Genomic DNA, 141404 nt, shown 5'->3' with positions numbered 1-141404 from the left:
ATCTCTCAGCCAAGAATAACTGCAGAGAAATGGCGTAACTTTTTTGGGCGTTGTGAGGCTAGATTAAAAAATTGAAAAGATTACAGCGCTTTTGATGGAGGAGGCTTGCCAGGACGTTTTGATGTGTCCTCCGTGTGGGTGATATTGCAAAGGGAACGCAGGGAGGCTGATAACATATTGCATAAATTATGCTCTTGTATGTTTTAATAATAGAACCCACACGCAGTGCACAAAGATTTTGAAAAAAAATTACAAATACCTGGCAGTAGATGACAGTGACATATATCACATTTTCCTGTTAAGATTATTGTAAACATTTCACAATAAATACCTGGAAAGACATGTTGTGATACTGATGATAGAAAACTCCAAACATTGTATTCGTTTCCATTGATAAAAAAAACCCAAAAACAACAATGAAGGGCTGTATTTGTAGACAGTGTTCCTCGCCGTGAGCTATGATCGCCCTGACCAACTTTACATCTGCCATTGGAGGTCTACTTGCATTTCCTTATGAACATACTTTGCACGCTTCAATTTTCTGTAAGGACTCCAGCAAATCAGTTTCTGCTTCCACCATGCCAAGGACTGTGTCCCTCTCGCACAAGCTTTCAAACAGTGTTTGAAAGTAGCTGGTAATCTTCACCCAACCAGGCTAATCATGTCATGAGACGAAACAGTAAGAGTAATCGTAATTAGCCACACTGTTATGTAACAGTGGGCCAGGATGGCGCAATAATAATAATAATAATACTGAGCAACTTTTTCACAAACAAAAAAATATTCATTATTTAATTTCAGACTTTCTAGGCTCACGTTTGCATAACTTAAGGGTTTGTGCATCTTCAACCTTATTTGTATGTTGCCTGTATTCTTCCTACAAGGTAAAATTCATGACAGAATTTTTCACCATTTGTAATGTTGCCGAGCTGCCCAAGCCGTCATGATAGATGGCCGACAAAATGATACATCACATGTTTTATACTAAAGCGCTGTTGACTGAGCGGCCATGCATGACTTATCTGTTGTCACTGACTCTACAAAAGGGAGATAAATAAAAAGGACAAATACATTGTATTTAAAATCAGGACTTGAATGTTAATTGATGGTATTGTGTGAGGTTGCATGGAAATACTACAGAATTCTTCATGATGGCATTCTATCATTTTTATGCTGTTATGTGTTTTGAGCTCAATCGATATAGAACCTTTCATTTTCAGATCATACTGAGTCATACGATTTCTTATTTACCAGAATCCATACAATCACATTTCCTGCAGTCGTCGAACATTTGAATTAAAATGCATGTTGACACATTTCTATGCAGCAAATAAGATGCGGCTTCTGCACAGCCACAACTCTAATAGATTAAAGCTATTTACATAGTCTATGTAAACCTTTTATACATTAGTTATTTTTGTATAGGTTGGAAGATTATTTTCTCAATATAATTCCAAATAATAATAATATCAATAAAATAATACCACCTCCAAAGTTTAAATACATTGTAGACCTATTTAAAGACAAAAAAAATACACAAAATGAGAACAAAAAAACTAAAATAGTTTGTAATGCAATCACATTGAAAATTCTGAAAAGTCATTTTCCGCTAAAGAATACCCCATTGACCAAACTCACAAATTCACTTGAATGCAAAATTGAACTCAATGTTTTCCTGTCACCTCTCTCATTCAGATTACAATTAAATCTTGCACAATACAAAATAGCTCAATCCAAAGAATGCAGTTGTTGCTCTTACTCTGAATCGAGGACAAAGCAACTAGCGTATGCTTTTTAATATTGCATGGTGCTCTAAGAGTAGCTTAGCGCACGTTCAATTTTTTTCGATCTGCGGATGCAGACATCCCTGACTGTATTACATATTTTATAGAATTTGTTCATGTAGCCTGAAAATCAACATGAAAAGTGTTCTTTATCTTAACACAATGGCTGTTCTCTGCTTTAATTCCATGGCTACTTTGTGACTATTTCTATTTCTAGTATGAAAAGTCACAATACTAAAGTATCCTCTGCAGCTGGAATAAGTCACAAAGGTCATGTTATCGAAGCTGTTGAAGTCTGAGGAGTAGCAGTCATGGCTTTGCATACATTTCAAAATATTCCTTTTCCCACTGGCCTTTCATATCATCTTTTCTCATAAATACTCCATGCTGGAGCTTAATCAAAAAAACATAATTTGCTCATTTCAATCTATAAGACCTGAGGTAACAATTGTAGAAGACGTGTATTTATTTATTTACTGTGTGCTGCAAATCCTCAAGGGGAAATTCTCTTTACACGTTCAGTTCATTGGCCTTTTGATGACGGGACTGGAATTCACAATAAAAAAAAAAATCCATGCATTTCCTGGTTATTAGGGCCATAAATAACAAACAAAAAAAAGCATGTTTAGTCCATAACATACACACAGTATAGGATAAGTTTTTTATGAATTGGAGTTCAGAATTGGAGTTCACGGTCAAGCAAATGTCTAAAAATAAAAAAATAAAAAAACTCAATTGGATACAACCCTGAACCTGCTAAGCAAAAAGAAAATAGACGTCAAGATACAGTAGATAGATAAAAGGCTCGCCCATTCTACAGCGAGACATAAATCAAAGCGATTAACGAACAGCAACCATTACTATTTATTGATGTGGGCATGATATATATAAATTCTCCAGGTGGAAAGCGGGCGAGATGCATCTTCCGATATGTACAGCAGTTGTAATATCTGATGCCATACGGTGGCAACATAAAAGCATGCAGATGGAGTTTGTGAAGTGGCTGTAAAGTAGCGAATATCGCGGCGCCCTCAAGCTCGCACTAAAAATGTGATGTCAGCAACAAATGCACTGGCGGAGAGGGAGATACCGTGAAGAAGGCCGATAACAAATTGGAATTGAATCAATGTGAGAGAAGCAGAGATGCTCGGGCCTTAGAGGGCCAACGGGAAGACGGGGAATAAAGCAACAATACGGCAGAGGGGGGAAAGATAAAGAGGACATGGGATTATGTGGGTGGGTGTCACATGTATTATTGAGAAGCTGCTTTTGGGAGCTGGGGGGCGAGGGGGGTTCTCAGGCTATTTATTAGTGTGCCATTGCTACCAGTACAAATGAGCTCCATTTCTCAAGAACTAATGACATCTGAGTTCTTGAGCACTGCAATGAAATTGTCTGTTCTCGTCAAACTTTGTCTTCACGGCAAATTTTGAAAAAGATCTGACTAAGACCGGGTGATTGGATATTCTGGGCTATGGTAGCCGTTAAATTACTTTAAAAAAGAGCGAGCAAACATGGTGGAGGCCAGACTAAAAGTAAACGTTTATGTGACGTCGGAGGCTGTAAAAAAACATTCTGCAGGCCGCAATTGGCCCCTGTTCCACGGGTTTAAGACCACTCATATTGAGTCGTCCGTGAAGCAGCATGTTTTTGTCAAGTGGGACTTGCCGTAAAGGAACATTTGAATTTCGCACATGGTAACACAAGCCCAGATTTGCACCCATAATGTCTACATTGTAAAATAGATGTGTTTTCCAAAAGCAAATAGATCTCAAGTTTAGATTAAAACTTTATTTAAACTGCTTTTCTAATTCACAGAATTTTACATGAGTGTCTTTTCCTTTGCTTTGTCATTTGGATTTGTTTGCGCAACCGTTTCAACTCTCAATGTTTGTGTATTTCTAGGTGGAGAGGTCCCCTACACCACCCTGGCCACAAGGATGATGATGGGCTTTTGGTGGATGTTCGCTCTCATTGTCATTTCCTCATATACGGCCAATTTAGCCGCGTTCCTCACCATCACGCGCATCGAGAACTCCATACAGTGAGTGTCGAACAACAGTGTGTGTTTATGAATCTTTTATGACATTTACATATGAGACGACATGTTATCCATCCCCCTATCCTTGTACTGTTTTTGAGCCCACCTCCCCATTCACCCTGACACAGGATTGTAATTTCCTGTTCTTTTTTCCAAGTTTGGATGTCAGTGTGTATGTCAATCTGTTTGTAGTTGTGTGTGTGTGTGTGTGTGTGTGTGTGTGTTTGTTTGTTTGAGGGTTGAAAAATGTCTCAGATAAACAAACAAGAAAATTGGAGAAAATTGAGAAACATGTACCTTTGTTAGAGATTTGTAAGCATATTCAAGCACACACACTATGGACATGCCAAAATGTCCTCCACATGAAGGTAACATGACGGGTTACAAAGATTGAAATACAAGAAGAAACTCTCTCTCACTCTCTCTCGCTCTCTCTCTCTCTCTCTCTCTCTCTCTCTCTCTCTCTCTGCCTTGTGTTTATCTATCTTGTGTGTTTTGCCCAAACTTGTTTCCTGGTGCCACTCGGAAGCATTCATCACTATCTCTCATTGGACTAATCAGCATTCCGAAACATCTCCTCCGCCCGCCGGTGCCTTTCTACCTTGGCACGTCGTCGGAATAAATAACATTCATTATTTCGCTCTTGATTTGTGTCCGTCCGTCTATCCGGATGTTTGCTTTTTCCATGTATTTTCATTTCCTACGTTCAGACTACTGCTCATTTTGTCTTGCCTCCCTGAAAATGTACTGTCATTAACAAGTGCCTCTCAGCTGGTTTCTGTTGGGCAAATTAAGGATTTCCATAAATTTTCATGCATTATCTATAATGTGTTTACTCTTCCGGGGTCATTAGAGGCATAAATCCTATCTTACATGGCCCTGCAGCCTGCAAAGGTGGGTGCCGGAATAAAGAAGAATTAAGTCATGCATCAAAGTGGTCCAAAGAAGTAAACTTGGTTCCAAAAATAACCTTTGCCGATGAGTTTCATGCTGCTTAACCCGACATGACGTTACAATGACGAACGATAAACAATAAAAAATGTTGTTTTGTGGACACCCTGAGATACCCTTTGCCCCATGGCCCCCCCAAGAAAGAAATCCTAGCTCCGCCAGTGTTTGTAACACTTCATCAACCAATCAACATTCTTATATGCTGATGTGTAAAAATGACCTCTTGAATAAACGCCCGAGGTGACTATTTAAGGAAAAATGATAGACAGGACTGGAAGAGGCAGTTGTGTTCCTCTTCATGTCTAAGGAAAAGGTAGCTGGACCAAGAAGATGTCATTTAACTATTAATGCTTTTTGTTTCATGGTGGAAATGAAATAAGAAGTGAGCATTCGGGAGCATCTCTGGTCAATTTCACGGTTGGATGTTTTCCCTCAATTTCACTGCAGATTCTTTAGGAAAACAGTAAGGGGCGGTGGCTAAAAGAAAACGAGAAAAGTGCCCGATGTTGAGCCATAGAGACAACAATGGGGATGAAAGAATTTTTAATTGAGGCAGAAAGTCACAAAGAAAATACGTAGATTTAGCAGAGTCAGGCTCAGATGAAATCTCGTTATTAAATAATCGCAAAAATAAATTACATTTAAGACTTGACACACTGAGAGCTGTTCACATAATTGAATTTCTCATTTTTTTGTTGCAAAAATGTTTCATAGATATGATCAACACTGTCTTTTATTACGTTTTTAACAAGTGTCACACCATGTATGTCATTCAATATCTAATTTATATTTAGGAGCAGAATTTTGTTAATTTTCCTCTAATTACTTTTACGGTATAATATAGTGACTAGTAAGCATGCACAAGGAAGCAATAGAGGGAAGAATCTCAAGCATAATATGTACTCCCAAAGGACTTATGCGAGGGCACAATATATCAAGGTCAACGATGAACCCTCCCAGTCATGTTAGCAGCAATGCACATTAAAACGTTGATAGCCATTTGTTCAGGCAGGTCAGGGAGGAAGAGGGCCACAGGGAAACCACAAAAGTCAGGACCTTCTGGAAACACAACAGCATCTTTGTAAGCAAGCAGCCTTGTAATTGCACATACACAGCCACCATCAATCTTACCCACCGCTAAATATGCCCACAGCGTGAAGTGCACCTCAACTGAAACATAATAATAATAATAATAATAATAACTTTTTGTGGTGTATTTCACCTTGACTGATAAAACATTTTCATGTTGCGAGACATCTTTTGAAAATAAAAATTCAACAGAAGACACTCCATCACTAGATAGTGTAGAGAAACTCTTAAACGTACAAGTTATTGTGTGTTGTACTCACATTTCCTTTGTTTGTGCTGATTATTGTCATTTTTGTATACTTATTAGCTTAAGTATATGTACAACAAAAACATTGACATTGCCATTCCTAATTTTTTGGAGGTGAGCGTAACTAAATACTGCTCTTCATCATAATATTTCAAGATTATTTAGTTGTCTACTAAAATGCGTGTGACTTCTTCCCCTGCCAGGTCCCTCCAGGACTTGTCCAAGCAGACGGAGCTTCCCTACGGCACAGTGCTGGATTCTGCCGTGTACGAGCAGGTACGCTCCAAGGCGATGAACCCCTTTGAGAGAGACCCCATGTACTCGCAAATGTGGCGGATGATCAACCGCACAGGAGGAGCCGACACCAACGTGGAGGAGTCCAAGGAGGGCATTCGAAAGGTGAGCACAGTTTTCAAGTTGAACTGCGATGACTGATGCTGTTGGTGACGTCAATTATTTTGAAGCTTTGAGCTCGTGGAATTGTTGTCATGTCCATGTGAAGAATGGTTTTATTTTCATGGGTTGGCATTAAGAAGCAGTGACAAACCTCTGAGGGGCGGCAAGAAAGCGCCTGTGCATCATGGAGAATGCAATATGTGTGTGCGTGTGAGCGTGCGTGTTTTCAATTCATTCAGCTTCCATTTTTTTCCTCACTCTGCAGACAGCCCTTGAGGCTTTTCCCCCTTGCACCACTTTAAATTTGTTTAAAGAGGAAGCAAGAGTGAAGGTCTAATTATGATTTTTTTTTTCCTGTTGTTTTTGATCAAATTAAAAACCTGGGTTTGTCAACTTGGACTAATAACAGTAATAATGTTTTTCAATTCACTTTTTCATTATTGCTTCATATTAGCTCAAATGTTTAGTTGATAAGCTTTATTAACTGGCCTTTTTAGGTCAATGAAATTTAAAAAATGATATTGTATTAGCTTTTTCCAAAACTTGATTTTCAGTGTACTTTATTTATTTATTTTTTTCCTTGCTGTGTTTTAGTATAGTAACACTTGTTGCGTTGGCATGCTCTTGACAGCTTGTGCATGCGTTTTAATGTTAATACAGATTTATTTGCGTTTACTTAACCATTTCCATGTATTTTTATACATCGTTCAATTGACGGAGGTCATGTCGCGTCTCTCCCGAAGGTCCACCATCGCTTAACTGTAACGGTATAAATACTCACATCTGCAGGTGTCCTTCTGAATTGAGTTCACTTTAATTAAGCACTCTTTTAAAAAGTCTGAGCGTTTTTTTTTTTACCTTGAAGTTTATCAGGGGTGAAAAAATGTCTTCATCGAGCAGCTTTCAAGATGTCCCCCAAAGAGTTACATAAGCTAATTAAAACACCTCATGTAAATTTGAAAATGTGAAGCCTTTTTCATGTCACTGACCGTTACCTTGAATAGCACATCAGCGGCTTGAGGCTATTTGGCCATGATGTCATTAACACTTCCTCATGGACATCTATCAGTGTGATATATTTAGACGTGTGGCGAGTCCCTGCCTGTTTGTTATATCTGAGTCCTTTGAGACCTTCATTTCCTTCTCTCATTTTTCCTTTCAGGCCTTTTATGCCCCACTCGTCCACAATAAACCTTCCTCCATCACTGTTGTCTCCCGAGCTCGATGGATTTTCTCTCCTTTCACTTTCCGTCCCCCATAGCGAAATATTATTAAATGTCAGAACGGGTCAACATCTCAGCTGTCTCTCTGTGTCTCATACACACAAACGCACACACACATACGTACGTATACACAGGCATCCCCATCCATGCCCAAATGTGTAACTAAATGTGTAAGCAGACATCTGTCGCCTCTGTATGGAAGTCATACATGACACTATGAGGGGCTAGCAGGGACATAATTCAAGATTGCATAATTCAAGATTAAAATCTCTCGCCCTTTCTTTCTCTCTCTCGCTCTCTCTCTCACTCACTCACTCAGAGTGTGGAATTTCTAATGTATGCATAAGAGATGTCAAATCCAGGTCCAAGAAGTAAAAACCCTGTCACGGTTTGGTTTCAGCCACAGGTGGTTCTAACCAACCAAGCTGGCAAGTAAGGGACTGGGAAGCCTTTAGGACTTTGATAATTTGATGCAATTTCTTTGTTCTGGTCAAAACTGTAGCAGCAGCGTTCTGAATGAGCAGCTGTTTGATGCTCTTTTGAGGGAGTCTATTCAGGAGACCATTACAGTAATCAAATCTACTAGAGATAAAAGCATGGATAAATTTCCCTGGTCTGCTCGAAGCATGCGATCTTTCAATCTGGATGTGATTTTCAGATGGTAAAAAGGCTGTTTTAGTGATTGATATGACTGCTGAAAGTCAGATCTGAATATTTCAGCACACCAATTTCTTTGGCTTCTCAATATCTTCCTTTATTTAGTCCCCAAAACAATCAGTTTTGTTATGGTTTAGTTTGGTTCATCCAGTTATTAATTTGTTTTGGACAGTGACACAACAACGTAATTGAACTTTTATGATCTGAGTACATTGATAGAGACAGTATAACTGTGTGTCATTTGCATAATAATGATAGCCAACACTGATGTTCTAAAAACCTAATGGTAGCATATACAGGCTGGGCAAAATGGGACCAAGGATTGACCCCTGAGGTACTCCACATATAATGGCCATTAGATCAGATTTAAAATAAGCATTTCACGTGTATGCCAGAGATATTGATCAGTATTGTTGCGTGTGAGTTAGTCAGTCATATGTGTGAATGACAAAAAGTTCAGTTGCCAGTTGGCCTGTGTCAGTCGTGTTTGTGAGAGCGTTTTAGTTGTTTGAAAAAGGTCATCCTGAATTATGTCCTTGACAGGCCCTTATTTGGAGCCCACCCTGGCTACATCATATCATGTGTCTCGTATGTGTCAGTCGATCAGTAGAGTTCAATAAAGCAAAATGTATTTCACCTCTGACTTCTCGTCTCATCCGCTGGATGACTTGTAGGATATGAAGTAATGTACCTCAAATAAGGACACTGGGGGGAAAAAATGACATGTTACTCATATGTCAACTTTTGTGAGTTTTTTTTTTCTCTTACTGTGACAAGTTTGTTACTGCACATTGTACATATCTGAGCGTAGTAGTCACAAACAGTGCATACGCAGTCAAGGTCCCCTCCATGCACTTTGCACACACTGATATGCTTTTTACACTCATGATGCAGGTGAACTCACACACTCATGATGCTACACACACACACACACAAACACACACACCTGCAATATCAATAACACTCCCCATTGCGGTAAGTGGGAATATCTGACAGGCGCTTTAAGAGTCTCTGATGACTTCGGAGTGATTTTTGGAGTTGAGTGGATTGTCAGTTCAAGTGATTTTTCTGTCAGTGTGACCTTCTGCTGCACTGGGTGAACGTGCCACTCAAGGCTTGGTATGCGTCTTAAAGTGCTGACCGAGACCCCTTTGCCAAATTGAGCAGAGAATTGAGAGAATGGATTTTTTTTTGGGAGGGGGGGCTTGCATATTCCAAATTTCTACTCGAGCGTTGCAGTAAACGATGGCCAATGAGGGAGCTTAAGGTGCCGTATTAGAAAGCTGTGAGTAAAAAGCCTCATACATAAATGTATATGTGCCTGGTCGATCGGAAAAGTCATTTCTGAAATCAAACCCTTTATTTCTTTGAAGAGGAATTTTCAGTTGGATTATACTCATCAACAGCTTTTAGTCGTCAGGGTTTTCATGGCTCATGAAAATGACAGAACTTGTATTATTCTGATGCTGTACTGTAAAAAAAAAAAAAAGTATTTATCATTCGACTTTTGTAATCATATACTAAAATTCAAAATGTAAACCAACGCATGAGGAGAACCCATGTCTTTTTTGGATCTTCTGACTGTGAGGCAGATGCGCTCACCACAAGGCCACCATGCTGACATCTATCATTTTCTGGAGGAGGAGGGGGGGGTTGTTGAATGATGGCCAATGCATGATGGTCAGTGAAGCCCATAGGAGGACAACTTTGACATCTGTGCATTTGTCCCCAATGTCCTCCCCCTAATGTTAGACAGGGTGCGTTTGTGTGTTTGATGGTTCCCACTGCACTATTGCTCCCTCGTAGTCCATTAAGTTAATAAGAAAATGAATTGATGTATTCGTAAAAACATGAAAATGAAGCGCCATCCAATATGTTCTGTCTCTATGCAGTTTCCCCTCCTTTTAAATCTGCTCTCACCTTCTCGTTGTCTACTTTTCTCCATTTGGACCAAATCCATATAAGGGCCCCACGAGCCCATTTCCATATTTCCTTCCTAAATCAACAACACTATGTGAGCACCATCACCACCCTGCTCTCTAATGGAGGTGGGTGTAGAAAAGTACAAAGCACTTTGAGATTCCCCCGAATATAAAGTGCGTTATAAATATAATTTATTATTATTATTATTATTACAAATGCAGTGGTCTACTTTATTTAGATTTTTCAAGTAGGTAGAGTAACGTAAGATAGCGACAGACTCCTATCACGAGTAAGACATCCTCATATAATTATTGAAAAGTTTTTTGACTGTCTGTAAGGACTGTATATCGTGTAAGTTCTTACTTTTGCCTAAACTGGCGAATTTAATATCAGGTCTCGGCTGATTTGGCTTGCCTGCGGAATCTGCATAATCTTTGTCATCATCGCTGAAGCCATTATGGCAAATTGGCGAATTCTTATTGTGTCACATTATACAGCTCCTAACTCGCGCTTTCCAAATTTATGTAGTAGAGGTGAAGAAATGACAGCACTTTTTTATCATAATTTCTGGAGTCATTATGCTAAATGGACAGACGTGATAAGGGCTACATTATGGGAAAGGCAAATGGGCTTGTCACGAAATGAAGTTTAACATGAGGGCAAGTGACTATATGCAAATGCGCTGTGTTAAAAAAAAAAAGTTGAATTAACATGCTTGTGCTATAAGTAACAAACACTTTCTGGACACTTCATTAAACATACCTGATAAAGTGATTCATCCATTTTCTGGATGGCCGGTTCTCATCAGTGTCGTGGGTGCGCTGGAGCTTTTCCCAGCTGACTTTGGATGAATGGTGGGTTCCACCCAAGACCAATCATGGGTCAATCTTTGGACACCTACAGACAATTCACACTGACAGGCGACTAATTTTATCAATAAAGTATATCAATAACATAAAACACTTTGCCAGTCCATCACAGGTCATGAATACAAAATCAAACAAGCAATTTTTTTTTTTTTAACATCATCTGCAGCATATATTTTCACCGATAGCATTAAACAAGGTTACACTGTAAACCAGTAATGGTGTTAAATTCAATCCCGGAGAGGTGGACAAATAAAAGCATTCCTCGGCCTCTTGGCCGAGCCTCTCAGCATCAGCATCACAGCCGTCAAGCAGCGTTTGTGTGTCAGTGGCCGGCATGAACACGCTTGTCTCGCTCATGTCACTGTCATCATCCTTTTAAAAGCGGCCTCCTGCCAACGAGCCGTCGGTCCGAGTTGCCAAGGTTATGCCGCACGGCGGCCATCTGTGTTGCCGTGACGGTAGCAAAGAATGGAAAAAGGCTTTTTTTTTTCTAAGGATGTCTGACGTTTCTCAACTTGCGTCCGAAACGACGACTCTCATTCGATTTATGAAAATTAGCATCTTATTTATATTGTTTGCAGTGCGTTTTATTAGACGGCAGTGAACTCGCCACAGAAAGCATCCCTGATATACATCCGTCACCGCTCCCGATTACGACCGTGCACAATATCCTCGGCAATAATTTAGCCTCGGCTAAAACCAAATGCCTTTTTGGCATTTCTACTTTCTACAAGTGCAAATCACCCTGTCGGCAGATGGAAGACGTAGAAGAAAAAAAAGAGAAATCAGAGTGAGAGAAAGCTCCGTTTCCTGCAGAGTGTGATAGCTCATTAGAATTCCGCCCAACGAGCCCAAACAGCAAACATATTTCCCCGCTGTTACAATCCTCTGCTTATGTGCGTGCCATAACTACGTTCCTGTGTTGAAATTGAGATTCGGGCAAAAAGGCAAACGAAAAGGAGCAGAAAGCAAGAGGCGAGTCTTGCTATTGAAAAAGTGGCAGATTGTAAATATTGATGAGGGATTTTCGAATAAGACGGTCATTTGTGAGAAAAGGGAGACTCACACTTCACTGCTGGAGATGGGATGGAATCACTACACCAGTAAAGGACACTGTTTGCTGTTTAAAATAAACAAAAGCATTAGAAAGGAGAAGCCGGAAATCTGCTTATTAGGAATGCTTTTTGGATTTGAAGCAACTCTCTGGATTTTAACTCATCCCTGAGTCAAGACAGCCAAAGTTATTTTATCTTATCAGTCACATGACAACCTCACTCTCTTTCTCTCCATCTCTCGCTTTCTCTTTCTCTCTGTCTCTCTTTGTCTCTCTCGACGCCTAGACGAATTGATGTCTTGCACTTCTTTCGAAAGCACCCACAAAATGCTACTAAACGCAGAAATACTCTCTCTAGGGTCTCCTCAACGTAGCACATTTGACATGAATTGCATTTGCTTATCCTGCCCAATTTGCTAGTTTTCCAGCTGGTCGTATTTAGCGCGTCCTCCTTTTCGGCTTATTTGTCATCTGTTTCCGCTGCCTCTTGCCTATATTCTACTCTCCAACACCTATACCTCTTCCATTTGTAATAATTACAGGATCTGGCAAGCACATCTCTTACAGTCAATGTAATTAATTAACTGTGCTTGGAATTGTGTGTGCGCGTGCGTGCGTGTGCATATTTTCAATGACTACAACTTTGCTGTTATTGTATTTATTGTAAAGCCTGGCCGAGATAACGCACAAGTGGTGGAAAAGCAGGGTGGTCCTCGGCGGATACTTGCCTGTATGTGACATGCATGCTGCTATGATTTATTACAATTATAAGAAAGGGAGCGAGACGCAGTCAGAAAGGGAGAAAATGCAGCATATCTTCTCTGCGAAAGAATTTCTACAACAGTGTTACTTTCTTTTACTCTCAGAAACTTTTGTGCAGACCGGCTTATCACCATAGGCTAAAGGTATTTTTAGTATTTTTCTGTTTTGATTAGAAATACACACAGCACATCTATCAGTCCTCACAGGGTTTTTTTCCACACCGTTTTAAGAGATGAAATCACAGAATATTTGATGGCGTCTATAAACCTGCAATGGCCTCACTTAATGCTCAACGCTTGTAAAAGTGGCCCTCAGCCAAAGCTTCTAACCAGCCGTTTCCCTCCATCAACACGATTCATTTAACAGAGAGACTCCTTCCATTGCCTATGTGCTGCATGCATGTATATATATATTTTTTTTTACAAAAATTAATTTTCCTCATAATAGTGCAGCTGCATCCTCGGGAATTTTTTTATTTTTTTACTTGTAATTTAAATCTTGTATATAATTGGTTTTTTTTCTTTTTTCATGCCAGCTATTGGTCCAAAACATGTAGAACATGTATTATTTCTCTCTATTTGGCAAAGCGTGGGAGATTACACACTTGGTTTGTCTTAGGGGGTGAAATGAGGCAGCACGCAGCAATGCAATTAGTCCAATAGACGACACAATGAGCCACATTGGCCATGTTTGACAACAGGATTAATTTGCGACCCGATGGCCTCGACTGTAAGATAAGAAATCCGCCAGCCTGACCGAAAGCGAAGCATTAGGTAGCTATCTTAATTCCCGAGATAAAAAGTATGAAAAAGAAGAATGGAGGAGGGAATCTCTTTTGGGACAATATCCGACACAAAGTCTGTCTTGTGGCTTCATTTGTCTTCACTTTCGCAAAGCCTTCTCTCCTCCTTTGTGCTGTCGTCTCTCTTTTGTTTTCATCATCTTCCCATTTACCACTCCTCTCTTTTCTGGCTGCTGGGCTCCGAGCCACGGCGGTCAAGGTGTTCCTGCAGTGCATCCATCTTTCTCTTGGCCACTCGCTCTCTGTCCTCTCATTTTCTCATGGCTCACAGGGCAGCCACGCCAGGCGTCTTTATCTGTGTCCGTGGAGGAGGTAACGGCCCGGTGGCAGCTACTAATGGACTTTTTGGAAAAAAAATGATATAGCCATAGATCATACGAAGCCGAGGAGGGCGTCGGCTAGCCGGGCCGGGCTGAGGGGAGTGTGAGGTAGTCTGACGCTTACAAAAAAAAAGTTTGATAAAAAAGTTAAAGTCAAAGTCCCAATGATCGTCACACACACATCTGGGTGTGGTGAAATTTGTCCTCTGCATTTAACCCATCCCCGTGTGATTTTGATCCATCCCCTGGGGGAGAGGGTAGCAGTGAGCAGCAGCGGTGCCACGCTCGGGAATCATTTGGTGATCTAACCCCCCAATTCCAACCCTTAATGCTGAGTGCCAAGCAGGGAGGCAATGGGTCCCATTTTTATAGTCTTTGGTATGACCAGGGTTTGAATCCACAACCTTCCAGTCTCAGGGCGGACACTCTACCACTAGGCAACTGAGCTGGATAAAAGATAAAAAGGAAAGTCATAATGAGGGAACACTACTAGAAAAATGATTGCTAAAGTGATCCATAATGTGATTCGCACTCGATGGGTGTGTCTGGAAAGCACAAGGCAAAGCTGGGAAGTTCAACGCAAATTGTTAGGGATGGCCATACTTTTTCACCTGTGTTTTTTGTGTTTTTTATAGATACCACTGCAAGATGCTTTATACCTGAAATTCTGATAATAAAATAAATAATACCATTACAGATATTTTCATAGCAGTTTTTTTAGGAATGGGTAGGGATATAATAATTATTCTCTTATAATATTACTTTCTAAATATTGTGACATTATTAACCTTATATTTTTCAGGAGTACGATCATTTCTTTAGCGGAAAACTTTATTCTCAAAAGATTTCAGGCTTTGAACATGTATGTTTAAATTTTAAAGTGGACAAATCGACCGGTTTAGTTCCTCTCGTGTAGTAGATATTGTGACTGGTTGTGAATAATTTTGTTGTAAATTAATGTTGAATAAAATTAGAATGGCTTCTCTTAACCCATAATCAGTCTAAATCTCAAAATGGTGATGGCTAACAGTTAAACTAAAAAACAGCGTAGACAGCCAAAATGATTACAAAAACAGCCTAAAGTCTGTGATGACAGCTTGAGTCCTCATAAACCCTTCTGCAAAGACATCAGAATAAAGCTTTGAACTTGAAATGAGAAATATTACACGAGCCGTCAAAAGTTACTCGAGCTGGAAAAGAGCTCCGATTAATCCTTCTGTCAGTAAATAGCTTAAGATGATCATCATGCAGTCAGACATCTTTGGTGAAATGTGGCAATTTGTAATATGCGTGTTGATTTTTTAATACTCACGCTATTGTGCGTAACGAGAAAAAAGGACTAGATGAATTTGCAAATAGTAAAAATGCAGTTTGCAAGCGTGGCTATCTATGACGCTTTCCAGTCAATTGTTATTTTGAAATGATTGTTTAGCAGCATTGTCTGAGCTCTACCCAGTGCCATTTCAGCCTTCCCCCCTGAGAAACACCAATCCTTAAAGTTCACGACTCAATTGGAAGACACATTTCACAGAGAGGAGTCGTGACCTTTTATACACAGGCACGCAGCCCAGTTGGATCGCAAACACCATCAAAGTGCTTCCAAATCACCTCGCCCAGCTTCTTATTGGCCCATTTGGACTCAACAAGTCAATGCGGTCCAAGATGATTTGCATTTTCATTGCTCCTCTACGCACAGAGGCACGCCAACATCACGGGCCGGCCAAAATCTTGCGTGATCCACCTCAGCCGTTCCGCTTACCCACCTTCAATAAAAGTGAAAACGTGAAGCAATAGAACGACATCTTCAGCTCACAAATGCACTTAAGTAACCCCGACTGCATGTGAATTTCCAATACGGGCTTTCAATTTTATGATTTAATGTTCTGCTTTCTGCTGCATAGAAAGCTGATGCTATCAACGGCAACACAAGACAAGCAATCCATCAAAGACCTTCAAATCTCAAATCCATAAAATGATATCAGATTACTATGTTAGGGGGGAAAAAAAATAAAGCATTTTTTTTTTTTTTATATGCAAACGAAAACGAACTAAAGGGGTTAAGAATGATTGTGAGGTATCACCACAGAACTTAAAATATGAAATAATTCAATTCAATTAAATAATTAAAATAAAAAAACAGTGTATCCCTCCAGACACCTGATAGGTATTTACTGAACGCTGGACAAAGATGAAAAAAAATTGTTTTAAAAATAAATGTCACATGACACCCCACTACTATATGCTCTACCTCCTAAAGACAAAAAAATAATGTAACTATAATCCTGAGAGTATTTTTGTATCCGGTTGCTTCCAATTTGTATTCAAATACATTTACAATACATTTAAAGTGTGTTTTATAAAGTTTAAATGTTTTTAATCTTTGGGGTGGCTGTATATCATTTCTATAGTTTCACCTATCCTGAGTGGGTCTGGAACTTAACCATCATGATGAATGAGGTTTCACTGTAGCAGTCAGCCACGGGGTAAAATCACAGGATTAATCATGTTACGAGAGACCCATGAACTGGGTTTCGTAGTCCAGCTTGGACCAGATAGGAATGTTAACAACACGCAGCAAGAGTGCATGCGCTGTCGGGTGACAGGTGTGCCATTGAGGCTAGTCACCAACCATGTGATGAGGACCGGCGGGCTTTGCAAATTAAACGCTCCCTCGCCACTTGACAGGTCCATACAGTGTGTGTGTCTGTGTGTGCGTGCATGTGTGTGTTGGGTTGTGTGAGGTCTCGTAGAGGTCATGACTCATTGGCGTGTTCTAGAAACAATGTGTGCGGAACATTGCACCCACATCAATGTTTTATTCCACCCGCGAAGCCTTAAGCTACAGCTAACAGCCCTCTCTTTTATTTCTGGAGGGCTTTAAAAAGCCCGCATGGGTGGATATTATGGATTCAAAGTCGAGGAAGCAGAAGAAGGGAAAAAAAACTTTATGAGTCCCTGAAGGCGGAATGAATTGTTTTCCACTCTCTTATTGACTACACAAGGGCCAACAAAAACAAACATTACAGAATGTATTCCACTGGAGAGATTGAGGGTGCTCTGCGAAAAATAAGAGCGCCTCCCAATGAGTTAGAAGTTCACTACCTTGCCAAAGGGCTCATGTGAAGTGAATTGGCGTCATTCCGGCAAAGCAGTGGGAATTTCCACGAGTGTCCGCCATCCATCAGTGGCAAAAACATCACAGACTGACTATTAAAGAGCGAAAAAATCATCATCAGACATCGATTTGTTCGCTTTTACAACAGAAAAAAACGGGCAGTGTGAGGAAATTGAATATATTGTACATATTTGGAGTGGAGAGCACTAGGCTGCAATTAACGTAAGTTCGCCGTATTACGAAATGTGATGTGCCACAGTTTGGCAACTATTAAAAGACGACTTATTCCATTAGGAAAGAAATGATCAGCAGCAGAGATACGCTTGAGTGACACTGGAGCGAGAGACACAAAGTCGACATTTTAATTCACTGCTCATCTTTCTGACACTCAGCAAAAACTTCAAGACACTTTTTTTTTCCCCGCAGTTTCTTTCAGTCCGCTGTCATTCGCTCTGAGAGGTCCAGCGGCTCTGTAATCTACAATGACCTTGAAGTCGCTCGCTGGCCCTGCGTGTTGGGAGCGGCGAGGTGACAGACACAATTCACTTTTGCTTCTTTGTGTGGAGCCTGTGTGAATGGCTGACTGAGTCGGCGGGGCTAGCGAGCTGCGTCGTTGGGGGAAAAAATGGCTTTGCCTGTTTGAAAGTTGACGATTGATGGCAGAATGAATGGACAAAACCGTCTCATCACCCTGCTTCGCTCTTCAACTACATTATATCACACTGAAAAGAAAATCGAATGTCTTCACTGTGCCTTCCACATGTATGCATACTTACCACAGTTGTATACAAGCAATTCAAGAAAACATTTTTCATAATACAACTACCGTATTTTCCGGACTATAAGGCGCACCGGACTATAAAGCGCACCATTAATGCATCCTGTCAGATTTTTAATCCAAATCAAATCATTCTCCATTTTATCTTTTTTATTTCAATTTCAGACGCAACAAATTACTTTATAATCACAAAATAATGATCCATAGTCTTTTTGATTCATGATTCATAGTCTTCAGCGGGCCACTTATGATTGATTTCATGACACAATGCTTCGGGCCAGTTTAAATTTAGGAATTTGGTCCATATATAAGGCGCACCGGATTATAAGGCGCACTGTTGGCTTTTGAGAAAGTTTTAGGTTTTTAGGTGCACCTTATAGTCCAAAAAATATGGTATATGTTCCCTTAAGTTTTGATTTTGATGTGCTCCACTAATAGTGAATTAAATGTGTGTAACAAAAGCATTTTGAAAAAGGGCAATATCCCTATTGGTTAGTTAGTTGGCTGATTGGTTTTGTGATGAACTTTGAGGTCTCCTGTTGCCAGGCAACAAGATGCCAACAAGGCAGACGTTCAAGAAACCTGACCCTTTAGCGCGCACTCTTATACACGTGCAAAAGAACCAATTAAGATTTCAGATGCCAAATAAAATGCAGCAATGTGATCTTTGTAGAGGCAAGCAACACATAAATAATGAAGTATAATCCAACAAAAGGAAGATGAAAAGAAAATAGAAAATTAATGGTTTTCTTGCCGCATCCTATTAAGGGTGGCATCTTGGTTTTGGCTCACTGATCCATGGCGGATGATCTGTCTCCCACATCTGTCTCCAATTACTCCTCACTTCCACTATCATATCTCTCATCGGCTTAACGGAAGTCTGAACAAACATTTGCATATGGTGTGACAATGGGGGATGTATTAATCTATTTATTTGTATTTTATTACTTTCCCACGCTTCCCAAAGAAACATTGAAGACAGCCGAGGGTAATTAAACAACAAAGCCAAGAAAAAAAAAAAAAGACTGAAAAGCAATGAAGAAGTTGTCAGATTGCAATCTCAGGGGGACGGAGCCAACTGGAGCGAGCAGTCGGACAGATCTCCTCCAGAGGATTGATGCCACCTGCGCGCAAAGCTGTCATTAGCCTACACTGCGCTACAAGTAGCCGATGCTTATTGCTTGGATTTACTTTTTTAAAATAGTTATTCAGCTTTCAAAATTGTTACCACTACCAATGTAAAATTTGTCACCTTTTTTTACCTTTTTTCTCAAAAACATTACGTCAAGTATCAAAAATTAATTTGCAACTTCTTTGTCACTTCTTCTGTGTGGTAAACTATGCTATAATGAACACTACTGCCACCTTCAGGACTGAAGTGGAATATTGCATCTGCCAATAACAGCAAATATGAGGGCGCAGGGAAATCTACTGTAAAACTATTTATGCATTTACACATTTGAAATTGAGTGCCACCTGCTTTCCAGTACGCATGCGGAGCTCAATTGCACAATATGAGGAAATGACAATTGCAAGCACACAGCTGAATGTCAGCCAATCTTATTATCACACATATACAGTATAGCGGTCTGCATCGGAAAAGTCACCAATAAACAAGATACCAAAACAGAGCCAGTAGTGGTGGGGGAGGATGATTGACAGCAAAGGCAAATACAAAATTGATCTCCAGACATGGTGGCTCTGAGACTCATGAAGGGACACATGGCGTTTCTCTGCCGCGCCTTGATCGATTTTGCTTGCCCCTAATGTAATTTTTATTCAAATGTCTGCACATGTTTCTGGAAGCCTGACTGAATATTCGACCGGGGAGGAACCAGTAATCCCTTGATTTGTTCAAATGAGAATTAAACAAAAGCAGCAGCAGAGTCAGCGGGATGCGGCGGCGATCCGGAGAGACGAGGTTAGGAAGATGCTCGGAGGTAGAAAGAAGACGTTTGATCTTGCACTGTGTGCTTTTGGATCCAAAACAGTAGCTGCGAGAGTTGTTTGAAAAGAAATCAGCACAAGTTGCAATTATTTGCGAGCGAGGCAGGAGTCGTCTATTTTCTATTTTTTTTTGGACTGTGTGGCCTAAGATGTGAAGATATGAAGATCCGAGTGTATCTGCAGGCAGTTGCTCTTTTCTTTTTACTCCACGAAAGTCTCATGCCTACTTTGCTCTTATTTCTCTGAATCACACGATTCAAAGTCATAGAAGACTGATGCAAGATGACATGCAAACAGGCACAAAGCTAAAGTAGACATTCGAGATACAAGTTAACTTTTTGTTGGGCACCCACTAAAAAAAATCGACTCGAGGCCCTCAGTTCACTAAAATCTTTTTTTTTTTCTTCGACTGCTATTTCATTTTTTAACCTCATAACTTTGCCACTACTTTTATAAACTGTATTTCAGTACCATGCAACAGCAACCTGCAGCAAAAATAACCCAACCATCATTGTCCATTTCTTGGTAAAATGAGCGCCCCCGCAAAAGGGAAAAAACAAGAGACGTTCTATGTAAACAACAAGATAAAAACGTGATTGTGTTAATTTACTCTACTCCCCAGGTGGAGAGGATCAAAATGAAGAGTGACACAAGTAATGGAAATATAAGCAAAACACCTAGGTGCCTTCAATTCTGTGATTATGGATCTTAGCAGGGTGTCAATTGTGAGAGGCAAACAAATAAGGTCTGATGCTACGGTTAGGAGTGATGTGTAGGTGTGTTGTCGGGCTGCTGGGAGCCGTGTTGTTGCGCTTTGAGGGACTTTTGATCAAGTTTACCTCGGCGCAACTTTAGACATGCTACAGCAAAGACCTCAGAGTCAACACTTTTAGCACAGAGTTCACTCGAGGCAAAAGTCAACGGCTTTCTTATGCCCACACAATAAAAGTACTAAAAGCTCCCAAGATGGTACTAAGCGCAAACAGTATGGCCTTACACAAATACGAATTTGGGCATCCATTTGATTAAAAATGTTGCTGTATACTCCAGGCATGGTTTAAAATTGTAAAATGTTTGCACCCAAAACACTTAATGAGAGCACATTGCGGGTTAGTCTTCATAAAAGCTATTTTTAAGGTGTTTTTGTTTGATTGAAGTGGGATTACCATAACCTCTGAGTCCAATTCTCTTTCTTTCTGCATTTCATTTTTTTTTTTTTAAACAGCTACATGTCCCAGGTCATTGGACTCCTCATGGTTTGATTTTTTTTAACATCACCACCATCAAGTCTCCTCCCCCAAACCATATGCAATTCCAAGGCTGACCTGTGTGAGGCAGGATATCGTTATCTGAACTTCACATTGAAGTTGTAAACCCTTCTCGTTGGCATTTTAATGCGGTGACTGACAGCTCAAATTAAGCCTAATTGTCAGTACATGTGTAGCCTGCTTTGGTTTCATGGTAGAGTTCCCACTCAGCGAACTTCAAATCGGTCCTGATCATGACTTAAGTACTTCAGTCATCAACACAAACATGCCAGCAGGCTTGTGATAATCCTTCTTAAGTGGCCTCAGTCAAAGATGCGGCATGGAGCAGATGCTGGCAAAATTACAGGTTATGTCGTTTATTCAGTCTGGAAGAGATCACGGGTGTTTTGCACTTTTTTTTTGAAGGACTTTGTGGCGTCATGTAAAAACTCAGGTCAGGGCTAACGCTCATGCATGTCAACAGTTCAACCTGCATGATAAGAAATTCCACAGGAACACGCATGTTCTTCTGTCATCAACATCCCTGCTGCTATGTGTTTGTGATTCAAGGACAAGAGCCTCTCTTATCCGTTGTTGTTCTGGTCATAAAAGAAGTACCTGTAGACACATTGGCAAGAGAAGTAGAAAATAAAGTTTATCAGTGTAAAATAATGAGTTCATCTCCAAAGCATCACAATGAATGTTGCAACCTTGCAGCTATTTAATGGATCCAGTGAAAAGACGCTTTTATTCTCAAGTCTGCTCTCTGAAAATTGTGAGCTATGAAAAAAAGGGAAAGTTGAGCACAGACAACCAACGCCGCCAAGGTAAAAAAATTGTAAATAAACATGAGACATTTTTGGAACAGAAAACAAGAAACCAAATATTTTTGCATTATGTGAATAAGTTAGACAATCAGGTACTGAACGTGTGTAATATTTCTGCTATTGCTAATATATTGCTAATATTTTTCTAATTGTAAAACAATACTGGAAAGTCGGGAATTTATTCTTAAAAGTAAAAAAAAAAAACTTTTTGAGTTCGTTTGAAAAGCTGTAAAGAGTTGAACAAAATACATTCTGAAGCCCCACGCTGAATGATTGCGCGCACACACTCGAACCGCTAAACACACACGCCGACTTCACAGGACTACGAACTGTGAAATTATCCAATCATAGGTGGTTGTCGGTTCGCAGGTATCAGTCAGTGTGCGTAGGCCGACTGAGGTGAAACACATGCACTCAGCAAAGACAAGAGAGGCTTTGAAAATTTCATAAAGTACCATTAAACTTTATGACACACCAAGTGAAAATAAAGGTGTTTGGAGGGAAAGTTATCCAAGTGTCACCGCTGAGTTGTTGGTTTCTTTACTTTTTATTTCTCTGCATAAACATTAGGTGTGCTTATTGTTACCGTAAGAACTTTGGCTATTATGGAACAGATGCTGATTGTGAATTATGACACAAAAATAGGCTTGCCCTTAGCGTTCAATAACAATCCACTCAAAAGATTTTGGAAAAAAGTGGAACTGGATGCCATGCATAATTTGTACGATATTTGAGGCAGGTTTTGTAGGTCCAAAGATTCAGTGCAGGTAGCACTTTACAAGTACCCCACAAAGGAGGGATAAAATGAGCCAGTAAGCCAATAACACTCCCGCATTTAGAGTCGAGAGGGAACGATAAGCAGCAAAGTTGTTTTTCCATTTAAATTTGCTATCTCAGAAGAGAAAAATAACCTTGCTGCGGCGTGCTTATGAAATATTGTCTGTGATGAATTAGTCCTTGGCGGCCATCTGGAATATGCGTGCAGTCCCTGATCCATCTGATCTACAGAAATGTTTCAATCATTCAAAGAATGTCCCATGTCTTGATGCCGTTAACGTTTTATTCCAGGTGAAGTACGGCCGCTTTGGCTTTGTGTGGGATGCGGCGGTGCTGGAGTACGTCGCCAACAACGACGAGGACTGCTCCTTCTACACGGTGGGCAGCAATGCGCCGGATCGCGGCTACGGTATTGCCATGCAGCACGGCAGTCCCTACAGAGACATTTTCTCCCAGAGGTAGGAGCCGGTCCCTCAAGGTGGCATCATTGTTTGCTCTTAAAAGACGCAATTGACATGCAAATGTATGTATTTCCACTTCACAAGTGCAGCCGCCCTGCTTCCGAGGCTATCTGTCTGTAAAAACGAATAACTTTCCCGAGATGAATTCTCATATTTATTCTTTCCTTGTCTAAAGGTCATACAGGTTTTCAATCATCACTTTAAATTCAGTTTGACAAAATAAAAAATGTCCACTTTGATAAAATTCTGCCTTCGGGGACGCTTGAAAATCGTCTCTTTAGTCCAGACGGCAACTAATAGAAGAATAAATGGTGTGCTCTGTATATCTTCCTAGAGGCAGATTGCACTCTGTCAGTCTTTGAGAAGTCTTTGAGTGCCTAATCATGATTTAATATGTCTATCCAATTTTTAATCCATACATGTATATCAGATTTTGACAAATACATTCATACACACATGAAACTTGGCAATCAGGTGCAGATGACCCAGTTAAATAAGGCTACATACGTCACACTAGGCAGTGACATCAAAGTTGACAAGAATTAGTAAATTATGCCTTTTTTTAATTTTTTTTTTATTTAGCCTGCCAGTTTCCCTTAGCAACATAACATTTGTTATGCATGTTGGTGTCTCAAGACATGATTCCCGTAAAAACACAGTAAAATATAGATTTTTTTTCATTTCTAGGTGGGCAGGTAAAATTTTACCCTTAAGATCAAACCGTTACCACCAACATGTTGGCCGTGCATCAAAAGAAATAAATAAATATTCGTACCTGTTCCACGTGGCCAAAACACGACATCAAAGTGTCGTGACTCATCTTAAAATATGAAACTCTAGTAAGTCAACTCCACAATGTTAAAGCAGGACACAACATTTCATTTATTATGAATGTCCCCTCCTGAGATGTTCCTTTCTCATTTGAATGTGACTCCATCAAAAATATACTTGCATGCATGAGTTAAACACGCATATATCCCTGGTTATATATTTGTCTATTTATCACAACATGCTCTCATGCTTATTTAATTATTTAGATTCAACTATATGATTATTTAACACATATATATCTACTGCGATGATGCCTACAGTGAATTCATTTGCAGCAACAATAGTCTCAAACCACGTTATTATTATTTTTTTTACCGATCCAGTGGTGAGTTGTGCCTTGGCTGTTTCCTTTTCGGTCCATAGATGCCTCGCAGCCCCCGCATTGCAGCTGCAGTCGTATAAATTCAAGGGTTTCTTGGTGGCCTGCGTATGGAGTACTCGTGTCTTTATAGCACAGCTTTCCTCTTTTAATGAATGTGCCCAGGGGTCTTTCCAAGAAGAGGGAAAATATAGAAGCTTGTGTGTGATCAACATTGCTTTGTCATGGCTCTATTCAATTTCTATAAATTATAAGTCAGTTTTTCAATGGAATTGTCAAAGCAAACATTTTAAGAACGACATTTTGTTTACGAGTGTTTCCGAGCAGAATTAATATGTTGCTCACTATCTCTATCAACAAGATGCTAATTACTGTCGAAGGCCATATATGCAATTGGTTTCGACCGTACAAACCACACTACAGTTTAATTGTGTGAACGGATCTATTGTTAAACACCACTCATTAGCCTTCACACTCCTGGTGCATGCTTAGCGAGATTAAAAGAAAAGTTGAGATAAGAGTTAAATATTTATTATGTTAAATGCACTTTAGTAGTGGCTTCAGTACAGAACTAAGAAGGAATATTGGAAGGGGTGAGGCAAAGTACAAATGTGCATCTGAGAGTTTAAACACAAACACATGCACACAAAATGCGACATATTTTATAAAAGGCCAACATTTGCCTGTAGCGTTCATAGTTTGACAACACGCATTCTTTGTAGAGACAAAGCTGCACTTTTATGGTTTGTGCCACTCATTGCTTGTCTCTTCTGGTTATTTATATTTAACACATAGCAAGGACAACAACAGCAAACAGAATACATTTTTGTCAAAGACATTTCTTTCCAGCCAATTAAGGATTCTGTCAATTGAGGTTCTTGAGTGATCCAGATCAATAATCCCTTTCAATGTATCGAAAGGTATTGGACAAGGATCACTACTGGATCCACTTCAGTTTAGCAATATTGTTGCTTATTTCACATTTGAGTGATCATATATTCATCTTGTCCATTGCTAATATATAACTTTAATCAAGTATATCTTTGAAAAGCTTCCTCATGTTGAATCAAAATATATTTTGTCAAAGAGATCTTAACGGCAAAAAGATGCCCTCATGAGTTTATATTCCTAAAATCAATAGACAACAGCAATCAGTAAGAAAAAAACAAAGTACGCTATACCTAAAAAGGCACAGTGCATTTTGCTTGTGTATGTTTGTCATCTTATTTAACTTCCTTTCTCTCAGTGACTGCCTGCAGATCCCTGGAGGTATTTTTAGGGATGAGGACAGACTGATTGTCTCTGACACTTTAGAGAGAGAGAGAGAAAGAGGAGGCCATTGTCTTTAGAAATAGACAGCCTCCTCTAACATCCTCATTTTCAACCACTTTGTTGTGAAGAAGAAGCCATTGTTAGAGGTCAGGTGAAGCGCCTCCGTCTGGGCGTGTTTGCTGCAGCAAGAGAACAAATGCAGTGGCTGGCTTTGTGTTTTTGTCTTTGTGTGTTTTTCTGATGGATGCAGACAGCCTGCAGATTTGCCAGAGTCAGAAAAAGTCTAGTGGAAAGGGATACCGGTAGTCTGCTAATTTCAACTGACAGCTACACACAAGTTGGTTTGAAGCCCTGAGAGGAAACAATTGGGGGGGGTCTAAATTTGTGTGTGTGTGTGTGTGTGTGTGTGTGTGTGTGTGTGTGTGTGTGTGTGTGTGTGTGTGTGTGTGTGTGTGTGTGTGTGTGTGTGTGTGTGTGTGTGTGTGTGTGTGTGTGTGTGTGTGTGTGTGTGTGTGTACTCTTATATACTTTATATAAAATCGTATAGTATGATTAATTCTTCTGCTAAAAGAACTTTTATTACTTCTCTTCCTTATTCTTTCACACATTACTGACATTGGTATGATTCTTGTTTGACTTTTAATATAAATTGGGATCCAACCTACTGCAGAAACATTTAAACAAAGACCCGCAAATGGCGTCTTTGTTCTGCTCGTTCATCCTGCCGCTTGCTGAAAACGTAACTGTCTTTCTGCATTTAATGACCTTAGGGAGGTTTCTCTGAATTTACATTTTAAGCCAGCCAAGCTTGCTTTTGTCATAGTTCTGTTGACAGCTTGCTTATTTTCTTTTCATATCTTACCCAAACAATAAATTGAGGTTAAACTAGTGTTGCTTGTGTTGAAACAATTTCTCCCCCTCAAAATTCTCCTCAGATTACATTAAAGTGCTGCAGGGACCAATGAAAACAAAGTTAGCCGTGTATGTCGCTTACAAACTGTTTTTTCAATGCTTTTAGTATTCTGGCAAGCGGCGCCCAGGGCAATAAATTTGTCAGAAATACATTACAGTTTAAAAATCTATCGATAAACCGACTTGTGAAAGTTTTGTTATTGCCGACCTTGAAGAAAAACTCAATAAGCATCTGAGTTTATTCTGTAAAGTAGCCACAATATAGATAAAATAAAATGCATCGTTGAAGTGCACATAAAACTGCTTTTGTCCGAGTAAATCTCACGTTTTGGGTCCCGGCAGAATGCTTGTAAACGGCCTGCGCAGTCGTCGCATGTCTAACATCTGTTTGTCGCTGTTGCTGGCAATCGATCAGTCAAGTGCAGCCCACACACTTTGTGAATTCATTAAATCTTTATTATTCCCTATTAATGACGCCAAGGTCTCCCTCTCTCACACGCTCAACGTGTTAATGACGGTTAATGAACATTTGACTTGACTGTGTTGTTTATCCTGTTCCAGCTTTGATGATCTGCTCCGCTTCACCCACACGCTCCACCTTAATGAGGCCTAATTGAAAATTTAGCTAACGTACAGAATCCTCCCAACACTCATTGGAATTAGCGAGCTTTTCTAAGTTTGCTTAAGGGACCAAAGACCTTTTCATCCCCCTCTTGTAAGGCTTCCGCATGCAAACGGGAGTGTGGCAACTCCGTGACCGGCACTGCGGGATCACAGTAGGATAGTCTTGTTTTCTCTGTCCTGGTTTCCCTTTGTATCCTTAATCCTGGAGTGCTCTTTGTGCTATTCATGCAGCGGAACAAAAAAAAATACGATCGCTTCCTCGATGTATGTTGTCCTGTATCTTGAGATCTTTTAAAAAAAAAAATTTAATCTGTTGCCATTGACGGTAGCACAAGCAATGGTTGGAGTAACCGTTCCATTAATACCACAAAAAAAATTTTTACTTTTGCTGCAAGAGACATTTTTTTGAATATTGTGGAGGTTGCTTTCATTTAAATAATTGAAGGGGAATTGTCGTGCCAGCTAAATTATTTTTGGTGCAGATGAATAAAAAAGATGATATTGTTAGCAACACTATATTTAAAAAGGCTAACATATTGCGTTTTTTTTAACACGCCTATATAAAAAAAAAAAAGTTTCACTTATTCCTCCATTATTTTGAATTATTTTTAACTGCACCAAGAGAAAAAACAAAGAAAGCCCAAACTTTATTCTGGTGATGGATGGAACTATATTTCTACTTTCGATGTGTGCTAGGAGTCGTTTCTTCATCGTATTGCTGATTAATATTTAATCATCATTGTTCTCTGCTGTGTCTAATATGTCTGGGTCAGCTAGAATCATCCATCTTCAAAATCATTTTAAACACTCACTCTGAACGCAGTGTGCTTGTAACGTTGAGCTCAGCATGTTTTGCCACCATAACATGTCTTCATACAAGTATGGTCATTAAAGTGAGTAACATTTGGCACCAGAAATGAATCTTGATCAAAAGCTAAATGTGCTGAAAGTCTTGACGTCTATTGACGTGCGGCTGTGCTTCAGCTTTGTTCTTCCGGCTTTTATCCCCAAAAAACAAGCCAAATGTTTGAATAAGATGAGCCTCTTTTTATTAATTGATCTTGCCGCTCTTGATGAGAACACACAGACCCGCTGCTGTGCTGGACAAATCAACAAAATGATGCAGTTCACTTTCACTAACAGATATTTTGACTCATTTTACCTTGTGGTACAAAAAAAAAATCTATTTGGTATTCATTCACCCCGTACAGATTTAAATAATAAAATACTTTGTAATTCATCAAATGAACAATTTAGTCTTGTAGTCAAGGAAGTTGTGAACAAGGTTTGTGTTTTTTCTTTTGTTGTAAAAGTTTAGAATTGCTCCTGGGGAAACAATGAAATGTGACAAACATTGTTGTAATCAGGCACCAACTGTGTTTACGTCTCACTTCAGCCTATATTGGAATTCGTTAGAGAACACGGTACCAATGAGTGACCACAGTTGTTTAGAGAATTTCGGCATAGCCCGGTTTGTGAGCCGGAGGGTACAAACGCTCGCTCTCGCTCGATTTTTGAGAACAATGCTCCTGATTTCATTGCGTGAAAGCGACAGTTAACTGGCCATTTTCAAAGGCTCGCGCATTCAACAGCAAGACCAATGTGTGATCGAGAGACTCCGCTAGCCACAGTCCATTAAACAACCCCATTGAGGATGTGCGATATTGACTTATTCTCAGATGAATGCGGGTCACATAACAGTAAAGACCATGATCATAATTTCATGGTTAATCTCTTTCAAAGGAGAAATCTTCCCTGATCGAGCTCCTCGTCTTGGCTCTTATGGCGCACACTAAGCCTGAAACGATACAATATCAAAAGGCAAAAAACCCATTGTTCTAGGACAGGAACCTGTGTTGTCTTTGAAATGACAGAACCATCCTTCCAACTCCCAGATCCAATTACAGACAAGTTAATTAAAAAAAAAAAGAAAAACCAGAGAAGATACATTTCTCCTGCAAGCCTCCTCCTTCATGCTCTTCAATCCAATGATGGTCGTCTGACCAGGATGAGCAAAAAAAAAAAAAACTCTGGCTACCTCGAACGCTACTTCAGCGCAATTACTGTATGCGAGGAGAAAATAAATAAAACTAATAACCCTGAAATTGCCGATCTTTCCAGCTTGTTGAGAAAAGTGGTACGGAAGCAATTCAAGCCACCCGTTTGTGATGGAATTCACGTCGTCAAGTAGACCAATACCATTTGCCATAAGTGCTTGAAAGAAATGTCCCCACGTCACGGTGCAATACATCCAACATATGAATGTCCCTTCAAAGACAAACACAGGCACAGTTGATATTCTCAACTCTCAATATTTTACCAGTGTATCGAATCATTGGTTCAGAAATAGAGATATCCACTCAACTTTTGCTTATCATGAAAGCCCAATAACTCACTCACAGGAGATTTGAACTCAAAATGCAGTTTTATGCCCATCTGCCTCCAGACACAGCCCCCCCCCCCACCCAAAAAGAAATGATATTCGTTTCCAAAGATGAATTTTTTACACAATACAGACCAGGTGATGATGTCAGCGTTAAGCCGGTAAGTGAGCTGTCAGCCCAGTGTTGTTCTCATCTAAGGAGCTGACAGTCACACGTTCCTCTCAGAGTAAACAAACTCATTTCCGCACTTCATGTCCATCTACTGCACTCATCTTCTACCTCCTCTCAGCTCATTTTATTCTCCACGCCTCTTCTGTTTGTCCATTTCATCCTTTTGTCTTCTCTCCCTCGCCACCTACTTTCCACGCCGCCTGATTTTGTTGTCAGACCTCGATCTCGACAGAACCTACTCTCAATTTCTTACTCTATATTCCATCATGTCCTATGAGTCACTCCAATCACTCCCCCTCCACCTCTCACCTCACGGCGACTTCCCACTTCCACTGTCTCTGGCGGAGAATTGTTTGCCGCCGTCGAGGAGGCGTGCGAGGCAAAAGTCATCGAGAAAAGAGAATGTAGCTGCCGCAGGGATATTTTGCAGTGGCGGTCGTAGTGCGGCAGCGTGACGACACTTTGAGGCTCATCGCCTCTTGCGGGAACAGTTACGAGTATGTCGAAGCACTTTTGAAAGGCTCTCAACTGTCCCACCTGATGCATGATCGACAAACTCATCTGCATGTTACCGAGGAATACGTTTTTTATTCTGAGGTGAAAAATTTCAAATGGATATTGATGATATTCCAACCTGCTTTTTAAAAACACACTTTTAGTTGTGCAGGCCTCCTATTGTTGTTCAATTCTAACAATATTCTTTTTTTTTTTGTCGACACTGACTGGCACAAAGTCAAATTGGCTTTGCCAATTTGTTTGACATACGAATCTTAATATAGCTTCAATCTCAAACCATAATGATGATAGCAGCTGACACACTCTAAAAACATTGACACCCTATCATACACTATTTGTCATTTCCTTTTCCACCACCCTCCCTTGTCTCCCACCCACCTACCCGCTCGACTCAATTAATAATGCGTGATCACCCCGCCATCAAGGCTGCTGGCCTCAAGTTGCCATGGTAACATCCAGTCCGCCACTGCAGAGAGCGAGAGCGAAGTGTCGGGGACCTGAAGCGCACACACACACAAACTGACACGCTCGTAAGGCGGACATTTGCCCCCTCCGCCAGGCGGGCTACCTTCTCCTCATTTGCTTTTAACATCCAGTGGGAGTGTTAAAGTCATTATAGATCTTCCCAGTCAAAGTCAACGATCTTAAAGCAAGGTGATCACGTATTACACACACAGACACACACAACAGCTGTTTCAGGAGCACATTCCCATACACGCATGCGCTTATGTATTGTTTATGTAGCTGCTGACCATTAAAATGTGAAAATGCACACGCAGGTCAACTGACACTTACTCGAAATCCCATTTAATCTGCACACGAAAAGCTAATCCCCTAATGCATCAGACTAACATTGACATTGAGACCATGGAAATGTATACTTGAATGAGTGTGTTGCGGAATTTCCAATGATATGACACTCAGAGGTGAAGAACTAAAGGTGACAACTATGTATAGATGAATGCACCCCTTTACGGCTTACGCCATGATGACATCACGGTGTTAGCTGGAGGCAAGAGAAGGGAAGCACCGCTACTTTTGTGAAGAAAATAGTCACCTTGTTGTGATTTTGATTGCCAAAACCGTAAAAGCAAACACAAAAACTAGAAATTATATCAGATCCCAGCCTCTGACGGTTATGAATTTTGTAAATTGGTAATCGTGCTAAATGGTGTTTCTGTCTGTTTTCTTTTATAAGTCACCAAGATATGTAAACACAATGTATTCCGAGAGGCTTTTTGTAAATTGAACTTTTCGTAGATCGACTCGTTAACTATTACTTTGAAATTGAGGCCAAATACTGTATATTTTGTATGACTCAAATGAACACAAATAAACCCCAAAATTGTAATAATGACGATCCACATGTTGCATCAGAGCGTTAATCGGCCGCAATATCAATTCTGATCAATTTCTATTGGACGATCATCAAAGACTGAAAATAGTGACACAAATGTCCCTGCTCATACTTTGGTTATTCACAAGAACACAATTCTAATATTTTCTCACATTGCCATTGTTTCTGAATAATTTACATGTTGAATCCCCAGGCCCCGAGTGGAAATTCGCATCGCTATTGTCATTTGTGACACCACAAAAAAGTATGTGTGGTTGTGTGTTTTGGGGCTAAGGCATATTTCAGTGAGACAGCTCCAGCCAAATTAGCGATAGAGACAGATGGTGTACCACGGGAAACCTTTGACTCGAGCCATGTTTTTGTCAGACTGCTGCACAGTGGCCTTTTATCCCGCCTGTCAGCCACAGGCTCCGGATAAATGAAGAACAACGGTGACCGCTATTTTGAGTTTCAAAATGATTCTTTTTTTTTCTTTTTTTTTTTTAAATCGACAAAGAATACATTAAACTATTATAGTTATTTCAGATGTTGTCACAGATGCGCATCAGCATTCCAATGTCAATTGGTACTTGAATTAAAACTTAAGTATTTCACTACATCTGAAACTTTTACTAAACAGCTTTATTCCGAAAAATGTAAAAGTCTCTTTTGGCAAAATCACGATTTGTTGTACAGTGCTTTTATTCTTTTCAAATGTTCAAGCATGTCCAAAGAAAATATCCTGCAAAATAACCACGTCCTATGTTGAATGGAAACAGAAAATACGAGTATGTTCTTAGTAACCCTGCCAAGTTTCCATGAAGTACGTTCTTAAGAAACTGCAAAAAAGACTTTCATGATGGATTTTGTTAAATGGGCTCAGGTGATCTTACAGGACAATTGCGTAGTATCAAATGATGGATGATGAGCGCCATGGGCAGACAACATCATATTAAAGGGAAGAGCTACGGCACTCCATTGCAAATGCACTTTTAGCCCCTCAAAGTTACTGCAGCTTAGTCAAGTCACATCTTTCGGCCCCTATCAGCTGTTAATGGAAAGACCGTAGGGGATTTATCTTCCTTATGTTTTTGATCATCAAGAAGCCTTATTCGTTATTCTTTGTTGTTGTTGTACCCTTTTCAACTTGAAATGCCAACATGTTGACATTTATTAAGTATATGCTTTTATCCTCAAATGGATCACAAATCACTAGCTTCCTGGAATAAGCCCCCCACATAAATCAATTCATAGTCGTTCATTTTTCTCTTTGTATGAAGACATTTTATCCATTTATTTTTTCTTATGTATTATTTTTTTAGGGTTTACCCAATTTTACTGCTGGTAAATTTTCCATTTGTCAGCATTAGGTTTAGTGAGATCAATTATCCACTTAATACATCTTTGTGGCCGATTCTTGACACTAGTCCTGGAACATTTCCAGCACATTCTGTATGTATAGCATATGTTGTTGACAGATACATAATAAGTTTGACAAACTTTGGATCCCAAAGTTTGGGGAAAGGCTTGAATATACTCGCTATGAAAAGCCATCTGTCTTCCCCTTTACCACCGTTTTTGACTTTTACAGAGATGGGAAAAGAGGGCCTTTTTTTATTGCCATCTTAAAAAGCCCAGGTGACATCACCGTTGACTTGTCCAAACAAGTTAAAATGAGGTTCTTTCTCATTTTCAGCTGACCTTGGCAAAACTTTCAAGGATTGTCTCTCATCAAAGTGGGAGTCCTCCATTAATTGGAATGATATCTAACACAAGGTAGTTGAGGTCAATTCACATTGGAACATTGTCCAATATGCTTAGGGGTGGTTGGGTTAAAGCAGTTATCCTCTCATTTCCAGTCTCAGCATGCATTTTAAATAACTTTTTTCTCACATGGGTCCAGGATGTAATAAAAGAATGATCCCTGAACGACAGTGACATTGTTGTCCTGCTAAAACTTTTTAGCCGATTCACAATCTAATGGGCCCTGTTTCTCCAGCTATTGTGGAGGAAATGAATTATGTAAAGCATCTGTGAGGCTCATTTGCATGACTTGATGCCTAGCCATCTTGTGTGTTCCTGATAAAGATGAGGGACGTTCACTGTCATTGTTGTCAGCTGGCTGTCACTGGATTTGCGCAAAGGTTCTTCCTCCTCAAGGAAATTCCACAACATCTGTCGCAATGTACAAATCACATATGTCTGGGTCGTTAACTTTATAATCGTCCCTCTAACCCCCTTTATTTGTGAGTATCGGAGGTTGTTATTTTGCCAGTAACGCATGTTTTTGTGCTGGTATGATGAGACGCAGCATTGTCTTTGCTTTCCCAATTTGCCCTTCTTCTTTTTTGTCTCTCTCCTCGCCTGCACTCTACATCATCCTTTTTTAAGCACTCAGTTGGGACCAAACAGAGGTTGAGAATGCATGTAACGTGTGTGTGTGCGTGCGTGCATCCATTTGCACCCAAGCAAGAATGACCCACTAAAATCATAAGCTGAAGGCTAGCAGAGGGACCCCATCAACCTCTGAGCTGTATTCTCTCTGAAGCTATCAATTGCTGGACTAAGGCTAGGCTGCATAATGACATTGTGGCGGTGTACTCTTGCTGTGCTGCAAGACATATTAATGTTAGCCACGATGAGTCTGACAGCCCACTTTGGTGTTCTGGACTCGGGGATGGGATATCGTGGAACAACACTGCCCTCAAATGGAACAGAGGCTCTACGGCAATTCCAGAAATGTCTGCGGTGTTGTCAGTAATGTGTTGGTTAGCCTTCATGTTTCCTTTGCGTTTAATAATAATGAAAATTGGTTATATCAATTATTCACGAAGGAATTAAGCAGCTTTTCACTTGTTTGTAGTTTTTATGTGTGGTTGCAAGCTGCTCTTTTTAAACATTTGATTTGGTTGACTTTGAAACAGAGTTCCCCATTGAGATCCGTTACACGTATTTGTGATAATATTTAATGTATGAGTCCAAACTATCACTATCATAAAACATTTGTTTTTGCCTTGAGCTCTTTAAAGGCCTGATTTATTAAATGCTTGCATGGCTAATACCAGGCAATAATTTGACTGCTCCTGAAAATAGAAAAGGAACCTGAGTTGATTCCTAAAACAGCAATATTACCGTGCAGTTCATGTTACGCATCATGAGCGGAAGATGCTCAAATAGATTATTTAGCTTCTGCTATGTGATTTATCAAACCTGAGATGAATTGTGCTGGCTGATTTTGCATCTTTCAATCCTGTGTCTAAAAGGCAGAATAACATAGCGCTGGCAAACATTTGCGCTCGGGTAAACATTTCTGGAATTCCATAAAAATTTCAGTGAGCTATTGTTATTCAGCAATGCAATTTGTAGCATTGCTAAGCATTATTGAACCACCAAAACATGCTGTGAATGCCAAGTGCATTGCCTAGCATCTGTTACAATAAAACTGAGAGAACAAAGGGCTATTTAAGAGTCCATTGACAATGATACGCATTGAGTGCACTCTTCATGCTTTGTTTCATAGCCACAGAAATCATATAGTTAGGTGTTACTGTAAAACATAATATAGATTGTGTGCACTTTATTGCTTAGTGGTGGCCAACTGGATCTTGCCAGGAAACATAACTTTTGTTGACAAAGGTCATGTGATACAACATGGTATTTGGTATTGGCAGCTACATCTACAATATAAAGAGTAGCTGACGGTCAGCCACTCACGAAAATGAGTTAGGCAACTCCACACATACATGCTTGTGCACTACACTCGTGTTCAGCTGGGATCTTCGTAAATCAGGCCCTCAAGAGAAACACTCCATCGTAAATATTCAATTTTTACGAGTATGGAAATAAACATTCAGTTGCTGATGCACCTCACGCATCTCATTTTTTAACATTAATTCAGAAGTACAAAACCATTAAAGTAATGTAAAGCGTTAAAACACAACAATATAAATGATTACCATTTGATCCCAATTTAGAACCCAACTAAACAGTCTGCAACGAAACTCAAATGCAGACACCTTACAAAGAATTCAAAGTCCTTTGTTCACAAATGTTTGGTCAATACCCCCTCTAGCAGAGAGTCCGATCAAGCCAACAGAAATTCGATCCAAAACAGTAGAGGCTACTATTCAAGCTGTTGGCTCATCAAGGGACCGTCGTATTAACCTTTCTGTTTTCTTTATCGACACCCCTAGAATCTTGGAACTTCAACAGAACGGCGACATGGATATACTCAAACTCAAGTGGTGGCCAAAAGACGGCCCCTGTGAACTCTACAGTTCGGTGCAATCGCGGCAAAACAACGCCCTGGACATCCATAGCTTCGCCGGCGTCTTCTGCGTCCTAGCGGCCGGCGTGGTGCTCTCCTGTCTCATAGCCATGGTGGAAAGCTGGTGGTCTCGGCGGAAGGGATCCAGAGTCCCCTCCAAGGAGGTAAGCCAGTGGTTGGGTGACGTACTCGGCGGTACAGACCGGAAAAGATTCCAGGCGTGAGAATCGATTTAAAAATAAGGACTGGGAGCGAGAGCAAAGAGCAACGGTATGAATGAATGATATGTCAAACCTAAAGATAGTACAATAAATAGTCATTGGGTATAAAGCCCTGGAACCATCCAGAAGATTACATAAAATGTGCACATTCATCTTCTTCCGCTCACGAAACACTTTTTATACTCCACCTACATTGTTCTTCATCAGAGGACTACATTTGTTACAAGGCACTTCTGTCAAAAAGAATCAGGAAGATACTGTATCAGCTCGCCTGTAAGTGGAATTGATCTTTGCGCATACTGCTGCGTTCACAACCCACAACGTCATATTTCTAAATCTACTTTCAGCCAGCGTTAAGGTATATAGTTAAGATTAATTAGGGTAAAGCATTCTGATGTCATTAATCTTACATGGCAATAAAACCAAAACGACAAATAAAAGGATTTTTGATGTAAACTAAATGCCATAATTCCTCGTCAAATATTCCATCCATCCTTGCAGATTTAATCATGCCCAGATCAAACTTATTTGTTTGATTTGGGTGTTAAAAACAAAAAAAGACTTACTACTAGTAATGATAGTGTCTGATTGGGAAAACTGCAGTAATTTCCTAAAGGCTCAATCCAGGTGTTTGCTTTTTAGTGTACAACCACATTCACCTCAGTTGTTTGATAAAAGCTTTATTCATACTTAATTGATTAGTGTTTCCTGCTTCAAAATGTGGCAAAGGCAATCACTATTGTCAGCGGTCGTAATTGACCACTTAGTTAAAATCCGCCGAGAATAGAGGACGCTGATATTGTTAAAAGCTAGAACAAACAGCCCCGGGCTTTTTTTCCGGGAAAGCTGCAATTTTTCCCTGACCACAAAAGAGTCCAAAACGGTAACTCACAAGATTAAACATGGATATTTACACCGCTGGCACACTCCTCAAAAACAGTGGCACCTTGTAAATTAGCAGCAGCGCACTGTGAAATTTCCAATCAGTCCTTTTGTGCTTGATCGCCCCAGCAGGCATATCAATTGAGGCAATCAAAGTGTTTTTTTTCCCAGAGCTTTTTCATGATAGAAACCCTGCGGTCCTTGTAATGCGGATGCTTTCTTTGCTCCACCAGAGACGAGAGCGGGTAAACAAAAAAGTCTAATGGCAACAGCTTTACTCGCTTTTCCCTTAATAGATTAAAATCAAACTACCGTGGGTCACTTTTACCAACCATTAGCATTCGTCGCATCCAATCTCTTAACTTTATCTGGCTAATCCCATCTTTCTGCACTCCAAGTACGAGCGGGGGCTAATGTAGAAGTAGGTGACTTTAATCACAACTGCAAATGTGATAATCCAGAACATGCCACGGATGAACCAAAGCAAATGCAATTATAGGTGAAATCATATTTACAGTTATCCTCGAGCCAATTAAGAGTGCGTTAGTAACATTTCAGAAACTCACATGGAGTAGCACGTTTATGCAGATAACATCGGATTAAGAAAATACCTATGTGAATATACATTGATAGGTACGATAGGTATGTTCATTAGCATATCCGTAATTACTTTGGGGACACCAAATCACCTTTTTTAGTACCTTACCAAGTAATTAATCGATCGCTTATACGATCTTTTGTTTGGCTCGAGATGGGCATTTTCCTAAAATGGTGCACCTTGAAGTTTTATTGACGAGCTCAGTTGTGCTTTCGCACGTCCTTTGGCCTATTTGATTGTCAAGTTCTACCTGCTCTCTATGTTGATTTCTCTATAGAAAAACTCTGAACACCTTTGCATACACAAGTAGGAGCTGAAGGACGCGTGCAGAGCCCCCCCTCCCCAATGTCAGGTCCTCTGGCGAGAAACACTTAGAAAAAGCTTCAGTGAGAACACGGCAACACATTTGACAGACGGCTGACGGCAATTTAGTTCTCCCTATATTATGACTGCCATAATTTCATTATGCACTGTCTTATTGCTTCAGTAAATCAAGTTAAACAAATGAAATAATTACCCTGCATGCTCCTTGCTCATTACTTATACATCGAGTATGACTGAGACACGTACATTATGTTCCATTTGGAAGAAGGGACCAGGTGCTAAATACAAAAATCAAGACAAATTGTTACCACAGTGTGACTTCCTATAAAATAGATCATAAATTGTAAGACAACTTTCTAATTGCTCGTCATTATTAGAAGCTGTGTTCACACTGTTTGATTCTTTTGTTCATTTCAGTCAAGTGTGATCCCTGGAAACTTTTTTTTTTTTTTGCCCCACTCACAAACAATCACAACATAAGTTCTTCATTAGAAGTAAATATGGGCTGCCAAGATTATAAACATTATGCAATGTTCTGATCAATTTCCATGGCACAGTCCAGTAAACACACCCTAAGCCACCCCCTGCTGAAGTTCCCTGCTCAGTTAGCAGCTTTAATCTGTCATTCAGACCATTAGTCACGTCAGCCACTGAGCATCCACAAAGACTTATCTGAACTCAAATTATCTTTAGCACTTTGGTGTTTGCCCCCATACGGCATAAAACACACACAAAAACCCCCTACCAGTCACTTTCAATGAAGAATCGGTCCCCGAGTGAGCACAGGAGAGAGTCGAGATATGAACAGGATGGACAGCGGACATAAAGGCTAATGACAGTCTTTGATTGGGATCTTGGTCAATTTAATTATAGTCACAGACAAAGTAAAATCATTATTACCGATATATTTGAGGATTCCATTTTTTCATAGCAAATTGCATTTGAAAGGACCACGCATAGAAAGCTGATACTAAAGTCGTGTTGTTACCATGGCATTGATGCCACTAACCTAGTCAGCCATGATTGTTTTTGATAGTTGACCCCTGACTTTTATGTTCTACCCTGCTGGTGCATTGATCCATTGAATGCAAATAACCCTGAGATTGATTCCCACAGCAACTTGAAAATGAGAATGATCAGTTTAGCAGTTTCCAAATATTTCAGACCCTGTAAAATCATCATGATAACGTTCACCTTGCTTTGTTAGCACTGCAGTCCTCAAATGTGATTACTTGTGGTCTCGCTGTCGTTTGAGTGCATCTTATTCAACTTGAAGCTAGCTTGATAGATAAATCACACATTGCGTTTCATCTCTCCCGGGAACGCTGGCATAAAATTTGGCCAGTGGAGTCGTTCTCGTTTGTTTAATGTCACCCATCCTCTTAAAGTTAAATTGCGACACGCTCAGTTTAAGTGAAGAACTCGTTGGCCTTGAGACTCATGTGCTATTTGAGCCCGCCGTGCCTGTGCACCCCTATGTGTGTTGTTGTTGTTGTTGTTTTTCAAGCTTCACATAAAACAGAAATGTCTGTTCGCCCCGTTCTTTATGCGTGGGGTGGGAAAGGCTGGATTAGTAAAGTATGTTGGCGCACAGAGTGCACTCTTGGCATGAGAAGTGAACTTACTATGTGGCTTATCTTGAAGGGCATTTGAAAATGTTATGGTTAAATATATCTTGAATTCTAAAATACTGATTTAATTTAGCCGGACTGACTCTTGTGAAGAAAACCTAATGACCTCAGAAACTAGCAATTTTCTTTTAACTCTTGCTCTTTTGAATCTCATTTTCTTTTGGAATTTGAGGTCAAACATTCTTACAAACATTGAACTAGTACCAAAAAAACATTCAAACACACCAAAGTATTAAAATGTTAATTACAATGTTTTGTTTGCAATGATTTGTTAGTCACGTCAGATATTTCCCAGTAAAAGTAATGAGAGTTGCCTGGAAAGGACGATATCCGCACACACAAACACACACACACACACACCGTGGTTTCCTCACCTCCTCAGTCATTACGGCTTGTGTTGATCAAATGAATGCGCTCAAATCTGTGCCAAGTATTCCATAAACATTCATGAATCCCCTGCGGAATGTGACCCTTACATGTTCCATCCAGGTCCGTGATACACTCAATAACACGTCCTTGCATATTGACATGATAATACTCAACCCAACCCTACCCTACCCGCCCAAACCAACACCACCCATCCCAAAACATGGCGCACACCAATCAAACATGACTACTAATCTGTCTCTGTGTTTCTTCTACATTCTCTAAAAAACATGCCTGCACATACTGTACCTTGACATTCTACTGTCTGCTGCTGCAATGTTGTCTTTTTATCTGTCTGTGCTATATACGGTTCTGTGTGGAATGGCCAACATTGTCATCTACAGACTTGCATCTTGCTGTTTGTTAGGTTCGATACACTCGTGCACACAATTTAATACACTTCCAAATAAATTGGGGATTTCATACAAAGCCCAAATAAATGGACGTCAGATTAGGTCCTGGTGATTTTTTTCCTAGATGGGGCTACTGACTCATTCATTCATTTATTTATTTATTTATTTATTTATTTATTTTTTGTTATATTGATTTTTTTTGTCATTGCCTATCTGGCAAATGTGTGATATTATTCTACACTTACAACTCCAAGCTAATCTTGAAAAAACAAGTCAGTATCAATTCCGGATGGGGAAAACAAGCAATGAATGAATCTATTGTTACTATTTTTGAATTGTTCTGAACTCCTTTTTCAACAGCAGTGTTGTATTAAGCAGAATAAGACTGCCCAAAAGAATCATGCAAGATGTAGCTCATCTTCATAGATGTCATATTGGACTTTACACTGCAAAATTGGTGAGACTGAACTAATAGTTGCACATGAGTTGTTAATGCTATTCCACACCTTGATGACATTTTTAACAATCAATTATTATGCCCATCCCTAAAGACAAAAATCATTAATGACTGAACTGTTTTATTTGGTCAATTTCATCACACATTATTTATAAATATCACAGTTTTGGGTGTATAGTTACTATGTTCTTTACCTAAACAGTGTTTTTTCTTGATTTTTTTAGTATTATGTCTATACACCCCGAGTCAAGGACAAATTACTCCGGGAGAGAAATGGCATGTTTATACAGGACCCATTTCATTCATGACCAGGCAGCAGTTGTTTTATATTTTTGGCCTTTTAAATGTTTAAAGGATTCTTATGAAGGAGTTCTGACACTGAAGTAAATAACTCAATTTTGAAAGTTCCATTATTTTTTGTCCGTCAAATGCCCTTGTCAGAGCTCCTCCATAATTTTAACATCAATATATTGATATTTCATACGATCCATGTCGATTTAGCATGAGCAGAATGGGTCTCCCTGCTTCTTTGGTGCATTTGGCTTATCTGCGTAATCCAATTTTGAGCGGGGAATGGCTTGTCTGCTCATCCTAACTCTTTGGAATGATCTGTGTCAATGTGGCTCAAAGCTCTCATATTGCCTTTTTTGTTTTGTTTTCGTAGATAAGTACTCTGTGTTGAGGGATGTAGCGGGCGAGGGGAGAGAGACAGAGAGCAATAGAAAATGCCATTTAAACGTCTCCCCTTTCCAGGTATATAACGACTGTGCGAACGTCTCTCCGGGGACACGACACAGGTCGAGCTGCTTCGCTGCGTGCGCTGACTGACTGCCGTGTCTCTCTTCTCGCTCACCCCCCACCTGTCTGTTTTTCTTCTATTGACTTCTCTTTGCCACCTTATCATCCTGCCATCTGCCTGATCTCATCTGTCACTCATCCCCTCTTTGTCTTCGCTCCGTCTGACCGATTTTACGTTTCATCTCCTCGCCCGACACGCACGCAAACAAACACATTGCTACGAAACCTGGATGGCTTTCCCCTCGCTCCACGCATGCAACCGCACACCAGAAGCAGGCAGACGGGCCGTCTGCCAGGCAAGCTGCCGAGCCCTGCCCTCACAACCCCAACGAGCACCCCGTGGTCCTGGGCTCTCAGAGTCACAACCAGACCTCCAACACATGCAACGCCACGGCCCCCGCTTCCACCCGTTACCAACCCCCGGCATGCTGTGACATTCCCTGCGCCCTGATCGTGCAGCACTCCTACGAACCCAACAACCCCTCCGAGCTCACCCCCAAAATGCGAATGACCACCTTCACCACCTCGCCCCCCACCCCAAGGTTATACATACAGTAGACCATTTAAGTAAGAGCATGCTTGCTGATGCTTAAAGACTCGTCGTGAATGACTGAACGGCTTCCGTTCACGTCACTGTGTGCGCAATGCGGCCTTTTTGCCTTTTGATGAGGCTGACCCTCTATGGAGAGTAAAAAAAAAAAAAATCACCTTACATCTTTACTCATCGAGTTCAATGCGACACTTTTTGCACATAATACTTGATTCACCAAAGTCATGCCTTTGCTTTCTAATTGATATCAGAACTGTGGATTACGTGCTGTAGGTGCAGTCAGAATGCTCCACGACACCCTTTCACTCCCCCCCCCCCCATTGTTATCCCCAAAGTCCCCTCTCTCACAGACGGCAGATCGTGATTGACTTTTTCTCTTCCATTCATTTTGTTATCGTAGCAAGTCTTCTTTGTTCGAATTGTTCAGTGTGTGTATGATAGTGGCAGGAAAAGCATTAGTGCCCTCCCATCCTCTCCTTCCCCCAACTGACCCTTCTTTAGATGACAATGGGGGGGTGCCAATGTTGGTCCATGAGCTTCAAATGATAGCCCCTTCCAGAATCTCTTGACCCAAAGGACACGGTCAGTAAATTTGTCTTTTCCCTCAAGACTCCCTTTACTGTTTTTTTTATTTTTAACCTTGCAGTATTTCCACGGTGCCCCTATCGACCACCTAAACCAATGTGACACCCCACACTTTCCGCCACCTCCCTCTGTGAGCCTTAACTCACAGAAATGAAAGTTTTCCCCCGCAGCCCTTGTTCCCCCGAATGTCGTCACGACAGCTTCACTTCATTCATTGCAAAGTGCGCCATCCCGCAACACAGCGGCATGAAATACCTCTCACTTCAGTGTCACCGTCCTTAGCTCTTGTTAAGTTAAATTGATGTGAACATGATTAGATACATTTTCAAAAGTTTTATTTAATACAATGAAGCTAATTATTGTCTCTACATACGACCTTTGACTGAAAGGGTAATGAGCTGCAGTGGACCCTCCAAAGTTGAAAACAATTCCATGGCGCTCTTTGACTCGCAAGTTGTTCTCATTAAAAAAAGAAAGAAAATCTGCATAGGAAATAATGTGATTCATTCGTTCCAGGCTAAAACTGTCATGAAACTAATTAACTGTTTATTTAGCTGATTAAAATAAAAATGTGAACTCAAATTACCTTTGAAGACCTGAAACACACAATCAAAAGTGTTTGTAGAGTGATACGCTTATTTGGAGCCATTTTGGTCCTGCTGGATTTAACAACAGCGCATTGAACGATTTAAGATTTTTGTAGTCGACTATAAAGCAGTGAAATTTAAATCAACGAATCATTGGCGTCATTGATTTTTTTTTTTTTAGTGTATAGTACAGCTCAAATTTTGTTTTCGCCATAAACCAGTTTTACGTTACTGGACATAATATCTTGGAGAGTTTGACTTTGGCGGTTCCATTGTACATCACAGGAAGCAATTAATAAATCATAGAAGAAAATAGTCAAACTGGATCTGGAATTCCCATGAAAATGAGATGTTGCTCTCAATGGGAATTCTGCAGTAGGGTGGCCTAGAGCAATGTTAATTATTTATTTTCGTTCAACCATTGTATCGGTGTAAAGCTATTGTGTAAGTGTGTGTCGTTGTTGTTTGCGTTGGAATCACAAAGCTCAAACACAGCACAGCACAGCGGCGGCCGTGTGTTTTTGCAAAGTATTCCAGCTTCTGCACGCCTTTAGAGACTTTGTAGAAGTGTTTGTATGTTCCTTTCTTTCTCTCTCAGTATCCTGACCACGGCTATCCCTCCCTCCATCTTTCCCTTCCTCTTCTTCTTCACATCACGTCACCTTCATCACGACACGTAACAATCACCTCGATGGCAACTTGCGCCCATTGGCTCACATCTGCTCCTCTTTCCTGCCGCTATGATTGTCGTCCATTTCTACTTGTTAAATGGATGACGTCCGGTACTCATCCCGGTCTTGTCTTCTTTTCCGATTCCTCCCCTCCCAACTATTTTTATACTCTTATCTTATCAAACCTTCCATTTTCAATCGCCTTTGTTTGTTTCCTATTTGTTGGAAATGTTCCTTGAATCTCTCCAATTCTTTACATTTTACATACTTCTCAACTTTCTTGGTTTCTATCCCTCGATTCTTTTTGGACCATCAACTGTCACGGCCTTCCGTTCTCCATCCTGCTCCCCCTCCCCCTCGCTCCCCCCTCTCCACATGCAGGACGATAAGGAGATCGACCTGGAGCACCTACACCGCCGGGTTAACAGCCTGTGCACAGAAGATGAAAGCCCCCACAAGCAATTCTCCACCTCTTCCGTCGATCTGACGCCCCTCGAAATGGACGCTCTGCCCACCGCCCGCCAAGCCCTGGAGCAGATAAGCGATTTCCGAAACACGCACATCACCACCACCACCTTCATCCCCGAGCAGATCCAGACCCTCAGCCGCAGCCTGTCCACCAAAGCAGCCGCTGGGTTTTCCGCCGGCTTCGGCGGCGCCGGCAGCGTCCTCCAGGACCACCGGACTGGTGGGGTGGGGCCTTTTAGGCAGAGGGCCCCCAACGGTGGCTTCTTCCGCAGCCCCATTAAAACAATGTCCTCCATCCCCTACCAGCCCACAGGTCCGGGACCTAACTTTGGATATGGCAACGACCCAGACAGAGGTACATCCATCTAAGTGCGGCGTGATGGTTTGGTAGGAAGAGGCAAGGGGGGAAGGGGGGGGGGGGGTTTTATGAGCCGATGGGGTCATAAAGCAAACAACGCTACGGTAAAGAGTCGAGCGCTTAGACATACCTGTACATAGTAACTTTTATGTTTTCAGTTTCTGCTTGGATGATTCCATTTTGTATGAGGAGGCGGGGTTCTGCTCGGACATTCGGTGTAGGTGCAAATGGGACAGGGTCCGCAGAGAAATGATATTTTTGCTTTAATGGTGTTATTCTTGTGATTGTTCGAAGGGAGACTGCGTGTGTGTGTGAGATCTTTTATGTTCCCGAAACATGAGGACTGCCTATCTAAAAAAAAAAAGCAACTCTTGTATTGCTCTCCTGCACTCCAGCTAGACTTTGATGGTGGTCTAGCCCGAAAATAACAAACCTATATGATTCAAGTCTCAATCCCTAGCAGAGCACTCGGACACAGGTTTTAGTCCGTGCCCAAGTATCTCCCTCTTGCTTTTAAAATGCTCCATCATCTCTTAAGAGGATGTCTACAAGCGGATCAACGGGGGCCGGAGATCAGCCAAGGGAACAAATGCAAATAGCTTGCCGGAGACGTTTTCACCTCCCTAAAATGGTGCATCTTAATGACGCTGTCGAAAAATTACATCCGTCATTTTGGTGCGTCGGCCTGAAAACGAACATGTCCATTCTTTGATGCACATTGAAGACGCTTCGTGAAGCCCACTGCACTGCACCAGTGCCCACAGACCTGTAAGTGATTGTATGTGGAGCTGACCCCTTTTTTCTTTTCTTTTTTCCTCTCCACACATGGTGTACTGTATTATCTGCTTTTCAAGTCATGGTGAGACCTTTTAATCCGACTCTTCAGAAGGGTGAGGAAAGAAAACAAAAAAACTATCTAAGGAAAAGGATTTCAATGCTTATTATATGTCTTTTTATGAGATTTGTTTTCAGGAAAAAAAAATATTTTAACACGTGGAATGTGTTTTTGGTCAGGAAATACAAAAAAAAAAACATTGTTCTAAACTGTCTAATGTTTTGAACTACTTAAATGAGTGCTGTAGTCTGTTGTTTTGCTTCATGCGTCATTCAAATCTTACTTTTACATATTTCAAGTCCATTTCAAGTTCATTATTCCGTTTTTATCAGTTGTGATGGGTTTTGTTGAGGGGAGGCCACTGCAACAGCATTTTCAGAACAAGCCTTTTGTGCGCCAACTAAGTTGCTGTACCCACTTTGCGACTGCCAGTCAAGCCCCAAATGTCCTCTCGTAGCGGAAAACACCAATAAGCAGATGATTTCGGAATATCATCATCTCCTGTCACGTTAAGTGTACTCTTTCTATGACTTGTTTTTAAAGTGCCAATTAATTCCAACAAGACCATTAAGGTGCATTTTGGTGGTGACATACAAAGCATTTTGTGCGGCTTGGCTCGGTTCAGTCGTGTGCCAACCAGTTTTCATTGACACTTAATTGATAATGTTATAGTTATTTAGAGCATTTTTTTTCAGTTTATCTTAAGAACTAAAAACGTTGTGCATAGAGAACTTGGTCCAAGCCACAGTGTTTAGAAGCAAGCCTTCTTAGGTGTTCTTTTCTTATATTGTTAGGCTGCAGTATGGCTGCTGAATGGTAAAATAGGACACAGACATTTATAAAAGTTTTATTTAGTATAAATGAAAGACATTATTAATGGGGGAAAAAAAATGTATATTTTACATGTTGATGCTATTTTTGTTAAACAAAATGGAAACTATCATGATGAGCTTTTGTGTTTGTTTTTCTCCTGTCCCCTTTCTCCTTTTCCCGCTCCCACCAGCGTTTCCCAAACTTTTTCCAACTCAAGACCCAAAGGGAATTTCTCTTACGCAAATGTATTGCCATCAATGTGAATATGAATTGACTGATTACTTATCAGCCGGTTTCTGACAAAATCTTGACCTGCAACCTATTTTGGGTCCCAACGCTGAGTTTGGGAAACCCTGCCTTACATGATCAACATTAATCCTTTTGCTTACATCATTCTCAGTTGATTTTATTTTTTTCTGGCTAAATAACAATTGGCAAGTTATTCATTAAAAAGAAGCATGCACAAACTTGCATCCGTTGACATTTTTGTTTTTGATTTCACATAAAACTACAGATTTTACTTGATAAATTTCCAAAATAATAATTAGAACAAAAAAAAAGAAAATATGATGTACAGTATTTAAGATAGGCCTATTTTGATGTATGTGTTGCATATTATTCAAAAACTGAACAAACCGGGGCCTCTGTTACAGGTGGCAAAGCTTTCTGTGTATAATTTGTCTAATAAACAGGTTTTCTACAGTGGGATGGTGAATGTTGTTCTTGTAAAGACAAACCGAATGAGGATCTTTCTGTACAGTAGCACAATGCCGTGAATATGAACAACACTGGCGCTAGGTGATGATTGGCCACTAGATGTCAGCAGAGGCAAGTATATGAAATTTGAAAGGACTGTCTTTTAGGCATGGAACTAAAAATACTGTATATACAGAGAATGTGCGTGTGTGTTTTTTTTTTGTCTTTTGCAATGGAAAGGCATGGTAGCAGCTTGGGGTATTCAACTTAGCAGTTGCTGGATCTCGAGGTAAGTAAACATTTACTAAGTTGACTTTCAAGGTTTGACACAAGTTTGCCTCATTGTAACTACATCTGAGAATGGAAATTAGATCAAGATCAACGTTTTATTAGATATGAGATTGCATTGTATTCTGAATGTTATTGTTTTTACTGAAAAGCCCAGATTGTACTTACAATTACTTATACACTGGTTGTCTTTTAACCGTTTTGTTTTGTAATACACATTCGTATTTTTTTTGTAACGTGTAGAACAATGCCACAAAAGATATTTGCTGAAATGAACTAACTTAAAGGGGAAGTCAGCCCCAAGATATTCTTTGTAATATTATATTCTGTGCAGCCCAACCAGGCAAAACATTATGTTCTGATTGAAGTTTTGCTTATGGAATGTGAATTAAACATGCAAAATGCACCGTTTTTTATCCATCACAGGGGGAGGTCATTTTGATACAGTCTGTGAACTGAAAATGACATCACAGTTGCCAGGTCTCAGGTCACAACAAATCCCGGCTCAACTTCATACAAAAATGGTGAGTGTAATTAAATTCCAACAGTTCCAGTAAGCTTTTTCTGACGTTTTATTGTGCCAAACTTACCTTTTGTAATATGATACAAAAAAATAGGTTTATGGTACATGTCACATTTTCCTACATGTGTTTTGGATATTTTGTAAAATTTTCTCTCCAGTGAAACAAATGTTTGTGATTTATCCTATTTCATAGCCCTTCAAATGGTGAGTTAATAAATTTAATTTTTTTATTATATGGTCGACAACTAATTTGTACACTTGTATATCATTTAATGTGTTTTTATTAAGACATCACCTGCGCAGTTAATAAAAGTTTTATTTGGGCAACAGTTAGCTAATAGAGCAGATAACTTTGAGATTTGATGTACAATGTAAAGTGCGTTATAAATCAAATGTAGTAGTAATTAGCATTATTTGTAATAGGAAGAAAGTGCCCACTGCTTAATTATACTTAATTATTTCTTTGTATGACTAGTTAAAAGAGGCCAAATTTCTCCTATTTTAGTTCAGTCCCATGGGCTGTTCCCTGTGGGCCCAGTCACAGTGAACCACAGCCCAGGCTTGAGGTCCCTCTCGTGCGCCCCCTCACTTCAGCCGCGTGCCTGTCGCATCTCTGTCTCCCGGGAGACCAGCATGGAGAGCGGCAGCACGCAGACTCCTCTCCCCGGCACTGGAATGATGGAAGCCCCCCCCCACCACCCCCTTACTCCCTTCTCTCATCCCCTCCTATAGAGGGGGCGCCACCCGTAGGCATGACCAATGGAACATAGAGTCTCCATTGTGTCCGCGACACTTTAATAATGGCCGCCTACAATATCCAACCTGTCGGTAGCCTCAGGAGCCCAGCCCGGCCCCATTGGGTGGGGGGGGTTTGTAGGTGGCGAGAGGGGTGAACGCTCGGCGCCAGACCGACGTCCCTTGTGATGGATGCATGAATAAAAAATATATTGTTGCAGGATATTCCCATAATATGTTTGCAACACCTATCTGCGGTGCACTCCCTTCGTCTTGAGACACATTCATCAGCTACTGTAGATTTTCTAAACTTTTATTTAACATCATACATCTTACATTTAGGAAAAGCACCACCCCAAAAAAATACCACAAACAGAATAACAACAATTTATTTCGTTAGGAGACTCTGTTCACGAACCCATATGTTCTGGAATCAAAGACAGGTTTCCAGTTGAAATGTATGGAAGCAGATTCAATCCGTTCTAGCCCCAAAATGAAGTTTTTTCCGTGTATAGTTAATGATAAATACATAATAATAAACAAGTGAAAACATTGTGAAGAAATAGCTTGCTATGTTCAGAAGAAAAATAACCCAACAAGTGCTCTGCTTTGTTAATTCATGCACATCAACAATGAGATTCCAAACTATTTACACTGTATTTTCTAAATTCACCCATTGGCTTTTGCTCATGAAACAGCTCATCCATTTATGTATTGTTGTGCTGTTTCTGTGATGACTAAGATGCCACAAGATAGCGCCAAAGCCCTGTCTAGCATAGAAAGTAGTAATTGGTGACAAATAAGTTCTGGTGCAATACGTGTCAGCCGAGGGATGAAGATCTTTGTGATTTGGTGGAAGTTATGGGAGTCTTCTCCATCTATTTTTAAGGTTAACGTTGTAAAATGAGTGAAAGTGTTTTGAGATCATAGTTTGTGCTGCATTTATATATTGGGAATCAAACATGTTTAAGGGATCTTAATTACTTTATTGTTATTGGCACAGATGGATACATTGTTTTAGAAAACAACTGATGAGCTTTCACAGCTCACTGAATGTGTCGAGGCACAGTGGTTGGGAATGAGAGAGCTACTGTATTCAACATCCTTAATTGAGTGTGCTGCAATTAGACTAAATAAACCACAATTAGTGCACGGTATCATTGGCCACGCTGCAATTTAAAATGTGCTGCTTTGATCGCTTACACTTTTGACTTCTTCAGTGTGATGATCACATTGATTTGCATTATCGCAGGTTGACACACACATACACGCGTGTGTCACTATGGAACCCAGCTCATGTTTCTGAAGCCTCCCGTGAAGACTCGTACACCCAACAGGGCGTTCCGAGGCTGGGATCAAAAGGGTTGCGAAAGCGCGACAAAAGCCAAGTGAAATTGGAGATGATAGAAGGGAGCAACGAGAAGGAGAGCGATAGAGTGCGAAGCCGTGGAACCATTTGTGTCCCCCTGCCCCATCCCATCCCACGCGTCTTTTTTAATGGAATATTTTACATTATAGTCAACCTCCAGGACTTTGTAATGCCCATTCATAGTTCTTATCACTTTAAGGTTAATTGTATTCATTCATGTCAACGTACATTATATTATAATTGTATAGATAACAGCACCCTCCATTGGTTCTGAGGGCACAGCCCCGTTATTTCACTTACCTCTTTATTTATTTATTTATTTATTTATTTATTTATTTACTTATTTATTTATTTAGTGCTGTTCATACCTCTTTTGTTCAGACTCCCGTATATTTTGGATGTAATTCCACTATCGACTGTTAGATGGCAGCACTCTTTCATTTGAACGTGTGTATTAAACTGATGAAGAAAAGTAAAAAGAAGAAATACACTATTTCAAATCACCTTTGTTTTTGCTGAAGATCATTGATCAATCCTCTTTACGCCTACAAAAAGCGACATCCAAACTTGGGCCGTATTATACTTGCATGAAAGACTTTAGGCTCATGAATATAAAAAAATGCAAAACGGTTAAGTAGGGTGGGAAATGAGCTTGCCTCCTTTGTCTGAACCTACTGTACCATTGTTAGACCAGGCATGGTGCACACTTCTCACCTAAAACCGTGCACGTGTGTACTCTGCAGGGGGTTCTGCAGACTCCCCCTACTCCCTTTTGGGCAAAAGTACCACTTCTATAATGTTATATAAACAGCCCAACTTGGACGGGGGGGGGGGCATGAAAGTGTCTTTTGAAGCATTATTTTTCTCCCCCTCCACATGATTTGGGGCGTCTTCTCATTGGTCGACTACACGCGACCTGCGCGAGGAGGGGGGCTGCGAGACGCGTGCCGCCTTTTAAACGGACGCCGCGTCTCCAGACACCCAAGACACGCGACCTGCGCTCCTCCTCACGCAGCGCGGAAGCCAAACAGTTCCCGGTATCGTGTTTAGACCACCACCACCTGTAGGAGTGATTTGCGCGGCGTGGGGGAGAAACATGGATGTCTTAAGCGTGGCAGACTGGTGTCAAGGCGCCAAAGAAGCAAGCTATGAAAATGACCCACGCGACTGGCTCGGTCCTGCGCAGCCCTCCGGCACCTGCGACACACGCGACTCTTCGGCGGACTACCTGGGACATTCGCCCTGCTCCAGCACCGGCTCTTATCACGGTGAGACATTCTGCTGCTTGTATGCATTTGCAAATTATTTTTATGAGAATTTATGCCAATCATCAAATTGTTGTAAAACTTTTTTTTAATGTTAATGTGATCCGGAAAACTTATTGGGATGCTAGAACAAAGGTCAAGTTCCTGTGGTGCAATTCAGAAGATGGGGAATTTGACAGCTAGGACAGGGTAAATGCAGTTTTTATAGTGCGTGCCAGAAAGTTGGGGAATTAGGAAGTTATTGCCGTGCATTCCTGGTAATTTTGAAATCTAGAATAAGTGAAAACATAAACTTGTCACATTCTTTTTTATAGTGCCTCTAGAAAACATGGTAGTTAGAAAGTTTTGGCAAGTTCATTTACCTTATGATGGAGCTGTAAGTTAAATTTACTAGATAGCTAAGGAAAGTCTGATATTGTGATGTTTGTTTGTTTGTTTGTTTGTTTGTTTGTTTGTTTGTTTGTTTGTTTGTTTGTTTGTTTAACCAGTCATACTTTTTTCAAAGAACAGAGAAATTAGAAAGCTATTGACCCAGTAAAGTATGATGCGTTCCGTAAAACTAGAAAATCAGAAAGCTTAAAAGATTCGTGTGGTGCTTTGCTTTTCGGTTGAGTGGGTAATTAGAACATTAATTGAAATTTAAGTTTAATGTTCCACAACTATGGGCTAACGGTAAAGTTCAATTAAAGTGTGTATAATCTTAGGGAAAATGCCTGTAAGTCTATGAAGTTGCTTGGACAAAATGTAAAAACAAATTACTGTACTTTTTATTGATTTTAGTCAGCCAGGTTAATTGGTTTTCCCTACTTGTTAGCGGTCAGTAAATGGCGCAGAGGTAAATGATGTGACGTCACAGGGATCCGCTAAACATGAAATATTTTCCTGCTGTTCCAGAAAGTGGCTCACCGGCCTCGGCGGGTCCCCCCAGCCCTCCCAGCTACCGAAAATCAGCCAAGGGCTCGCTCAAAGTCCGGGACCTGTGTCGCTTGCAGGGCTTGGTGGTCGCCGGACCTGAGCAGGACGCATCCGCCCGGCAGAGGGCCCCGTCCAGCAAGCCAGCCAACGGCGTGCAGCGGCAGAGACGCGTCGCCGCCAACGCACGGGAGCGGCGGCGCATGCACGGCTTGAACCACGCTTTCGACGCTCTCCGCAATGTCATCCCGGCTCTGGATAACGACAAGAAGCTGTCCAAGTATGAGACGCTGCAAATGGCACAGATATACATCAACGCCCTAGCGGAGCTCCTGCAAGACCCGGCGTCATCTTCGTCCGCCTCCAGTCCGCCAAAGAGCGACCTGGCGCCGTCGCCTTCCGCAGGATTTGACGGCGGGGCTCCGCAGTCGCTGTCACAGCCGAGGGGCAACTCCTCCGAGGGCCAGCTGGCAGCGCACATCGATGCCATGTCACTGCGCACCGCCTTCGACGACGTCTCCTTCCCCGCCTTGCAGGTGGAGGAAGTAGCGGGCTCCCCTTCGGTGGGGGGCCCGGGTGGACGCGTGGACTCGCCCCGCAGCGACGGCGAATTTTCTCCGCACTCTCACTTCAGTGACTCCGATGAGATGGCTTTGGAGGAGGACGAGCTTCACACCGTCTCTTTCTAACATATTCTCACAAAAATATCCATCTATCAATACCACTTAAGTCCGACAGTATCAACCAAATTGTTCTCAAACAGTTTTTAAACGATTATTTCTTTGTGACATATTAATTTGATTCATGCCAATTTGAAGTTGCCAGGTGTCACCGCCATTCTGTCCCCACTTCACTTCAACCAAAAATAAGCAGTCCAGTCTCTCACTAAATAGAGTTTTTACTATCATGTTTGTATATTGTATTTTACTATTTTGTTTGCAACTTCAAAAGTTCACCATGTGCACTTTAAAATAGTAATTATGTGTAGCCTAAATGAGCCAGGGGCTTGACAAATTATTTTTATTCCACACCACAAAAAATGAGTCATAATTTTGCTTGCTTGTAGCATAGTGCTGCCAATTCTAGAGCCTATTTAATGTAGCCATCATTGCTGCCTTCTTTTTTTGTACTTTGCTCTTTTTTATGTGTGTCTTTTGCTTTCACTGGATGAGATTAATTGACATGTGTATTTATTGTTTTGTTTTTGATTATAGTTTTTTTTAATACATAGTTAACTTTTCTGGAAAAGTTATACTTTTGCCATTCGTTGTTTGTTCATTTGATTTTCGAAATAAAAAGCAAACAAAAAAATGTTCTTGTTTTCAACGCTTTGTAGAAATGATGCTGGCCACGTACAAACTGATTTAATTATTACTTTTAAAGGTAGAATAAACAAGGTTAAAGTCCATTTGTTACCAGATGAAATATACAAAAGACTTCATTCAAACTCAATAAAAATTACTAAGTGGTGCTCTTTGGCTTTACATCTTGTGCGTAGATATTTTTTGAATGCTGCTTTTGTTTTCTCCGTTGCTGCAAACCTAAGTAAAGTACAATAAAAATAAAAGACATTCCTACGATGCAAGGCCCCAAACTCAAAACCTGAAACTTAATGTCTTTGTTATATTTTGTCTTCATTTGCAAGATGCTAAAACATTAAATTAAAAAATATATCAAAAAATCCTTAAATTACAATATGTCAGATTGGAGTTTATAAGTATTTGAGTTGAACAAAGTTTGAGATGCTAAATGTCGTCTTTGTTTCATTTGTCTTTTTTGAGATAAAAACGACATTTTATTGGTATCGCTCCTCTTTCAATGGCAATAAAACCTTTTTGAGTGTAGGATATAACAGAGTATATAATCCTTGTGTTTGTTTATTTTTACGATTCTCTAAAAGTAACGTAACAGCTCTAAATTTATATACAATACAGTTGCAACGTGATTTTCAATGGCAATGGAATCAATGTGTTCCAGCAAGAATGAACAAACAACTTTAGGCCCAAAACAAGTTTGACATTTTAAATCTACCTACGCCTTGTTATATCGCCTTTATCTCTGTTTTATTTAAAAGGGATGTTGTTTACTGTTTTTTTTAAACATCAATTGAATTTACGTGCGCTGTGCAAGTCAGGTGTATTGCGGCAACAATAGTTGTTCTATAAGAGGCCACGTGGATAATACATCGGTCCCAAAGGGCATCTTTATACTCATCCCAATGGGTTTTAACGGCATATTCAACATTGGATCTCCTCTCTGGTCATATATAGTAAATAAAAGTTGCACGCGCTCGCTCGCCATATGCCGTGTATATGCGCGGGCGTGTGCCCACCTGGTGCGTTTACTTGCAACAACTGCGACGCTGTACTGTGTTTAACTTTGTTTTGTTTTCCTTCTTTTGTTTTCTTTCAGGTTGAAGTGTTGCGGTGCAGGTCTCCCCCGCGTGTTAAATGAGTCTCGCAGAGGAGCGTGGCGTGCATTCCCGTCGGGCGGCTTTTGTCCGTGCATGCGCCAAGGTGTTGGATGGCCCCGGGAGTGGGAGCTTGCACGCTGTCAGCTGGTGAGCGCCCGCGTCCCCGAGGACACACGCACGCACACGCGTGCACGCACACGTCGGTCGTCTCGCTCTTTCAGCACAAACAAACATGTGGTCGCATGCACCCTCATCCCTCCCCTCCCTCCTCCAGCCATCCCGCTTTCTTTTCACTCCATCTTTACAGCTCATCGCAAAGTTTTTGCCGGGAGTGTGTCATACACACACACGCACGCGCACATGCACTCACATACAAAACAAAAATAGTCAGAAATTATTCATGAAGATAGACACGACAACCAATCACCTCGCAGCGCCCCCGTCATGGCCTCCTCTTCAATTATTAACTGATGATATGCCGGGAGTGTATTAGGATGATCACATCTACCGCTTGTATTGGACTCAGATCATATTTCTCAAAACAGCGGCATGTATGTGCACTGTGAGAAAGAATGGTATCGATAGCATATTAAATTATACTGTGTTATTATTATCAAGTGCACAAAGATATGTCAGTCAGTCATGGTACAGAGACGTCAGTATTAATCTTCATTTTATTTTACAATTAAATCACCACTCTGCATTAAATATAATAGATATATTAGGAAGACAAAACTCAAAGATCCATGCTTTTTATTGGACAGTAGTGGAATGATGTACTGTAGATGCAGATGATATTGCAAATAAAAAGATGGAGGAAAGCTTGTAAATACTGTGCAATACCAGTTTAGAGTTGCATATTTTTTACACGACAATGACAATATGCACTGAATGAATTATCATCCCTGACCAACAAAAAACAAAATGTGGTTGCGGGAATTTGTAACAAAAAAGTGGTGATGGATTATTAGTCAGTGGTATTATGATGTTTCTTATTCAAATTTTGCTTGTATTTTGAAGGCATGGGTTGTGTCACTGTATTGTAAAAAGTACCCATCCCAGTGGAATAGTCTAAACTGTTGCACAATATTTTTGTCTTCCTCCCATCGCTTCAAACTACAATAACTAGACCATGCTAAACTTGTTTCTAAAAGCTAATTTAGGATCAACATCAAAGCGGTGAATGAACAGTTTATGAACAACAGGTGGAACACTGGTCAGGTGGAGGTTACACACGCATGCATTATTCACATTATGAAACGTAACAACCACGCAAAACTGGTAACCTGAGAGGTGCTGCTGTAAACGACAAAACACATTGTTTCAAGTTACTGTAGCTTTAAAACATTTTTCAAACATGCAAAGAAATTTATTTTCACTATTGACTAACAAGGCTTTTTTCGATGCTTCCAATTAATGAGAGACTGAAGAAAGAAAGAAAGAAAGAAAGAAAGAAAGAAAGAAAGAAAGAAAGAAAGAAAGAAAGAAAGAAAGAAAGAAAGAAAGAAAGAAAGAAAGAAAGAAAGAGGCGGCTTCACAGGAGTGGAGCGAGCCGTGTGCTTGTCCAAGAAAGCCACATCCAGGTCTCTCTCTGGGGATCTGAGACAAAAGGCAGAACTGGGCCACAGTCTCCATCTGCTGTCCAATAGGGCAGCGGGTGAGAGAGGGAGGCCGACATGCGGGGGGAATAATGACAGCGAGGGGAAAAACGATGGCACTTTTGTAGTAGGGCTGCAACCCCAAATCCTCATGAAAAGTCATCAAGTGATCATTTCATGCATGACATTAGATGGAACCTCAACATGTGTCATGCAAATTTGAAAGCCAAAAAAATAGGCATCTGAAATTGAGGGGGACAAAATACACACACAAAACATAGCACAGACCGCAAAAGTTTAACAGCTATGTTTTGCTCATTCTTTGGGAGGTTTCTAGGTAATGCCACCATAGATGGGTACAATACATGACAAGGAAGGAAAGTGTGATGATAACCATAGAACAGGAAACTAACCTTGTACAAAAGTGAGCGTGTCCTTGGCTAAAGCAACAATTAGTAAACCATACTAATGAAAGATAAATTAAATGTGCTGTTTTAATCTTTAAGTGGAAAAAACTCCTCTCCTGGTCACATGCAATGTTGTTTATTGTTGCCATACCTTTTCTTATTTTCCTTGTCTTATTGTGTGTTTTTTTCTTTTGTGCCACTGTGTACCAGCAGCGGAAAGGAAGGAAAAATGTGATAATAGCTACGACGTATAAAATGATCTTATGGTCGGCAACGCAACCTCTCCTCACCTATCATCAAGGGGTGAGTAACTTTATTTAATTTTGTTTTTATTTAGCGTTATTTGACATATTTACGCTTCTATGACAGTAAAGAATATTAATTTATTCACTGTCACAAAATACCTATGTTTTTGTGATGGTTTCAGTTTGATTCCATAGCGGTCAATTGTGAAAATGTGATGTCATGTGAAAATGATTTATTCCATCTAAAAATGCCAGAAAAAAAGGACAATTGTTGTCAGTGTGATTTGAGTCGATGTCATTTTAACCAACTGTATAGACCGCCAGTGGGCCCCCATGACTTCAAAAGAGCATGACAGGCCTCACCTCTCATTAGCAACAGTAACCCAGTATTACTGTATGTTGTGTGGCGTCACCCATGGTGATCACACACAGTGCAGCTGTGAGGCACTGAGCACCTGTCGGATGGCAACAAGTGGCAAGTCAGTGAGGCTATTAATTGTTAATGATGCGCTCGAGTCGTGCAATGTGAGGCTGCTGTGGTGTAAATGGCCCCTCAGTTATCCAACTACTTTAATGCAAGATGAAGTCACAACATGAAAACAGATGGTGCATTTACAAGTCTGGAATGGATTGTTCCACTCTCGCCATCAATTGGTGAATATTACATTGTAGTATTTAACCATAGACTAAAATAGTACGGTGGAGCACTGGTTAGCACGTCCGCCTCACAGTTCAGAAGGTGCCGGTTCGATTCTACCTCCGGCCATCCCTGTGTGGAGTTTGCATGTTCTCCCAGTGCCTGAGTGGGTTTTGAGTGGGCACTCGGGTTTCCTCCTACATCCCAAAAACATGCATGGTGGGCTGATTGAGGTGTGAGTGCGGATGGTTGATCGTCTCTGTGTGCCCTGCGATTGGCTGGCAACTGGTTCAGGGTGGCCCCTGCTGACTGCCCAATGACGCCTGCGACCCCCAAGAGGTCAAGATACAGATTATGGATGGATAAATGAATAGGTCACCCAATTCAACCAACCAGACATACCTAAAGCAACCAATGCAATCCAATCCAATTAAGAAAGTGCTTACAGAGATCTTCCAGAGCCAAAGTAATGTCAAGGTTTGAGCAAAACGAAAAGAAAGTCCTGTGTAGTAGTGAGAGTGTCCTCGGGCTAAAGGCTTTCCATCTTCTAAAGAGAAGGTGTTAAACTATTTTGACATTGTACATCCTGCGGTCTCTCTACTATAACAAGGCACCCGTGGAATGAAGAGGATCATTTTATCTGTTGGTTCCTTTCCATGAAAGCCGTTTGTGGGCGAAGCAGGGTCGCCCAGCTTTTTTTGTTCCGGCAAGGCTTTAGCTCTTTGTGCGGGCCACCTTCAAAGCAAACGTACATGGACTCGAACATGAGGCTTCTTGGATAACCAGCCCATTCAAACACAGCACAATGGGCCCAGCAATTATCCACAATTCTAGGTGCTCCTCTGGAATACGTTACATGGCTTTCTGTGTATATGTGTGTGTGTGCATTTGTGTGTTGGATTGTTTTGAGGATGTAGTGTATCATGAGTGTGCAGAAATTCTTGCATGCATAATGTTCTTTTTCAATTAATTTAGCATCTATTGAAGATGGGGGATGTCTTTATTCAAGTGGGTGATACGACAGGTGATTAAAAGTGTGGTGGCTATTTGGCGATTTAAAGAAACAAAACCAAAGATTAATCGAGGCAAATCATCTTCTTAAGGCACCCTGTTTTTTTGTTTTTTTTATTCAAGTATAACATGATGGGACCTGTAATTATTTTGGGCATGGCATCAACTAGAGCTGGAGAATTCAATAATTCAAATGAAAGATGGCACAGGCATAGTGTCAATTTGCAGGTGGTGCATTTGGAGTAGACAACCTCAAAAATTATTTTGAGGCATGGCATATATTTCAGGTGTGGCCTTCATTAAATAAAATATGAAATGAGAGAAGTTATTAAATGGAGAATGGCGCTACATTTTTTTTTATCCAAGGATATAACTGGGGAGTACTGCTTATTTGCCTATTGGAGGTACGGCATTCATTTATTGAAATATAAGAGAGGATGTGACAACCCTAATCTCGAAAATCTCCACCTAATTTTACACTCCAACACACAGCAATTGCAGGGTGTGTGTGCGTGTGTGTGTGTGTGTGTGTACTGTACCTTCCAATAGGAAGCACTTAAATTGTAAGGCTATTTACTCCCTTTTGACACAGTATGTCTTCCAGTAGGGTCAAATTTCCTGGGCGTGCGTTCGGCCCTCCTCCTCTTCTTCCTTCTTCCTCACCCGGTAGAAAAGATTTCACCATTCTGCCCACTTGAAAAGAAAAGCCAGAATCATTCGGAAGTGAGTTGGCTGCAGGCGCTTTTTGGTCTTTTTTACACCTCGGAACATGAGAGCGATGTAAGAGTGCAGGAAGGTTGCCACACACACACACACACACATTCATAAATCATCTGAGCGGTCATTTTCACCACTCTGTTGATCAGATTTAATGTGAAACATTCAATTACTTTGACACTTAGCTCTCCGGGGAATTCAGTAGTATTTAGTTTGACCACCGGTGATTAATTGCATCCAAGATCTCTATTTGAAGTGCTGTATTGATTTCTGAAGAGAAGAAATGGGTAGGCAAATAATTGGGGCAGGATATTTTTCTAAGGTGCGGCATTTGTTTATTCTGGCAAATGATAAGGGCATTTTTGAGTCGACTCAACATCTTTTCCAGGTGCCAATTATCCAAGTGGACATGGCAGGCTATTAATTGGAGCCTGTCATCTGTTTGAAGTGCTATGTTTATTTATCCAGTTGAAGAAATAAGCAGGTCTTTATTGTGTCTCATGTTAGGGGAAGGTATTATTATTCAAAGAGACAGAAGAGAATAAAATAACAGACTTGGAGTATGGCATATGTTTTTGCTGTGCTGCTCAATTATTTAAATTGAAGATTTGATTAAGGAATTTGAGTTCTGTGTTGATTATCCAAAAGGAAGATTGGACAGTTAATTAATTCGGGCATGGCGTCTAACAAGGACATTGGTGCTTATAATTCAAGTTTATGACGCAACAGACAATTCATAAGGCCCCACCATCTGATGTGTAGCATTATTTATTGAAGTCTATTAAAAATATGATCTATTCATCATAATAGTCACTTTTATTTTATGTCACGTTTGCACATTTTCACCTGCTGCATTTGGCCCAATTTAAGCAGGCCCTGTTATTGTGGATAAACGTTAACCGGGTGCAAGATGAGAGAGAGCCCGGAGATGGATGAGCTGAGTAAAAAGTCTTCGTTGGTAAAAAAAAGAAAATTGTCAACGAGTGTCCTCTCTCTTTCTGCTGGTATTGTAGCCCCCCCCCCCCTCTCATGTATCTGCTTTCAGGTGAGGGGATACAGTACATTGAAGCCTTTTTGCTTGGATTTGGTTCCCTTTCAGAGGGGCTCAATTCGCACTGCCCTCCTCCCTCCTTGTCCACTTCCCAGGAGAGACCCACTCTCGCTCTCAGCCCGGCCATGGGTGGAGCGCCTCAGAGTGGGGCAAGTAGGGAACACACAAGGATATCACTTTCACACACACCAGCCGTAAGAATTGATCAGCCTGGCTCAACATGACTTCTAAGCCATCCCCCATTTCCATAAATCCGTGTTTACTGTGAAAATATATTTTAGGAGTCCCTAACAAGACCTGGTAAAAGTCACTCAGTAGGTTGTGGGGGCGAGGGATGGGGGCTCCCGTGGAGATCAGTGACGCCTCACTGACCACATCAATCAATCATTCTTTCTCTGACTACCTCTGCACTGCTCTCTTTTGTCTCTCTCGGTATGTTTCTGTCTCCAAATCTCCGTCTCGCCTCCCCGACTTTAATATCTGTCCCCTTTTTTTCCCCAGGCGGGACATGGGAAGCACACCCTTTCTTTGACGAAAAAAAAAAAGGTTTTGCTTTTTTTTTTTAACTACCCTGCAGTGGAACTGTCTCCACATGCCATCCAAAAAGCAAATGGGGTTAACTCTAAGAAAATTCGGAGCAATAATAGAGACAAATGAATAAGTGTCCACTCCTTGCGTAGTCGACAAGTCGTGTTCAGGCATTGCCCTCATGGGAACCGATGACACCAAATTCAGGACACGCACGTTTACCATTCAGTCAATTGTGGCAACAATATGTGCAGTCCGAGACGTCTTTTATCTGACACTCGCTTAAAGTGGATGATGTGATATCTCATGGACATTTATTTACACATATTTTACTTCTCTAAAAATACAAATTGTTTGCCTTTCTGTACAATAAACTAACCCATGTCAAAGGGCAAAGGGGTATAGATGCACTATTTGCAATGGCTCAGAATCAGCTCTTAACACAAAATAAAAGAAATAAAAAAATAAAATCAGAATCTGCTGTTAGCACAAAATAAATATGAATATAAAAATGAATAAAGTTTAAAAAAATGCAATTACACAATTTTGCAACAAAAAGTATCAGTAGCACATTTTACACTTGCACAACTGTTTAGAATGTTCATGTCTCCACTTGCAATTAAGATAAATTATTAGATAAATGTCAGATAAATGATTCCGACTTCATTACCTCCCATTTGCGCATTTTGCCTCCTTTGCATTTTTAATTTTCCCCTCCTGCCCTCCACCATCTCAACATCCACCACCTCCTCCTCTTCTTCATCTTCCTCTTCTCCCTCGCCCCATCAGAAGGAACCTAATAGGAAATCAAAGTTTGTGCAGAAAGAATGGAGGTGCGCTTAGCATTACCGTCCCCTGGGTGCGCTGTGCTGAAAGAGGAGTGTAGAAAAGGTTCTATGCCGGCACTGTGCAGGCCAAGCTTAATGCAACAGATTGTCTTTCGTTTTCCTTGTGCGCTTTATTCAATCTTTTCTCTCAGAATCACACCTGAAACTTTCCCTTGCCCCCCCCCAACTCTTTTTCCTGCACGGAAGCCAATTTGAATGTGCGTGCATGTGTGCGCGTGTCCTCGAGCCTGAAGCGCATGTTCTATGTGTAGCAATTGACTCCGTGCCCTCTGTAATCTCAGGTATGGAGGTCTTGTCAAGCATGTCAAGGAGCTTTTTGACACAGGCTGCCCCAGCCCATTGATACATATCGACAGAATTGTTCTCCAAGTATCGTACATGGTTGTGCAAATAGAAAAGTGTCAATGTTGAGAAGAGCCCATGTGGAACCCAGTAGATTTTGGTTTGTCTTCAGACAAGAGCATAATTTCATTTTTACAAACGGATATCATATAATACACATGAGGCTATTTTGCAGGATCTCTGTGTGAAAGAGTCCGTTTCACGAAGTCTGCTCACCTTTGTAGGGTGCACTTAAAAGTATGCGTGTGTAGGGGAGGGGCGGGGGAGTGCGCAGGGGGCAAACTTGTGGATTGAAATGGTGCCCCCACCTTGCCCCTCCTCCCTGCCCTCCCAAGATCAGCACCTCCCCACCCCGTGCTCGCCACTCCATCCCCTTGATTCTGAGAGGCCGTTTTTCTTCACTGCCACAAAAGCGGTGGGCTCGGATTGCGGCGGCGCATTCACCCACCCACTTTGTTTTCAAATGGTTTTGTTTAGTTGTGACACTGCGGACACCCAACACCTCCTAGGAATCGTCTGCGGGGGAGTCCACGGGCGGGTGGCTGCTGTGTGTTAAGGAGGGGGGGACCTCTTTCGGAATCTTCAACCACCTCCGCTCTCATCCCTCCGGACTCTTCACCCCCTTTTGTTGCGTTGCTTGTTTTGCCCTCCAACAGTGTTCCCGCGTGCTTCCAGTCGTTTCCGTCTCTGACTGTTTAAGTAGATTAACCCAGCAGGACCTCAAGAGCCAGCCATGGTCAATATGTGCTCAGGTTAAGAAGTGATTCCAAACTTGGGCCTCACTTACATGGCTTTTGCTTTCAATGATGAAAACTCGGGTTAAACTTTTAAATCACGACGGAATTATCCGTCTAATCCAAGACTTTAGAATTTACAGCCTTGGGGGCAATTTGCAAACCAGCCCAGAATTTTAAGCAAGTGGCCTTAGATTTTTCTTTATGTGGCGCTCGGAGGAAAATGTTTGGACATTCCTGGTCTAATCTTTAACATCCTTTTCCACTGTCATTTTTTTAACCCTACTTTTGTTATCCAGTAAACCTTGGTGATTGTCTCTGCTCTATTGAGTGACATTCCTTTTACCTTTGTCATTTCTTAAAAGATTTGCAAGTGCCCTTTTTCTAAGTGAAATGCTCAAATGACACAAATGCTCAAAAGCCAGCGTGAGTCACAATGCGAGGTATTTGTGTAGCCAAACTAGCAAGGTTGTGAGTCATTCATTCTCTTATGCTCTATACAGTGTGTATGCAATATGAGACTGTTCATAGTCATGTGCCCATACAATACAAAACAATACAATCCATGCATTCAGTTGAGCATGTGTTTATTGGAAATCAATCATGGGTTTTGTCAGTGATACAGATTATGGGAAAGTAATGCCCTCTGCATGCATTTGTGTATGTGCGTGTTCAAACTGTCTGTCACTCATAGTCAGAGTTAATTATTTTGTCGCCCCGCTGGGTGTGAGCGTGTGTCAGGAACTCTGACCCAGGGGCCTGGGGTTGGGTCTCACACACACACACACACGCACGCACACACACACACACACACACACACACACACACACAAGGATTGCCCATTGGCCACCTGACAAATCACTTAAATTAGTTGATGTCATCAATCTCTCTCCAAAATCAAACTATCAGTAATAATAATGAGGGTGTTTTTGATGGACTGCATTTACCCTTTGGGTTCAGTTTTTGCCCACGCAGACACCAAGTTGGTCTCTCATTGGTCGAAAGTGACATTATTGTAATATTCGAGGTTATGTCTCAAAATTACAACGCTAAACATGAAAAGCACATTTTTTGTTTACCCGGTTGTTGTGCCTTATTTCTTTCCTCCATAGTATTAAAATCCACAATCTCCTATTTGCTACCATTGCCCATAGTCTCCTCTTTGATAACATTAGTTTCTTCCTTCTGTTCTCCTCCATTGTGTCTTCTGACTGATGCAGCGTAAATTTTGCAGTTCCCCGCAGTACTGTTTTAAGATGGTATATGGAGGAAAATGAAATAAGGAGAAAAATAATCAAATGTCATCTATATCAGTTGTGTTGATATTTTAACACTGAGGTACAAGCTGCATCCACTGATGTCAATAATGAAACTGAACTAAATATTACATGTGGCAAAATGCGCCTCCTGGTCCCCAAAGCTTCCCACTACAAACCTGACTAATCTCATGGCAGTCCCTCTAATTGACACCTTATTGTTCCCCAAGCACGTTTATTGAGCCGAGGCGAACTGGCGCAGATGCAATTGTGCAAGCGACTAACGCAATAGTGCTCTCTTTTTTTTTTCATTTTCGGGTTATGCCGTTTTCATTTTCATGGCAGGTCCACTCTGACTTAATTTAGCTTTAAATGGATGCTTGGAGCAGATAGAGGCAGACACCTTATTGTACATATGTGGATTCCTATGGGAGACTGGCGTAGACTTTCATTTGAGGGGTTATTGTTTATTAATATGGCCATTGGTCACTGGAGCTTTGTGTGTTTCCAACTTGGTGTTTGACAGAAGCCAAGTAAACAAAGTCCTGCCTAAATGAGTTGGGTGTGTATTAACAAGCCCACCAAAAACCTTTGGAACAAACAAGAATTGGCAGAATTCCCACCAACTAACATCTTGTCTTCCAAGAAAAGTGGACATTGTGATCATCTTACTTCTCTCCCTTCATCCCCTCCTTCTCTTTCAAGAGGGTCCTCTCTGATTTCCTACTGACAAATTTTCTTATCGGTCACAGGCCGATTGGGGCAAATGAAAACATGACCTGATTGGGACTGATTTTTTTTAAAGGGAAGAGGTCAGTGTGCACTTCTATACACACACACGCGCACACACACTTATCTTCAACTACACTGATCAGCCGTGATAGCACAGGAGGTGGATAAGGGAGAGCAGTGGAGTGGCAAACGAGCGCCATTAGACTTATTCTATTCATGAGAGGCAGACGGACAGAAGGGGAGCAGTGGTGGCACTTAAGTGGACAACAAGACCCATTAGGCCATTTGCAATTGCACACTGACTGGCTTGTTGATTGACAGCCGGGAAGCAAGTTATCTATTACTAAGGACCAGAGAGACTTGTCAAAAGAAGCAACCAGACATCCATCCAACACCATTGCAAGTCGAACACCTCAAAGGTGGTACAATTTGGAGTTCAACCCAATGTGATTATCATGAAGATTGTAATTTACCGTCACATAGGAAAGTATTAAATAAACCGTTGTTATATTCCATACGCACACAAATCCTCATAATGTTTGTGAATGTTGACTTATGTATTACATTGAAAAAGGTTTTTGTTAAATTTAGTCAGTTGTATTTCATCCACTAAATGCATCTGGATGTAGATACATTTTAAGTAGACTATGCTTCTATTTATAAAAGTGTATCTAGAGTCAGATGATTTTATTTTTTGCAACCACTTGACAAAATAAAGTTGAGTAAATTCAGAAAAATCTTTTTTTTTTCACTGTACATATCTAGTGTATTCAGAGCCTGTCTGACGATTAATCCTTAATTATGGTTTTACACCACTTGTTTTTAGTAAAAATGTCAACTAGAATTTATCTATGATTATCCTCATGATGTTTTACTCTTTTACTGTTTCCAGATTGGCCCTAACCCATCAAAGACCAATAGGTGCATGTTGACGTGGGAAAATGTGCAAATATGATGGGAACAGAAAAAGTTCTCAAGATTGTTTCAATTTCCCTTGTTAATGCTATCCCATAAAAATACACATGTACACAACTTTGGACTTGTTTTCAATATTCCCTCATGACCCTTCAAAGACCTGTGCAAATGTGGTGGGAGAACAAATAGTTCTTGGGACTGTTTCAAGCTCCCTCTTGAAAACTGCCCTTGCTGTCCCATTAAAAAATACTCATATTTATGACATGTACAGTTTCACAGTTTCAAGATTCCCACCATTTCAGTTGATTTGACACAAATTTGACCTCTGACGGGAACTTACAACTTAAGATAAATGGCTGCTCAAAAGAATTTTCTGTACCGTTGCGGAAGCCTGTCCCACTTTACTTTGGGTGACCCTTGAATGGTCAAGTGAGACTAGTTTTGGGGATATGCGAGAAGACCCAGAAAATACCCAAGAAAGCGTAGTAGAACACAATTGCATTGTACTGCCCCAAACATGAGTAGTTAGAAATACCAAATGAGTCTGGCCGATGCTAACAGACTAATTAGAATGTAACTGAAAGCAAAATGGCCGAGAAGCTTGCCAACAAAATGTTCCCTTTCACTTATGTGTCAATCAGGCATCTCCAAACAGTGAGATAGTTTTAAGGAAAACTGGGAACAGGAGGGGATGCAGCAAGTGGGAATTTAACAAAATCCCAGTATAAGCCAGAAGGATGAGAGCATGAGTGAGTAAAATGGAGGTAAAGGTAAAAAAAAAAATGGGGATGGGTTTCGGGGTTTGCGCTCGCAATAAACGGTCCCCCCTTCATTGGCCCCACGCTTGGCTGCTTTTGGACAAGGCTGAGGGGGTCACAGCAGACAGTGGGGGCCTTTGTGGGTATTTCTCAGAGGCTGGTGGCAAAGCAGCAGCAGAGAGGAGAGAATAGACACGGCACCGAGGTGAAGACATGAAAGAATGGAAGGATCATACAAGCGGCGGGACATGGCGAGGGGGTAAGAAGATGGTGGAAGAAGTCCCAAAAAAAGGGGGGGGGCTCGTAGATCACTTTACTGAGCCGTGAATGCACCTTGAGGAGCGAGTGGAAGAAAGAAAGAAGGGAGGGAGTGAGAGGGTGAGCGACGACGACAAAGAGCGAGAAGGTCAAGGAGAGCCATTCGATATGGAGGGAGGGGGGCACATAGTGGGGTGGGGGGGGCCTTAGCTTTGGTTACACTGCGGGAGAAGTCCAGTGTCATGTCCATCAAGGTGCTCTTTCACACACATACACATGCACACACACTTCATTCAAAGCAATATTTTCTATGTACAGTTGACCTTAGCATTTACAGGAGATATATGAACTGAGGCCTGCAGCAAAAGTCAACCATGAGTAACTGATGCACCCCAACTCAAAATCTTTATAATTAGTACCTAAATTAACAGCATAAATATACCAGAAACTATGATCCCAAAATACATTTAATTTTAAATTCCTTTAACATTACCCTTCAAAATAAATGCCTTACGATTTAAGTCAATAATTGACAAGGAAAAAAAATTACAATATATGTCTTATGTCACCGATTAATTTTGCGCTTGTGGAATATTAATTAATCCACTCATTTTTATTCATCTCAGGGGGTGGCCATTTTGCCACTTGCTGTTGACTGAAAATGACATCACAGTTGCTCAGGTAACAACCAATTATGGCTCACCTTTTTTCCTGAATCTGGTCATGTGACGTTTCCAAGATGAGCTGTAATTTACTTGCGTTTTTCCGCTATGCGCTCAGGGCTCGGTCTGTGTACAAAATATGCAAAATATGTATTGCTGCAATTTAGTGGGAATATCAAATCTCACCATATTGCGCAAAGACCTCAGTTCAGCGAGTGTCTACTTTTTCATGGCTTTTTTTATGACACCCATTACAGAATCAACAAGAGGCGTTGAAGGAAAAAGTAAAGAGGCCCATTCAAACCTGGAACACTCTAAGTGTCGCACTTTGTCGCTTAATTGCTTTGGTACACACACACGCGCGCACACACAGTCAGCATCAGCAGCTCCCCGAGGTGCTCCCCACCGAGCCGGGTCATGTCAGACATCAGCTCCCGTCGCGTCAGCTCTTTTTCTCCCACAATTTAACACAGGCCAGGGCTGTCACTGTGCTAACCTCCACAAGGGCTCAGACACCCCCCTTAAAGCACTCTCTCACGTTTGGTTATGGCACATAGTAGACGATAAACACGGGAGACAGACTCCCCGGGTGGCGTCCATTCCTCTGCTGACATTGTAGCGGACTCCCCAGTGAGCGGACACACAAAATCCACTGTGTGCCAGCAAAGAGGATAGCTTAATGAGTTTTTCCATTGTGTTCCTGTCACCTCTATTCTTCCCAGGAATTCACAATTGAGCCACCTTACGCATGTTTGGTTTGTTTAACACTGCACTACACGCCAATTGTCAATATAAGCAAAAATAAATAAGTAAAAGCACGTGGCAAGTATTTCACTCCTTGCGTCTCTGCACTGGTCGTAATCCAAGGCCAGTGGCACGTACAGTCGAGACAAACAAGCGTTAATATTCACATTTTCACTTCTTAGGACATCTGAGATGAGTGGTTCTCAAAAGTAGTGTGTATGACTCGTAGTGTCTAGGCAGTGTTTATAAAGTGGCTGAAACTAGTTCAGTCCAGTACAGTAGATTTAAGTACAGTTCAGCTCTTCTCCTTCTTAGAAATATTAAACATATGCAATACATGTTGATTGAATCAATAAGTATTTTTTGTAGACTTCTTCTAATCTTGGTAGACCGACTGTATTGTGTGTGTGTATATTCAAATTCTGTATGTTGAAGTAGCTGCCTTACAATATTTTTTAAATAAAATATGGTTGGATGGTTTCTGGTGAGGAAATAGTCGTTACAGCAGTAAAAACAACAAAAATAACTAAATTAATTTTACTGGAATCAGGTACAAAAGCCATTCATGTAAATCAACAAAATAGTTCTTCCTGCTCATGTCATTTGTCTTCAGTCACTGGCTACTTGGCAGAATTTGTGGGGTGCCATCAGTTTTGCCCCGAAAAATAATTTATAAACCAAAAGTTAACAGCCATCTCTGCCTTATGGAGTTTTGATTTTTCTCTGAATGTTTTTTTTAATGCTACCACAGTATGGGGAAAATGGCTAATAACAATAATGGAACTTTCAACATAGTGTAGGAAGGTGTTTTCAATCCCAAATAATCTGACAGGAATCGTCAAAGGGGTGAGTAAGGTTTGTTTCAGTTTATTTTTTTACAAACACCGCCTGTACTTTTTGTATAATATCTGGCTATATATCATAGAAACACAGCAAGAGCAATGTGTGTGTGGGAGGGTGAAATGTTCTATTTGGTGGCCTGGGGTTGGGCCATTGTCCATGCTGTCTGTCTTCACGTCTCCTTCAAACTAATTAAAACACAGTTGATGAAACAGACCAATGCAGAGTTGACCGCAACCCCTGCAATGACTCGAGAACAAAAGGCAGCAGTTAACTAACAGAAAAAAAATGAAACCCATTTCATGTGTCTGTACTGTTTGTTTTTTTGATGACTTTTTATTACTTTGCTACATTTGCAAAGATATATACAGTAATTATATCTGTACTTTCTACTCATTGCTTGTCAAAATAGGTTTGTTACATAACAGAGATTCTGAGAAATAAGATATTCCCCGTCCGTGGCCTTATTTAAGAGAATTGTTTGATTTTTGTTGGCGCCAAGAATTATTCATGTATTGTCTTTTGCCAGCCAGGCTTCTGACATTCAATTAATCCATCTAATCTGAATCTTTCATACAAGATGTGTTTTTTTTCTTATATTGTCATCATTATTGAATTTAACATTTATTGTTTTTCAGAATCAGGTCACAATTAGAGCAAAGATAGGGGAACACGCTTTTTGATTTCATAAAAGCCCAGCTGACGTTAGCTTATTCTTGAACAACGGCGAGATATTTTGTGATGTAAAGTTGATCTCGTGTTCTGCATAACGCGCACCAAAAATTAATTTTTACTTTTGTACTTAATATCAGAGTTTGTACTTTGTAGCTTTACTCAAGTACAGAAATTGAGTTGAAATGATCACTTTTTTATTTCTGTACTATCTGTACTTTTTCCAAGTACTCATGCGAGCTCTAGCATTATCTCACTGCAAATACGTTAGCATAATTTGAGGTTTGAGTACGATCTGATGAACTGGCAGGCAAGCTCGAGGGAAGACAAAAGCGACGAGGAATGCGCAGCAAACAAAGCCATGTTTGACGGATGTTCTGTAAGTCTGCCACGGGGGGATCCGTCATTGTGTCTCGGTGATTGGTGGCTTCACCTCCCGCAACATGGGATTCTTCCCACCCTTGGCCCGCTTCAACCAAAGGAGGTTACACGAGGGATGACAGAAACAAGTGCACAAAAGGCCCTTTAATGAGTCATACGTTTATAAACGCTAGCGATGATGTAGTCTCGTGCAAAACAAAAACCTCCAAGTAATTCTATCAACCTCTTTTTGATGAATTGTTGATTGGCTTGATAACCTTGTTGTCAAGTGGGTTTAATTCATATCTCAAATATTCTTTGTCACACCAAAGCAAAACACTACCTGATAAGTCGAGTCACTCATGTCACAATGTATACCAGAATTTTATTTTTTTTTTAATTTGAGTTTTTGGGGTTTTTTTTTTAGTTTATCCTTGCCCTCCTGGGAGTTTAAGATCACGGGATGTTTGAGAATAATTGTAAATTTTTTGTATATGCGAATCCCTTTGAGACTTGTTTGTGATCTAGGGCTATATAAATAAACTTGACTTGACTTAAAATAAACTCCTGTTCGCTCATGTCACCAGTTAGCAAAACCAGTAACCAAAATGGATGGCTGGGTAAAAGTCACAAAATGTCTATTAAAGTATCCAGGTTTGAAATGTGAACTTTCCAAGTATTTCAACAGGTGCTCTATAAATTGTGTTGAAAGTAAACATGTTTCTAAATTCAATGTGTCTTCATGAAGGATTGAAACCATATCAAATAAGGCATTGTAGAAAAGCACTCACATGTAAGGACATGTAGAAATTCAAATTTTATCTGACCTTGTGTAATCGATAAACTACCATAAGTTTGCACTCTCATTTTAGTGTGTGTTAGCATGTGTGTGCGTGCAGAAATATATTCCTCAGTACGTGTGAGGAGTTTACATCCCAGACAGGTCGCCTTGGTAACAAGGTGCTTCCCTGCCGCCGTCGGGTCTCGGCCAAGTTGGGCGCCACCGTGGCTGGATGGCGGCAGACTTTGTGACGACTACGAGTTTGCCAGGGCGCATAACACGCATGCACTTAGACAAGGGCATAATGTATGAATAAAATGAATATGGAATATTAGTGTCACTGCTGCACTTTGATTATTGCTATTGAACAAAGAAGACTCATCGCAGATGTGTCTGGGTTTCATAAACAAACCTTGACCAAGGCAAGGAGCCACAGTTTGAGCATCCTGCTGTGAGGGGTCATAACCTCCATCAGATTCATTGTCAGTTGGCCTATTGTCCCCTCGTGAGTACACGCGCGCACACACACAAATGCACACGGTTATAACTTATAGGGTCTCCATGACAATGATGGTGGGAGACAGTAAGGCGACACGGTGGCGCTGTACTGATGTGATCATCCAGCATAATCATTTAAATATATGCACTGTATGGCAGGTAGAATTGGGTACAGTGTACGCTTGTGTGTGCCAGGGTAAGAATGCAATACAAACACATGATCAGATGACTTCCATAAACCCATGACTTTGACTTTGACCATCAAGACACACATAAGGATTATTTATCACTGTCTTTGTTTAGCCTTCCTAGGCCTGTAGTTCAACTTGCACTTGAAAAGTCACTCAACTTTTTTTTCTCAAAAAAGATCCAGTTTGTTCTGACTTGAAAATACATACATATATGCATACACAGTAAATATATATGTATATATGTACACGTATATACATACACACTCACTCATTCACTCACTCACTCACTCACTCACTCACTCACTCACTCACTCACTCACTCACTCACTCACTCACCTGTTGCAGCTCTGTCACATCAGTCATGATACAGTTCATGGGTTATGGCAACCTGCCCCCTTTTCTTCAACTAAATTAAGACTGGTTTTTAATTGACGTAGGGATTGGATTTTGTCATCTGAGTATGACATCTAGTGGACAACCCTGGTGACGCAGTAGCTTTAAAGGCGTTCCAGTGAATTCCATCTGTCAAAAAGAATGACATCATGCAATTAAACTTACATGGCTAATAACATAATCCTAAACGGTGATTTGATAATAAAACACATTAAAAACGAGATTATTGACACATAATATTTTGAAAGGTGGGTTATTTGGAAATAGTCGGGTTCTTTGTGACTTTGAAAATTAACTATCATTCTTTTTGTATTTGTTAATTAATTATCAAAATGCGTGTACACACACTGAGCCAGTGTCCATGCAGTGTATTTAAAATTTACACGAGCACATAAAAGCTATAGTTATTATATATTGTTAATTACACCATAAATCTTAGCCCCTGTTTCATCTTTGGGTAAAGCCAAAGCGGAAGTGAGACGCAAAAACTATCTTGACTCATTCGTGAATTCCTGCCCAGCCGGATACGTTCCCATTGGCCGTCGCACACATCCGGTGTTTTGGCCAATGGGAGGGCTCGTTTGCCCCTCATTTGCATAGTATAGCATTCGCACATGTGGAAACACAGTATAAGCAAACTAAACTCAAAAACATAAGAATGGATATTATCGTCTTTATTGTAATATTTCCTGTGTTAATGATAAATAATATTATTTCCATAGGCTAACGATCACACAGCACTCATTCGTGAGTTCTCGCACATCCGCTCCTTTGGCCAATGACAGCGCTCTACCGCGCTACATGCACAGCTGCTTTAGCGGGAAACCGGTTGTCTTGTCTTCGGCCTTCAAAGCGGCCCATATTACGGCCACCATTACCAAACTATAACTGTATTCGGGCCAGCATGTACCATTGTGCTTAAAAACAACCCGAGGGCGTTGTCGTTCTCGAACGCGCTCTCTACTGTCAGCTAGGGTAGCCAAGGAAAACGTTGAGCCTCACGCTCTAAAAAGAAAAAAGAGAAAAAAAACACGTACGAACCGGAGTCGTACAAAAGGCTTTCCCTCAGTCCGTCCTATCAACATGAGCCAATTCAACTTGGAACGTTTCCGTTTTCAAAGAGCGTCAACGTGTAAAGTGAATTCCGAGTCTGAGAAGGAGAACAAGCCGGGTGAGTAATGCTGATGTTCGTGGCTAGCTCAATCTTAGCACTTGATCAGATTTGTAACGAATGCTACCATGAGCATTAGCGTGCTTCAAAGAAGCTAGTGATACATACATACATGCATGATGCATGTTACATACATTTAATATATGAAACATCGGTATTGTTTTTATTGTGGGTGCTATGGTAATGACCCATGTGAAGACAGTGAAGGTATGTTGGCTACAGTGCTTGGACAGCACACTCATTTTTAACATAATTGAACGAAATATTGAATATATAGTGCAGAAGGAACGTACCATTATAAGTTTAGTTATATAAAAATCAAAATTCTTCTGTTTTAATTTTCTTAGTAAGTGACTGTCTCACCACTGAGCTACCTTAAGAATAGACCTGTGGGGGCTACAGATGTTCTTGGGGTGCAGTAGTTCCTGCTGCCACCACCTTTTTTTAGGGGCAGTACAAAACTGCCCATCCCAGTGCTCTTCTTTTATTTTTTTAAATTGAATAAGTATTTATGGGCCCACTAAAGTGAAATTAAATAATAATATTCATTGACCGACCAATTGATTTTTCTCACAGACTGAAATTGAGGGATTGCAAGTATTTGTCTGTTGCTAGGTGCATACCCTGTTTAAAATGTACTGTACATTTGGGTAAAAGAATGGATGATAATTTGCATCTTTTAAAATCTCACCCACCTGTAATAAAACGGAATATCACAAATTCAGAGAGATATCATCAGGCCATGACAGCGTTTCTTCATTTAAGTTCCGTTATTTGACTAATTGTCGGGATTTCATCTCATGTTGCCCATCAGCTCAAATGAGATCCACTAAATCCCATTCAGCAAAGTCGTATGCCCGAGGAGTCCTTTTTGAAGACGTCAATGATGATGATGAAGAGCCAATGAGGAAAGTCTCCTTCTTAAGGAAATCCAGGTTGATGACATACGTCTTTTGAATATTTTAATTGTTCCTGTTGTTTATTTACCTATCCTTCGCTCTCTTTGCCATTTCAGAGATCCTGTTGTCAAAACACCTACAAATGTCACCAATGATGAAAACAATCAAAAAGAGTCCAAACTCTCAGAGATGTTCCCTCAGTTGTCAAGGAAAAAGATCTCAGAGGTGAGTTACGCTATATTGGAATGTAGGCCAGTTGATGTTGCAATTTAAAGTGTACCATGGTTTAAAAGAAAAGAAACATTCGAGACAAGTCAAACTTTCTGTCAGCCGTATGAGTGAAGGCAGAATTCAGATCTGGGTAGACTACTTTGAGAGGTATGGGACTGTGGATTACCTCCATGCAGACAGGGAAAATCGTCCAAGTCACTTGGGACATCTCGGGAAGCAAACATCTGCATGAGAGTAAGGCAGTCAGTTGAGTTCAAAACACTGTTTTGTCTGCAGATCGTTGGGAGTACGAGTACACTGGATGGAGCTGTTGCCACGTGTCTGCTGATTCCTGATGATGAAGGTATGAAGAGAGTTGTACATCATCAACCCTGATTGTTGCTTTACTAAAGAAAGTTCATGTCTGTATGCAGTTAAAAGTTGAAAAATAATTTTTTTTGTGACATCATTCTGTGTAAATAGTCTGGCTGTTTTCGCTTTAAACTCAGAATGCTCACATTTAGTAAAATAGTGTCATTGGTCAACGCTGTCTTTTTGGGGTGGGGGGGAGCAGACAAAGATTATGTCAAGACGAGAAGGCAGGATGTATCTGACAGCTCGCTGGAGAGCGGGGAGTCTCAACCCTACAAAAGGAGGAATCACTCAGGGGTGAGTTGACAAAGACTATCATTATGCTTACTGCTACCTTTTTGGTGTTGTTGAAAGAACATTGTCAATGACTATTTTGTCTTTCACCACACCATCACATTGATGTTATTGTGTGCCACATTACAGACAAAAATAAATTCTAAAGGGCCTGTATAATCGGATATTGTGCTATGTTCACAGGTTGTTGGAAGTCCAAGCACTCATCATGGAAGTGTTGGTTGTGTGGTGATTTCTGAGGATGACGGTATGAATAGAGTAGTAATCCAGCCCAATTTATGCAACAGATTAATTGTATTTTTCCAGGAAAATGTTAAAGCATAAACAGTATTTCTATTAACGCTTATCTTATTGAACCCACTATTTTGGGGTAAAGATGATAATAGCAAGGCTACAAAACGTCAAAATATCCCAAGGATTAGTGTTTTGTTTTTTGAAGCTTGTCGGAGAGTATCTCTTTGAAAACCATGCCAAAAGGAAAGACAAATACCCCTCGGCTAGATGCCTGTGCAATGCTGTGTCGTTATAAATGCTGAGCACTTGTATACACAGTGTACAGTTTTTGTATGTACGTGCTATCAGACATTGCTTATGTGTGTACTGTATAGTTTCAGATTTATTTGACGTCATTGTCAACGCTGATTGCTTTTTATTTTTGTTTCAGACACAAATTATGTTAGTAAGAGAAAGCAAAATGATTCAGACACCTCACTGCAAAGTGGTGAAACTCAACCCTACAAAAGGAAGAAGCAATCGGAGGTGAGTTTTGATTACTGACAAATTTTGTTGAAAGAAATTGTGCCAATAACTAGTTGGTAGAGTTGTGCGTCCCTGTTCGTCTCTCACACTAACAGTTGTCTCCTTTGCCTCACTCGTGTTGAAACCAAAAGATGTCTGAAGATGAAGTTGAATACATTGACGATAATCAGGATGATAGCGACGAACCAAGTTGGGAGAAGCGGGAGGTGATGGTCAAAAAGCTACAAAGGAAGTTCCCCAATCAGGACAAGGAGGTAAATAAAAAAAAAAACGATTAGGTTTTAAGCAAATGTATCTTTTGCTTTATATATTTTGTCACCATATAAGGCGTTTAAATTTTTTGCTAATTGAGTAAGAGCAGTTTATGAATTGACAACAGTTTCCCCCTAACAAATGCGAACAAGTAAATATGGAAGGCATAATATAAAATGAAAGAATGTTTGATTGTGTTTTGATGTACCCCTCACCGATGTCCGTCTCATTGTAGGAGCTGCGGTCGGTGCTTGAGGAACACGAGTGGGATGTGGATGAGGCTCTGCATGCCCTCCTTTGCTTTGCCAGCCCAGGTACTAACACACCTCCTCGCACACGATCTCATTCATCTGTCACCCGCGATATGTTCTGCTAATCCGATGCGAACTGTGTTCTTACTCCTTACAGATGACACACAACATTCCCTCAAGAAATCCAACCACTCCAAGAGCAAAGAGAAGGCAGTCAAGCGTGTTGGATCTTGTGAGAAGAAAATGGATGACAAGGAATCGCATTCGTTGCATTCGAGTGCTACAGACGACAGTTCAAACGCTACAGTGGACAGCGATGATTTTTCAGATGAAGAGCCAATCAAACATTCCAACTTCACCCTCTCCTCATGGCTTACAAAAGACTTGATCCCCTCTGTCAAGAAAACTACTCCTTGTCAGAAGCCAACCTCGTCAAAGTCCGCCATACAGATGCTGTCTAGGTTTGCAAGCGGGACCAGTCTGGCCAAAGCGCAAGCGGAAGAGAGAAAGCGTGAAGCCCGCGCCGCTAAAGAGCAGCTGAGCTCTGACGATTACGAGGACGACAGTGACGAGGATACGGAGAGCAGCGACTCTGACAATTACAGTGACGCGTTTGCAAGCAAGGGAAGCATAAATGAAGAGATCCTCAAGTTCTTTCAGGAGGCTACCCTCGATGAGTTGGCACTCATTTCTGGGTGTTCTGCTAAAAAAGCCAACAAGATCATAGACCTGCGACCCTTTAAAGACTGGCTGAACCTGGTGAGAAATCTTTTGGTCCGCACTCGAGCCTGATATACATGTCCATCGCAATAAAACAGAAGAACATGGAAAACCTCATTTGTTTCAGTAGGTTACATCATAAAGGAAACCTCATTGTGCACAGTGAATTGTTTCAGTTTTTCTTTTGTCGTTTTGATGGTTATTGCCTACAGCTAATGAAAACCCCAAAGAAACCTCAAGGAATTTTAAAATACAATTTGAAATGTATTCTCCCGTTTGTTTACTTTTTGTAAATTTCACTTTTTGAAAAGAACCACTCGTATGTAATCAGATTCTTACCACCATGCCATCCTTCTTTCACTCTCAAGACCAGAAGACTCCATAAGACCAACGGGCTGTCAGAGGACCTGCTCCTCGGCTGCAAAACTGTTCTAAAGGAGCGCACCATTATTCGGGAACTCATGTGCAAATGTGAAACCATTTCCACCAAGATGGTCAAACAGGTCACAAAGATGATGAGGGCTGGCTCAGAGACACTGCAACAGACCAGCCTGCTCAACAGACAGTGAGTGGCATGCAGCTTCGGTATACTCAATGTTAGCACGTTGGTTTGTCGTTCCTCACGTGGATCATATTTGTCTCCCAGGCTCCAGCTGAAACCCTATCAGTTTATCGGTCTGAAATGGCTGCTGCTCCTCCACGAGCACAAGCTGAGCGGTATCCTCGCCGATGAGATGGTGAGACGCAAGCAATGCAATACAGAGCAGTCCAATCAACCCTTGTGTTGTTTTAAAATGAACAAATAAACATACAATCAAGGCAGTCTGATTTGCTGGGTGATTTGATGATCCTCTTTCTGTGATCAGGGTTTGGGGAAAACCATCCAGACTATTGCCTTCTTGGCGCATTTATTACAGAATGGAATAGTGGGTCCTCACCTCATCACTGTGCCAGCATCTACATTTGGTAACATACACACTTTACACATTTAGCCAAACTTCTTTCAAATGGAAATAACTCCAGTGATTTAATGCTGATTTCATAGTCTCATTAAAGCTGTGTTGTCATGTATTGTACATCTCAATTTAATCAAATGAGCCACCTGGATTACATTTATGATGCATGAAGAGTTTCATTTTGAATTTACACAAATATTGTCTAGAACGTTTCTTTGTTTTACAGATAACTGGGCCAGAGAACTTGAAATGTGGTGTCCTAGTCTGAAAGTCCTACCTTATTATGGTAGGATACTTTACATTTCTATGTGAATCGTTTCATATTTTTAGACAAAGTATGCTTTTGTTTTGTGTACAGGTTCTGTGGAAGACCGCCACTACCTCAAGCACGATATCCTCAACAAGGACGTAGAATTTAACGTTATCCTCACCACGTTAGTGTCTCCGCTTGGAAAGACCCTATTTTATATATATATGTGGCTCACTCCTCAACGGTTCCCCCCTTCTACAGGTACAGCTTTGTCATTGGAAACAAAAGTGACCGCAGTCTGTTCCGCAAGGTCCGTCTTATGTATGCAATCTTTGACGAGGGTCACATGCTGAAGAACATGAACACGTTGCGCTACCGCAATCTCATGTCTATCAATGTGAGTTCACCGTGTTCTATGGCAACGCTTCTCAAAATCCTTTACGTTAGATTGTCATATCATTTTAGAAAATGCACACCTATGGCAAACCAAAACTGCCAAAATCAAAAATAGTGAAAACTATGACTTTTAATTGTATTTATATATTTATTTTTGTATTCATTTCCAGATGTATTTTTAAGCTCAGGGGATGTGTCCTCTTCTCCTTTCAGGCGAAGCATCGCTTACTGCTCACTGGCACGCCATTGCAAAACAACCTCCTCGAGCTGATGTCACTCCTTAACTTCATCATGCCGACCATGTTCTCTAGCTCCACCACGCAGCTCTCCAGGATGTTTTCTATGGTATTTCTATGACTTTTTTTCATCTCTGTGATGAACCATAACCAATTTCCACTTACACCAACTTAGCAGGTTAAAGTGCAAAATGAAAAAGGTGATTTTGTGAATAGGCAATCAGGAACAGGTAGAGTGACACTGAAAATATTTGTGAAGTGTTGTCATTTTCTGAGACAAAAATAGTAAGAGAAATCAATATACTACATATTGTGTTGTAATCATATAAAATGTATTATGTGCAGTGTATATTGACAAATCCAGCATGTTCAGCCTCTTTCAACCAGCCTCTTTTTTGTTTTCTGTAGAAGGCCCAGGAGGAGCAGAGTCATTTTGAGAAGAAGCGCATCTCTCAGGCCAGACGTATTATGAAACCTTTCATCCTTCGAAGACTTAAGAATGAAGTGAGCCGCTCTGTTGTGCATCTTTAATGAACACATTTTCTGGTCTCTGGGAGGGTGATGAAAAATAATCACTTGATATTTTTTTCCATTCATCTTATTTCCAGGTCCTCAAGCAACTACCTGATAAGGAAGAGAGGTTGGAGTTCTGCTCCATGAGTGAAAAGCAGCAGGTTCTCTACCAGACGCTCTTGAAAAAAATGAAAGCTTCAACCACTGGCAAGAGTGAGCTATGTTCACTTTGGCACGCACACACAGATACACTTGTTGAGGCCCCTACGTAAATATGGAAAACTATGGGATTTATTTGATACATTTCCAGGTTTGGAAAAGTGTGGGAAATGGGAACCTAATTATATGGCAAAATATTCACTTTTCCATTACTATACAATAGCTTTGCTTTCTAAAACAAAATTATGATTCTGCATTAAAAATTTTAAGGCACTTAGAAGCGCAGTTACAGCGTTTGTGTGAGAGACAGTTTTCTCCCATGGTCTTGAAGAATACTCAATTCCGATTGGCTCAAAAAATAACATTGACGTTCTTTATCAAGCTAGTAATGTACAACCTTCAAACATGTCAAGTTGCAGTAGCATCCATTAATGCCTGATACTTGTTCAACTCCTGTGGCGTTAACCGTTTGAAATTTTGGATCTGGAAAAAGTATGGATATTTTTCAAATGTGTAGGAACTCTGATTCACCCCTTTTTTTTTTTTTTTTTTTGTCCTTTCAGAGCAGGAGTTGTGTAACGTCATGATGCAATTAAGAAAGATGGCCAACCACCCCCTGCTTCATCGACAGTACTATACTACAGAGAAGCTGTCAGCCATGAGCAAACTCATGCTTAAGGTAAGTTTGCTGTATAACCGCCCAACAAGTGTATTTGTGCGAGGGATGGGCAATCTTCCAATTTCCCAGTTCCTGATTGTAGAACGGCCACAGGAGGGCAGCAAATATTGGTATATGATGCTGTTGCAAATATTTAACATTGAGGCTGTATCAACCAGATCTAATTTGTACTGAAGCTCTGACTCTTTTAAATAAATAAAATATTAATAAAAATAATATTCATGCATTCATTCATTAATCTACCAAACAGGAGTTGCGGGCCCGACTTCAAGCAGTTGGCAGGGTACCCCCTGAACCAGCTTCTAGCCAATCGCACGGGGAGAACAGTCAACCTCCATATAGGAAGGATAGAGCTGCAATCGAACCCAGTACGTTTGAACTGTGATTTTTTTTTTTTGTCAGGAGCCGACTCACTACGATGCAAATGCTGCGCTGATCCAGGAGGACATGGAGGTGATGTCTGACTTTGAGCTGCATAAATTGTGTCAGCAATACACGTCCATCAGCTCCTATCAGCTGGACAACAATCTGCTCCTCGACTCTGGGAAATTCCATTGGCTCACACAGAAGCTGGCATCGCTCAAAGAAAAGGTGCAATGCAAAATGTAGCGGCACGTAAATATGGTGGGACCTTCAGTCCACCACAATGTGTTGTTGCGTGCATGAGCTCATCACATTTGCTGGTTAAAACTCAGGCTCATTTTTGTCTAATCGTACAGGGAGACAGAGTTGTTCTATTCAGTCAGTTCGTCGTAATGCTGGACATCATTGAGATACTGATGAAACACCTGAACCATCGTTACATCCGAATGGATGGCTCCACGCCAATAGCAGACAGGTCAGCACGCACAAATGACTAATACTTTTCGATCCAATGTGTTTAATGTGTGTGCCCTCTCATCGCTTGCAGAATTGTGCTAATCGATGAGTTCAACAACGACGACGATATATTTGTGTTCCTCCTTTCCACCCGCGCCGGTGGCCTTGGCATCAACCTCACGTCCGCTAACGTCGTCATCCTGCACGACATCGACTGGAACCCTTACAACGACAAGCAGGCCGAGGACCGCTGTCACCGATTGGGTCAGACCAGGTACGTTGGATCTCGGAGTGGAAAGCTTCAGAGCATTTAACATGTAATAAAAATAAAACCACTGAATTCCACCAACACCTTCCTGCTTTGTGCATTAGGACTGTGCATGTCATAAAGCTGATCAGTAAAGATAGCATTGAGGAGGGCATACTGAAGCTGAGCCAGAAGAAACTCAAACTGGAGCATGACATGACAACTGCTGAGCAGAGTAAGGACACACGCACACACACACACACACATTCTAGGTTTTTTGTGCCGACACGTGTATAAGGTATGAAATTCATGTTTTATTTTAGGTGATGAGGGCACTTTACCTGAAGATATGGCATCTTTGCTCAAAGCCTCACTGGGGTTATGATATTCAGTCACATCAAACTTGAGGTACAGTATTTTACTTACCTCACTGATCCTGGGCATGCTTGAGTTTTCAATGAACAGGCACTGGAGCACATCCCGAAACCATCTGCTGACCATTATTTAATTCTTGTTTTTAAATATAATCCTGGTTTTGATTTCCTCTGTGGACTGATATCTGCGCCTAAAGCACATTTAATGAATAATTCACAATGAACATATGCAGTGAAGACTAAACTGTTATTGTGCCTTTTTGATATCGTGGTCTCTTGAGGTCACAGCAACCTGACCTTTGTGAGAAGGCACCATCTATCTTGATATATTATTTGACATTGCACTTAACTATATCATCATCATCATTCAAGCAGATATTGCACTTCACTACAATGTCTAAATCTCATTTTACAATGCCGCTGTGGCTGTTGTAACCATAAACATTAGAATTTCATTTATTATTGATTTTGTTAGTCACTCAAGCATCTGCAAAAGGAAAAACAGGATTTTTTCCATCAAGTGCCATTGCTTAATTGAAAAGTGCTAAAGTAGACCCAATGGATCAGACGTTAGGAAAGTTAGTTTCTTTGCTGTTGAAGAGTCTTCTAAGCAGCTGCTACATCTTATATTTGTGTTCGTGTTACCTTTTACTGCATTTGGAATTTTTTTTATGTGATTCAGATGCACATTTGTACGTTCTTTTTATGTTAGATGGATTTACTACCTTTCATAAATAAAACAATGTTCAAGCAAATAGCATGACTATTTGTGTAGCTGTGCAAACGAAGGAACCACAAACCGAATGTTTGTACAAAGCATACTTGCGCATGGAGGTTAGGTGAGAAAATAGCCATGACAGCATTTTGATGAGGAATTCAACATTTCTTTGCCATTTCTGTCATATCTTGAAAAATAAAGCCACCATTACAGAAGTTATTGCATGCATTTATTTGGAAATCCAAAATGATCTCATCATCAAATAGTGATCATCAAGATCGTAATATCAAAGCTCTGTAGAATTAAAATCAAGGCAAGTTTAAAGTACACGGTTATAGTAGGAGCAAATGATAAAAGATTTTATCACAGTTTGTCTCAAAACAAATTCTCCCTTGGCTGCATTAGGAACTTGCTAATGTTGACTTCCAAGAGAAATCTCTAATTCTTAAAGAAGATATTACCATTGAGTTAACAAATGTATTAGGTCTGAACTACTCCGCAGTGGGAGAGTACTGTCCACACCTGAAGCCTGACAAGTGGGTGGCGCACTTGATGCTGTATGAAAAGTAGAGAACTCCTTTCCTCAACTGACAGCTCAGAGAATGAGTTCCTCGCTGAGGAAAGATGAGACAAACACCTGCCAGGTCGTTGTAAAGAACATCTCTGTCCCACACTTCAAACCTCAACTCCTGCCCCACCTCCACCGAGCTAAAGTAATAGGTGGCATTCCATACAGGGTTGTTGTCATCCATTACTGTTTCCGTCTCCTCGTACATGCCGTTGTAGAAGATCTTCACGTAGGCGTCAGTTTTGGTGAAGGTGTCTGCTTTGAGCCTGGCGGCTCTGTGGATTTCCAGTTTGAGAGATCCACGGCCAGCTCGCAGAGGACAGCAGTTATGGTCTAGGTTGGGGGTCGGGGAGCAGTTCTTTAAACCTAGTTGGTCCTCCTGAAGCTTATTCTCTTGGATATACTCTGAGATGATTGCCCTTAGATTAGCACTGATCTGAGTGTCCTCCACCAGATGGTGCAGGGGGAAAATCCCATAGGAGATCACATCTGGGTAATCATGGAGGCTGTTCATCCAGCTGTGGTAGGCCTCGGAGGGGTCCTGCTGGTAGAGGATGTCCGGAAAGTATTTCTCCCCGCCAGTGACCTCGATCTTATGAGTCATGAAGCCTTGATAGAAGCCCATGCTGATGTTGCCCTTCATGAGCCCGTCACATTTGTTGGAGTAGGAAGCATTGGCAGGTAGGAATCCCAAGGCCATGCGGAGTTCGACATTTAGACAGTTTTTTATCTCTCTCTCGGTAAAGCCTTTTAGTGTGGCCAAGCAAGTCCGGAAGGCTGTGATTCGCCTCACTTTTCCACCAAGTTGAACCTTGGAAATGAACGCAAACATTTAGTTGCTACGTGAAGAATGCAAAGAAACTGACTGGATGCGCTTATCTGCAACTGACCTGGTGAATATAATGTGTTCCATACGTGTCAATCAGCCGTCTGTACAGAGCTCTGCTGTGGCTTGTCATTAGGTTCTGCGGGAGTCTGCTCACGTGCTTTGTGAACTCTGTGCTCAGCTGAGGGTGGTCAGCTAGTCTGTAGCTGAAATAGAAAGGGGAATAGGGAGTTAGTATTTCTGTGAATGGCAGTTTTAGTTCCCGTAGGTGGTCTGGTTCATGGTGAATGCTTCAAGTTTAAATGCAACTCCTACTGTCATGTCAAAGTCTGCTTTATAGTCGGCATTATTTGTCCTTGACAGTCAGAGATACATTATTTGTTCAGAAGAATTATCATTTGAACCAATTAAGTCAAATTGGGCAAATTCCCACGACACACCCGAGTATTATTATCTGTGGCACAGTGGTTGTAAATCTTTACAGTACGCTGATGCTACGATTCAATCAGTTTTGGTAAACTCCTAACATTGATGCTTGGTTTTACGTTAAATGGAAACGTTGGATCGGTTTTGTCACAGAAATCAGCACAGACTTTTGAGGAAGCATTGAATCATTTCGCGCTTCGTGTGTCAGTTCTTTTACCTGTAGTAAGTACAACTGATTTCATGGATGGCGAAAGTGGCCTTGTCCACGCTGTGCTGCGATTGAGCAAACCTGGCCAAGTCCGAGCGGCTCCCGCCGAGCGCTACCTTGCCATATGGATCGAGGCTCAAACCCACACTCCAGTTGTTGTTCACCAGCGAGTTGGAGCTGCGCAGCAGAGATTCCACAGAGTGGTGAAGGGCACTAGATAGATGCTTGCTGCAACGACTGAAGGGACGCCAGTCAAGCACAGCAGCTGGGAGTCTCTGAATCTGCGGATGGGATGGGCAGGACAGTATGGAACAAGGCACTTCATGTTGAGCACAGAATCACCAGTAATCACCTCTCCTCCGTGGAAGCGGTTTGGACACAGTGTGCATGTGTGGTTGTCAGCCAGATGACCTTTGACGTTAATGACATACGCTCCCGTCCGGCGCAAGCGGACCACATCGAAACCCTCCCCAGCCAGGTTATAGCCGGGCACGAAGGGGGCTTTCTCGCACTCCGTCGCCGAGCCGAACCGACATGCCCGGACCCTGCCGACCTCCAGGATGAGTGGCAATGCCAACACCAATGAGACAAAGCGACTTCTTTGGAATCCTGGCATGGTTACCTAGAATTGATATTCAGTGAAGCCTTTCTGTATTCATACATTTTAGCTTTTAATTCTACTGATGTCATAAAAGCATGCTCTAAAGAATTTAAAGGCTTTGCACTCAAAGGGAAAGTCGACACTTACCTCAGATTGGGTCTTAACCTTGGTGTCGGTTCTTCCTGTAGTCAAAACAGTGCAGAAATTGCCCTTCAGTATTTTTGCTTGATGTCTCCAGCCTTCCTCCAAAGGGACAGTGTAAAGTCTCTGCAGACTGGCAGCGTTTCTGTTTGGCGGCTCACCTTTGACTGCGATTCGCTGTTTGAAAAACACCAAGGACAGAATTCATGGCTCAGGGCTTTTCATGTCTGTCTGCTTTTGCTCCGTCTCTCTCTCTCTTGCTCTCTCACCCCTTTAGGCTGTTCCAATTTCCTCAGCATGAGCTGGTTTGTTTTCATGTTGAAGATTCCCTTCTATTCCCTGACAGCTGGGTGGGGGAGGGTGATTCTTTTATTTTAACTGGAGCAAGATGCACAACTACACATTTACTGGAAATGAATGAATGTGTGCGTGCAAGGGGGATTGTCTTGTGGCTTTTGTATGTGCGCTTTGTCCTTACAGGGTCTAAGCCTGCCTGTCTGTGTGCTGATAACCTTACCATAACTATGAGGTCACTTCAGCCAATGTCTATTTATGCATGTGGATAGAATGTGTTTTTTTGGGGCCAGCAAACCCACAGAAAATAAAAATGGCTCTTCAAACTGGGCAAGGCCTCTGCTGCAAACATGGAACTTGTGGTGTTCCGGTTTTTAGTTCTAGTTTGCAAGCATCAAAATAGAATGGCCATTTTGATTCATGCATACTTGCACAGCGTGAATTGCTCCCCAAAGGTCAAATTTTCAACAAGCTGTAGCAGTTAAAAGAACTCTAGGGAAACTGAACACGTTAAACAGTAAAGCAAGACAATTTCGAGATTACTACTTTTATTGCATTCTGTCAGCATAAATTTCTTTTACGTTCATGTCAGTAGTACTTAAATTTCCATTGACTCGTTTAATTGAAAAAAAATAACAGATCCACAAATAGGCAACATTATTATTTATCATACAAGAATGTCTGCCAGGAGTGTAACGAAATTCCCAAGTAGTGTAAATTTCTACATAAAGAGTTGTAAACCCGCCAGTGAAGATGGTGTAATAGTAAAAAAAAAAAACAGAACAATGAAGGGGGAAAATGAAATTTCCTTACGCTCTTTTATAATTATTATTATAATTATTATTACAGTATGTTTTATTGTACAGTACTAGATGGACAGTTCCCTTTTTCTCATTGAAAAACATGTTACATAAACCTGTTGATGATTTTTGGCAGGTGGTTGGAACGGATTAATGGCGCTTTCATTCCTTTTAATGTGGAGAAATCTGATTTGCGATATGAATGATTTATGTCAGAAGCGTGCTCACAAACCAAATTCAACTCGTAAGTCAAGGTACCATTAATAACAAATGAACTCTTTGCTCACTCGAGTGCCAGTGCATAACATTTCAAGCTTAAGATCTACGATTACTAACTATTTGAATCACGTGATTACAATATTCAAAAGATGTCAGCCCTCATTTGTCATGCATTGTTTTGCAGAATCGGTGTCTCATCTTCTTCGTCTACGGTGTCTTCTTGGCGTATTTCTGTGTAACCTCTGCTTAAGGTCATCCTGGACAGTCTTCTTTTGACAAAGACGACTCCCACGAGCACCAGAGCTACCATGGCTATCACGCCAAATGCTACCCCTGCCTTTTCTCCGCCGGACATCTGACTCTGGTTCTGGTTAAAGCTTCTTAAAATGCTCTGAACATCTTTGGGTTCTGCAAGTTTCCAGGTCTTGGTGTTTCCGACTCTTACCCAGCTATTTTCACCTTCAGTCATCACCATTACTGTGTTGGTGGCTTTTACAGTAAGGAGCGGTGGCCTAGTAAAAGGAGGGAGATGGATTGGAAGAAGCTCCCCGCCTGTGAATAATCCCGACTGGACACAGTAAAGGATTTCACAACCATCGCTGAGGGCGGCAAGATGTTGACTAAACTTGGGGGGGCAGCGACGTTGTTGCCCCGCCAAAGGGTTGTTTGACTCACAGCTGAAGAAGCCTGCGAATGGTACGGCATATTTTGTGCCAGCCTCGTAGTCCTTGCTCAAACAAATCACTTGACCGTCTGAAAGAAACTTTTGAGGCACATAATTTCTTGGGCAGGTTTTAGAGTTGGTGATAGGGTTCAAGAGGGAAGGGCTATAGATCCCTCCAAAGAGATACCCGGAGTTTTCCGGAGCCTCGCCACTGACCGAACACCAGTAGGTGTTTATGCGAGCCAAGCGGACGTACGAGTTGTCCTGACAAACTTGACGATGACAGTGGGACCAGTGAAAGATCCCGCATCGGTATGTCTCATCATGACATTCGTATACGCTGTAAGCTTGCTGTCTCACCTCTGATCTCAGTAAAGTAGGCGAGTAAGGTGCTCGACAGGAGAAGTCACCTGTATCCAAATTTTTCTGAGCCAGAGTGTCACACAGTGGTCCTGCATTTTGGGAAAGAGGAATACAGTTTTGGTAGACGCCACCAAAACTGAGGTTTGTTACGGGGCCGTCGCATGAAGCGTCGTCGATGTTTGCTTGAAAGTTGAAGTTCTGGGAGTTGATGTCAACGCACCCAGGGCGAGTGTTGACCTTGTAATAACGCTCTATGGCTTTGCTGACAGAATTGGCCACTTTGTTGACAGTAGGCTGTGGCAGATCAGGGAAGGTGTTGGCATTTATGAAGTAGGGCAGGACTAATCCAAAGCGATCAATTGCAACCAGGTTGTTTCTGGTATTTTCTTGCCACTTTTGCAGAGTGATCCCTGGGTAGAAAGGTATACTGCCGTGGCTTTCAATGAGCGAATACTGAATGTTTGACTGATATGTCTGGAGTGACGAGCTCTGTTGGACAGTTTGGCTACTTATGTCAAACTTGAGTTTGTCAAAAAAGTTGAGTCCGGCCGAGGCTTTGATGGCAGAACTATCCGACGTTTTGTCCGACAGATACGAGGAACGCAAGTAGTCCTCTTCCACCAACGTAGCCCCAGCGTCGACACTGGTGATCACGTGGGTACCGTATTCCAACACCATCTTCTCTGAGAGGTAGTTTGCATTCCTTGTTTGGTTGTTTTCAATTGCATCCGCTATCTCCTTGGCTTGCTGAGCAAAACGGGAATCGAGACTGAAGTCCGGATAAGCCCGAACTGTGTAGAGGAGGTTGCGAACCTGAGAATGAAATGGAATATATTTGAGTGTTGTGCATTTTCATCTTCAGTTTTAATACAGGTAAAACTGGGACCTCTAGTGGTCAGCTAGCCACAGCTTAGCAGTCCATAAAATAATTGCAATAATTTGTCTCCAATAAATTTGTGAATATCTACCTAACATAATTGTCATTTTCAATATTTTTGGAAGGCGGCTCGGTGGCGCACTGGGTAGCACGTCCGCCTCACAGTTAGGAGGGTGCGGGTTCGATTCCACCTCCGGCCCTCCCTGTGCGGAGTTTGCATGTTCTCCCCGGGCCCGCGTGGGTTTTCTCCGGGCACTCCGGTTTCCTCCCACATCCCAAAAACATGCTTGGTAGGCCGATTGGAGACTCCAAATTGTCCCTAGGTGTGAGTGCGAGTGCAAATGGTTGTTTGTCTCTGTGTGCCCTGCGATCGGCTGGCAACCGGTTCAGGGTGTCCCCCGCCTACTGCCCGTTGACGGCTGGGATAGGCTCCAGCACTCCCGCGACCCCCGTGGGGACTAAGCGGTTCAGACAATGGATGGATGGAATATTTTTGGAAAAAAGAAAAAAAATTAGAACCTACATTATTTTTTATATTTTTTATTATTGTAACAAAAACCTTAACCAGATGGGTGAAAAGACTGGGTACAAATTACTTATACCTTTTTGAAAAAAGAAATTAAAATTTATGATATATAACTGCATATTTAGCACAAGATTTTCAAATTTCAAGATATCCGGAAAGAAATCCTCACCTGCACTCTGGTTGTAGTTGAAGAGTCTTTGACCTGATGGATTTTCATCCTCTGGTTCTCAGTCGAGAATTTACCATTCAGCAGAGAAAAGAATGATGCATCGGCATTTATACCCCGAGACGTCGAGCTTTGCTGTTCCTGCCAGGAGCTGATTATCTCAGAGTTGGTCTCCACTCCTGTCTCCTTGTGGGGTATGACAAAAACTTCATCTGGTATGAAGTAGAGTCCGTCCTCGGTGGTCTGGCAATGGAAATAACTGAGGTTCGTGACCCGACCCATATCCATGTTCCGTAGGTTATCCCAGCCTCCGCCCGGAAGAACTTCCAGGGCTGTGATGGAGACATTAGTGGAGGTTCGACATTGTCGTAGCCAGTTGGTCGGACGGCTGACGGGAACCGACAAACAAAGTTGGAGGAGAGAGAGAGCCAGGAGAGTCGCAGGTGCCCTCATCTTGAGTGTGTCTAAAATGTAGGCAAACACTGCTGAACTTAAGTTTCAGAAGTTCCTCCCTCTCTTATCATATGACCTTGTGGAGGAACTTGTTGGTTTCGCTTTTGAGGAAACGCTGCAAGTTTCCCTTTTGGTTAGCTCGTCAGTGCCCCTAAAGTATTTGCACTCTATTTGACTGATGAAAAAAACATGTAATTACAAGTCGAACATTTAGAACATTGGAATATAGATTTCCAACGTCATAGGGCTACTTTGATAAATCTGTGTGGTTTAGGGGTGTGACTCAGCAACGGGTAAGTTTCATACAGCCGTATCAGTGCTGATAAAGGTATTATCAGGTCACTGCCCACAGTAAACAATATTTATTATCATAACGTTTTGATTTCCGTAAAGCACAAACTCAAGGCCCGGGGGCCAAATACGGCCCGTCGTCATTTTTTGTGGCCCACGAAGACTAATTTTGCATCGACTTTGCCATGACTAAAATTACAAATTGTCTTTACTTTTAAAAAATAAAGACATTGTTAGCGAGTTTTATTACATTCATCTTTTTAAAATATTTGAACATTTTTACGATATAAAACTAGTTATTCATCAGTGTGTTGTATAGCCTGTACTGTTTGTATATAGAAGTCCTTGACAGTCTTAATGGCACTACGAGGGAAGCTATGACCAGAAAGAGAAGTGAAAGTAAAAGGGGAAGCATGTTTGCCGTGCATGTCACATGAGCTTATGCGTCTCTAGAATTCCCAAATGGGTCACTGCTTAAACGAGTCCAGGCCTGAATATGCAAACCCAAAATATTTAGACTGCCTGAACTAAAAAAAAAGAAAATTATTGTTACACCTTAACTGATCCTGTTAGTTCTTTTGATGGAATCCCCCTGGCTCCAGCAACACGCTAAGTGCTTATAGAAAATGGATGGATTGATTTTTTTTTCATATAAGAGTTATGAATTATAACCCAAATAACTTGCGTCAAATTGAATGTTTAATAACTCATATAATCCTCATTTTCTCAAAGACAAAGCAACAATACATCAAAGATATATATATTTTTTACAAATCTGTCTACATTTACATTCCAAATAGTGTCCTGAATGCAACTTGATTACAGTTTAATGTATCAAGATCTTTTCAAATGTCCTTTCTTGAAATTTATTTACATATCACACGTGAAATGGTTAGGAAAATGAAATATTTAGAAAAAAGGGATTACTTCAGTTAAATGAGTTTTATTGTTCACAACATGGACAATAAGGAAGGGAAGTGCTGAAACAGCAGGGTTATTATTTCCTATTACAGAAGGACAGATAGCATAGACCAAATAACTTCATAAATAAATGGTCCATATGATTCTTAAGATGCCAGGAATGCCAAGGATCATTCGCACTCCGTTTTGCTCGTCCTACTCCACCTCCTATTTTGGACCTTGGCTGATTTGGGCCGCTTCCGTCGGATCCTCCTGGTTCTTTTTGGCGTCTTCCTTCTCGGGGCCCTTCTCCTCCTTCTCCTCCTCTTCTTGGTCGACCGCTTTCGCGCAGGAGTGGCCTTCTTCCGTCTTCTCCTGGGGCGCCCCCTCTTGGTCCTTCTCCCCTGGGCCTTTCTCCTCTTCCCTTTCCCTTTTCCTTTCCCCCTCGCCCTCCTCCTCTTCTTCTTGGGCCTCCTCTCCGTCCTCACAGCCCCCTTTTTGCGAGCCCCGGGCGGGTTGGGGTTGAGTTTGAAGGATCCAGAAGCCCCTTTGCGCATGATGACGTTTTTGGCCACCAGCCTGCGCAGAGCGAGACGGATCCGAGCTCGGTTCCTGGACACGTCGTAGCCGCTGGCCTTCAGCGCCTTCTTGAGGGCCACCAGGGACACGCCGCGCGAACCCCCGTAGGAGGAAATGGCGTTTAGGATGAGGATGGACACCGTGGGGCCGGTCCTCTTCCTCGGTCTCCGCGGAGATGTGGGTGCAATTGACACAGACATTGTGGGATCCTCCTGCATTCTAATCAAGTACGTCCAAATGCAAACACCAGTCTTGAAAAGGATGTCTTAATCCAAACTATATGTATTTTCTTTCTTGTTTTGTTTGACGTTGAGCTGCAAGCTATGCGTCTTATCCACCTAAACACTCCATGCAGATGTCCTCGTGAGTTATTTAAAAGGCATTTCATAATGTTTGGTGGGGGTGTTTTCTCTCTGTACGTGAGTTTGAGAGCGATTTGAGTCTTTAGTACAAAGTCTGATGCGTAATTACGCAAGTGGCACCCGTGACGTCTGAATTGACAAGTCGTAATGTTCAGCGAATGTCATCACGCTTACGTCATTCCACAGCGAATTAATCAGTTGTCACGGGAGGCAACTGAATATGGAAGTTTGAATTCACGTGATCCACTGGAAGCGCACATTTGCAGACCAATGCGAAGCTTAATTTCAAATAAAACGTGTTTGTGCAACACGTTTTTTTTTTTTTATTATTTAAACAAACATCAACCATTTTTATTCTTGTGTTCGCACAAGACGATGGTTATGTTATTTTGTTTGAAGATTAAAACTGCAAAAATTCCCTTACGCGTTCACAAAAGCGGTGTGCTGACGTCATCACAATTTCATGCACTTGTTCAGTACATTACGACGTGTTAAAACCTCCAAGACCAATCATGTGGATCAGATCAGATTGTGTTTATCATTATTCAAATGATCATTGTTGACAATTTGGAGAAAACGTTAACGCCTCTTGATGCTGATTAGACAACATGATTATTAGATAGGTGTGCATTTGTCCACAATAAAAAGACACTCTAAAATGTTCACGATGTCTAAATGTCCCTTTGTATTCAAATACATCAGTTGCACATGATTCAAATGTGGTTTCAATCGCGTCCATTCATTTACTTTTAAGTTAGATAAAACTGACTTAACAAATGCACAGTACTAAAGACATTAACAACAAACACAAGTTTGAACGTTTACTCTAAATTTAGGATTATTTTATGTACCAGTAGAGGGAGCTTGCAAACCACTTGTGGCAGGAGAAGCGCACTTTGGAGAACCACTGGCACAAGTGGCACTGGCACTCTACAGTTTGGGGTCACTTGGAGATGTCCTTAATTAAAATCGGTATTTTCTCAAACTAATCAGGAATATACTCTACATTGTGACTATTCTGTGTGACTATTCTAGCTGCAAACGTGTTTTTTATTGCAATATTTACATAGGTGTATAAAAGCCTATTTCCAGCAACCATCCATGTTTGCTAATTGTGTTAGAAGGCTAATGGATGATTGGAATAGGTGGATCTATACTTCTATTTAGGGATGGGCGAGTACCGATGCCAGGTATTGGTGCCGATACCAGCCTTGTTTCAAGGTAACAGTATTACAGCTACCAGGCTAAATGGTTAATACAAGGCTCATACATGTGAACGTGGACTAAAATGTCTTCAAGTGTATATTTTTTAAATAAAAAGGCAAACATTGGATTTTTCCAATTTTATTGTTCACACACTACATAAGGGACAAGGTGACAGGATGTTATACGATGACACTCAGCAGGTTTAGAGGTGAAATGTTACTGGAGGAAGAGTCAAGTTCATGTGAAATATCTACAGTATACATGTATCATCTGAGAGATTTTTAGTTTGTACTCTTCCTTCTCCTGCGGCCCCTCCTGACGGACCTGCGTTGGGTCCTCCTCCTGGTTCTCCGCGGGGCCCTTCTCCTCCTTCTTACTGACCTCCTTCTCACGGATATCCTCCTCCTCCTTCTCCTCCTCCTCCGCACAGACAGCCTCAGTCTCCTCCGTCTCCTGCCCCTCCTTATGGAGGTCCTCCTTCTCCTCCTCCCTGATGTCCTCCGTCTCCTCCTTCTCCTCATAGAAAGCCTCCTCCTTCTCCTGACTGACATTCTTCTCCTTCGCCTCCGGATTGATGTTCTCCTCCTCCTTCTCCTGTAGGTGGGCCTTCTGCGTCTCCTCCTGCGTGTGCCCCTTCTCCTTCTCCTCCTCCCGTATCGTCGTCTCCGTCTCCTTCCAGCTCGCCTTCTCCTCCTCCTGTTTCCTCCAACCCTGCTCGTCCTTCTCCTCCTCCTGCTACTCCTGCTCCTTCGGCTCCTCCTTCTACCGCCGCTAATCCTCCTCCTCCTTACGCTTCTCCTCCTGTAGCGATTGATCCGGAAGACTCCTCGTCCACCCGCCCCCCTCGCATGCACAATGTGCTTTCCGGCCACTAGCTTGCGCAGCACCAGGCGGATCTCGCTTTTGCTGTGCGCCACGTTGTAGCCGTTGGCTTTAAGAACCTTCTTGAGGCCCACTAGGGTCATGCCTCCTGAATCCCCGTAGGAGGAGATGGCCTTCAGAATGAGGTTGGACACCACCCCTGGCCTGACGGATTTCCTCCCCGGGGATTTGGGTTCAGGAGACATGGTGCCTCAGCAGCCCTCGGATTTTGGGTTGAGGCGGTGAGTCTGACTGATAGTTCTTTGCTTGTAACAATGTGTTGAGGCTTCATCAGGTCTTCATGGGTACCTCGGAGGGTGATACCCGAGACCATACCTCACCTCTCAAATTTCTACAGGTAAGACCTGCTTTAGATTGAACGTATAAACAGTCGAATGGATTTGAAAAAGAGACGGTTCATGGTTTTCAGCTGAGAGTTGACCCCTCTGTACGTTGGGGTTTTAGAGACATTCAAGCCTTGGGGTCAAAGCGTGATGCGTATTTACATACAGGTCAGTGGTCCTGTGTCATTCGCACCCATGTCATCATAGTTACGACACAGGTCTGTAAAATGTCTGATATATAACCGTAGTCAATGTCACTTGAGCGTCCCTCTCTCTGCCTTCTCTGCACAGCAAAGTGATTATAATGTGGTTTGTAATGATTTAGCACATGTTTACTTTTGTATTTCATAATAAAATTCTGCAAAAATAATGTATTTGTGTGTTTCTAGAAAACGACAATAGAAATAGAATAAACAATTAAGGATTGAACATTTTACAATATGATACAATGTAACAAACACTGGAAAAAAATAGAAATACACCTCATAATAAAATATAGAAATACAGTTGGCAATAGAATAGACTATAAATGAAATATATAGATTAGACAATATAAGTAATACATCATAACCAATACAACATAATGTAGACAATAACATGATACACATGAGAGAAATGGAATGGGCAATACAAATTAAATGCAGTGTAAACAATAAAATAATACAATCAAAAATAATTGACACTAACAAATTAAAAACAACAGGCCTAGCTTTACAATATGAATACAATAGACAAAATAATACATTAAAAAGATTGAATAGACAATAGAAATTACAAAAATATAACTAACAAAAGAAATAAATTACAACTTGAACAGAAATAGAAAATAGCATATGAATACAAATATAAACTAATAAAATAGGAAAAGAATAGAAAAGAGAAATAATAGAAAGACTACAATGAAATATAATGCAACAAAATACAATTGGCAATATAAGATAAGATAAGATAAGATACTCCTTTATTATTCCCTCAATGGGGAAACTCCTTTGTAAGCAGCAGTACACTTAACATACACGCACACACGCATGCGGGGAAGGGGGTAAAAGATTCAAAAAAGTAAGATATATATAATTTAAAAAATATGGACAGTATGTACACAATACACAATATACAGTGGAGATAAAAAAATATTAGATAAAAAAATAGTGCAATAATGAATAAATTAGGGGGATTACAATTATTATTAACATCTGGCAGAAACTACTGATGAAAATAAACTTTTAGTGAAATTGGGTATATTTACTTTTCATAAGAATTGTTGATTAACACACATGTCCCTTTTTAAAAATAAATAGAACATATTTTGGGGCTCTTTTCTAACAGTTTATAACAGGTTTAAATGTTTTAATATTTTTAGGTTGATCATTATCCATCAATTTTTTGTTTAATTGTATGGAAGGATGGTCTTCCTTGGTCCCTTTATTCCACACTATTGGACTAACAGGCAGTATGGGCAGAAAAGCAATGTTGATTTTACTGCAGTTTCAGTTTGAGGAAATTGATGGGGCCCAATATTGTTTATTTTCTTTATTTTTTTACCTAATCCCTGGCAGCTTTTAACTACTCATTTGCTAATATAAATCGGGATCTATTCACATGTCAACGACATTGTTCTTGCTTCAATGTAAAATGTGTGAGAGGACTGCATGCTAGCTAATTTTTCAAGCAAACATTTTTGCTGGATTTTTTTTTATGCTGTATTAACTGAAAGCAGCATCTGCTCAGTAAAGATGTCATAAATTGATTTTTATATAACCACAAAAACTAGTGCATATTAATTTCTTGCAAGAGGGAGTTCTCTAATTCTGTACCTTATTTCACACCAATTGCTACAGATGGTAGTACGATTTAGAATTTCAAATGATTCTTTTTTGAAATAGCCAGAACAAAGAAATGCGGAAGAAATGCTTTCCTGTATGACGAGATTACATGTATATGATTTTTAGAGTTGTAGCAGTTTACTGAACGCCCTTTTGTAAAATTGTAAATTTTTGCATCTTCCATTGTGCAAAGAAATGAACCTGTGGTTGTAAAGCTTCAATGAGATCCAAGCAGATGCTTATGAAGGTTTTATTTTCACACAGTAATAGTATTTAAACAGAGTGGCATGCAAAGTGAAAAGGTCCATTATGTGATAAACAGAAGTCTAGAAGAATACTTGGTGAAAACTGAAGTTCGTATCATGATGGGCTGCCACTAGCGCCTGCTCCTTCTCCTTCTGCGTATGGGTCTTCTGCGTCGGTACCTCCTGACTCTTCTGATCCTTCTGAGCCTGCGGACCCTCCTGACTCTCCTCCGCTGCCTCCTCCTTGGGTACCTTCTCCTCCTCCTCCTTCTCCCGACTCTCCTTCTCCTCCTCCTCACGGACCTCCTCCTGCGAGACCTCCTCCTTCTCCTCAAAGACCTCCTCCTCCTTCTCACTGATCTCCTCCTCCTTCTCACAGATCTCCTCCTCCTTCTCCTCCTACCGGAGGTCGACCTTCTCCTTCTCAACCTTCTCCTGCTTCTCCTGCGGCGGGGTGTTCCCCTCCTTCGCCTTCTCCTGGAAGGTCTCCTCCTTCTGCCTCTAGTCCTGCGCCTTGGCCGCCGCCTTCTCCCCCGCCTTCGCCTCATGCGAACCCCCCTGCGCCTGCGAGGGCCGTATGGGTTGATCCTTAAGCGACGTCCCCTGGTGCGCACGACGTACTTCCTGGCCATCAGTCTGCGGACGGCCAGTCGGATTTGGGCTCTGTTTTGCGCCACATCGTAGCCGTTGGCCTTCAGGACTCTCCTGAGACCGGCCAGGGTTACGCCAGACGAACCGCCGTAGGATAGTGCATTTAGGATGAGGTTGGAAACCTCACCCCCACTTTTCCTGGATTGCGTTTTCGGTGTCATTGCCGGTTCCGGACCAGCGGTATTCTGTGGACCTTCCAGATGGGCTACCTGGTTGTAGCTACAGTGGCTGAAGAGCCGATTGCGCCAGGAAAGCAATTCCTCCTGATATTTATCGGTTTTGGGATCTCAGTAATTTGTGCACTTTAGAGAGATGAGAGCCTTTCAGACAAAGTGGTGATGAGCGATTACGCGTGACGTCATCCAAACTCTTGCGCTCCTTATTACAAACGGCGACCACGGTAATAAGACTCCTATTTTTGGGCCAAGGCGGGATTTTTCTTTAATTTAGAGATGTCTGAGTGCAGGGTGTCTTCCGCAAAGTGAACCAAGGATTGTTTAAAAGACTTTATTGTGGAGGAATTTGACTGCTGCGCAGCGACTCGGCTTTTTTAATCCTTATTTATTAGTATGATCACACCTGCAGGTATGTTCTATCATAAATTAATGCTGTTAGCCGATTCAAATCTGCGCCAACATTGCAGCTCTTATAATTATTAATTGAATGATGATCTTCACCCAGCATAGCCTTCAAGTCATGATTGTGGGGCAATATTTATATTGGTTCGTCGAGAGGGAGGAATATTACATCAACGTGTCATTTCTAATGGCCACTTGATTGCCTAATGAACATCTTGAGGCCCTTTCTGTTTTCACCTTGCTATTTGGGATAGGTAAGGCCTAAAATGTGTTATTACTAAACTTGGTTTTGATACAGGAAGTTGTTTTTGGGGAAACATGTGTCCAGTAGGATTTTCATACCATAATTTCTTTGCTGTTGGGGCTGAATGGCCAAATAGTCCACATAGAAAATGTGAGTCTCTGATTGGTAGTTCTCACAGAAATATAAATGAAATAAAATACACTTAGTCTTAGACAACTTTATTGGTGGCAAAAGCCCATGAATTTTAATAGTCATTTAACCAAGACAGATTATATCCAATTCTCTTTAGCTGTAGTTTGAATTTGTGATGTAAGTTGAAAAGACGTTCCATGAGGGAAAATACATTCAAGTGAGACACAGTCAACACAGTTCATTCATCTTCCGAACTGCTTCTCACGAGGATCGTGGGCATGTTCTCAGCTGACTTTGGGTAGTAGGCCAGAACTTGTCGCAGCCAATTGCAGGGCACATATAGACAAACAACCATTCAAAGTCACTCCTACGGGAAATTTGGAGTGTTTAATCGGCCCATGCATGTCTTTGGAATGTGGGCGGAAACTGGCGTACCCGGAGAAAACCCATGCAGGCACAGGGAGAACATGCAAACTCCACACAGGAAGGCTGGAGCCACAATTGAACCCTGAACCTCTGAACTGTGAGGTGGACATGTTGACCAGTGCATGCCGTGCCGGCCAACACAGTCCATTCATAAACAATTATGGAAAATGTCTGGTCAGCTATTTTTAGAACAGCACCTTGGGCCTTCTTTGGGCACGTTAGGGTCTCACTGACATATCTTTTTAAGAATGCTTATTTTGCCCAATGAAAAAAAAAAAAAAGTAATTAAATAAATAATAAAAATATCATTCGGTGCTCGTTAAATATTACAGCAATTTAGATATTGCAATGAGCAACAAATGTTTTCCCCCCAATATGTACAGCCCTAATTCACATTCACACTGTCACTGAGTGGTAAACAAACCTACGTGGTCAGACGAATGTACAATTACTGACTTAAATGTGATTAGAACACAGATTCTAGATCATTGTTCTCTGTCAAAGAACCAGGAAGTGTTGCAACAGACTTGCATCCGAACCAACTTCCGGACCATGTGACCGAGCGACGTCACACTGCCTGGAACCCTCGTGATCAAAGCGGACCGACGTCGAAATCTCCTACCGGACTGGTTTCACTTCAGTCTTCCAACAAACACCTTGACGGCATGGATTGCGGCATCATCACGTCCAAGACGGTACTGCTCTTCCTCAGTCTGGTGTTCTGGGTAAGAGAAACTTTTTGTTAAATCTTTTATAATATCAAATGGCGTCTCCGGGATATTCGGAACCACAGCTGGACCCCTTAAGCTAGTTGAACGTTAAACATGATTCTTATTGTTTGTCAGATTTTACGGAAGTACATAAAAGTCAACATTTATTGTTTTTTTTCTAAAATGGTGTTGAAAAGTTTCTAAATATTACACCACCAATCAAATGTTGACGTTGTCACATTTAGGTCACTTTGATGTTTACGTTTAATCTGGTTACTTCAGATTATGTCATTCGTCGCTTTCGCTGGTAGCAATGCGCTATTTTGTATTATGTAAACATTTAGCGTTTATTTGATCTGATAAATGCGTTCCGATTGCAACACCGCGTGATGACGCAGAAAAACAGCTGTAGCAAACAGTTCTTTTATACAATCTCGCTCTTCGTTTTTATCCCTGTTTCCTCATTCTTGATATATTTTCAAGAAATCCCCCCCAATCATTCATTAACAACGAAAATAACTTGGAGGAAGGTATCAAACCCGAGGCCCGGGGGCAATTTTATGTGGCCCACAAAATCAAATCATGAGCATCACCTTCCAAAATTGTTGGTAAAAGAGTTAGATTCTAAGTCATAATAACATTGAATTATTGCAAAATTAATTTTTTTGTTAACAAGCCACTATGGTTGAGCAACAGGGTTTTCACTGCACGTTATCATTTGGCTGGCTGTCATCTTGGGGCTTGCGCTGAATACATACAAAAACAAGAGCTAATTCAATAGATTTTGTAATGGATAAAAAGTGCATCAGAATGTACGACAGACCTGCCGTTATACACAGAAGGACTTGGATCGCAAAAAGGAACAAGATATTTGGACAAATTACAGCATACTGATGATACAGATATCTGTCAGAGTTGTCTACGCAGCTATGAGACAAAGTAAACAAAAGCGACCACAATGAAAAACGTTTGCATTCATAGAGTACCCCACCCCATTGAAATATTTGAAGAAAATAGATTATTTGAACATGAAATAAAGATGATAAAAGGAAAGTATATTTATATTATTCTCCCACGTAAGATACTGATGGATTTGGCCACATTCCATAGAGCACTGGAGTGTGGTTGCCTCTTTACTTTCTTACGCACACGCACACAAAGCCTCTTTGCTGCCTCGTTTCATGGGCATAAGATCAGACTTTCTCGGAGAGATTACGGGGTGAGCCTGGGGTGGGGTGAGCAAGCCCACTGCTGTCCCGTGACTGTGGGGTGATTAACAGACATGAGTCATGTGGGCCAGTGGAAAGATAGGTGATCGCCTGCTTCCAAAAAAACAACCCCGAAAGGCATAAAAATTATGTTTTTTGTTTTTTTTTCTTCTTTACTGATAAAGGCTGGTCAAAGGTGAAAAGGGAATTAAAGTATGCTGATAATGAATAAATAGGTCACAGTGATGCATCTTTATAATGGATTAACAGAACACATTTGATAGCTTGGAAAGTCAGTCACATGTTTCCAAATGAAACAAAAGGCGAGTCACGATGACGGTATGCGCTTAAAGGGCTTGTTTCTGGACAAACTCACATGAGTTCACAGGAGCTATCAAGAACAAACTTGTTTGTGTCGCTTGCACCAGATTATTTGTTGCCATTGTGTTGCAGATAAGTTAATGACCACACTTGACATGCTGTAGTTCAAGTTAGGTTAGATGGACCTTTTAGCTGCTTGTACAAACACAGTTGACTTTCACTATCAGCCGGGAATGAGGACCTGAAAAATGGAGCCCGCCAGCCCCCCCCCCCCCCCCCATTTTATAATTCCAATAATCAACCGAACAATCAAACCATCGCTATAGTATCATCCCCAAATCACTTTAAATCATTTAAACTCACTAAAGAATACATTTTATTTGACAATGATAGAATTGTTCAATGTATGGTTCTCTCCAAAAGTATTGGAACGGCAAGGTCAATTTCTTTCTTTGTTTTTGTTGCATGCAGATATTAGACGTTCAGATCAAACGATAAAAAGACCAAAAAAAACAATTTTAGCTTTCATATTATTTACATCTAGATGTGGTAAACAACTCAGGATTTGTTTGAAGCGAGAGAAATAAAAAACTATTCAAGCAGACATTAACTAGGGAGACCAAGAAACAAAACCCACACATTTTTCAATCGTAAATGTGTTGCTGTTTTATAGGCTGCAGGTGCCGGCTTAGCCTACGTTGGCTCCCAGGTATTGAGCAGCTATGGCACCTTTGAGAACTTCATCCAGAACAAGTACACTGTCATCCCGGCCGTGGTCATCATCGGCATCAGTGTGGTCATGTTCATCTTTGGCCTGCTGGGATGCTGCGCCACCATGCGAGAGTCCAAAGTGGGCCTGAGCTGTGTGAGTGGCCAACCTCAAAAAATACAGCGATGCTACTTCACCGTAATTCGAATCTGAATTGCCATTTGTCTTGTTTCATGCAGTTCTTTCTGATCATCATGGTGATGTTTGCGGCCGAGGTTGCTGTGTTGGTGCTGAGCTTCATCTACCAAGGCAAAGTGAGTCTTCAACAATATGTTTGACAAAAATACACAATTGCCCTCACAAGATGAGTAGAATATCCACCCAGCCAGCCATCATGAGTAGGAATTGTTCTATGACGCAAGCCTATTATCGCTGGCGTCGGGCCAAACGTCCAATTTAGCAATTACAATAATGAATGGAACACATTTGTTTGTCATTATAAATTTCACAATTGAATTACTACTTCACTACAGTGACATCTGCTGGGGATCACCACCGCACTTGCCCGTACTGCAAAATTGCTACTCAGTCCTTCATATGTTGAGTATGTTTCCCACATGTGTGTGCAGGTAAACGGAGATTTGGAGAACTCCATGAACAGCGTCTTTGCAAAGTATGACGGCGAGAACCCGGAGACCAAAACTGTGGACTTGCTGCAGACTAAGGTTGGTAGTGGACACTTGGCACCTCCAACGTTCTTTCGATTTTCTGTTCCTCTTTTGTTTGACTCGTGTCTAACAGGTCATGTGTTTTAATGCAGTTGTGAGGTTAATCTTTTTTTCCGCCAAAATTCTATTCCTTGTGTAGTTGCAGTGCTGTGGCGTGAGGAACTACACCAGCTGGTTCAACACGACTTGGTACCAGAGCCACAACAGCACAGTGCCCGAGTCCTGCTGCAAAAATGTCAGCACACCGTGCACTGGCAGATTGGACCAGTTAAATCTGCTCAACTTAGAGGTGAACTAAGATTGCCGGACAGCATTGATTTGCGCGCAAATGTTGAGATGAAGCAGGTCTCACTGTCAGGGGCTTGTGTGCTTTCAGGGTTGTGAAGCCAAGCTGGAGCACCTGATGCAGGACATGCTGAAGTATGCCATGCTGGTCATTCTGGGCTTCGCCATCATCAAGGTAAGCAAAATGCGACACTGGTACAATTCACACTGGATGTCCAAGTGACCTTCACTTTACTCTTGCCGCTATCTGTACTTATTAATTATGCAGACTATTTTGAAGATTTCATTTTCTTGGGGAGTATCCCATCCGCTCTAACATCATATTTTTAGCCACATTTGGAAAAGGCCTGATTCTGATCTGACGATATCCAATTCCATGAGTTTTCCGCATATCCCAATTGTTTCACTTAAGAGCAAAAAATAGCAATTTTGTCAGACTCACTTTTTATTTTAGTGTGAGTACGATAATATAGTTACCTCGTTTTTTTATATATATTTTTTAACAAATTTGTGACCAGTTGATTTATTTTTTATTCTTTATTTCTGCAGTTCTTTGGCATGCTGAGCGTGTGCGTGATTGCCTGTAAAAGCAACAGCCGGAGGAGCGGCTACCAGCCACTTTATGCCTGACCAAAAAAACTTTGACTTCACCACCTCGTATCTGTTCATTATTGCTGTTTCTCACTGTCCATCATAAATCAATGTCATATTGATGAAAAGCGAAAATATCTCTCGCATGGCTGTCATTTTCGAGCATTCGGCTGAACAACACTACAAGTATTTCCTCTTTCTTTTGTACCACCGTATTGAACTCACAGTTGTTTTTTTTAAATAGCTACACATGGATTGAAGTTTTGGAATGCACTGCATTTAATGCTTTATGTCGGGTTGCAATATTCATAGCCGACTTGATTCAACTAATCACCATAAGTTTTATTGGAATGAGGATGCCATTTTTTAGGTGAGTTATCTATTAAATAGTTGCAGCTCCATATGGTTATATTGTCTTGCTAAAATAATAAAGTGAGAAATTCACAAAGGTCGTTGAATCACACTCTTTATATGGTGTGGAAGAATGGCTGCTATATTTTTGCTCTTTTGTAACTGCCTCGTGAAATTTAATTATTTTGAGGATTGTGTGCAGGGCTTAATCAAATCTACGTATTAGTACAATTATGTTCACATTGCATTATGTTGATTCAGCACAAAATTAAGTTAGTTAACTTATTTAATTTTTGACAAACTTAGTAATAGGATTCAATTTAAGTCACGGCTTTTTATCATGAGGCTACATTTTTCTGCAATGACCAGAAGATTCCTACAGATGGTGCTATTGCATCAGTAATGAAATTAGGAAAACTAGCTTTGAAGAATACAAACTAAATGGATGGATGGAATATAACAATGCAAGTCATGTAACACATCTTTTTGCTTTTGCTGATGTCCATAGAACAGGAAAAAAAAGACAAATTCACCACAACAGTGTCTGGCTGCATTTGAATTTGTGTAAGACTGCTTGTGAAGTAAGGTAAATCCAGGTAAGTCTTATGGATGGGAGGTAAACCCAACAGTTGAAATGGAGATGTACATGGGAGCGTCTAAAATATAAATAGAAAAATTAATTGATTTTGATGTTATATATCAAGACTGTTCTATTTTTATACATCCACCTAATGACACCATTTGTCTTAAATATTGCTACATGACATCTTTGTTCTTTGGTTTGGCTTGATTTAAATGTAATTTACATTTCTGCCTGACTTAATTGCCTGCAGACTGTTCACTTCTGACTTTCCCATCCTCTCCCCCATCCACTTCATGTCTATTTTTGTGCATTGTCTGGCAGCTTTTTTTTTTTAATCCACCTGAGTCTCATCCACCTGAGGTGTGTACTGCATGTCTCGCTCACATCATCCACCCATCTGCTCTCTTCTGCCTGCTTTTATTTCATGACCTGAGCAATATGTAACATTAATGCGATTTTCCTGACAAAGTTCTTTCATTTGCAATTGTACCATAACTTTATACAAATTAAAAAAATAAACCATAAACACTTATTTTTAAAACCACATTTTTTATATTATAGACGTTTGTGTAATTATATTGTGTGTGCTCCATGAGGTTTTGATGGTGGTGGAGTGCAGAAAGGAAGGTTTAAGTGAGGTCATCATGCATACTGCTGGTGCTGCTGGGACTCTGACTGAGCAGATGGAATTGTGGGAAAAGATGAAATGAGAGACATGCACTTCATCAACTGCAGAGTGTGTGCGTGCTTGCGTGTGTCTTGATCTCTCCTCCCCCCCCCCCCCCCCCCCCTCTCTCTCTCTTTCTCTCTCTGCTCTCCATTCTCCGCGGTCCTCTGGGCGTCCACTCAGCGGGGCTCCGGAGCAGCCGGCCGCCTTATCTCATCATCTGCAGATCCCCACTCCGGTGCCGCCGACATGCTGTCAATTGCCTGCCCTCCCTTCTCGCATGGTATCACCCCCTTGTAACAAAAAGGCATCGCGATATAGAGATGCGTTTACTTAATTCACTTTTTTCCCCTACGAGGACTCGCATCTGTCTAGCTTATTTGTTCACCGGATCTTTTGTCTGCAGACGGCGGGCGGGCTGATGATGTTCCGGTGAGTGTGAAGATGTTGTTCTTTTTTTCTCTCTTTCTTCCTTTTGTGATTGTATTGTGCAGCGACTCTGCGACGTGAGCACTTATTGTTTGAGGAAAGGCTAAATAATTGGCTTTAGTGGTTGCAATTTACTCACAATTTATTCAAGCAGTGTTTTAGTAATGCCGAAAAGGGGTACACAGCACGCGCGCGCGCGCACACACGCACGCAGCTGCTGCATGAAGTCACAAAAAAAAAGATGCAGTCAAGCTTTAATGCTGACACTTGCAAATACAGCGGAAGGCAACACATTTCCCATATACGTACAATAATAATATTTTCCGGGGTCATCATATAAAAATCTTAACTGCTCGGGCAATATTGAAGTCACACAAGTTAATTGCTATTTTTAGTATGGCTCTTAAGGTCTGCAGACTCGGATCCACTATTGGAGTCCATGAGTTCATAATAAACATTGTAAACTGTTATGCTGCACGTGAATGGAAAAATCTGCCAATCAAGAAAGAATGCTTTAAAATCCACATTAAAAACTTTGCCCCCCACCAAATTCCTTTGATAAAATCAAATTATCAATGTTGTGTTGTAATTTTAGAAACCTACTTTTATTTCTTGACTGACTGAACTAATCTGTTTACAAAAATTTAAATAAAGTATTTTTAATGATCCTTTGAGAAGCAAGTCTCAAGATGTGTGAACTGCTTTCTTAAATTGCGTTAAGTTGTACATCCTGCTCTAATGTAGAATCAGACATATCTTTTCTTCATTTTTCATAACGTTCTCTTCTGAATTAACAAAAAATATCCACTTTTAAGTCATTTTGTGGAACTAATTTGTATGATGTTGTTGCATAAGCTGCTGAAGTCTCTCTCTCTCGATCTCTCTGTCTCTCTTTCTCTCTGTCTCTCTTTTTCACTCACTCACACACACACACACACACATGCGTACGCACTCACACAAAGCGCCATCTCCAGTCGTGATGCATTATTTATGAAGTTAGTCTGCACCTCCCATCCAGCACCACTATATGCAGCCTTTCTGTTTTTGTCTCTGTGTCTCTCTGTCTGTGTCTGTCTGTCTGTCTCTCTCTCTCTCTCTCTCTCTCACATTTGATCTCTTCTGTAAATATTGTTCTTTGTTGAATGAATCCTCTGACAATGCCAATCCAAACTAGGCACTCCTGTGTTTGAAAAGGCATAATGCTTTTAGCTGCAGTCCTCGTACTGGATCTAATATATATGATCGTAGCGCTGCTGTAACTAAAGCCTCTGCAGACTGTTGCTGTGTGACTTTCACCTGTCTTCCTTTCCCTCCTCCCTCCTGCAGCCGCGGTGCCAGATGCGCTGGCTGACTGAAGCTCATAGTGGGGTGCTGAAATGCCTCCAGCTCAGAGTGTCAGCTACCGGAAGCTGAAGGGTGAGAGATTAAAATGCTGAGAGACCACCGCTGATTTTCTATGGCGCTTAAACATATGTGAATGAACCACCATGGAAGAGGAAGAAGACAATACTCTTGTAGCTGTCCATTATGCAGCTGTTTCTATGGATACTTGAGCAGAGTTGATGAGTGTCCCGCAGATGTTGGCATAAGTCATAAGTAAGTCATTTTCAATCAAAAATGAACGTGGTAAAAATCAAGCAAGTCCAACTCATATCTTTCCAACTTTCCAATCAGGGCAAGTCATCAATCATGGCCAGACAAGACTTCCTCCACGGCTTCGACATCAGCGCCCATTTTGTTGACATCAGGATCCTCGGCGCCGGCGGTACAGGTCCGGTCCTGTCGGCCGTGGACCAGCACACCGGACGTCGTGTGGCCATCAAGAAGTTGGCCATGCGTGATGCTGTCTCAGTGAAGCACGCGCTAAGAGAGGTGAAGATTACCCACCGGCTGCGTCATGAGAATGTGGTCCGGGTATACGAAGTCCTGGCGCCACACGGACAACCGCCTGCCAGAGACCCTGCCCAGCTCGGCGCCCTGTATGTCATCCAGGAGTGCATGGAAACAGATTTGGCTCGGGTGCTGGAGCAAGGAGCACTATCGACAGGTACAAAAACTTTTCACTGCAGAAACAACAAAATAATCAAATACTTCTCGGCATAAACATGACTCAAGTCACAATCTCCACAGGTCACGCCACATTGCTGTTCTACCAGCTGCTGAGGGGCCTCAAGTTCATCCACTCGTCCAATGTGCTGCACAGAGACCTGAAGCCTGCCAACATCTTCATCAACACTGACCAACTGCTGCTCAAGATCGGAGACTTCGGCCTGGCCCGGATAGTCGACCCCCACTATTCTCATAAGGTAAGCTTGAACAAGCGCTCAATTGTTGTTTTGTGTTTGTGCTGAAAAGTGGCTAATTAAAACATGTTTTTAAAAAAGGTTGCTAAATAAATGTAAAATTGCACTATTACTTTTAGTAACCTTATAATGACAGTCACAAAGTTGCAAATCAATACTAATGGTAGGCTTTGCTAACTGTTCAAAAATAAACTTGGCTATATAATAAAGAAACATGTTTATATGTATCTCATATATATAATTAATGAATTTATGTCTGTTTTGTGGCGTAATATGAATAACAGGCTTGCATTGGTTTGAGTGACAAACTTAACATCTTTTTGATGAAACAATACGCTTGACTGCACATGCTAAACTTGTAGTTGATGTTAGTGCTAACACACACATGTCCTTGCGATTAAAGTGGGTGACACAACAATACGTCATGGAAAATTCAAGTGTTATTTGTAAAAACACTGTCCACGTTTAAAAAAATTAGCACTCCTGTTTATGTCCTTGCTCATCCACCAATGTTGAAGCCCTCTGATGTTGCCATGGTAACAATAACGACTCAATTCTACTTTTAACGAGCCACATTATTTTTTACGCATCTATTCCGAGGACACATTTTTTTCTTATTAATCTTTTGTAAATTGAACCGGATGAATCCACTCTTGCTCTTGTTTAAACATGGCAGCTTTACTGGAATTTCGCTTGTGAAGTGAATACTTGTTATTCACTTTGGAGGCCATTACACTCTACACTGTTATGGCAAGTTGTAATAAATCCACATTATTAGTGCTCGAATGATCTTTAGTATAAATCCCGTCACTTGGAAAACAGGATGTTTCTCTCATTGTTTGTGTGATATGTGAGCCGGCCAGGTTGAAGATGGCTGAATGTACGTCTTGTAATGCAATTGTGAAGATATTATTCTGGTCCCTTATGCTGAGGTACTGAGACAGGAGATAAGGGATCTTCAGAATAAGAAGCATTGTGCTGAAATGACTCTGTGATAAGGGATAGTATTTCAAATGAAGCATCCAGCAAAAAAAAGAATCATTGTGGGCTTTTATGTCCTGTATTAACTCGTGGATTTGCTAGTAGTCTGCAGTGGTACTTAATAAAGTGTCCATACATAACCTGTCCAGTGTCGGGTTTTAGTACTAAAGCTACCCCATGATCTGTTTGATCTACCTCAGTGTCAACAGAAATACCGTAACGTTAGTCGAGCTTTGTGTGCGTCTGTGAGTGTTTGTGTGCGAGTGTGTGTGTGTGCAAGTTGAAAGGTGATCTCTGTCCGTTCAGATCACGGGGGCAGAGGATCCGCTGGGTGCCACATAAGGGGGTATGTTTGCATAACGGGAGCAGAGGACAAATCAGGGCAAAGGGGTGAGAAATGTTTGGGCGGGAAGTTCAGTGGAGGGTGAAGCGTCAATATGGACAAATGTTTACTCTTTCAAGAGATGTTTGTGTGCGTCTACAGCTCTGCCCACAAATTATTCAAGAACAAGGAAGAAAGGCGGAACAATGAGAGTGTTTGTTGATTTAGTCATTGCTCGCTTTATTAGGTACACTTTATGCAGAGTTGTCTCATGCTGTCTTTCCTCATAAAGTTTAATTTGATTGACCTGGTCAGAGACTTATTGATGTATTTCATTTTATTGTCATAAGGCGTCTTTGTGGTCGAAACAAAAACAACCACTGCATTGAATTGGAGTGTTGAAGAACAGTACACTAGCTTACCGCATTGTAACGTTTTCTCACAGGGCTATCTGTCCGAGGGTCTGGTCACCAAGTGGTATTGTTCCCCACGTCTGCTGCTGTCCCCTAATAACTACACCAAGGCGATTGACATGTGGGCCGCAGGCTGCATCCTGGCTGAGATGCTCACTGGACGCATGCTCTTTGCAGGTATCATTGAAATTGTGCAGTATTCACATGATTGGACAGTTTTGTCACTCATACATAGGAAGGGTCAGATTCAAACCCCCAACCTCCAAACTTGTCCATCAGGCTGCATTTTTTACAACTTCATTCAGTTTTTGACTATTTTAGTTTGCTCTCGGTCGGCCTCTCATGCTCAGAAGATTGCAAGTGGATTTTCAAAAAGCTGTTTCCCTTAAAATGTATGATGAAGGCCACTCCCATAATTCATAACGACATTACACAAGGTGGCGTCTGTTGAGCGATTGTCTGTCCTCAACAGAGGAGGGTCGATATTCTCTGTGCAGTCTCGGTGATTGTGTGAGCAGAATACCAACGATGCAGAGTAAGTCTGCATGTTGTTCCTCCTCTAGCAGCTTATTTGACCTCCACCGGCCTGCTCGACACCACGGGGGAGCACATACGGCAGGAAGTGCTAAACTGTTAGTCAAGCTTTTATTTTCACCTAACACCGCAATCCGCAAAGCAGCTGAGGAATTGCTTTTTATTGCTTTTACTGTATTCATGTTTACCATTGGGAACCCAGTGCACTTTCTTCCTAATACACTGACGGCGATAACCTATAAAGGTGGTTGCAAACATACAGCTTGTGTGTGGGGGGGGGGACACCCTAATACCAGCAAACATTCATAATATACAATTATATTAGTAACTGCAGTATTATTTAAAGAGTACTCGATGGCTTGTTTTGGTGTAGCACTCTCTGCTGGTGTGGTGACGTCACTACAATGAACATGCTGGGGAAAGCCAGCTCTTTGTCTCATTATCTAGCACAATCTAATGGGATTGGATTTATAAAAAAAAAATAAATACAAAAAGAAAATTTGGGATACAGCCAGAAACAAAACGAGTATTTCAAGAAATACGTTGGATTTTTAATATATATATTAAATTATATATTTGTTTTTTTGTATATAGAAATATACGCATATATTTTTTCCATGTATATATACATATACATACATGCATCTAAAAAATATATATGTATATACCGCTGCTGCTCACTGCTCCCTTCGGGGATGGGTTAAATGCAGAGACAAATTTCGCCACACCCAGATGTGTGTGTGACAATCATTGGGTCTTTACCTTTATATATATAATATGGATATAAGAAGTGATGGGTGACTCGTCCATTCAGGAGCTCACGAGCTGGAACAGATGCAGCTGATTCTCGACACTGTGCCAGTAATGAGAGACGAGGACAGACAGGACCTGTTACAGGTGCTTGCTTTCATTCTTGAATACAAAAATATAAGCACAAAATGACATTGTCCCGTTTGCCTGTCCAGGTGATGCCTTCGTGTATTAATCATGGCTGGAAAGTCAAGAAGCCGTTTTCTGTGCTGTTGCCTGAAGTGAATGCAGAAGGTGAGTGGAGTGACCAATCAATGAGTGAGATGCTTATGTATGTTGTGACTTGCTTTTTTGTCACGGATTTCCTCTCAGCTGTGGACTTCCTGGAGCAAATCCTGACCTTCAACCCCATTGACCGTCTTACGGCCGAGGCGGCGCTGTCCCACCCCTTCCTGTGCCAGTACACTTGCCCTGAGGACGAGCCCACCTCGTCGCACCCCTTCCGCATTGAGGATGAACTGGAAGACAATCTCGTCATGGGACACAGTCTCAGCAACAGTCTGAGCCGGGCCTCCAGCATCCACTGGGACAGGTGACCCCTCCTGAAATATTAACCCTACCAAAATAAATCTAGAGATCAACTTTTTGTTGCTCTATTCTCAGCTTATCAACAGATGTGTGCTGGCCACAGTTAGGCGGGATCTGTGGATGCATGCCTTCCGGTCACATGACCTCAGATATTGAGAGCACGACAGAAGAAGAGGAAGTGCAGAGGGACCCGCGAGCCAGCTGCACCTCACTTCTAGAGGAGGCCCAGGTAGGATATGCCTCAACAATTCACATTTGTTGTGTTGAGTAGATTGAGCCGTAAAATATCAACATGATATTTTACAATTTGAGGTTATTCAATACTTTAAATTGTCCAATAAGTGACAGTAGAGTACTTATTGAAATACACCAAATAATTGTATGTCATATTTGGTACCAAAATTCATCTTCAAAATGGCACAATTAAATAAATACGAGGCAAAACAACAACTCATTTACTATATTTCCCATTCCTTCAAGGTGGACCCACGTAAATATTCGCACAGCAGCTCCGCCGAACGCTACCTGGAGCACTCCCACTCCTCTCTGGACCGGGTTTGCGGTTTCAGCGATCTGGATTGCGGCCGCTCGTGCGACTACAAGGTGGGCTCGCCGTCCTATCTGGGCCGGATCGCGTGGCGGGATGGCAAACCTCTGCACTACTCGGAACCCCGCCTCATTCTGGATTTATCTCACTGGAAGCTCAACACAAGCACCCCACCAGAGCCCCTTCATCCGCTCGGTGGAAGCGTGGAGGACGTGAGAGAGATAAAAGTGGAAGACCAGGTTGCAGGAACTGGGACGGGGGATTTATTTCAAGAGATCTCCCGCTGGGTGGAGAGCACCCAATCCCGTCCGAGTCCATCTCTGGAGCGGGACTCCTGCTACCCCTCTTCCCCACCTCTCCCGCCGTCCCCCACAGAGATCCCGGACGTGGAGCCTCATCACGTCACCAATGAGGACAGCCCCTTTCCGCCCGTCACCCCTCCATCTCTTTGCTCCCTCCATCCCTCCACTCCCACCTCTCCTATTCTTCCTCCTGAAACTCTCTCCACTACCACCACCTCCAAATGCTCAGACGTCCAACCCGACGAATCCCTTCCCGTCAAACAGAAAGAACGCTTCTTCGACTTGGACGTGTTCATCGCCCGAGCGTTGAAGCTGTGCCGACAAACTAAGGAGAAAGTTGACGGGAAAGGGCGGCGGGAGGAGAGCAAACAAGTGAGCATCAACTGAAGGTTTTTGTCTTCTTTGAACTTTCTTTCCGAGTACTGCAGTGTTCCCCCTCGTGGTTCATCGTTTATTCCACGTGAACTTTTTAGCTGTCGTATGCTCTTTATAGATTTGTTGAATCGCATCTTATGTGCATTTGCAGTGCAATGCTTCACCTTTTTAGTCTCATGGAACTATTTTGCAATACACAGCACAAAACAACAAACTTTAACAGAACTCCTGATGGAAACAACACATTTGAACAACACAAACCCTTCATTATATTATTGGAAATGCTAATTTTATGCATCTCACGCTCATAAGAAAAGACATTCTAACAAGGTTCGTGCTGACGTGTGCCTAACCCTGAAATGAGTTGCATATGCTTTATCTTTTTCTCCAAGGGTGCAATAAAGATTGTTATTATTTACTATAACTTCGGTCCACAAAACACATGCATTCAGTGTAAAAATTGATAAAGAGAAAACACAAGTTTTATTTACAGTAGACATACAACTCACAAGCACAGTTGGTATTGTTGGATTTTTATTTTCTGTTAAATATTCAGTAAGGTGCTGCAAAGTCAACTAATCTCACTGACTATTCCGGTCCAATGAGCACATTTTGTTTTTTTTCCTGTATACTTTCCACAAAACCAGCAATAACGTCTCACGCACACAAATTGAACACATGGTTACTGAGCTCCTTTTCTATTAAATGAAGAAATGCAGCAATCGTACGTGCCTCTGTACAGCTCAATGCTTCCCAGCTTGCTGAATGTAAACACAGACCCCAAATCGCAATCTGCATGCCTTGAGAGTAATGCAAATATGTTTAACTTCACGTGTCCTTCCTGCAGGCTTTTTCTACTCTTTCATTTTGGTAAATAGGTTTGAATGCTAAGTGCTGATTGTTTTTGCAACTTTTTGTTGGGAAAATAATAAAAATAATACAAAACAGTTGCTAAGTATTTGTTTTTTATTTCATGTTTAAAACTGAAATGTGCAAACATACATTTGAATATTTCTGCTGTGTTCGAGTGAAGGTCAAATTGTGTGCTCAGGGACCACTGTTGATTTTTTTTTTCAAAATTAAAATATATGTTGTGTATGTAGTGCTATATATGAGATAATTACAATCATAAAATGAATAATAACACTTATTTGATCAAATTGTATTTAATGTTAAATACACACATTTATCTTTGCTTTTATTATTTACAATAAATCAGTCAAAATCGGGGCCATACTTTGCCCAAGAATTTACGGTAGAATGATGTCATCCTGTGGGTAATTTAAAAAAAGGCGATGCGTATATTGTCAGTTACGGTAAACGTAAGGATGGAACCTTGTCTTCTGATTGGCTGAGCGCGCAAGTTCCTCTCGACTGCGAATGCCAATCTTCTTTCTCTGTTAGCGATGTGCATTCCAGTTCTTTTAAGTGAACTGAATCTTTAGAATCAGTTCACTCAAAAGATAGTTCAAAAGAATCGTTCACCGAATCGTTCACTACACTTTCTTATTTATTTATTTATTTATTTATTTTTACCTCGTGTAGTGTCCATGAGGTGGTCACTTTAGGAAGTGAGTCGTTCACTCTCGTTCACTGAAAGAAATCCGTTTATTCTAACGAATCGTTCACTCACAGAGCCAACACGACTCTCAGTGCATCTGTAGCCTCTGCTGCCTACGGAGGACTCAACGAAGCCGCCGTCTGAGTTACCGGAAATATGCCCCTGAAAAATTCACACTTTCAACTAACATCGTTTGCATAGATTCTCAAAACCAGGTAAGTCGTCCTTTAAAATGTGCATCACTGAAAAACTTGACAAGAGTTGTGAGAGGGAGGCGGCGGGTTGAATGTCAGTCAGTTATAAACACGGCACGTTATTTCATTCATTTAAAAAAAATTAAAAAAAAAAGCTTCTTTAAAAGGTCCACCGTCTGTTCTGTTTACACGTATGGGTTTTATCGCTGTGACAGGCGGCTAAGCTCGCCACTTAGCTCGCTAGTGCGGCTCCATTCATTTTGAATGGCAGCCTGAGCTTCAAGTACTTTATAATGTACTGTACTGCACTGTCGTGTACTGTACTAAAGAGAAACTTTACGCCCTCCTTCCGTGTTAGTTACACTTTAAACATAGAGGTGACAGTCAAAAGTCGTCACCCATGTCCTTTTAAAAGCATCGTTATGAATAGTCCTGTATTATTGGATGAATGGGCCTTTTTCACGTGACACTGATCTTGCCCCTGACATCATAAAACTTCAAACATAAAAGCATGTCAATGTGTTAGTTATTGTGTTTCTGTGTGCACTATAACGCGATATGATGATTGTTATCAGCATAACATTGAACAGGCTCATCGAAACCTTGTCCGATTACATTAGCTCAGGGTCAACAAACACATGAGCCTGAAAGGTTATACATAGAAATACGTTGAAGTACCTGCTAAGATTTCTTTCCCAGTGGAACTTCTATTTGCCTTTATTCCAATTGCGTCTATTCTATTCGCCCCAAATCACACCTATTAACGCTCTTTGTGCTCTTTCTCGAACATATTAAACTGTCAGAAGGTGGCACCAAAGCTAATAGGAAAGTAGTAATTGGTGTCAAGGAAGTGATACATCTGGACTGAGACCTCAGTTTTGCTGAGCAGTAGCTTTGTTCTCAATCAGGAAGTGAAATAGAAATCAATCACGTCCGCCCAGACTCGAAATTGCTTACGTATTTCCTTTGATTATCTGTCTGCAAAGTTCAAGTCACAGGCACAAAGCCCTCAATTCTCAAATGAGGTCAGCAAAATATTAGAAAGCACCTACTCCTTCCTGTTTGTAATGTGATATTTTCCTTCTTCCTTCATGTGGAGCAGCAGTCAGATGAGGATTATTATGTCCATCCCTCAAAGCTTTGTATTTCACGCACGCCAAATCACTGACGTCAACATGCAGATTAAAGACCTTCGTGTTTCTAATCCTTGTCTGTGTGAATTGACTCTTTTGACTGCATTTTAATGGAAACCCACCATATTGACTTTGTACAAGTAGTGTACTGTGGATAATGTCAAAATGAGTAATAAATCACTAATTCTGATTTCTGAAACATTTAATACAATAATTTTAGCCAGCATTAAAGAGGGAAAAAAAATCCATGTATCCATTCTCTGTACCGCTCATTGTTTATTTTTATTTTTTTAAAAGCACTGGTATATTCTATCCAAAACAACATGGACTCCTTCCTAATTTCCTCTGCAGCCATTTTAGGCAATCGCTGGACCTGCATTGCTGCAAAGGACTGCATTAAAACATCTCCAGAACATGATGACACTTTTATTTCCTGATTTCTTGGGCGGCCCCTCTCGGCCGTTGCCTCATTTCCAAAGTAATGTCTCACTTCCCCCTTCCTCTCTCACTGTCTTTCCTGTGTTTCCATTCAGCTTGTCGGCTCCCTGACTGCGAACGGTCCATCATGTTGTCGCGGCTGAGGAGTAGCTTTTCCTTGAGGCCTGCCTTCGTGCCTGCCTGCAGATGGGCGCACACCAAAGAGAAGGGCAAACCGTTAATGCTCAACCCCCGCACCAATAAAGTAAGTGAGCTTGAAACGTGTACAGTATATTGTCTCGTAATGAGCGTATGGTTATTGTGCGACAGAGTGAAAAATGTACTTTGTTGTCAGACTATACAGAAGAAATGGGTTGCGTAGTAGTGCAACTAAAATGTCTCCTTTACAATTGTACTTTATTGTCAATTTTTGATACTATACATTAGTATCCTTTTTTATTTTATTGTTTTATTTTCATGCTCCTAATTGACAAGTAATCAATCATCAAATTAACCAACAACTATTTTAATAATTGCGTAATCATTTAAAGCCATTTTTCACCTTTCACCATTCATTAATTTCTGTATTTATTCATCAGCCACAACTTCAGACCTTACACAGCTTTGTTGATGAGTCATGTTGTGAATTTGAATTGCTCACTGGCCGTCTTTGTGAATGGGCTACAAAATGGTCTCTGTAATGTGGCAGGAACGTCATAAATGAAGTCTGGTCTCACTCTGTGCCGGTTATTCCCAACTGAGAGCTCACCAGAAGTGTTAAGCTAAAAATAGACATTCCAACCTTACCCGTAAACGGGTCCCTCACCCACTGTGATCAAGTCTGGCAATGTTGCTGCGTCACGTTTAAGCAAAGTCACACTCCACCTAATACTTTTTCAGTACGTTGCGATCACTATCGTGACGAAACTCGAGAGGAAAACCGTTCCATCAGCATGACTTTGCAATTTGCAGAGGATTCCCTTCCCCCTGTACATGTTCAAACATAAGGAGCCTTAGATGTTCTAAATTAGTGTGTGAAGGAAGGCCCTGCATATAGCCACATTCATGTACGCCCGTCACATATATCCGCACCTTGCCATGTGCCTTTTCTCTCCTTCATTGGCTTGCTGCAGACAACGTCCCTCTCGTCCCTTTCAAAAGGGCTTTTGTGCAATCTCCGTTAAGTGGAGGCAGGCATCTTTTGTTCAAGTTCCAGCGAATCCTTAAGGCACGTGTCTGTTAGTGTGGAATCAAATATTTGAAGAATGACACTGATAAAATTATCTCCAGACAGGCTCTGGTAAATGTGAACGAACGCCACTCCGAATGTTGCCGGTGTATTTGTCTCACAGTTGCCGCTTTGTGCGTTTCCCCAGGGAATGGCCTTTTCTTTACAGGAGCGACAGATCTTGGGCTTACACGGCCTGCTGCCTCCTAAAGTAGAAACGCAAGACCTCCAGGCCATGCGCTTCCAGAAGAATCTCAAGAAAATGACAGATCCCCTTGAAAAGTAATGACATGTTGCATGGTTGGAGGAAAAAAAAAATCCCAACTCTATTTTACGCTCAAATCTTTAACCATGCAGGTACATTTATCTGATGGGCATCCAGGAGCGAAACGAAAGGCTCTTCTACCGAGTGCTGATGGAAGACATTGAGGAGCTGATGCCCATCGTCTACACCCCCACCGTCGGACTGGCCTGCACGCAGTATGGACACATCTTTAGACGACCCAAGTAAGGTCACACCGGGGTGGGCATCTTTCATTGAAAAATGAATGAATTATTATTTTTTAAACAGGAGAAGCGGTGTTGAAAATTTATTTAATTAGTCCAATTTACTATTTTGCACATTTATTTACGTTCACATTTTTTAAACTGTCAGTCCATTCCAAAATCCCACAACAAGGTATTGTAAGTGTAATTGTTTCTCTCATAGGGGCTTGTTCATTTCCATTCTGGATAAAGGACACATCCGCTCCATCTTAGACAACTGGCCAGAGACCAATGTGGCCGTGAGTTGAGTGTTTTCTCGTAAAGCTTTTCGAAATTCTCAGAGGGAAGAAAGTTACATGTTAACCAACGCTTGGCTCTCGTAGGCAGTCGTGGTGACTGACGGCGAGCGTATTTTGGGCCTGGGGGACCTGGGCGTTTATGGCATGGGAATCCCCGTTGGCAAACTCTGCCTGTACACCGCGTGCGCCGGCATCAGACCTGAGAGCTGCCTGCCCGTCACCATTGACGTCGGCACAAACAACGAGGTGAGAAGGCGCGCCGTTAAATCCCAAGCCGTAAAATGGAATCATTCCCTCCATCCCTGTGCTCGCCTCCCAACCAGACTCTCCTCAAGGATCCGCTCTACATGGGCTTGTACCAGAGGAGAGACCGCTCTCAGGCTTACGACGACCTCATCGACGAGTTCATGGAGGCCGTGGTGGACAAATATGGGCAGGACACGCTGATTCAGTTTGAGGATTTTGGGAACCACAATGCCTTTCGCTTCCTCAGGAAGTACAGGGAGAAGTACTGCACCTTCAATGATGACATCCAAGGTGCAGTAATTTGGCACAAAATACATTTTGTACTTCTAATTTAGATACATTAATTTATCCAGCCACTATAGTGAGAGAGAAACAGCGTTTTGATTCTGGTGTGTCTCCTGGATTTATATATAGAGCAGTGCCCCCGTAGGTCCCCCTCTAAACTCGACCCATGTCGTACATGAGGAAACAGTTTATGCAATAGTCATCCTGTTTATAAGATTAATATACATTTCTGGAATGTTTCTTCTTGTAGGCACCGCAGCTGTGGCGCTTGCTGGTCTGCTTGGAGCTCAGAGAGCCACTGGGAAGCCCATCACAGACCACAGAGTGCTTTTTCTCGGAGCCGGAGAGGTAAAATTCACCAGTCGGTCTTGTTAGTGGTTTTTATTGGGTTGATTTTTTTTGTAGTCATTTTGTACTTGCTGTCACGTCCGTAGGCTGCTCTCGGCATCGCAAACTTGATTGTCATGGCCATGATGGAGTCAGGCATGTCGCAGGCGGAAGCCAGGGAGAAGATCTGGATGTTCGACAAAGACGGCTTACTCGTTAAGGTCGGCAAAGTCAATAAGCAGAAGCTGTCTGTGTTTCTTCCTGTCTGGCTCAATGAAGTTATCACTTTGAACAATTTGTCAGTGGTACTGACCGGCTCCACTGTTTGTGTCTTCAGGGACGGCTGCAGGCAACGGACATCAACCAGGAAGCATTTGTTCACGACAGTCCTGGGAACATTCACAGCTTTTTGGATGCTGTCAACACCATCAGACCAACAGCTATCATTGGTAAGACACTTGGCACAGAAGATGAAAGCTCAGACTCGAACTTGAAACGTTTATCTTGTTCACCGGCAGGTGTAGCGGGAGCCGGTCGACTGTTCAGCCACGATGTCATCAAGGCCATGGGCGCCCTGAACGAGCGACCCATCATCTTCGCCCTGAGCAACCCCACCATCAAAGCAGAATGCACCGCCGAGGACGCCTACACGCTTACAGATGTACACGATTTGTGGTTTTGCGATTAACGTATGAAAAGTACAGTGAAGCCTTGCATATCAGCTCTTTGGCATTCTGGAATTTGCTTATTCATGGAATTTGTTTTTGAAAAAGAAAATCACCTGCTCAGGCTTTGGAGCATTTCTAGGCAATTACAAAGCGTTTTGTGCATGCCTCAATTACATGCAGTTTTTTCTTAATTTGCAGAATTCTTAAAATAGTGGGGGTTCATTGTATGTGAGTTTATTGGAATTCTAATAAGATAACATATACACACACAGGGTAGATGTCTTTTTGCCAGCGGTAGTCCATTTGGACCTGTGACGCTGAGTGATGGACGAGTCCTTACTCCAGGACAAGGCAACAACGCTTACATCTTTCCGGGTGAGCAACACAATGGAAATGCGCTTTTTCTTTTTTTTTTTGTCAAGTCATGATATTTTTCTGGCTGACAGGTGTGGCTCTGGCTGTCATCCTGAGCGGCGTTCGCCACATCAGTGACACAGTGTTCTTGGAGGCTGCCAAGGTCTGTCATTATCATACATAACTTTGATAAGCTTGTTATATTCTTGGTTATAGTGGCTTGGACAAAAGCTGTTGAAAACCCCTGTGTTAGGCCACCGCCTCTATTCTTATGTTGCCATAACATTGAAAAACGTGTGTTGCTGACACTGAATTATGAATTAAGATGTACAATGTTAAGCAGCTAGCATCATAAGGTTCTAATATTTCGAGCAGCTCCATATTGCAACTTTATTAAAACTTCAATAAAAGAATATTAATACAGGAAAATACATTGAGTTGGCCGTTTACAAAGTGACCGACTCTGTGGCTGCATTCTGCCATTAGGTAGAAACTAGGGAGCCAGCAGTTTTTCCGGTGGTCGTGGTTCACGTGCAGTAAGTTGCACTGTGGTTCTTGCAGACTCTGGCTGATCAGCTGAGCGACAAAGAGCTGGAAGAAGGCCGACTGTACCCACCTCTGTCCAACATCCGAGAAGTTTCTCTCCAGATGGCTGTCAAGGCAAGACAAAGACGCATTTTCTAAAATTGCACTATACAAACATATCTTTTTATTCATGTAGCTCGACTCATCAAAAATACAAAGCGTCTTGTTCTCTCATAGCTGCAGCGTAGATTGTTGTCTGACAGATGACCTTTATTTGCTTGTTATGACGCGCTCTCAACTTGACGTTTGTATGCAGGTGGTGGAGTACGTGTACGCCAAAGGCATGGCGTTTCGCTACCCGGAGCCTGTGGACAAGAATGCCCTTGTGCACGCCACTGCGTGGAACACAAACTACGACTCCTTCCTACCTGACACCTACAACTGGCCTGGGGTCAGCTTCAGCCCCCAGTCTAAGAACTAGATGTACACTCACCCCTCCTAACCTTCATTCATTAGAATCACGTCGCAAAGGACAAGTGAACATGTATTATGTTACATTACAGAACAACTGCCATGTGACAGTATGGGCATTTTACTTTGCTTGCCTCTATAACCAATACGTTCAACACTTGCATCCTCTAGTGGTGCAAAAGGGCAGCACAAAAACACAGTTCACAAGATGAACTGGCATTCATCCACACACATCTTTAGCAGATTAGTCATTTTCAAAATTTAACTCACGACACAAAATGAGAAAAAAAAAATTTCAAAATGTGTAGGGTACCTGAGATGACCAACACAACGATTTGTGATTGTAAATCTTAACATACATTATGGTATGTAGTTATTCCAAATTGATGAGGAAACAAATATTTATGACAGCACTGAAATATATTTTGCACGTGAAATCATGTCAAACAAGTGAAATTAATTCACTCCCAGAAGGAAAAAGTCATTTATGTACCATGCAGCTTAAGCAAACCCCATGTGTCTCACTCCTTTGTTTTTGTTCTTTGATTCTCTTTGCTGTTGTATGTTTTTTAGAGCACTCCTTTAAATGATTTACCATAACTAATAATATTAAACTTACACATGGGAAACGTTAGCTTAAAAAGAAACCGTAGGCCAGTATTGCCTGCTTCAGTCCTTTTTTTGTTTGCACAATGCAAGTTGTTGTCTTTAATGTTTTTGTGTGTGTTATGTTACGGCCCTCCCAGCAAACTTGACAATACAAACGATAAGTCTTCTTTAAAAGTACACAAGCATTTACTTATCTTGCTGGGAGTGGTCTTGAAATGCACTGTTTCTTCTCATTTACACTCTTGAAAAAAGTGTCATTGTTTTTAACCTGTTTCAGCATGTTAGCTTTATATATTATCTGTACTTGGTAGATTTTACAATGCAGTCATTTTTGCAAAATCAATCTAGTGAAATATGACCTGTTTTGTAGGTCTATTTTTCTAATTTCTTGTAGAACGTTTTCAGATGTTTTGTATCCAAAAAGCTTTATTTATTTTTTTCATGTTGCTGCACAATTTAGTCACTATGATCTGGCTCACACACTGGATGGATACAGATGCATAAAAATAAGTGTGATAAATCTATTTTAATAACTTGATGTTTAGGACATTGTCAAATTAAAGGACATCTTTCAACACTGTTTTAATTGATTGTTATCATCTACAATGATGGTAAATAGCTGCTAAATGTTTAACAAAGCAAGTTGTCAAGTTTGTCTTGTGTTAAATGTTGGATTCAGAATAAAGCTTTTCTTGTTATATTGCATGTAGTCTGTTTAAAATTAACTTATTAAAGCTTAAGTATGATGGTAATAGATTCTACTGTTAAAAGATGTTTTTCTGCAGATGGAAGTAATTTTAAGTCAAATTGTCATCATGTGGACCTTGGCATGTCACCAGCTCTAAAAATACAGTCAATAAATATTCCCCAGAATTGTAGTAATTTATTTTTGTTTGAGCTTTCCCTACTTTTGAAATACACATTTGTGGTTCGTAATCAAATAATATTTTCTGCAAGATTTTTTTTTTTTTTTCAACCTTTTATTCAAACACAAACACATTCGGTATAATAACACCATCAACTACAATCCAACAAATACAAAATTTAAAACATCAATGTCGGCATAACGTGTGTCGGCTGGCATAGCATCAACGCTGTCTGTCACTCACTCGTGACTCTTCGCGAACGAACCTGAAAATGGCGGTGTACCTAATAGAGTGTCCGACGGATGTCACAGATCAAACAGCCAATCAAAAAGTGGGGGTGAGGGCGGGTGTGGCATTTTTCACTTTCAGTTAAGCTTTGGCCATGATTTTTCCCTAATGAACTGGCCTGTTATTAGGTACACTTGAAAATGAAGGTGTACCTAATGGAGTGTCCGTGTGATTCCCTCGTTAAGTGCACCTGCGTGAAAAGTTTTAGCTCATTTTACGTTCTGCAGTAGCTAAAACTTTTCACACAGGTGCGCTTAACGAGGGTAACCTGGAATACATATTGGAACGCGGCCCCGAGGACTAGAGCTTGACACCTGTGACCTTTGACCATGATATTTCCCTAATAAAGTGGCCTGTTATTAGGTACACTTGAAAATGGCGGTGTACCTAATGGAGTGTCCGTGTGATTCCCTCGTTAAGTGCACCTGCGTGAAAAGTTTTAGCTCATTTTACGTCCTGCAGTAGCTAAAACTTTTCACGCAGCTGCGCTTAACGAGGGTAACCTGGAATACATATTGGAACGCGGCCCCGAGGACTAGAGCTTGACACCTGTGACCTGTGACCATGATATTTCCCTAATAAAGTGGCCTGTTAGTAGGTACACTTGAAAATGGCGGTGTACCTAATGGAGTGTCCGTGTGATTCCCTCGTTAAGTGCACCTGCGTGAAAAGTTTTAGCTCATTTTACGTTCTGCAGTAGCTAAAACTTTTCACGCAGCTGCGCTTAACGAGGGTAACCTGGAATACATATTGGAACGCGGCCCCGAGGACTAGAGCTTGACACCTGTGACCTGTGACCATGATATTTCCCTAATAAAGTGGCCTGTTAGTAGGTACACTTGAAAATGGCGGTGTACCTAATGGAGTGTCCGTGTGATTCCCTCGTTAAGTGCACCTGCGTGAAAAGTTTTAGCTCATTTTACGTTCTGCAGTAGCTAAAACTTTTCACGCAGCTGCGCTTAACGAGGGTAACCTGGAATACATATTGGAACGCGGCCCCGAGGACTAGAGCTTGACACCTGTGACCTGTGACCATGATATTTCCCTAATAAAGTGGCCTGTTATTAGGTACACTTGAAAATGGCGGTGTACCTAATGGAGTGTCCGTGTGATTCCCTCGTTAAGTGCACCTGCGTGAAAAGTTTTAGCTCCTTTTACGTTCTGCAGTAGCTAAAACTTTTCACGCAGCTGCGCTTAACGAGGGTAACCTGGAATACATATTGGAACGCGGCCCCGAGGACTAGAGCTTGACACCTGTGACCTGTGACCATGATATTTCCCTAATAAAGTGGCCTGTTAGTAGGTACACTTGAAAATGGCGGTGTACCTAATGGAGTGTCCGTGTGATTCCCTCGTTAAGTGCACCTGCGTGAAAAGTTTTAGCTCCTTTTACGTTCTGCAGTAGCTAAAACTTTTCACGCAGGTGCGCTTAACGAGGGTAACCTGGAATACATATTGGAACGCGGCCCCGAGGACTAGAGCTCGACACCTGTGACCTTTGACCATGATATTTCCCTAATAAAGTGGCCTGTTATTAGGTACACTTGAAAATGGCGGTGTACCTAATGGAGTGTCCGTGTGATTCCCTCGTTAAGTGCACCTGCGTGAAAAGTTTTAGCTCATTTTACGTTCTGCAGTAGCTAAAACTTTTCACGCAGCTGCGCTTAACGAGGGTAACCTGGAATACATATTGGAACGCGGCCCCGAGGACTAGAGCTTGACACCTGTGACCTGTGACCATGATATTTCCCTAATAAAGTGGCCTGTTAGTAGGTACACTTGAAAATGGCGGTGTACCTAATGGAGTGTCCGTGTGATTCCCTCGTTAAGTGCACCTGCGTGAAAAGTTTTAGCTCATTTTACGTTCTGCAGTAGCTAAAACTTTTCACGCAGCTGCGCTTAACGAGGGTAACCTGGAATACATATTGGAACGCGGCCCCGAGGACTAGAGCTTGACACCTGTGACCTGTGACCATGATATTTCCCTAATAAAGTGGCCTGTTAGTAGGTACACTTGAAAATGGCGGTGTACCTAATGGAGTGTCCGTGTGATTCCCTCGTTAAGTGCACCTGCGTGAAAAGTTTTAGCTCCTTTTACGTTCTGCAGTAGCTAAAACTTTTCACGCAGGTGCGCTTAACGAGGGTAACCTGGAATACATATTGGAACGCGGCCCCGAGGACTAGAGCTTGACACCTGTGACCTTTGACCATGATATTTCCCTAATAAAGTGGCCTGTTATTAGGTACACTTGAAAATGGCGGTGTACCTAATGGAGTGTCCGTGTGATTCCCTCGTTAAGTGCACCTGCGTGAAAAGTTTTAGCTCATTTTACGTTCTGCAGTAGCTAAAACTTTTCACGCAGCTGCGCTTAACGAGGGTAACCTGGAATACATATTGGAACGCGGCCCCGAGGACTAGAGCTTGACACCTGTGACCTGTGACCATGATATTTCCCTAATAAAGTGGCCTGTTAGTAGGTACACTTGAAAATGGCGGTGTACCTAATGGAGTGTCCGTGTGATTCCCTCGTTAAGTGCACCTGCGTGAAAAGTTTTAGCTCCTTTTACGTTCTGCAGTAGCTAAAACTTTTCACGCAGGTGCGCTTAACGAGGGTAACCTGGAATACATATTGGAACGCGGCCCCGAGGACTAGAGCTTGACACCTGTGACCTTTGACCATGATATTTCCCTAATAAAGTGGCCTCTTATTAGGTACACTTGAAAATGGCGGTGTACCTAATGGAGTGTCCGTGTGATTCAAGTGACGTCACAGATCAAACAGCCAATCAGAAAGTGGGGGTGAGGGCGGGTGTGGCACTTTTCACTTTCATTTACGCTTTGACCATGATTTTTCCCTAATGAAGTGGCCTGTTATTAGGAACACCCCTTAAAATGGCGGTGTACCTAATAGAGTGTCCGAGTGACGTCACAGATCAAACAGAAAGAGTGAGCGGTGGGATATACAAATGTTTACCGCTGCACAGCCCCCCAGCCAAGGATGATTTATTGTTATGTTAAGTTTGACATCAGAGCACTCTTTGCACAATGTTGACGTTCAAAAGTCCTCAGAGGCATTTGAATTTTGTTCTCTCCACACTACTATTAATACGCAAAGCCGATCAATATAACACCACTCCTCTAGTATTTGGACCCATTCCTTATGTATCTAGAAAGTTGATCATGTCATAAATGCATGATGCCCTGCTCCGGGGTTGGTATGAAGCCTTGGAACGCCACCATGTCAAGTTGGTTCCGAGGAGCCAGTTAACACGGGTGGGTCAGATCAACGCGAACCCTCGCCGGGTAACTTAATTTTGGGTATAGTGAAGATCATCAATAGGACTGTAATGTGTCACGATGGCATAACGGGTAGGGTAGTGACAAGTGAAATATACTTCATTTTTTGGGTCACGGGTTCAAATCCCGTTTATGACTTTTCTTTTTCTTTTTTTAGTGTTTGCTATTTCTTGCAGCCAGTCGGAAATATAAACGAGACGTTTCATTCAGCGTTTTTATTGAGAATTTGAATAGTTTTGCAATCAGGCAAGTTCCAAGTCACTTGTGAGGAGTCTGCAGTCGCATAACATAAGACTGCGCGACTCGCTTTACCATAACAGTCGTAACTCGAGACGGGGAGCAAGGTTACAAAATCTTACCGATTTTACCTGGGAGCAACTTGACATGTAACACTGGCAGTGAGCTATCCTAAGGTTACGAACACACGCTCCAGCAAAGCCTGTCGTCATCTTTAGGCGACGAGTGTCGGCGCCGAAAAAGGAAGTAAATAAAGCTATGCATTTCAGGCGCCTTAAATAAATCAAGGGAAAAAAAGACGCGAATTTAGCTGTTATGACCATGGACGTGACTTTCCTGGGGACGGGCTCGGCTTACCCGTCCCCTCACCGTGGCGCATCGGCTCTGGTGCTGCGGAGCGAGGGCGACTGTTGGTTGTTTGATTGCGGAGAAGGGACGCAAACTCAGCTGATGAAGAGCCAGATACGAGCCGGTCAGTCCTTGTCGATCTACAATTATTACAATTACCATGACTAGCTATTCACAGCACCTAAAAGAAAAAAAAATTGTGTCCTGTGTGTCTTAGGTCGCATCAGCAAGGTTTTTATCTCTCATCTTCACGGAGACCATCTGTTCGGTCTTCCAGGCCTCCTCTGCACCATCAGCCTCAACTTGACCTCCGACCCCCAGCCAGGTGTCAAATGCGTGGATGTATTTGGACCCCGCGGACTCCGTCACTTCCTGCGGGTGACGCTGGGCCTGACGGGCTCGCAGCTACTCTTCCCTTACGCCGGTGAGCCTGTGGCGAATTTCACTTACCATCAATCATATTCTGAGTAGTGCTCCGTGTTTACAGTTCATGAACTGGAGCCCACACAAGACCAAAGTCCAGAGGAGGGTCAGCTCAGTCTTGAGGTATGTTTTCCATTCCTTCACACCTCTTGGTACTCAGTTGCTCAATTAATATATATAATTCTTACTTAATTTTATTCATGGACAGATGGACGGATTTTGTGTTATTTCTTACCCATGATTTCTGGATATATTTTATTCAAGGCAATGTTTGCACTGTCCAGTAAATGTGTTTTTTGTTTGTAGCTGACAGCAGAGCGCAGCCCTCCCCTCCCTCAGGAGCGTCCCGGTAGAAACATCTCATTGGACGTCTCGTCCGAGACTTACTTCCTGTTTGAAGATGACAAGTTTGTGGTGAAAGGCTTCAGGTTGTTCCACCGTGTTCCCTCTTTCGGATTCTGCGTGCAAGAACGCGACCGTCCCGGAAGACTCAAAACGGAACGACTCCAACAACTTGGTACGCTGTCAATGCAGCAGACGCAACTTGAGGTACACTTGTGTCGCATGTAACACAACAGTGAAGCTCAAACGTTTTGCACAAAGTGCCACCTAAAAAATACTTTCAGTATCACCATCCAGTAGCACAAGTGTTTAGCAGTTCAAGATGTCAACGTTTGGTTGGTTGTGCTCCTCAGGCCTGAAGCCAGGTCCTCTGTACGGGCGCCTCAAAGCGGGTCACCAGGTTCAACTGGAAAACGGTCGAGTGATTTTACCTGATGAAGTTCTAGAAGAGGACATCCCCGGGAGGAAGGTGTGCATCCTGGGAGACTGCAGCTCGGTGCCGGGCGGCGGTCTTGCCGTCTGCCGGGGAGCCGACCTCCTGGTTCACGAGGCCACACTGGGGGAGGCGCATGGCGACAAGGTGGTGGAGCACGGGCACAGCACGCCCGGCATGGCAGCGGCGGTGACGCGGGCCTGCGGGGCTCAGAGGCTTGCCTTGTATCATTTCAGCCAGAGGTACAAACCTGAGAAACTTTGCCAAGACGGAGACGATGACGTCTCGGAGCTTCGACGTCAGGCTGAAGAAGTTCTCCGAGGTGATGACGTGGAGGTCATTTTGGCCGAGGACTTTCTCACCATTGACATTCCTCTTCGCAGAACTAAATCATCTACATTATAATGAGAACAGGTGGAAGCACGTTGTAAGCATGATGGGAAAAACTTAAGGCCAGCATTATCTGTTATTCTTAAGGTTCTCTGGCTTTTTAAAAAAATATTTAAAAAATGAATACGCTCAAACGTTGCATCCTTACTTTTCATTTTTTTCATGTCCAGTAACTGAAAATATCAATCGTCCTTGCTGGGTCTTTTTCCAGAGCTTTTATTTCTGGATCTGTATGTACACAAGGTATTAAAGTACAACAGAAAATACAAAAAACGTTTAACAAAATGAGTGAGAAGAGAGCGCAAACATCGACAACAAAAAGAAAAACCTGAATGTCTATGTACAATTCTTAGAAACAATAAAGATACCTTCTGTTCTGGAACATTTCTCATAGTGATGCCTTTTTGATTGTCTAAAATTCTGGATATATATTTTCTTCTGTAGGAGTTTTTATTCACAAAGGTATTACTTTTATTTGTAAAATGACTTAAAAAAAACAAATATAAAATTTGATTTGCTTCATGCCGGCTTCCGCGCGCACACACACACACACAATAAAATATCACATTTTTCCAGAGTTCACAGGGTGGTGGGAAAAAATACCACTTTGAAAATGGCCTTTTACATTCTGACAAGTGTTTGTACAAACCACAGAGTAAAATAATAAATAGCACTGCACCGCACCACCTACTGCATTTTCTTTAGACAAAAAAAAAAACAATACAAAAAACAAAAGTACAAAATGTCATCTCCCAAAGAGCAGCAGCCATCCCTTTACCATTGAGACAAATACAGGAAGTTTTTTTTCTCTCTCCCTTCTTTTACTTTAACCAGAATAATTGACAAGGCATTTGGGGGTCCGGCATGCGATGGGTGAAGAAGCCTTTCAGAGCCTCTTCACTTAACTTGGGGGGGGGGGGGGGGGAGCATAATACTGTACAGTGGAATTAATGGTCAACACCCTAATAGCAATTCTATTTGGAGTCCAACGTTTTGCATTTCAAAAGAAAATTAGTGCCTGAGCATCTTGGTTTTTTTTCTTTGCTTTTTCTTGTAATGCCACATTTGTAAAAATAACCAAAGGCAGCCCCGAAAAGTTAATGATTTTTTGACAAGTTTGAATCGGGGGCAGATCTCAGTTTATGTGGTTTCCAAACTTTTTGCATTCCACATTAGAGGTTCCACTGTATAGGATACGAAAAGGCCAAACAATCCCAGGTAATGATGCAAAAAAAAAAAAAAAAACTCTGTACATATCTACAATACATGGCCATTTTAAAACAATATAAGCTTTGTATGCACACAAATTGACAATTAGAGGTCAGGTCATTAGACTTTTTAAAGGCTACTTGCTAATTCTTATTTACATCAATGATGTCACGGAAAGCATGAATGAATTGCTGCAAGTGCGTGTTGAACTGCAAACGCACACATATGCGCACACGCACACACAGTGTCATGTGCGGCCCCTGAAATGAACCTTTTGTGTCACATAATGCATAGATACGTATAGACCCCCGTGCTAAAACATGGTATGCTACAAAAACCACTTTCTGCTACACGGCCAACATTCCAGCCGCGAGCACAACATAAACACACACACACACACATACATAGCAATGCGGCATCAAAGTTAATACTGACATTTTTAGAAAATAATACCCAAAATAACAAAACAGAATGTGGACATGTGTGACAAGAAATGAAGTGTCGATACTTAAAATGATAAAATTAGTCACTTAACATTGCAATTGCAAAAAATACCCAAAAAACTGCTGTTTCAACATTGTTTCTTTGATGCTAACATTACTTTGTGGGCTACTGGGCGAATACAAATGGGAGATTGTGATACGGCAAAAATCAAACAAATCTCCAGAATAAGAACATATGGTGGTTAAAATGCAGTTTTAGTTCATTGTCGTCATTCCGTCAGAACAATTTAGAAAATTTGGCCGATTACTAAAAACAAGGATTATTGTACAAATCAAACTGACAAAGTCCAATTAGAGCTGAATTTTGGTCAATGACAAATTATGCTGGCCGATTCCAATAAGTCACTCGGCAGGTTAGAATGCAAGACAATCAGCATATTCAAATGACACAGGTTGTTTACAAACCAATGGCGAGAAATTGATCCTAAAATTGAGCCCAAATGACAAAAAAAAAAGACAAAAACAATGAACTACAAGTTGATTTTAAGCATTCAAGTGCACCAGTTGAACTTTTTGCTAACACTGCCAAACCCTGTGATTAACATGAACACAGATGAAGACAAAGAACTACAACTGGATTTTAACAAGTGCTCCAGTTAGCCGATTAGAAGTGGTAACCACCATAATTTCTGACTATTGGATTTCAGCGATAGCAAAAGTGTCATTCAGCCATTTGTGACTGTAGTGTGCTAGAAGTACAAGAAATTTTTCACAGGCCTCAAACATACGCAAGGCGCACGAGGGAGATGGGGACCCTCCCCATTTTTGCATGACTCCAAAAAGGAAATTATTCATGATTTTTGCCAAATTAATAAATTCCTTTCATTATGGCAAGAAATCTCTTATAAAATGTCTTCACTTTCCAAAGAGATTACAATCTTCCCCTTCTCATCATTAAATCCTTTTAAAAATTTGGTTGTCACTGTTTTCCATCACTTCTCATTTCAATTATGTTGTTGAAAAACAAAATGCAGGGCCAATTGCACGGGCAATGAGATGAGTTGACATGATGTAGTGCCACACAAATCAGTAACAGAAAAATATGTCTGCGTACCTGTAAACCAAACACTGATTAAACAAAAAGTACCACTTGAAACAAGCACCTTCTAAAGATGATTTTGGCAGCGGAAGAGAATGGCAGGGCGATGTTGACCACACTGTACATGAACATTACCACGGCGTCAAACATAAAATGGCTATTATAAACTCTTGAGAGAAATCAAGATTTTTAGTTCTATATGAAAGACATCACTGATGTCATAGTACACAAAAAAATGAAAACAAAAGTATATTTCTGTACATATATATATATATATATATATAGCGCGATATATATAACATGAGGTCAGTCTTTTATGTACATGGCAAAAACAGGAAGAACAAAGAGGACGAGGAAGATCAGTCAGATTGAAGTGCTGTGGCATGCTGCGCGTGGTGGCGCGCGTGCCCACCCAAAAAGCCGTTGGGCTCGCTGAAGTCCGTGACCGACACGGCCATTTTGGCGCCAGCTATCCGGTGGTGGTGCGGCGCGGTCCGGCGCGCTTCAAAGTCCACGGCCAGGTTGCCCACAGTGACGTCACCCATGAACGAGTCCGGCGCCGTCATCTTGAGTCTCTTGGAGGGCCGCTCGCAGTCCTTGGCCACGCACACGCCGCTCAGCTGGCCCAGCTCCGAGTGGTAGAACCCAGCGTCCAGCATGTTGAGGCAGTCGGCATCGGCGCCGCCCGATGGGAAGCCCAACGACTCGTCATGGTTGAGGGAGGCGCGGTGGAGGCTCTCCAGTGGGGGGAAGCTGTACGAGTCCATACACGTCACCTCGGCCGGGCTGCACACTGTTGCCACGCTGTTGCTCAGAGCTTCAAAGGAAACAGCCGAAAAGAACTCAAATGATTAGATCAAAAAAAAAAAAAAAAAAAAAAAAAAAAAAAAAACCATGTAAACATCTCAGGTAGTGGTAAAAGAACATTAAACGTGTGTTTGTAAACTGAGAGTAGCGTCCCAATTAAATTATGGTTTGGAAAAATCATACCTCTTTGGACTCTGTGCTTCTAATCTACTTTTAATAATACCTTAATTTGCCATTGGGGGATTAGGGTTGCGACAAATATTACAGCACTTAATATCAGTGTTTGCCAGGCCAGTTAAACAAGGAAGCTAGCCGTAGAAATGTGATCTTAAAAGAGACATATCATGGAAACTCCACTTTAGCTTTGAAATAAGCAGGGGATTGTGCACCTGGAGTCTCCAGGATTGTAGAAAAAATGTAATCTAATCCCTCCCGGTGCTGCAGAGATACATTTACAATCTGTTTGGAGGATATTTTGTATTACGTATTTTTATCTATTACGTCAGTCTTTGGGAGGGCACTACCAAACAAGATAATGGGTGTGGCCAGATTATCGCAAATCCATCCATCCATTTTTTGTACGCTTGTCCCCACGGGGGTCGCGGGCATGCTGGAGCCTATCCCAGCCGTCATCAGGCAATAGGCGGGGGACAACCTGAACCGGTTGCCGGCCAATCGCAGGGCACACAGAGACAAACAACCATCCGGACTCGCATCTGTGGGCAATTGAGAGTGCATGTACCATGCGTTGTTTTTTTATGGAATGTGGGAGGAAACCGGAGTGCCCGGAGAAAACCCATGCAGGCACGGGAAGAACATGCAAACTCCACACAGGGAGGGCCTGAGGTGGAATCGAATCCGTACCCTCTGAACTGCGAGGCATACGTGCTAACCGTGCCAGCTCAAATCCATCCATTTTTATGAGTCTAAAAGACTTTTGTAGTCCAAACAACTCAAGGATGCCGATATGGAGAGATCGAAATGTTCCGTTGTTGGATGAATTAATCCTCACAACTCATTACACTGTCCCCCAGCATCAGAACCTCAAACAAGCGCCTGGTTAAGTTTCATTTTTCAGAACGAAGTTCCCACATCTGTGGGCATAGTCCTGCTTGGCTGTGCGAAGCACTTCAAGGACGAGTGTTTCAGAAATCTCTTGTCAGTATAGAAGTTCCTTCGATCTATGGAAACGACGGACACAGTAAAGCAGTAAGCTTTAGATGACGAAAATAATAATAAACTATTTCACTTTCATATTATTGTGTGTCTCTTTTTCATAGCATTAGCGCCAGTCTTTCTGCTGATTTTAGAGATGCGCGCTCTGTTTTCACTTCTTGTGTGTGTATTTTGAGTAGCTGCATCAGAATAATTGCATCAAACGTGCCGTTTTATTCTTGGGGAACACAATGTGATAAATGCATTCATTAGCTTCTCGCAAACGCTCGCTTACTTTTTAAATTGACTGCACTTGTTTACAAGACGTGTACAGAAATATTGTCAGGGGATTTATTTTGTTACGTGTTATGTATGGTTGTCATTCTGCTGTTTTAATCAGTCAAAAGGTTTGCGGCTAAAAAACTACAAACATGTCTGACCGGAAAGGGAGGCGCACATCTTGTGGCCTAGAGGGAGTGGTGTGTGAAGTATCTCATTCGCATTGAAAGAGACTGCAACAAAACGGCTTGCTTTGAGCTACTTCTCAGAAAAGGGGAGCCTGTGATGCTATGATGAGGAATTTAGACAAAAGCTTTGCGGTTCCACTTTATATAGACCACAACTGAATGAGTGAAATGTAAAAAGGAAGGATTTATAAGCATGAGACGTTAGCTTTAAGCGATCAAATTCATTATATGCGACTCTCCTGCTTTGTAATTGTGTATGAAGAAATGCAGTGTGAAAGGAGCACCGACCTGTGAGGTCACTGGCAGTGATGGAGTTGAGCAGGCTGAGCTGTTGATCCGTTGTGCTTTCCATTCTTCCTCCTGTGCCGCCGCCACCTCCCGAGCACACAGACGACGAACTGTCCACAGCCAAACCCTCCGCTTCGTCTACCAGCCTGTCCATCAGGTCCCTGGGCACCACATGCGAGTGTTTTTCCTTTCATTGGAGCCTTGACATTTTGGTTGAAGCCCAACCGCGCAGTGGATGTCAAACTTACGTGACGCCAGGATAGCTGCTATACTTTTTCTTCCCAAAGCGATTCTGCTGCACGAAGAAGTCGAAACGCTCCGACTTCTTCCACATGTAGTAAAACGCTACACATTCTGCTACCGTTCTTGTCGAAACCTGAGGTGGGGAAACAATCAGCCATGCAGCAAATAATCCTCTATCACCACCACAGCAAGACTTACTTTGTGTTTCTGAATGAGGTGAAAGTTCTTGTCATACATCTGTAGAGCATGTTCAAAGTTTTTGCACTCCTCTTCAGACCACGGAGGAGATTTTTCTGGAAGAATCCATTTCAAAGTGACAGTTTTCCGCTTAGGGGTATATAACAATTTGTCATCAAATGGAAGGGGTGAGCTCCAAAAGGCAAACAGGGCACACAGACACAAACCACTATTTACTCTCTCTCTTCCCTGATGAATCGATGGAAGAATAAAGAGAACAACCGACTCAGAAAAGATTAGTTTGTGACAGCTCTAGATTGAACATAACATGAATGTTCTTCAATGACATATTTGATTGTTCAATAAATTACTTAAAACTTGATTCAAGTTTAACTAAATATGTCAAAATGTCTTGCTTTGGACACACGTTTATGACAAATAGTGTTGCTATTTTTGCTCACATTTGGTTGGAGGCCAACGGCACCTTGCAAAAAATGCTCAGATGGACTTCCCATGGAAACTTGACTTTTTTTCTTTTTTTTTTTTTTACATGTAGCGGCATTTGAGGTTTTTGTTGACGTCTTACCTTTCGAGGATTTTAGGTGGCTACAGTATTGCTCAAGCGCCTCATGGGTGTTGTAGTTACACTTGACGAGCTCAAGCAAAGCCTGTGTGAAGAGAGTAAAGGGATTGAGATAAAGATTTACACGGGAGTTGAATACACACTGATACATTACAAGAAAGTAGAGTAGTGAAACCAATGGGGAAATAGACATTCTCTCAAATACTACTATTGTTACTATGAGCAGCTGAAAACAAAACTGACTTGTTCATTGTCTCGAACATGCAGTTTGTCGTGCGTCGACTTTTCGTCCGTCGTCCGCGACACCACGTCGGTCAGGAAACTCCTGACCTTGCTCTCTGGGAGCGTGCCCGGCCTCCACATGAGCTCATCTTCATCTTCATACACTACAAAATAAAACGTCGGAAGCATGAAGTAAACAGAAACTTTGCAATAAAATTCTTGAATCAAAGCAGGGCGAGTTCACAGAGTAGTTGGCTACCTTTCTCGTCTTCCGTGTAGTGGCAGATGGTCAAAGGAACCTCCGCTTGGTGCTCATCGCCTACCATTATTTCCTTTTGATACAACACAAATGGAACATTGGATGAATGAATGAACATATTTTTGTGTTTCAAGATGCAAAATGTAATGAAGTACCTTTCTGGAGTCTTCTGGACTTGGACCATCATCGTCACACTCAGAATCTTTATCCCCATCAGAGACGGCGTTGGCTGAAGGGATAAATACAGTCATTTCACTATTCTTTATTTATAATTGAATTATTACTCACGCCATTAGATATTTTTAAATTAAAACCATTAAAATTAAATACAAATTAAATGCTTCTTAACGTAAAATAGATTTTAAACATGGGAAATAACATCAACTTAAAAGATGAGTTAGTTTAGTGTTGTGTAATTTGCTTACATCGAAGTGTTCTGGGGAAGAAATCGGTGGCCTCGTGGGAGGTGACCGAAGGGGTGAGGTCATCTGCTGACGACTGGGTCTCCTCCTCGTAGTCGCCAGACAACAAGTCTTTCGCAATCTCCTCCTAAGAAGAAATGAGTCAGGTTGACCAATATTCTGGGAAATAAACTTCACGTATGGCAACGGAGCTCACCTTGTCCAAAGTCATGTCGGGCAGCTCGTCTGTGAGGTCGCCAGAGGAGCTGTCGATACTGGAACCAGCTGAGGCCTCGTAGCGATAGATGGCCAGCAGCTCCTCGAGAGGCATGTTGCCTTCCTGGTGAAGATGGAGGCACATTTCTAATAGTAGAACTGCTACACTCATTTGGGCCAGTTTTATATGCAGTCACCCCGGAACTGAAACATGGTACCGTTTCATTTCATGTGAATCGGTGCTCAGTAGTACCAACACAAATCAGTCCATACCAAGAATACGCATAATTACCGAGATACGCATTGAACCGTCAACAGTCATCAAAATGCACATGGTATAAATGAAATAAATCACAGACATGTTTGATCTCGTTTTGAAGTTTACCTTCTCCAAATCTGCAATCTCAGAACTAAAATTGCCTCCCCCTTCAAGAGATTCTTCCTCCTCCAGAGTCCTCTCATCATCGTACTCATGAACTAGCATCTCTGCAGTTGGGTCAAAGTCATGATCTTCTGACGACAAAGAGCCAACTGTATTAGAAAGAAACAGACCAAAAAATGTTTTTGCAATACATACAAAACGCAGAATAGTTTAAATATTTCACCATCTATTTCTTTTAGCTAAATTACACTATATCTTTTGGAAATATGGTACTTTGTTCTCAAAAATACTTTTTTAGTATCAGCTTTTATTTGTTTATTTTCATCCCCCCAGTGAGGCCCAAAAATTGATAAATCGAAAATTGACAACTCTTACCTGGACTTGAACTCCCAATGGAAGCCTGGGGGGAGGAAAATCACATCACAAATTACATTTGAATAAAAAAAAATTAAAAAAAAAGACAATATTTAAAAAAAAAAAAACAATAATAACGGTTCAGCTAAACGTGAATTTCATCCCTTCAAAATGTGGGCAGAAATGCAGAAAAGCATCAGTCACCGTTACCTGAACGACAGTAGGCGGGTGTAAGACCACAGGAGCCGCGTATACGACATATCGACAAATTCTGTCACAAAATTCTTCAATAAATGGCAACCGTGACACACGAGAACTTTAAAACAATGAGGAAGACGTTTTTGAGAGGCAAAAGTGACATAAGTAAGCGACGCTCGAAAGCCAGCGAGCTCACGTCAGAGCACTGATGATAAAACCTCAAACGTCGATGCATGTAAATATGTACATTTCGTTTGGCGCGGTGAAACATTTGACGGCTTTTGAATTAACGGTGACGACAACGCAGTGGCGAATATACGACTTAAGGTGTCGTTTTTGTGTTTGCTCACCCTTATAAGACAAGCGTGAAATATAATTTCTCAAAGCAAACGTTCAAATTTGCGTCTCAGTTTACATCGCCGCTACACCGAAGCAGCTGAGAGCGAAGGCGCAGCGGCCTGGTAGTGAAGGCTCACTCCAGACATTCAGGCACATCTCCGTTGAAATTGTAAACATTATTTTGACGAAAGTCACACTGTACAGCCGGCAAAAAACACAATCTCTCCAATCGCTAGTAAAAAAACTGGGAAAATGCGACGCGAAATGATAAAAATATCGATTTCAGAGCGATCGCTTCTCCCCTGTTTTCCCTCTTACCTCCGCCATATTGGTACCTATAGCTAATGAGCCAGTCGTAGCACAGTACCCGGATGGCGACCCTCAGCCAATCACACAGCGCGCCGGCCGCCTAGGCCGTGACGTCATTCAAAACCACCGTAGATTAACGGGAGTCCTTTAAAACGTCGTAGATTTACATAAAAAAAAATATATACAGATACTTTTTTTTTAATTTAAAACAACAGAATCTCGTTGTAAAATACGTTTTAATTCACACCACTGCGAAATCTCAGGTAATCCTCCTCACGACGTCTGTGGAAAGGTATCACGTATCATACACCAACCATTTGCACTGGGCATGGGCATAAGTGTGCAAAATTGTCAAATGCCACCACACGTAGGTCATATATACTAGGTACACTTTCACAAGCTAATGACACGCTGTACAAGCGACGTTTCAATAATTCCATTTTACATTTTGTAGATGAGAGTGTGGAAAATGCATGGTCTTGACATTACTATTTATAGTAGCCTACTGTGTATGACTATGAAGGTAACAGTAAGGTAGAGGAGTCATTTCATCTATAGTGAAAAAAGAAAAAAAAAGTCAATGTTTTGAGAATAATGTATATTCTCAAGAAAAAGTGTAATTTTTTAGAATGTTATGCAGATAAATGTGTTATTGCAAAAAATGTTGGATTTTTTTTAAATTAAAGTGATATGCAAATTTTATGTTGAAGAATGAGGTGAAGTCGAAGAAAAGCATCTATTTCTCTAACCTTAAATTAATCTGTTGATTTATTTGAGTTTACAATAAATTTTCTTTTTAGTATTTGAACCTTTTGATTTTATGCAACTAGTGTGTGGTTGTACCTGTGTGCATTAGGGTTAATTAGTGGGCCATTATGCTGCCTTAACAGAACATTACAACACGGCTTAAATCGAAAAAGTTACGACTTTTTTTCTACGATTGCTTCATTCTCAGCCTAGGCACAATCTTAAAATGTCTCGACTCTCGACTGTTAAGCAGAAACGCTAACTACTCTTCCATCGGTCTGCTCCACTGAGAAGAAAAGATCTAAAGCAAAACACATCCAAAATTTGGTGGGATTCGGTAATATCACAAATGAGGACATTTTGAACTTGATTGGTTAAACTCCAAACCATACTACACTACTATGCTTGGAAAATCTGCTTTGCTTGAAAAAATCCAGAAGGGTGCTATCTTTGTGCCAAAAACAACACCCTAGTTGGCGTGATATCCGTTCGACAGAGGCGGGTGACAATTCTTTGTGACGCTCTTGCCAAACCATACGCAGGTCATTAATGCTGGTTCAAATGCACCGCCAGTCTTGTGTGATCCAGCCAACGTCCCACTCATGTGTCATGCTGCAAGGGCTGGCTGGCAGCAAACGCATTGGCATCCAAATTACCCCAATCATTACAGCTAACATTAGATTTCCATTCACTCATTAATTTTCTGTAGTGCGTGTTCATTTGAGTCACGGGAGAGCTGAAGCCTATCGGAGTTGAAGACTCATCGCCAGCCAAAGGAAGGTGAGGTACACTACATCTGTGACTCCAGCCAAAGCATTTCCTTGCTCAATTTGATAGTGGATGATATGGAAACAGACGTACACAACATTCAGAGTGAGGCTGCCACATTCATCAACTCACTTCGGGCAAGAGGTGAGGTACACCCTGGACTGGACGCAGCCAGTCGCAGGCCACATACTTGTGCAGTGGATATATAAAACATTCAAAACTCGTGTTAAATTAGGTATGAAAGTTGTTTATCGAGAGGGATGAACAAGAAAAAAAGTCATTTTAGGGCATAGCCAAAGCTATTTTGCAGTTTAAAGAACAATTAGGAATGACTTTTATATATGGTAATATATACATATATTTTGACATTGCAATAGTTGGGGCCTTCTATGAAGCATTCCACTGACCATTGTAAATGTTTGTGGTTGTCCTGGAGGTGTTGTCAGTTCCTGCAGACAAAGTTAATAGCTTTAAGAGAAATGTGAGTGGATGATCCTAGAGGCGATTGTAATTTGTGAATTTGAATTTTCAGGTTGTTCCCAATAAGAAGACATCCACGGGTTCTTATCTATCTTGCCTTGCCACTCCAGATTGGGACGGACTCAAAATGCATGTTTTTGTATTTTGTATATGGATTATTTAAAATCAAATGGTTGGGTACAGAATGTACTCCAATTCTTGAGACCCACATATTGATTGTTCAAAACTGTTGCGGTGTCTCGCCACCTGGTGGCGCTGTGCAACAGCTTTCAAAGTGCGTCATGACACAGATGAACACCCCACCCCACCACCCCCGCCTGTCTCCAGTGCTGCAAACGCCCTCCCTCTCCGTCCCTCCAGACCAGCTGCAACATGACTGAGACATCCCTCTCTTTGTTTGCTCATATTCAACATGGTGAATCATGTAAAAGGCCGTGTTGACAAATACCCTATTGACTTCTGGGCTTCTTGAGAGGGTCAGCAGCAGAGCAAGGCTTTGTTTGGATGAAGCCATTTTAAAGTTTATGATACAAATCCTTATGTAAACACGTTGCAGCAGCCTCAAGGGTAAAAATGACAAGTTTATGGTGTCATAAAACAATGGGCAGCTGTGGAGCAACTAGGGACAGTCATACAGCTGCCATAAATGTTTACACTGAGGAGTCTGTTGCTCTTTTCTTTAACATTTGCTATTAAAAGACATCAACACATGAGTCAATACTGCATTTCCACGAATAGTGGCTGGGGGCGTTTGGCTACTCCAGGTGTAAGTAGTGATTCATGCAATTGGAGGTTGGATTCTATTCTACTCATTTTGCTAGCCCCTTTTATTGGGGAGCTAATGTATAATGAAATAAATTGCATGTTTGTTTGAAGAGTCAGTACCCCAGGTACACCTATTGTATGCCAATGCTAATTTAAGGTTGCATCTGATTGGTCAAAGTCAGAATTTTTTTTCTTTTGCATGTCTTTGCAGTACGCATATTCCACGGCAATATTTTTTCAATATATTGTGCAGCCTTAGTGGGTGAGTGCGCGCGTGTGTGTGTGCTTTAAAATGACAAACTTATTCGAGATGTCACAATAATACTTTGAGTACACCCACATCTTGAATTTCAAGGCAATACAAGACAAATCAAAGTTTCAGGGAGACAAAACAGAACTGTCTTCATCTTAGATTAGCTCCCTTTGCAAGTGGAATTCATTAAAAAATATAGATATATATCATATATATATATACTGTTCTATGCATCTATTTGGTCCTGACCTTGAAAGTGACATTCACCATTATTTGTAGAGCTTACAGTGTTTGATGGATGCATGATATGAATCAGCACTTAAAGTGAAACAGTCATCTAAAAACACCTTTTTTGTCAAATGTTCTGAGGTACAGCTATTTAAGTAATGAAAAACAAATTTTTTTTTTATAAAAGAAACTTTTTTCCCTCCCTGAAACACAATCAAGCAGTGACTTGAAGGTGGAGTCAAGGAGTATGAGTGGGCGCTGTAATTTCCTCTCTCTCGCACACTTCTAATCGTAGGCGTTTGTATACCATACACATCCAGCACTTGCGTCATGCGAGATTTCTCTGACTAACTCAGCAGCGGTAGCAGAGGTAGTGGTGGAAATGCCCATATTTGGTCCAATGACCTCACTGAGAAGATTTACTGAACTTGAAAAGTGAAGCTATAAAGGTAAAGGCGTTACTTCCGGGAGGCCTCAGTGATGATACCAAATGGACACAGTGAGGGATGGAGCAAACAGCTGTGTTGTCATGGACAAGAGGCTCCTTATGACGAGCCACATGGGTGACTCTGTCTCCATGGCAACGTCAGAATCCACCACAAAACGGAGAACAGAAAACGTTTAAAGTCAGGAAAAACCTGCCAGAGTCTCACTTTTTATGTGTCAAGGCAAACATGTCAATTCATCCCGTTCGTGTGCCATGCGACAAAAGCGAAACGCTTCAAAGTTAAAACTGAAAACGTGACCTATGGTGGGATTAAAACATTTTAGTCCATATTGCATATGCAACTGCAGAGAGGATCAGGAGGAACATTATGTCTAGAATCAAACGTATTGTGAGGGTCGAGTGAGAACATCTAGCAAGAGTCCCCCTGTCTGAAGGAATTTTAACTTCTACCGCCAACAGAACTTCAGGGAAGATATGGAACACTGAGTCCAGGTTGGCCTGTATGTATTATTTGTCTACTTTTGTCAAGCAGATGAACTCAATGACACCATTGGACTCCTTTTACGAAGCTGCCTAAACATAAGTTAAGTATGCCTAGCTAATGCTGTCTTTTGTTTGTAAGGCAGATGCTTGGGTTAATGAAGTAGAAGAAGGACTGGTTTTCAAAGGAGAGGACCAACTAATGAAGCAGACTCAAAGCATCAATATGCATTAGTTCCAATGTCCAACTACAGGGCTAATGCAAGTCTGCTGCAGACTAATGGAAGAAAAGCACTTCAGTGCTTTTCTCCATAATGCAGTCAGACACAAACTTAAAAGAGACTGTTACATGTTGATCATGGTTTTAGATTTGTCATTTCTTAATGCTGGTCAATGTCTGTACACTGTGGTTGATAATTGGAATTATTGAATTGAATTGAGGGGATAATTTATTCTTCAAGGGCCACATTTAATTGTAAATACCGAAAGAGGGGTCAGGTAATTCGTAGATGAGGTGAGAAAAAACCCCTTCATTTAGTTACCAGAATTGATTAACTGATTGTTATGTTGGAATGTTAACTTCCAAAATATTTTTATTTTTATTGCAGCCAATAATTTCATTCACCAATTATTTAATAAAATAAATGAATAAAAAGTTAAATACAATAAACATAATTACAGCATAAATACTGTTTGTAATTTTTTTATCTAATTTTATATATCACAGTTATTACATAGTTAATTAATTAGACAGAATTAACCAAATATTTAATGGAATAAATAGAACTTTTGTAAATTCAATGACCCACCTCCAAAAGTATTGAAACGACAAGGTCAACTCTTGTTTTTTTGTATGATGAGGATGTTTAGTGATAATGGCTACAACAGAATCAGTTCTGAAGCCTACAAAAGCATTTTGTCAGGCAGTTTGCAGAAAAAAATATGATTCAACATATTCAATGAACACATGATTTGGGAGGAAAACCCACACAAGTACAAGTCGGGAGATGCAAAATCGAGATTTGAACCGAGAACCTTAGATTCACAGCTTCACAGTGCTGCCCACACATTA

The 141404-nt window shown here is 41.4% G+C and overlaps 12 protein-coding genes across 20 annotated transcripts in view; 7 read left to right on the top strand and 5 right to left on the bottom strand.

Annotated features, from left to right (window-relative positions):
* grid2 (glutamate receptor, ionotropic, delta 2) overlaps positions 1 to 47164 on the top strand; it is a 261431-nt gene extending 214267 nt beyond the window's left edge. For 2 of the 5 annotated variants that reach the window (XM_037259602.1, XM_037259603.1), the window contains 5 exons: positions 3690 to 3828; positions 6316 to 6511; positions 23101 to 23267; positions 35829 to 36066; positions 44367 to 47164. In XM_037259602.1, the coding sequence (XP_037115497.1) occupies positions 3690 to 3828; positions 6316 to 6511; positions 23101 to 23267; positions 35829 to 36066; positions 44367 to 44822 (1196 nt within the window). In that variant the 3' untranslated portion in view covers positions 44823 to 47164. Of the gene's footprint in view, positions 1 to 3689; positions 3829 to 6315; positions 6512 to 23100; positions 23268 to 35828; positions 36067 to 41458; positions 43209 to 44366 lie in introns of those variants that run through there. The other 3 variants (XR_005098888.1, XM_037259604.1, XM_037259605.1) reach the window with 3 other exon arrangements.
* A 2427-nt stretch (positions 47165 to 49591) lies between these two features.
* On the top strand, positions 49592 to 53069 carry atoh1a (atonal bHLH transcription factor 1a). The gene is made up of 2 exons (XM_037259606.1): positions 49592 to 51338; positions 52230 to 53069. Exons 1-2 carry the CDS (start codon positions 51167 to 51169, stop codon positions 52934 to 52936), a joined length of 879 nt encoding a protein of 292 aa, XP_037115501.1. The 5' UTR covers positions 49592 to 51166; the 3' UTR covers positions 52937 to 53069.
* A 19544-nt stretch (positions 53070 to 72613) lies between these two features.
* Positions 72614 to 82325, top strand: smarcad1a (SWI/SNF-related, matrix-associated actin-dependent regulator of chromatin, subfamily a, containing DEAD/H box 1 a). 2 transcript variants are annotated; one of them, XM_037258452.1, is made up of 25 exons: positions 72614 to 73009; positions 73824 to 73944; positions 74025 to 74133; positions 74416 to 74482; positions 74693 to 74787; positions 74968 to 75031; positions 75449 to 75543; positions 75675 to 75797; positions 76031 to 76109; positions 76204 to 76805; positions 77135 to 77331; positions 77413 to 77503; positions 77633 to 77732; positions 77949 to 78008; positions 78081 to 78156; positions 78234 to 78369; positions 78582 to 78713; positions 79013 to 79108; positions 79213 to 79330; positions 79840 to 79955; positions 80358 to 80546; positions 80675 to 80793; positions 80866 to 81048; positions 81147 to 81256; positions 81345 to 82325. In XM_037258452.1, the coding sequence occupies exons 1-25, from the start codon at positions 72922 to 72924 to the stop codon at positions 81404 to 81406; spliced, it is 3228 nt and encodes a 1075-aa protein (XP_037114347.1). In that variant the 5' UTR covers positions 72614 to 72921; the 3' UTR covers positions 81407 to 82325. The 2 variants fall into 2 exon arrangements, with proteins under 2 accessions (XP_037114347.1, XP_037114346.1); XM_037258451.1 differs by having other exon boundaries at positions 74690 to 74787.
* prf1.5 (perforin 1.5) lies at positions 82324 to 85215 on the bottom strand. Its single transcript, XM_037258454.1, has 6 exons — positions 85153 to 85215; positions 84890 to 85060; positions 84494 to 84763; positions 84151 to 84422; positions 83572 to 83713; positions 82324 to 83492 (listed from the first exon to the last, which is right to left on the bottom strand). The coding sequence occupies exons 1-6, from the start codon at positions 85198 to 85200 to the stop codon at positions 82605 to 82607; spliced, it is 1791 nt and encodes a 596-aa protein (XP_037114349.1). The 5' UTR covers positions 85201 to 85215; the 3' UTR covers positions 82324 to 82604.
* Positions 85216 to 85713: 498 nt separating this feature from the next.
* mpeg1.1 (macrophage expressed 1, tandem duplicate 1) lies at positions 85714 to 89292 on the bottom strand. The gene is made up of 2 exons (XM_037258453.1): positions 88796 to 89292; positions 85714 to 88036 (listed from the first exon to the last, which is right to left on the bottom strand). Exons 1-2 carry the CDS (start codon positions 89243 to 89245, stop codon positions 86363 to 86365), a joined length of 2124 nt encoding a protein of 707 aa, XP_037114348.1. The 5' UTR covers positions 89246 to 89292; the 3' UTR covers positions 85714 to 86362.
* A 1167-nt stretch (positions 89293 to 90459) lies between these two features.
* On the bottom strand, positions 90460 to 91347 carry LOC119126998 (protamine-like protein). The gene has a single exon (XM_037258640.1). It carries the CDS (start codon positions 91231 to 91233, stop codon positions 90628 to 90630), a length of 606 nt encoding a protein of 201 aa, XP_037114535.1. The 5' UTR covers positions 91234 to 91347; the 3' UTR covers positions 90460 to 90627.
* A 1381-nt stretch (positions 91348 to 92728) lies between these two features.
* LOC119127445 (protamine-like protein) lies at positions 92729 to 93650 on the bottom strand. Its single transcript, XM_037259386.1, has 3 exons — positions 93375 to 93650; positions 92876 to 93279; positions 92729 to 92735 (listed from the first exon to the last, which is right to left on the bottom strand). Exons 1-3 carry the CDS (start codon positions 93648 to 93650, stop codon positions 92729 to 92731), a joined length of 687 nt encoding a protein of 228 aa, XP_037115281.1.
* Positions 93651 to 98453: 4803 nt separating this feature from the next.
* Positions 98454 to 102907, top strand: tspan36 (tetraspanin 36). The gene is made up of 7 exons (XM_037258364.1): positions 98454 to 98612; positions 100800 to 100991; positions 101075 to 101149; positions 101465 to 101560; positions 101703 to 101852; positions 101940 to 102023; positions 102398 to 102907. The coding sequence occupies exons 1-7, from the start codon at positions 98553 to 98555 to the stop codon at positions 102476 to 102478; spliced, it is 738 nt and encodes a 245-aa protein (XP_037114259.1). The 5' UTR covers positions 98454 to 98552; the 3' UTR covers positions 102479 to 102907.
* A 1043-nt stretch (positions 102908 to 103950) lies between these two features.
* On the top strand, positions 103951 to 112534 carry mapk4 (mitogen-activated protein kinase 4). Of its 3 annotated transcripts, none has more exons than XM_037258360.1 (11): positions 103951 to 104323; positions 104399 to 104472; positions 105796 to 106065; positions 106144 to 106516; positions 106600 to 106775; positions 108521 to 108665; positions 109837 to 109919; positions 109988 to 110066; positions 110145 to 110364; positions 110436 to 110589; positions 110841 to 112534. In XM_037258360.1, the coding sequence occupies exons 4-11, from the start codon at positions 106159 to 106161 to the stop codon at positions 111594 to 111596; spliced, it is 1971 nt and encodes a 656-aa protein (XP_037114255.1). In that variant the 5' UTR covers positions 103951 to 104323; positions 104399 to 104472; positions 105796 to 106065; positions 106144 to 106158; the 3' UTR covers positions 111597 to 112534. The 3 variants fall into 3 exon arrangements, with proteins under 3 accessions (XP_037114255.1, XP_037114256.1, XP_037114257.1); XM_037258361.1 differs by having other exon boundaries at positions 103951 to 104472; positions 105796 to 105885; positions 105964 to 106065; XM_037258362.1 differs by having other exon boundaries at positions 103954 to 104472; positions 106144 to 106341; positions 106462 to 106516.
* A 691-nt stretch (positions 112535 to 113225) lies between these two features.
* On the top strand, positions 113226 to 121273 carry me2 (malic enzyme 2, NAD(+)-dependent, mitochondrial). Its single transcript, XM_037258363.1, has 15 exons — positions 113226 to 113360; positions 115006 to 115154; positions 116266 to 116399; positions 116475 to 116624; positions 116827 to 116902; positions 116987 to 117148; positions 117226 to 117439; positions 117684 to 117781; positions 117868 to 117981; positions 118098 to 118209; positions 118279 to 118421; positions 118701 to 118803; positions 118875 to 118945; positions 119344 to 119442; positions 119624 to 121273. The coding sequence occupies exons 2-15, from the start codon at positions 115038 to 115040 to the stop codon at positions 119786 to 119788; spliced, it is 1758 nt and encodes a 585-aa protein (XP_037114258.1). The 5' UTR covers positions 113226 to 113360; positions 115006 to 115037; the 3' UTR covers positions 119789 to 121273.
* A 3999-nt stretch (positions 121274 to 125272) lies between these two features.
* Positions 125273 to 127727, top strand: elac1 (elaC ribonuclease Z 1). 2 transcript variants are annotated; one of them, XM_037258726.1, is made up of 5 exons: positions 125273 to 125548; positions 125702 to 125848; positions 125912 to 125970; positions 126154 to 126364; positions 126543 to 127727. In XM_037258726.1, exons 1-5 carry the CDS (start codon positions 125392 to 125394, stop codon positions 127025 to 127027), a joined length of 1059 nt encoding a protein of 352 aa, XP_037114621.1. In that variant the 5' UTR covers positions 125273 to 125391; the 3' UTR covers positions 127028 to 127727. The 2 variants fall into 2 exon arrangements, with proteins under 2 accessions (XP_037114621.1, XP_037114620.1); XM_037258725.1 differs by having other exon boundaries at positions 125274 to 125548; positions 125642 to 125848.
* A 1959-nt stretch (positions 127728 to 129686) lies between these two features.
* On the bottom strand, positions 129687 to 136205 carry mier3b (mesoderm induction early response 1, family member 3 b). The gene is made up of 13 exons (XM_037258724.1): positions 136173 to 136205; positions 135339 to 135363; positions 134967 to 135112; positions 134583 to 134705; positions 134390 to 134513; positions 134120 to 134193; positions 133965 to 134037; positions 133727 to 133869; positions 133487 to 133568; positions 132922 to 133016; positions 132729 to 132856; positions 132481 to 132641; positions 129687 to 130580 (listed from the first exon to the last, which is right to left on the bottom strand). Exons 1-13 carry the CDS (start codon positions 136179 to 136181, stop codon positions 130123 to 130125), a joined length of 1641 nt encoding a protein of 546 aa, XP_037114619.1. The 5' UTR covers positions 136182 to 136205; the 3' UTR covers positions 129687 to 130122.
* Positions 136206 to 141404: the final 5199 nt, after the last annotated feature.

Source organism: Syngnathus acus, chromosome 9, assembly GCF_901709675.1.
Source record: "Syngnathus acus chromosome 9, fSynAcu1.2, whole genome shotgun sequence".
In the NCBI taxonomy this organism is placed as follows: Eukaryota; Metazoa; Chordata; class Actinopteri; order Syngnathiformes; family Syngnathidae; genus Syngnathus; species Syngnathus acus.
The sequence above is the reverse complement of the archived record's forward strand: the minus strand, read 5'-3'. Positions and strand labels throughout refer to the sequence as shown.

Excerpts from the sequence above, each read along its gene's own strand:
- atoh1a (XM_037259606.1), top strand. The coding sequence starts at position 51,167 with ATGGATGTCTTAAGCGTGGCAGACTGGTGTCAAGGCGCCAAAGAAGCA. Across the intron at positions 51,339-52,229 it reads CAGCACCGGCTCTTATCACG|AAAGTGGCTCACCGGCCTCG; the intron begins GTGAGACATTCT and ends CTGCTGTTCCAG.
- smarcad1a (XM_037258451.1), top strand. The coding sequence starts at position 72,922 with ATGAGCCAATTCAACTTGGAACGTTTCCGTTTTCAAAGAGCGTCAACG. Across the intron at positions 76,806-77,134 it reads TTAAAGACTGGCTGAACCTG|ACCAGAAGACTCCATAAGAC; the intron begins GTGAGAAATCTT and ends TTCACTCTCAAG. Across the intron at positions 79,331-79,839 it reads AGCTTCAACCACTGGCAAGA|AGCAGGAGTTGTGTAACGTC; the intron begins GTGAGCTATGTT and ends TTGTCCTTTCAG.
- prf1.5 (XM_037258454.1), bottom strand. The coding sequence starts at position 85,200 with ATGAAAACAAACCAGCTCATGCTGAGGAAATTGGAACAGCCTAAAGGG. Across the intron at positions 85,061-85,152 it reads AATTGGAACAGCCTAAAGGG|CGAATCGCAGTCAAAGGTGA; the intron begins GTGAGAGAGCAA and ends TTTTTCAAACAG. Across the intron at positions 84,764-84,889 it reads AGGTTAAGACCCAATCTGAG|GTAACCATGCCAGGATTCCA; the intron begins GTAAGTGTCGAC and ends TATCAATTCTAG.
- mpeg1.1 (XM_037258453.1), bottom strand. The coding sequence starts at position 89,245 with ATGAGGGCACCTGCGACTCTCCTGGCTCTCTCTCTCCTCCAACTTTGT. Across the intron at positions 88,037-88,795 it reads CAACTACAACCAGAGTGCAG|GTTCGCAACCTCCTCTACAC; the intron begins GTGAGGATTTCT and ends TTTCATTCTCAG.
- LOC119126998 (XM_037258640.1), bottom strand. The coding sequence starts at position 91,233 with ATGCAGGAGGATCCCACAATGTCTGTGTCAATTGCACCCACATCTCCG.
- LOC119127445 (XM_037259386.1), bottom strand. The coding sequence starts at position 93,650 with ATGTCTCCTGAACCCAAATCCCCGGGGAGGAAATCCGTCAGGCCAGGG. Across the intron at positions 93,280-93,374 it reads ATCGCTACAGGAGGAGAAGC|GAGGAGGAGAAGGCGAGCTG; the intron begins GTAAGGAGGAGG and ends TGGAGGAAACAG.
- tspan36 (XM_037258364.1), top strand. The coding sequence starts at position 98,553 with ATGGATTGCGGCATCATCACGTCCAAGACGGTACTGCTCTTCCTCAGT. Across the intron at positions 101,853-101,939 it reads TAAATCTGCTCAACTTAGAG|GGTTGTGAAGCCAAGCTGGA; the intron begins GTGAACTAAGAT and ends GTGTGCTTTCAG. Across the intron at positions 102,024-102,397 it reads TGGGCTTCGCCATCATCAAG|TTCTTTGGCATGCTGAGCGT; the intron begins GTAAGCAAAATG and ends TTATTTCTGCAG.
- mapk4 (XM_037258360.1), top strand. The coding sequence starts at position 106,159 with ATGGCCAGACAAGACTTCCTCCACGGCTTCGACATCAGCGCCCATTTT. Across the intron at positions 109,920-109,987 it reads ACAGACAGGACCTGTTACAG|GTGATGCCTTCGTGTATTAA; the intron begins GTGCTTGCTTTC and ends TTGCCTGTCCAG. Across the intron at positions 110,590-110,840 it reads CACTTCTAGAGGAGGCCCAG|GTGGACCCACGTAAATATTC; the intron begins GTAGGATATGCC and ends CATTCCTTCAAG.
- me2 (XM_037258363.1), top strand. The coding sequence starts at position 115,038 with ATGTTGTCGCGGCTGAGGAGTAGCTTTTCCTTGAGGCCTGCCTTCGTG. Across the intron at positions 118,946-119,343 it reads TGTTCTTGGAGGCTGCCAAG|ACTCTGGCTGATCAGCTGAG; the intron begins GTCTGTCATTAT and ends TGGTTCTTGCAG. Across the intron at positions 119,443-119,623 it reads CTCTCCAGATGGCTGTCAAG|GTGGTGGAGTACGTGTACGC; the intron begins GCAAGACAAAGA and ends GTTTGTATGCAG.
- elac1 (XM_037258725.1), top strand. The coding sequence starts at position 125,392 with ATGACCATGGACGTGACTTTCCTGGGGACGGGCTCGGCTTACCCGTCC. Across the intron at positions 125,549-125,641 it reads GAAGAGCCAGATACGAGCCG|GTCGCATCAGCAAGGTTTTT; the intron begins GTCAGTCCTTGT and ends TGTGTGTCTTAG. Across the intron at positions 126,365-126,542 it reads GGAACGACTCCAACAACTTG|GCCTGAAGCCAGGTCCTCTG; the intron begins GTACGCTGTCAA and ends TGTGCTCCTCAG.
- mier3b (XM_037258724.1), bottom strand. Across the intron at positions 132,642-132,728 it reads AGCAGCTATCCTGGCGTCAC|GGACCTGATGGACAGGCTGG; the intron begins GTAAGTTTGACA and ends TGTGGTGCCCAG. Across the intron at positions 130,581-132,480 it reads CACTGCCAGTGACCTCACAG|CTCTGAGCAACAGCGTGGCA; the intron begins GTCGGTGCTCCT and ends TTTCCTTTGAAG.